This window comes from Lonchura striata, chromosome 1 (genome assembly GCF_050655825.1).
Source record: "Lonchura striata isolate lonStrDom1 chromosome 1, ASM5065582v1, whole genome shotgun sequence".
Taxonomy (NCBI): Eukaryota; Metazoa; Chordata; class Aves; order Passeriformes; family Estrildidae; genus Lonchura; species Lonchura striata.
In genome coordinates this window covers 66,984,039-67,090,056 of record NC_140703.1, presented here as the reverse complement: position 1 = coordinate 67,090,056, position 106,018 = coordinate 66,984,039, and the positions used below count along the sequence as shown (strand labels likewise).

The window sequence follows — 106,018 nt, the reverse complement described above, 5'->3', positions numbered from 1 at the left end:
TTATTAAAAACATAGTTAAATACTGTTAGGTCAAGAAATTATCTCTTTGAGCCCTCATTAAAAATCCATCAAGCTGATAAAATTTTCCCCATTTATGGTGACGTTTTCAGACCTAGGAACTAGTCAGTTTTTAATTAATTTAAAATAATACAAATTCAATAGAACTTACATTAATTTCTTAATTAAAATGTCAGGTAGCGTGAAGCCGAATACCTCTGAAAAGTCTGTAATATCAAACTCATTTCCTTTACCAGCTAATATTTTAATTCAGTTTAAATTTAATCAGATGTATTTATTGAGTGGTGGTGGTGGTACATATGTTGTCCTCCTGTTGTCCCCCCTTAATCCTTTAGTGATCATGACCTGTTTTAACTGTTTCATTGTTTTACCTGGAACTGTTTTTAACTCAGAAAGACCTCTAATCACCCCACATATTCCATATATCTCAAAATGCTAGCATAATATTAGCTGTCTTCTGCTTTAATGTTCCTAACCTTTCCAAATTTTCACACAACTTTTCACAAGAAGCTATTGACCTGATGATTTCAAAATGTCTTAAGTCAGGGTTTGCTTTTTAACGTCATCTTCAGTTATTATTAAAATAGAAGATATGTTATTACCTTGCAGTATAAGTAATTTAACTCTCTTTTTTCCAGATAGTTTTTGTAATATTTGATTTATTATTCTCAGTTCTATCATTTGTACCTAGTACTGAACAAATAATTGTTTTAATTACTTTAACTTCTGGAATACTTAACCCCTTTCTTACTGTTACTTTTGCTATCCATAGATTTATCCTACTTTTTTTATTTCCATTATGATTGTTTTTCTAAAACCTTTGTTTCTTTTTTGTCTTATGTGTTTTATAGAACATATTTGCATTCATACTCATTTGGGGTCTGTCTGTTCTCTGTTAACCAGAATAGCCTCCATTCTCAGTTGGATTGTGGTTTTGAAAGTATCTCCTAGAATGTTTTAAGCAGTTCCTAATTATTATTCCCTTTCTATTTATTTTCTTTCTTTCTTTTTTTTTTTTTTCCCCAGCTGATTTAGCTTCAAAATGCTTTCAGCTTTGTAAGACTGAATTTCTAGTTTTGGTTTGTGGTTTTGTTTGGTGGTTTTTATTTTATTTTTTTAAAAGTTATTTCCAAGAACATGTAGAGGTGTCTGAACTGTCTCCTGATCACACATCACAAATGCAATTAAGTCATGATACCTTGCAATCAAGCAACCCCTGAAAAGCAATCTCTGTATTTTAGTGATAGGCTTCTCTACCAGTCAAGACTTAGTCCAACACTTATTCCTTCCATGTTAAATGCCAAATTTTTGAGGCCAGGGAAGATATCCTTAATGAATAGAATTTTTCAGAAGAAACTACTGACCTGACAGGTTATCATTCCTGACCCTTTCTGGAAGCAGATTTAAAGTCAGTCCATAGAGATATTTTTTTCTCTTGGCCACATTGTCAATGAAGAAGAGGTATGGAGATGGTTCTAGAAATACTGAGTGGGGTCATCTTGATGTGTAAATTTCAGTTCTGATGTGCCTCCTCTTCGAAGCTCAGCTTGAATAGTTCCATTGCTTTCTGTAAGTGCCTAAAAGGAGGTTGTAGCAAGGTGGTGGCTGGCCTCTTCTCCCAGGCAAAATGAGTGACAGAGTGGTTATGCATTGGAACAGGCTCCCCAGGCAGTGGAAGTGTTCAAAACCTGAGAAAACATGGCACATTGTGATAGACTAGTGGGCATGGTGCTATGTCATTGGAGGTTGAATTTGGTGGTCTTGGAGGTCTTTTCCAATCTTACTGGAAACTTTGTTTTATCTTTATCTGTCATAGTGCAGCAGTTATCCCTAAAATGCCCTTGTGTGTTCTGTTTACTTCGAAGGTATGGTTGCTTGGATTTTCACATGCTTATGCGGTTTCTTTATTTTCTTGCTCTAAGAAGGGAAAAGAATGGTCACAACAACAAGGAGCCAGTAATCCCCCCCCCGCCCCGCCCCCGCTCCTCCACCCTTTTTCTTTTTTATGGACCTAAAAGCTCATTAACAAATTTTCTCAAAACAGAGACTGCAAAGATGTGTTTCACTTTTGGAGAAAGCCCATCTTGGAAGGTCACTTGAAATGCTTATCACTAAATGGTGTCCTCTGCCTTCCCTCTCCAGATGAAAACATGTAAAGATATTAAAAATTAATGTTGATTGCAAGCATCTCCTTAATAATATTTTATTTTAAAACACTCCCATGGTTTAAAGAAAGACAGTATATGTGCCTGCCAGGGGAGAAAAAAAGCCATCTTTATAAACTAGACTATTTAATATTCAAAATATGAAAAGGAAAAAACCCTCAGTGATATATGACAGACAAGAACATTGTACTGATAAAGATTCTTATTTGTTCAGTGTTGGCATTATAGCAGGATGCAGTGATTAGAAGGGAAAATGCCATCTGTACTAGAAAACTTAAAGTATTTTAATTAAAAACTTGATTTATATGCATCAGATTTATCTGTATTTTTATTATCTGGCAGAAGGAAAAAGAACCTCACAAACTTACAGTTGCTTCAAACAGTAGGGGTCATGCAGTGCATAATTTTACCCTGTCTTTGCTTTAAAACAAGTTTGGTACTGACTGAATATTTTGCTCAGGAGTTCCAAGAAGGAGACCACTGCACCCCAATCCACTCCTTGCAAATATGTTGTTGTCTTGGAGATCATGAAGTTATTGCCACTCCATAGGACAAGTAGGAACAGTCTGCTTGGAGGTCTGTGTCTTTCAAAGGGAGATGCATTTGGTAATTTATGGCCTGATTTAAAGTTGACTGCAGTTCATAGGAACTACCACCACCAATTTCATTAAGTTATAGATCAAGTAGTTATTAAATAAGGGTTGCAAGACTAAGCATGTGATAAATTCACTCCCCTGGGAAACACCTGGCACCAAATACCAGGCCTCATATTTAATCAAATTATCAGAGAAGCTGAGATACATAAAGACCTGTTTTACTCAGCATCTGTTCAGTGACTATTTGACATCTGAAATGTACAAATCCTGAAGAATGTTTTTATGTCTACAAACATTTTTAACCCACTCAATGCCTAGAATTAAATACTTTAAGATAGTTAATTAGTATCATATTTTCCAGTCTTACCATAAAGAAACCGCAACCAAACTAAAAGAGAAATAAGGGGAGAAGAAGCTATTTCTTATGGAGGAAAGCAAATCAACATTTAAAGATTTGCTGCTAAAGCATACCTGTAGGTATATCACTTTATGAACTTCAGACAGGAATGTATTTATTCCTTAAATCATAAAGCAGCTGCTTATTTTCTAGAGTCCTACCACATTTGAATTACAGAGATGATGTACAGCACATGATGCATATACTGTTGCCATTTCATGATGTCTTTTCATCTTTTTCCATGCTCCAGACCATGTTCCATAAAAATTTCATCATTCCTTTCACAGAAACATCTATGCAACTGTAAAACTGACCCCTTTTTTTTGTTGTTTTGTGGCTTCCATCACAAGACTTAAAGGCACCATATTTTATAATCTAACACATTTAGATTCAGTGAAACTCCATGTTACTGCACACTAATGTAATTATGAGAAATGTAATTAAAGCCACTGCTATAATAACATCTTATCGGAATGCACAATGAAGATAAACTTGCTTATTCCAGAGACAGAGGGCTTATTGCATAGGAAGCAGTTTGTTCTGATGGGATCTTTGATCTACAACCGGTATTTCTGTTAACTGGAGGGGTGAGGAAGGGCTCAGTATATATTGCTACATTTTCCTTTGGCTGCCAAAGGGAGGATAATTAAAATAAAGGGGGCTTCAGGATCAAAGAAATGGAAAAAGTTATGCTGCCTAGTCAACAAGCTGAGGGAAAAAGTTTTTGAAAAGATCTTTGTTAGTAAATATTTAGAAGGCACAGATGCTGAATAAATGCCTCATTTAGCTACAGAGTTCAGAACAATTACTGTATGAAAAAATCAAAAGATTCAAAAGAAAAATAAAACTGGGTTTGTGGCTAGTATTGTAAACTGTGTGTAGAAATACCACAACTATGCACAAGGTATCAGATTTTCTTCATAAAGGGTTGAGAAATTACTCTGACTCATCTCTCCATATTTTGTACACAAATGAGACTGGATGGCAAATGGAAGCCTCAGAGAAGGCTCAGAAGTCAATGCCTGGGAACTGGGTGAGATAGTTTCAGCAAACTGGCCCTTGGCACTGTGTATCTCAAACTGGGATGCCCAACTATCTCCAGTCTCTTCCAAAGGAGGCCCTAACAAGTACAAAGAAAGAGAGGAGAAAAGGAGTTCTTTCTTTATTCTGCACAAGGCTTGTGAAAGCTGAAGCACAACATTAATTGTTTATTCCAAATACTTAAACACTCAGTGCAAGGGTCCATGTTTGCAATGTCCAAGTGGAAATGACTCAGCATGCTAAAAAGAGCAGGCTGTCCTGTTGTAATTCACATAATTAAAATATTCTGCCTAAATGCATTAAATCTCCCCACACACATCAAAGGCTTGTGTTTCCCCAAACTCTCCATTTACATTTAGGGAAGAAGAGTTCTTAAGCTCTTATGAGAGAGAAAATATGATGTGGTCTGGGCATCTCTGCCTTGGTGTGCATAACAAATCATAATACTGTGTAAAATAGCAGGTCCCAGGCAAAGATGCCTGATTTTCAATACATACTGCAGCAGCACCACTGCTGAGTTACCCTTTGCTGTATGAAGGGTCCTGTGCCTAATTCAGTTTGTACATCAGCCTGTATCGACATGAGCCTGCCTGTGTGCCCACCAGCAGCCCAGCAGTGCTGGAAAACTAGATTGCAGGTCTTAAGGAGTCAGCAGGAGTATATATATCCTAGCTGGCATATTTTTAAAGGTTTTTTGGTTTACTTGTTCTTTGAAGGTTTTGTGGGGAAGTCCTGGGAAGCGGAGGTCTGCCTAGAAGAATGGCACTTGTGATGAGAATGAGCCTGCCCTGCCACTGTTGGTATTTGGATAGGGCTGCTCTTTTCTTCTGTGGCTTTAGATAATATTGATGAAGGCTTCATCAGCATTTGTGAGGTGTTTGCTCTCTGGCCTGGCAGCCTCCAAGTGGTGGAAAATGCAGGTGGAGAGGCAGCAGTTTAGGGAAGTAAGGACTCAGCAATCTCCATGATGGAAAGGGCAGCAGCTCTGGGCTTTGGGCCAGTAATAAAATTAACAGCCATTGCAGGGGTGTCCTGAAAAGCAAGGAGGAGCCAGCAGTAATGCTTGTGTGGGCTGCTTGCATTAGAACTGACTGGACTGTGGGTGCAGCCTTGTAGGGCTTTACTGGGAAGAGACATTGGCAGGGAAGATGAGGGGCAGGCACTTGGTGCTTGTTGTACCCTCTTGTATCATGCCCTGGTGACAAATGATGTAAGTTGAATGATCAAAAGTTTTAGAAGAAAAGGTGGTTGCTATTTTCCCTTTATAGCCCAGCTGGGTCTACAGGTGGGATGGTTTTAGGTCAAGGATGATAATGTGAAGAGAGTGAGGGTAGGAGCTAGGGTGTGGTGGCATTACCCTCTGGTCTCTGGACTTGAGGTCAGATATTTTCCTTGGCTTAGGGGGCTGTGTTCTGGATGACTATGTGATTGGACAGTGTCAGGACTCTTCTGGTGGGGACAGCCACGCCAAAAGCTGGAGCCTGTCACCTGGCCCATGCTCTTCTTGGCTGAAGCATCATCCCCCTTCGGGTTTCTTTAATGTAATTTGCTATTTCCAGTGGGTTGGTGCTATTTACTGGGGTATTGTACTGTGTATCTTGTGAAGACAATACTTAGGACTGACCACTATAAACAACTACCCCAGAGTTCAGGGGATGAAGAAATGAATATGTTTTAGAAAAATCTTCTTGTTCAGTATTTTCCCATGATACTCCCAATCTAGTTTTATCTAGCAGCAGTAACCAACCATTCTGTGGCATTTAGTCTTAGGCTACAAAATATCAGTTTCACAATTAATTTTCCCTCTCAGTGAAGAGCTGGGGAATCGATCTCATTTCCACAACATGGTTGTATAATCTCTTTTTTTTCTTTCCAGCTTTAATAAATTAGAGCAGTTCTCCTTGCCTGCCTTAGCCCTTCAGTTGAAAGCTGTTGGGCATAAGAGGTGGTGCTTGGTGAGAACCAGACCTTCATCCAAGGAAGGTAGGAAGTAGGTGCTGTGTCACCACAGCAATATAATGGCTACAACAAAATGGAGCAGGCAGATTTTGGATCCTACTTAGCTTAAAGGAATTTAACCTGTGGTACCTCCTTTCTGAAACAGTCATTGAGCTATGGAAAGGTCCAGCATGAGGCCACTGAAATCTATTGAGCCACTGTTCAGCAAGGAGAACAGGACTCCTGAGGACACAGACAAAGTGAAGAGGTACACATCTTGCCTTTTAAAAGAAAAATGTGTTTGAGAATGGGAAGTCTTGGTTCTTGTCCATGTGCTGGAAACTGCTTCACAACACTTGCCCAAGAAGCAATTGAATAAAAAATACTTCTGCAGCACTGGAAACAAGACAGAGGACTCCTTTCCCAAGAGGATATTTAAACTTTTCATTGGAAAAGATTTAAACTTGTCATTCGACATATTTTGTCAGCAATGATTTTATTACTCAGTGGCTATTAATCATGGGCCTTACTGTGGCATTCATATTTCAAGTCATTAGCCTTTTATTTTCTGGCAAAAATGTAGTAGATCTGTAAGAGTGACTGTTCCCTGCTGTTGAGAAAGCCATGGCATCATAAAACTTGAGAAGCCTTGCACTAATGTAATCAATCTACTAAATGACAGCTATATTTGAAATACAGTGTGCATGTATAATGCCTCACAATGGAAAGTAAACCACTGGTAGCACTGCTGTGTTGTGGCTCCACACCAGCAATTTGGGGTGTTTCTTGTGTGAAACTACTTCCATGCTGCAAACCTTTCTTCTTCTTGAAGGTCTGTTCCCTCAGACTTGGTGGTGTTTATCAAACACCAAATGGTGTGTTGGCCACATAGCATTTTGATGTCAGGTTTGCATCCTAGCAAAATGACAACCACATCTTTTTTGTTTGTTTTAATTACATTATCTCTCAGATATGAAAGATAATGTTTGCCACTGACTTTACACCCAGTAAGAGTTTCCTGTAAGATTTTTTGCTGTATTAAGCAAAGACCTGTGAAACTGGAATCAATTTATTTTTAAGTTCTTTACAGTGATACTAACTACAAAGACAACAGCCATCTTAGGAGCATTGCATACTTTCATCTGCCATCTTCTTTGAGAATGAAGAACTAATCTCTACAGGACACAGTCCCATTTAATATGGGATTCAACCCTGAGTGAATAGAAATGCAGGTTAAATTGGGGGAAAAATGTTGACAAGTCTGCAGCAGCAAAATGGTAATTAACAAGCCTTTTGTAGAACGAGGAATTTCTTAAGAAACTTTTAAGATCCACATAAATTATTACTTAGGCACAGCTGAGATCGGTCCACATTCCTGTTGAATTTTCCTAACTCTTAAATATCTGACTGGATGCAGCAGTGGCTTTATGAATGACCATTCTGCAAACTTTTCCCCCAAACATCAAACATCTTGTTTGATGGAAAAATAAAAGCTCTTGCACATTGCTCAAACTTGTGCAGTGATATTATCCATTAGATTTGCACTTAGTAGCAAAGACAGTATTCTCCCCAAAGCAATCACAGTGCATAATAAAGCTTCTTTAAAGTGGGGAGTGTAATTGCCTGATGTTGACTGCACGCCTACAGAACTATAAGCCTAATGCTTGCATTGATAGAGAACATCTCAGGAGGAGAAGAGCCAAAACCCCAGGATTTTTAGTGCAGCCTGCAGGCAGGGTAATTGGGGTCCTAGGTAGTTGATAAAATGACTTCATATTCCCTGTGAATGTTTGCTGTTCACAGTGAGTAGCTTCTATTCCAACATATTAAAATCTTTTGTCCTACCACTGGAAAATTCAGCAGAGGTTTTTTGAGGGTAATTAAATTATCATTACCATCTTCCAGATTAGGGCTAGACTGATTTACTCTATAATCTTGAGTAAATAAGGAGTAGCCAGGAATAGAAAGAATGCTTCATTATTTTACAACCCAGAGAAATCATTACATATGAAATTAGATTCTTGTAACCTCGCAGGTCTGTTCAAGGCACTCCTGAAATTCCTTTGTGTAAGGATGCACAAGGAAGACCACTCTTCCCTCACTACTTTCTCCAAAACCTTTCAGTATTGGAGGCAGAGCATCCATGGTTTCAGTGAATGGAATGGGCCTTACACTGGCTTTTCCTATCTTCAGTCTTGTCAGTGTAAAATAAAACCCCATTATTTTGCCTCTGAATGATTGTTCAGGTGTACCCTGCATGTGGGACTTTATCATGATCCTCTTCTATTTTCTGGAAAAGAGGATGTCCAGGATATGAAGTTAGCTCTTCCCTGGTTCTCATGAGGCTTAGGAAGGCACTGGCAAGTATAGGAAAGACAAACATTAAACATGGAGACAAAATGGTGAGTAACATTTCCACTCTGCAGTATTTCTGTAGGATCTGACAAATCACAGCATTCCTTATTCTTTGTTTAATACTTAAAGATGAATGGCTCTATTAAATTGTCTAACTCTATTTATTCATTTTGGTAAACAGACTTTTTCAGTAATTAATTAATTTGATAAGTGAACAGAAAAAGTCCAGATTTCTTCTCATGCCATAATATGTGCAGATATGAGTGTGGGTGCAAGAATTTCAGAAGTGTCATGGAAATTGAGGCAGTACATGAAAACATGAGTAGTGCATGCAGAAGTTGCTTAAATCTAATATATTATTGTGCAAGCAACCATTCTTTTTTTCTAGCTTTCTAGCAAAATACTGGAATGAAATTGCTTGCTGTCTCCTTTATGAGAATAATTTTTGTATTTGTCCTTTTTGTAGCCCCCTTACACTACTCCTGCAGAAAACGAGCTATTTTTCATTCTGTTCTTGTTCTTACGAAACATTTTATTGAGAAAATAAATTGTCAAAAATGGTAAAATTAAACGTAACATCAGAAAAATTTTTTGAGACCAGAATTTTACTGTTTGATTGAAAACCATTAAAGGTTGTTCTAACTTCATCTGTGTTTCATCTTTCATTATCACAAAACCTTTACTGGGGCAGAACCTAGCCAGGCTTGTAAAATAACCAAATGGAGAGCTGACACAGTTGATTACCACTTCCAAAATGTATGACTTGGCTTAAAAACTGGAAGATAGCCATAGATATGGTTTTGGGTTTTTGGCAGCAAGATATGGAAGTTATCAGCAGTTCTGTTGTTGAGACCTTAAATGGCGGACCTAGTCAGCCAAAAAGAGCTACAAATTCCTTGTGGTTTTGACCTTTTTCCTAGTTTGACAGCAGATGATTGAGAGTATGCAGTGGGTAGTTTATGACAGCCTGTGCAACTAAGGCTGTAGTGTGGCTACAGGGTGAAGCCTGTCCTTGACATAATGAGCTGAACCTTTCTCTACTTTACAAAGATAGAAAGATAAGGATTAGTCCCACATGTGGAAGGCTGCTTTCCAGAGACAAGGCAAAGTGAATTTGCCAAAACTGTTTGCAGAAATCCATGATTCTTCATCATTCTGTGGTTCAAGTACCTCTTCTGATCTCCAGTTCAAAAGCTGACACTCAATATATCTCTCTGTTTTGTAATGGGATCTTTACACAGCTCTAGAATAACCTCAGATGAAACACCAAAACATGGCAAAAAACAGATGGGAATGCCAGAGTTCATGTCACCTCATTCTTCAAGAATATTGCATAGAATGTGCCAGCAACAAAGGCTTGGATTCAATGTCAATGTTGAAGTTCATTCTGCTAAAACAACAAATTGATGAAAATCCAATGGAGGAAAGTGATCTTGAGAGCAGAGCATGAAGAACCAAAGAAGGCAGAGCCTGACTGATGCAAAGGGATGTACCTGAGGGGGAGTTAAGGTCATGTAGGTAAGAAGGATCACCTGTGGCTAAGCCATTTTGGAAGGATGTTTGCTTGGTTTGCAGCTGTTTCTTGAACACCCAAGTGTTCTGGTACTTGGAACACTAAGCCCAGTAAGGGAGACTGGAAAGGTTTTGTTTGTTCCTTTTTTCCACCAAGGTAACATCTAATTATGCAGCCAGGGCAGTTGAACAGACAGATCCATGAATGAAAAGTTAAGTAGATTAAAAAACTGAGGGAAATGGCTAGTTAGCCCTTTCTTTTCTGATGGATATCTTAAATGAAATCATATTCTAGCACACCCCTCTCGGCTATGATCTCACAACTATTACTAATTCTTGGTCATATGAAAATATAATTCCTTTCCCAGTAAGAAACAAAGGTTTGTCTGTAGTTTCTCCCCTGAGCCTTGATGACCTTTTGGGCTTCTGTGCTTAAGACTCCCTTATGTGCTGTTGGATAAAGCAATAGGCATGACTTGGTACCATCCCATTCTTAACCTCTGAATCTCATCCCAAAGAGGTAGATAACTTATGGTCCAGCTGGCAGGGTGCAGCCTCCCGCAGTGCTGGAATACTACTTTAATTCATGCCCCTTGAGCTATTGCAGACGTGCCACTGCATCCCTAAGAAACATACACGGATCATAAATAAGGTTAGATGTTATTTTAAGTAATAAACACTAAGATACAGAACTTCATTGCAGCCTTCTGTCTTTGTCTGTCTCTTCGTTTTGACTATTTTTAGTTTGCAGTTAGCGTTATGACTGTGAACTCAAGGAACACTTGGACAATAGGTACATAAATAATTATGGATAGGTCTCCAGAGCCTTAAACATTAGCAGAGAATTCAAGTTAAATACTGGCTGGTATTATTCCATGGCTTGGAAATACAAGCTGTACTTACACATATTGCTATAATTTTATTTCCCATGGTGAAAACCTAAGCTGGACATCGGTGGTGGTGGAAGGGTCTGCACAGAAGCTTTGAGAATTGCAAATTGATGTATTACTGAATACAATACTGCAGAACAAACTGGTGCCATCTTCTATGTTTATCTGCTTATACTTCTCAGCAGTGAACTTTGAGCTGTCACAGAAAACATATTGCATAACTAGACATGCCTGAGAGTAAAAAGAAAAGTTTTACTGTTTTCCCAATTGATATTTAAAACCTGAGTTAAAAAAAATAGCTTGTAAGGATAAAAGCTAAGTGTGTATCAAGGGATACTGTATGGCCTAGTGCTTTGGGTTGTGATAAAAAATAGTAAAAGTACAGAAAACTTGTGTAAACTACTGAACATTTTCCAGTAACTTTTTTTTTTTGCATGTGTTTTTCAAATAGGACTCTTAAATATTGTCACCTTTTGAAAATAATCTCTTGTGAAGTATTAGTAAAGTGGTGCAGAAAGTAAGGTTTTTATGCAGAGATATAATTTCTTTAAAAATTGAAATCTGTATTTATAAAAGCACTGCCTATACAGCCATTGATGTTGGTAAGAATGTTGCAGAATTGCCATGTAGATTTTCTCTATTTGTTTTTATTTTCTTTTCACAGTCTGTGAGAATACTTTTGAGTCTTTGGAGAGCTGGGTCAGGACAGTGAGTAATATAGAAGACTTTCACCTCCTGCAGATCACCCCTGCAAATGGAAGGCTGGGAAGAAATAGAAAATGTTAAGACTCCACTGAATACAAATAAATGTATCACTGCAACTCTATAGAGAAGCATGAGGACAAGTTAGGCAGAGCACTGGTTTGAATGACAGCCTTGGTGATCAGGGAGGTTCTTTGTTTATATCCGAGGCACTTAGTTCTCCACAGAGTCTACAATTAAGCAGGCCTGTATCAAATGTGAATCAATCAGCTTTTTTCCTACTAGGAACAACTGAAACATTTTACTCAAACCTCCCATTTCATGTTGTATCACTTTGTAAAACCAAGTGGGCTCTCTGGAACACATCAAGAGCCAGAGTCAAATCTTTCTGATGGAACTCAGTAATTCAAGGTCTCATTTTGAGGTGGCAACAAGACCTCAGGTCTTGTATAGGATTTAAAAAGATGGAATTTTAAATTACTTTTCCTGCCCTTGGACAGTGTACTAGCCTCCAGGTGACAAGTCAGTCTACAAACTTGTAAGTTCACAGCTAGGAAAGGGGAAAGCTCTCCTTTGGCTGCTGCACCCTCTGCCTGCTAGACCACGCAGGGAGTCATTTTAGATCACTGAAATGATAGCAAACTGTATCAGAAGAAAGGGAAAAAAACAAAAAGCAGACATGTAGAAGATGGCATCCTGCCATTCTAGTGAGCTGAACCAGCCTGAGGGAGACTCTAACCAACAGGTGTAGAGAGGGAGCAGGAATACTCCTCTTTATGGCTCTGTGCCACTAAACCAGTACATCTGCTTCTGAAATGGAACCCAGGAGAATCTTTCCCTGATTCTGGGACTGCTGTGTAACAGTTGAGGTGTACTGGGCCTGAAAGAACACACAGGAGAGCAGAGCAAAAATCTAAATGCAATGTGAGTCTAAAATATGCTTTTTTAGAGCATGTGTGTGGTAAGTCCTGGTCTCCTGGTACTGCCTGTGTGTCTTGTATTTCCTAATCTGCAATAACTGCCTAGGAGATGAGTTTGCTACCCAGAAGACTTCTGACTGCTGCATGAGTGACAGAAGGCAAATCCAACCATCTTTCTCAGCTAAAGTAAATCTTCCATTTCCCTATGGCTTCCATTCCACTATGGCTTTCAACCTCAGCCCCAGATCATTCTCCTTTTCTATTTCTCCCCATTCTTCTTCCATCTCAATTAACTCTTTATATTCCAGCTTCAGCTCTTATCCCCACTGAAAAGGAATACAACCATTATAGGTCCGTTCCAACTCAGAATATTCTCTGTTTCTGTGAATCCACACTGTAGCAAGTGTCCTGAGGAGCAGGTATTTTATTCTAGAAATGGCAATGAGGAGTCTTGATTGATTCTCCAGAGGTGACAGACATGTATCTGGACAAGGTAAGAGAATAAAGCCTGTGAAGTCAAACTGAATATATTTTTGAGAATTTATTCCAGCACTTTATAGAAAACTGAGGTAACCCAAACAGAAGCAAAACTCAAGTCAGTATTACAGAAAGAAAAATCACCAGTGAATTCACATGTGAAAGTACAACCATACACTGTTCATTCTTTAAAGCTTTTCAAATTTGTACAAGTTTCAGAAAGACAGATTGGCTTAGTTTGTTGGCAATTCACAGCTACTTTGAAAGAACAAATGAAACTGTTACTGTACTGTAATGCAGTGTGACATTAGTATGAAAGAGTCAAGACCCTCCCTCTGTCTCTGGTCTCATTTGAAGCATGACAACATCACACTACCATTACTAATGCACAGGTCCCCAGTGTACACTGGGTCTCACTTTTGCATGCTCTGAGCTTTCCATACCCTTTTCACTACAGATCTGTAGATGTCAAGGACTCCTAGCCTTGAGCATGCACTACTAATTATGTATGAGCAAAGCACATTTATAAAAGACATTTTAAAATTAAATGTGCTTTCTCTCGGACCTCCTACAGTCAGGAAAAGATCTGCAGTTTGATCTCAGGAAAACTATTTCAGCTTCAGACAAAAACATTTGGAATGTCAAGGGACTACTGGAAGTCCTGAGAACAACTTTATGAACATTACTGTTGTAACTCAGTAAAATCCATTAATGTTTCCCATAACATTGAATCTAAACATGCATCAGCATGAACCATGAATGATAGTTCCAAGTTGCAATATGTCCTAACATTTCCAGATATAACAGAAACAAATGGCTGTGGTCATTCACAACAGAACATTGCACAATATCAAACAGAGTGCCTCTTTTCAATATGTATAAGGAGATTCCAGATGGATGATGAGACAAAAGCAGATATATTTATTTGACTGAATTTATAAGAAACGTTAAGGCTACTATTTAATAAAATAAAAATCTGATTACCATGTAAGAAAACCTTTTTGGAAATACTTTCTTTTTTCAAAATGTAGAAATTCTCTGCTGACAATCTTATAAAACACATACATGCTGCAAAAATGAAACATACAGAGGAGCAATGAAGAATTACCTCAGCTTTCACCACCACTTCACTTGATTGAAATTGTTCTTGTGTTCCATTAAGCATAATAATATATTTGGAAAATGTAAATAACCTAATTACATTTTTTTGCTTCAAGCTTCCAGGCACCAGTCATATATCGCAGTCGTATAAAAAGAAGATCCCTGCCCATCTGCAGCCAGCTCCAAAAGGGAACTAACTTAGAACCTGTGATTAATGAAGAAGAAAATCAGAATGACATTGTTAGGAAAAAAATGAGCACCAGCAAGCCTCACATTTAAGCAGTCATAAACCTCTGCATTCTCAGTACACTCAGCCCCACAACCTAGACCTTAAAATGAATAAAAATATATGTATTTTGAAAGCAATTGCTTTATAGTATTCCATTATGCCACAGGTGGGACACTCTAGTTTGCAAGCAGCACAGTAATTCCATGTATGTGACAAGATGTGCAGTGCTCTCCATGACAAGGCTTTGTTCAAGAAAATAGGAACCTGAACACCAATAACTAAGCAAATGATTTATCTACAATCTTTGGAGAAGAGAACCACCAGCTTGTCTTACAACAATAATCTTCAGGCAAGGCAAGGAGCCCACACTACAAAACCAAACCTTCTACCATCTCTGCTAATATTTGTTTTAGGTGCAATGAACACATGGAACTGCACTGAAAGGAAACATTTCCAGTAAAGCTGGCTCAGGGCAGTCTGTACTTGCACCTTTCATAATTACTACAGTTCATTATAATTTCTGTTGTCCATAAGTTGTACTGAGGAGATTAAAAAAAGATAAAAAACATGAAAAGGGCAAAAAAATAGAGGAACTGCATTTGATGTGGGGGAAGTGAGCCAAAGCAAGCAGTACCTCTCAAGCTGGTTCTGCACTGAAGAAATACACAGAGAGCTATACTTCCCAGTAACTCAGTGGCAGAAACCTCCTGGTCTGAACAGGTCTGAAACAGTATCACATCTTAAGAAGAGATGGTGCTCTAGAGGATGCCTTAATAGCTGAGATTTTTGGAAGGCAAGATAACAGTGAAATGGAATTGAATCAATAAGTGATGATGGTCAAACTCCCTGCAAAGTGGTTTACAACTGCACTAATTTATTAACACATTACAGCAAGAAGACATGCCAAAGTAGCGTTTTGTCCTAGCACTGTAATTCCTTACTTTTGTCTCCACTCCAGTGGGACTGCAGAGTTTCTCTGCCATGCTACCCTTTCACCCACTCTTTCTGTACCAAGCCATGGCAGTAGGCTGGCAAGGATATAAAATTCAGAATTTGTATGGAAGGAAGGCTGTGTGCTATCAAAACAAGGTAAATAACCTTGGATAAGTTATTCTGGATTGACATGTCAGGAATCTTTTACAAACATGAACTATCTCCCTACCTTCTATTTCAGTCCAGTTGACAGCAACTTCTGCTATAGGTATTTTCAAGCGCTGGGCTATATAAAGAAGTTCCACGTCAAAAGCCCTGAAGAAGAACATGAAATACCAAATATAATCAACATACTCCCAGATGAAAGACAGTGGAAATGTTAATTAAATGACTGTTCAGTTATGTAGTTGATAACAATGCTCTATGGGTCAGATACACATGGATAGGAAATTAATTTTCCTGACTAAACATCTCAGAACACAGCCAAAATACAGACAACAGTAACAATACTTCTCTGTAATCTGTATTTAAAGGCATAGATGACTCTGTGTTCAGTCCACTACTTGCTTTTCCTTCTGTTACAAACACAATTTAAACATTTTTGAAGACCATGAAGACCAAGCAGTCAAATGTACAGTGTCATCCACATCTCTAGTAGTTTCATCAAAGAGGACATCTACCTGCTGTGGCTTTATGATGATCTGATGGGTGCTACTTTTACTTTCTCAGTAAAGGAACTCAAGTTGGCAGCATAGAAGTGAGAAATTATTTATTTTACCGTGCACAACAGAATCCAAACAGTTTAGTGACCACTTAATGCACAATAACCCTCTTGAGAGACTTGTCTTTTTTGTTGGCTCAATTTTTTGCAGATTGTATAGCAAAATGAATTTGGGCAGTAATCCTGCTCTGTCAGGTGCTCTTTCCTATTCACTTTGTCCAGAATGCACCTTAATCTTCTCAGTTCTCTGCACAGAGAATTGTCTGTGTGTTTCATTCCTGTAAATGCATTCTCAAGTAGGCCTTCTGGCTCTGAAACACCAGACTTTTGATATGCAACAAGTAGTTTGGCAGCTGTTAATGCTTGTTTAGAAATAAGCATATGAAGCTGCCAGTAGCTACTATTGACAGGGTTGAACACAAATCACAATTATGAAGATTGATAATTTGCCTTAAATTCTCATTGCTAAATCCAAGAGAGTTTTCTTTTGAAATGAAAGAAAGTATTTTGCCACTGGAGGGAATGTATGCAATAAAAAAAACCAGAAAATTATTAATTCATGCTTAGAGGGTTGCAAAAATTAATGTTTTTAGTAATTCCAAGTAACACTAGAGAAAAGATGGAAAGGGACAAAGTGATCAAGAGCAGACAGAAGACATACTTTAGCAGGTTGCTTGCCAAGTTCAGATGTTATTTCCTTCTACTTCAATCCACCTTCTCCTTTTAAGCAGTGCATTTCTGTAAAGCTATTAATGAATGCAACAGCAGCAGTCCACTCTGAAATGTGCATGTAGGTCTGACACACACAGGCAGGGCCCCACTGAAGTACAGACCACAGCAGGATGGCTTGCTGCTGGAATCACAGGCACGCACACAGACCTGGACTTGCGCTCTCCGTGTACGTGACAGGAGAGCCACTGATTTCACACGGGACACCACTAAAACAAGCAAAGGCAGCACTGACAGATGTTATCTACAGAGGCTACAGCTATTGTGTATAGGGAATTTAGAGCTGCTTTGTAAATCTGACTTTGATTAGGACACAGGCCTTCTCATTGTGACAAAATAAGTTCTAATAATAAATTATTGTTTTACCTCCGTGAACTAAATCTGCTCCAAGCAGCCCTGTCATTTCAGTACTGTCTTTACATGAGGGTTGAATATTATTTTATTAATCACTCCATGGTCTCCTCTACTAAAGAGGTAGTATTTAATTTTTTGCTGACATTTTACATTTGTAAGCCAAAAACCCAATGTATTCACCTTTTAATGTTTATGAATAATGTGTATTATGACTAAATCTAATTTTGTAATACTTACTTAAATGACTAAAAATCTTAAGAGACGCAAAATAATTGTCTGATGAATTAGACTGCATGAACTGCTCTAAAAGTATTACACAAACTATTAGCCTAGTGAACTAATAGTTATTTGCAATAATTCCTGTGGACAACTGATTACTGGAATGTCAGCAGATACATCACAGAACATTAAATAATTCTGTGAACTACAGGGCTTAAAGTAAGAGATTAAAAGCACAGGAATTAATCAGGTTGAACACTAATATTGTTACATGTGGTTGCCATTTGGGTAACAGTGAATATATCCTGAAATTAAAAAAAAAACAACAGAAAAACAAAAAACAAACAAACAAAAAAAAACAAACAAACAAAAAAACAACAAAAAAAAAAACAAACAAAAAAAAAAACCCAAAACAAAACAATTCAAAGCTGAAAGGAGAATGACTTCCGTAGAATACCACCGGGTTATTGTTTTTAATTTCTTTTCCCCACCATCTCTCAGTATGCCAGAATGGTTAGTCAGGGAATACAGACTGCAGTGTGCTCAATACACTGACAGTAGTGCACCCATACTGCAGACCACCAGATCCAGATGGTATAGGAGAACCATACAGAAGCTTCCACAGCCAGGATAAAACTTGGGTGTGTTAAATGGAGCCTACCCTAGAGGAGATCAAAGCCACACCAGCAGATGAGCTGTAAGTGCAATTCACGTGATTTGCCACAAAGCCATTTGTGAGCAGTTAACCTGTGACAGAACTGCTCTCAGAAACAGCAAGATAAAATTCACACCATGTACTTCATTCTGCAGCCTCTTGGGAGGGGGGCACACAGCTCAGAACACCCAAACGTGGCTCCTGACTGAAAGAATTCGGGTTCCAATCTAAGTACCCAGAGTCAGATAGCAAAAAATCTATAGTGTGAACAATTTCCCCATCTATTTCTAATAGTGGCTCCATGATGTGCTAATTATCACAAACATGAATTGTAAAGAAAAAAATTCTCCATGTACTTGTGTTTTGGTTAAGTTACAATTTAAGACAATTCGTTTGAAAACCAAGTTGGTAGGTGTTTAATTGAATTCAGTCTTTTTAAACTGAATCCTTAAGATGCTTAAGCTTATAAAATATTTATCCTTAAAAATGATTCTGTATTTTAAAATTGCACTAGGACTCTTTCTTTTTTTGGTCCAATATTATGTGTTTCAAAAAACAAAATCAGGCCTTCAGCTATAATGTTTTAACTGGAATTTATGAGTTTTGTACATCCAAGATCTGTTTTTCCAAGAAACTCTTAAAGGCAAATAAAACAGCAAATGGTCAAAGAGGTCTAACAATTAAACAGGATGCCAAATAGGCTAGACTGCCAAAACTGCCCTAGCTGAACTTGGGCTTTTGAAAGACCAAGTGTCAGCCAAGAGCAGGACTTTTTAAAAGACAAAACAGAGTTAAAATGGCAAAAATATTTTTGCGTTGACTAGACACTCATAAACAATTTTACTTGCCATGCAGAAAAACAGGAAAAAAACCCAATTCATTCCACTGCTTGTGTTGGTCTACAATGGCACAAAAGTGGGAAAAAAAAATCCCTGCAGCAAGATGAATGCTTATTTTTCTGCAACTTTTATACAGAAACTCATATTTAGAGATTAGTGACAAACTAGAGAAACAAACATTTTTTTTTTTACATTGATCTTTCCAAGTTTTAAATGTGCAACAGCATGCCTTGTTCAGTGCACAAGGCAATTTTTATAGATAAAACTAATAGCAACAATTTGATCTCTTCATTGATCTGCTGACTTGTACAATGACATCATAAATTGCCACTTCACAAAAATATGCCAATCAAACCAGAACACTAGAACTACATTTTAAATTTCACCTCCTTTTATCATAAAGGTAGGACTGTAATTGCTATGTCTAGTTCTTCTATGGATAGACATTTTCTGGCAGGAAGAAAATTTATCTTTTTTTTTGTTGTCAGAAGAAATCAATGATCAAATTTAGGACAGGAAAACTCAGCCAGCGAGACCATTTAATTTTCCAGTATTTCTCCTGTGCATCAAAATTTTACACTAACAGTTAAATTTTTCAGGTCAAGACTATAGATGGAGAACTAGATCTTCTTTTATAGCCTGAAGTAATTCCAACTGTCTCTGTTACATTTTTATAATATCTCTTTTAATTTTCATTTTAGTTTTAGATTAAAAAATCTGCTCCATCCATTTCTGAAAAACAGATTAGTTGTGTAATCAAATTCAGAATCTAAAACACAAAGCATATGCTCTGTGTTCAAAAGGTTGCTTTCATTTCAAACGAATGTTAAAACTTTGCTATTTAGAGAGTAAATTTCAAGAATGTTTCATTTATACTCATATATACACAGCCAAAGAATAGTTAAACAAAAAAGACAATGAGAACACTCGCCAAAAAAAGCCAGTTTAGGATGTAAATATTGAATATATAAACAGTTTGTAGAATCTATTAATTTTCAAATGCCTTCTAAAATTTAGGGTTAGATTAAAACAATATTCTAGGGAATATCTTGGTCTCTCTTCAAGAAATGTTACATGACACTTTATTGCCATAATGATAAAACTGTATTTTTCCTTGTATGCTTCAACTTCAAGATTTCCTAAATGTAAGCATCTATAAATCAAATTCATCACAGCAAGAAGTAAAATCTGGTCTGTTTTCTAGTATTTTTAGTATTAAAGAGGTGATATTCACATCAATGTCCACTGGAATGGAAAAAGCATGGTGAAAGCATAAAGAAGGGAGGATCTAAGCAGGTGGGAATTATTAGATAGTTGATTTTATAGTACTTTTGTTTAACATTAATGAGTAAACATGTTATGCATCAATTTTAGTCTTTTTAACAAGCATTCACCTAACACTGTAGTACCCCCACAAATCCAAGCTTGACTAAGCTTGAGCAGACATGACAGACAATTTGACTTGTGCAGAAGCCTGGTGTTCATTCCTTTCAGCTCACCAAACATTCCAGTGCAGCAGCTGGGGAGCCCTCAGCAGGCTCAAGGACTGGGGTGCTTAACTCAGATGGCTTTTATCCTATTAAATTCCAGCACCCCCCTGCATTATTCCCAGAACATCTGAGCACTGACCATATGGAACTGAACACTCCTTCAAATACCTAACAGAGCTGCATCCCACTTGTTGGATTTTAAGATTCAATGAGAATCAAATAATTTCCTTGGATGTCAAGTAGCCCCAGCGCAGTGACGCAGAAGAGGAAATAAATCCAGATTTCAGAGCCTCTTATCCAGTACCAAGATAGTAGCTCCTCTGCTACCCCTTGCTGATGGTTTCAGTATGAACAAGTTGCTCTATGACCCAGCTGGGGACTCCACATTGTTGCAGGTCAGCAGAAGTACTATTCCAACTACTATTACTCTTCTGTCTCCATACTCATGATATGCACAGATCCTCTATGGCATAATGTCTAACCAGTTTGTATTTTCCTTTGTACACATGCTATGCAATGGAAAAATATCTGGGGCCAGATTTGCTTAAAATAGGAAGTTTCCAGCATTGAGCTGTTTCAGATTCTTATACAATTTTATACAAAGAAATCTAATACTATGGGATGAATGCTTGATGTCCCTATATAATTTCCAATTGCAATCATCCCAACTGTTTGTACAACACTGACATTTCACTTAGGACTATAATTTCCCTGAACATATGCACTCTCCCCACATATTTATATTTCCCACCTCCCAGTTCATTTCCAGATCTTATGAATAATAACTGGGAAAGGGACAACACTCAATTTGTGCACTGACATGCTATCTTCCAGTTACAGATGCTAAATTACTAGCTATGGAGCAGAAAAGTAACTTTTGAGACCTTACTATAGGATTTTGTCTTCAGCAGTGGCAATAATCTAAGTTTCTCTCCTCAGCTGTTCTGTGAGATTTGGTTTAAACTATAAATATAAAAAAGAAGGTGGGTAAACACAGAGACTCGATTGAGAGATGAGCATGAAACCAGACAATACATTGCCAGTTTGTGCAGAAGTAAACCAAATTTTATAAACCCCAAAAAACCTAAAGCTGTTTTAGGCAAATTTGTGACTTGGAATTATCTGAAGAGCTTCTTTCTTGGAAGAACTTGAGTTTTCTTTTCTTGCCACACAAAACAAGCATTCCTCATCACTAATCAGCACATTTCAGATAAATAAGAAAATACACAAGGGATTAGTTTATGCATTACTATAGATAAAAGAGCAAGAATAGAAGGAACAATGAACTAAGACATGAAGATCTGGTATGTTCGACACCAACGATATAATTGCTATAAAATATTAACAATATCCCTTTTTCATTGCAACTGAAGTCTGGAGGGGCAATATAGCTGTCAAAGCTCAGCCTAGAACTATACACATTGGAATTGACTAGAGCTGTAGGATTGTACATGATTGTGCTCGGGAACATTGTTCAGCAGTTCTGCTCCCTGTCAAGCAAGCAGAAGCCCATGATAGATTTTCTTGAATGAAGACAATCGTTTTAAAAGGTTTGATTACACCTAATTAAACTATCCTTTCTAGCAAAAATTGTGGCATAGAATATCTACAGAAATTATGGTATTTGTGCAAAAACAGTGTTTCAATCCCATAATAGTAGCCGTGGCAGTATCATTCACATACAGGAACTGTTGTAGCTAAATCACAACTAAAGGAGCTGTAAAGTAATTAAAATACTACACATAATTTTCAGTCATCTTAAATTAAAGATATCTGTCAATGTTCCTCACATAAAATACTTTAGCAAGAAAGAAAGTAAAGAATAAGCATTTGCTTTCACTTTAGAGTCCTCAGCAATTATAAACACCTTATCAGATATTGATTTTACATAAAATGCTTTGGTTAAGCATTACTGAATTGTAATGTATAAAAAATAACACTGATAGGAGTTTTGAATATGATTAATAACTTTCCTTATCATAATAACAGTTTCTCTCAATTTCTTACTCTGCTTGCATGGCTCGTATCTGTAAAAAGAGAGAGGACTCAAACTGGGGATGAATTACAGCACCATCAAAAACTGTTTGTTTAAAATTTCTTCTGGAGGCGAAGAAAGAAGAGTTACTGGGATTTTTAGTTGAGGCCTTTTTCCTCTTTTTTCCCTCTCCTCTTTTCTAATCAATTATCATTTCCTATGACAAGGCAAAACCAAAATATCCTACCTAGGATTACATATATCTTTTGAGAAAAGATAATAAAATTAAATAAAGAATAAAATTAAATACCCAACTACTTTCCTACAATGTATCTTAATAAGAACATAGAATTTCTAGCAGTTACTAGGATACTTTAACATAACAAGAAATCGAAGCTACCATGCAGGCAATACTGTAAATGGCTAAAATGAGCAGCTGGGATGTATACACAGACATCCTATGCTTCATTATAGTTGCAACACTAAAATTACTTTTCCAAACCCATGTTCAATTATAAAAAAACACCACCAACAAAAAAAGGAGCAATTTACCAGCGTTCTATGTGAAGGCTTGAGAAAGTCTGCAAGGCAGCTTCTCTGGTTAAAAGTTTAAATCCACACTGTGTGTCCCGTATCTCTTTGACACAGAGAAACCACACCAGGAAGTGGAACCCATACATGAGGAGAGTTCGAAAGTAAGAGCGCTGTGGACAAAAGGCAAGAAGTTAGGTGGTTTTATTTGAGTGATGAGTGAAGTACGTGAAGAGAGCTGTCTTACAGGACAGTAACCCTGTTTTGTGATAGCTTTCAAAGTTTATATACTGGTTGTATTTTGCACTGGAATGAAAACAGAACTTACCAATTGTTACAATACAAACAAAATCCTGCCTGAAAGGGAAATATTTTCATCTAGAGAAAGACTTGCCAGTCATGTGTATAGTCTAGGATAGGAGAAATCCAAGTTCCTTTTTCTCCTCTCCCCGCTTCAGAGCAGTTTTTCACTCTGGATTATGCCTTATTAAGTAAAGCAGGAACCTGCAACTGGATTTCAAATAATCAGTGGAACAGCTATAGTATCTTCTGTATTACATACTTCTTTGGAAGTATATAATGGACCAAGTGAAAACCAGGTCTAAAGCAAAGGCTGCTGCGTAGGATACTTAATTTTGTATTTCCAGCAATGTTACAGTCATCTCTTTTGTTCTTTTGCTTTCATGGATATGTTTTATATTCCTGATAAATGTACCCAGCCGGCTCATTGGTTACACTTGTGCTCCTGACACAATAATTATACAGATAAGTTTGTCCATGAACTCCAGAGGCCAGAGTCTGGATTTGCAGAGGTCCCTCTTAGTCTTTTATTCAAGACAGTTCCTAAACATCTAGAATTGTGATCTAAAAATTGCTTCTGAACTCACTGATGTTCTCAAGCTAAATTTAAGAGATTGTATCTATGACTGCCAGCCATAAATCATGTAAAATCTTTAGGAGCCAATGATCCAAGTGCTATGTATCTCTGGGTGATAAGAGATGCCTTTAAAGTCAACAATTTACAATCTCACTTGAAAAATAGAGAAGATGCTTGGCTTGCCTTTGGCTCAAGGGAAACCAAATTCATAGCTTGTGTCTTTTGAAAAGTGCTCCTGGCCCAGGTTAATGTGTCCTCTTTGGCTCTTTTGGCTCTGTGACCAAGAACACCAGTCTCCCACCAGGGCCAGAAGGGAAGAGCTAGGAGGCTGCATGATCGTCAGACAGTGAAACTGCACTTACTTCACAAAGAGGAGTTCTTGGGTTATACTCATCACTCCTAAGACTATTTATGCAAGTCAGTATAGATTCATTAAAGGACATTAACAATTCTGGAAGCAGAGCAGAATTCTTGATGTATTGAGACTGAACATAAGGGTGAAATTCTGGTCTTAATAAGTTCAATACAGCTGCTTATCACAGCTTCATTCTACTGTTTTAGATGCCAATAAGTCCAGAGAGAAATCCCAACATCTAAAAGATTGCTCTGCAACTCTTTTATACCTACTGCACTATACAACAGTCTTGTCCCGCTATAGTAAAGGTAGTCCTTCTATTCCAGCCTAGGGAACAACTGGGTGATGAAATGAAATGGGTTATACATTTCAAGCAAATCAGTACTACCTAACCAGTTTGTGATTAAAAATTCTCTATTAAACTCTATTAAAAATTCAGAAATATGGGGAGAAGCAGGATGCAAAGGCCGGACATGTCCTAAAAATTATACTTTTGCATTAAAAGATCAAAGTCCTGTTCCAATTCCTCTCCCTAACATACCAAGACCTTCAAGAAATATGAATGCACTAGGAAAAGTCTGTCCACATGCAGTATTTGACCATGCAATGAAACACTTTTTCTGGGCTCCACTTTATCAGCCACATAATCTTCCTGTAGTAGTTCCTAGTATCTGATTATGATGAAGGTTTTTTTCTTGTTGAATTCTTTTTTTGGTTTTCGTTTCTTTTTGAGGATGAGGATGCTTTGAGCATGCATTGAAGATGCTAATATACACACAGCAATATTTGCAAGAACTCAGAGTGAACCACTCCAATACTATCTCATAAACCAGAAGAAAAAAAGTACAGATCTACTAGAGGCTGAACATTACCAGTGTAACTTTTTTTGATCTTCTGTAACTATTTTAGTAGTTGTTTATATATTTCAGAATAATTTTGAGTACTAAACATCAGTATAAACAAAGAGAACTCTTTGAGAACATTCACCATGATGAGCACATCCAATGACACTAAAAAATGAGCCCAGCAATGTGTCTGTTGCAATACAACTTCCATGCCTGTGCTTTGTCAATTACTGTCTGCCAAGACATCAGAAAATCAGATGCAAGATAAAGCCATGTGCCTGTGCATCATTGTTTAATACACAAGAGTTACACATAGAACAGTACTGTCTGTGTGTTCAAAACTCAGAAAATTTACTATGAGTAATACAGAAGACTTAAACCACTTTCCCATGAATAGAATTACTCTTCAAACAGCTGGCTGCTAATTATCCCTAACTCATTTTAAACAGGTTTCAAGATCTGCAAGTCAAATTCTTGCACTGGAAGGAAATCAGTAATAATGAACACATCAGCTGCTTTCCCTTCCAGCCCCAGCACTGGTTACTGGCAACCAATTCTGTCAGGGTTTAGAAACTCTGCTTGTGAGATATTCTCAACTATAAAAATGAAATTCATAAATTGGAACACTAACTTAAATGAGTTCAAAGTGCCTAAAATCTAGAACACATCCTTTGTATATGACTGAAGACATGCATGACAAGCTTTTCCTTATTTTTAGCGTCCATTCTTTTAAAAATATTGCTTATCTAACTGCAAAACCCGTAGAGCAGAAACAAATAATGGAAATATTTGGTTACAATTACACAGCCGGAAATGGCAACAAACCTTTGCTATCGAGTCTTTCTCCAGATGAGCTCTAGAACCACAGGAAATAGCCATCCCTTCCTGTACAGGAATATAAATTAAAGAGTTATTTCTTAAATTAATATTATTTGAATTGGTGGAATCTTGTGTTGAGAATCACAAAATAAAATAAGAAAAAACTTCAAAGCAGCACACTTTTCTGCTTCCTATAGCAGCACTTCTACTGCTAGGTTTTGAGCCTAAATCAGTCTTCTACAATTAAGAGACAATCTAAAGTTTATTACAATTTGCATAAGGTGCATGCAAATTGCCTCAATTTATTCAGGTATTTTTTAGCTTTACATTGTTTACTTTATGCAAATGTTAGCAGTAAAGATAAGTATGCAGCATTCCTAGGATGGACATTTTCCTTAAAAATTGCTTGATGGAAGCAATAACAGAATAAAGCACTTATTGCACTGATGTATCTTCAAATGAATAAAATGCCATGATATCAGCCAAAAATATAATCTCAAATTAAATCAACATGATCAAAACAAAAGGTTTAACACTATTCTCACACTACTTCCCACATAAAATCTCTCAAATCTACTGGATTTGAGGCCAGTGTTGGAGAACCAGCAGCTGCTGCAGCCCTGGTAGGGAAGAGTGTCAGGGTCACACGCTGCCTGCTGGCTCTTGCACTTGTGGCTCTGGCACTCACAGGCTGTGGCCCCTTCCACAGGCACAGCCCCCACAGCTCTGTCTGGGAGGCTGCACATCTCTTCTGGCACTCTGGGAAACCAGCTACAAGCACCTCACCCATCTGCATTTAAGCAGAAAATAAACCTCAGTTCTTTCAAGTCAAGCTCCCAAAAGCGAATGACTGTGCAGGGAGGTGTTCTTGTTCCACAGGTTTTTGAATTTTTGTTTACAATAAAACGTTCTTCCAAATACTATCATTAAACTAAGGACCCTGAGAAAAGAAAACCTATATAAAAGAGGGTGGAATTAAGATGCACCCTTAAAGGTATATAGGATGACATCAGATAAAATGAAAAGACAAAACAGTTCACAAAGAAAACTAAGCAGGCATCACATGGCATTTATACACAACAGAACAACTTCAAGCAATTAGCAGGAAGGATAAACAGCAAAATAGAACATTCTGTACTGCCTTGGAGTAGGCACAATGGATGCAAAGGAGGTAAGAACTCAGTGAAAGCTCCTTCTGACAGCCCATTCTTGAGGTTTCTAACCTTACACTTAGGTCTTCAGACATACACCTAGATCTTCAACTGGATCTCAAAAAATTTGAAGAGAACTACAAAGTCTATCTTGTGTATTAAAGTATGCAAGTGTATTGCAGTAAAAGCATGAGAATTTATACTCACAGGCCATGGCCGGAGATTCTTTAGACCTTCTTCTACTTTTTCAATATCTGCAAATTTTGTAGCCCCATCTGCATCAGCCATAAGAATTGTTTTCCCCCGAGAACTAAAGACACCCTGCAATGAAAATAGTCAATAAAAAAAATCGACATATTTGAAATTGATTATTTGTCATAAGCTAGGTGCAAGATGCTAAAAAATCCTATGTAGTAACACGACAGTGATATCTCACAGATTCCACACAACAGGTAAGTCTTAATATTCTGCTACTAACAGAAATTTACCTATTTATATGGTAATAGCATCTAGAGACTTCACACTGTGAGTGTCCAGAGTGACACACAATGCATGAACATGAAAGGCTAACAATCCTCGGGAAAAAACTGAATCTAAAAGGCAACAAGTGCTACAGTCAGCTCTAGAGGGGAGCACGAAGAAGCAGTGATTAGCAGTTACCACTGTACTGGATGGCTTTTCTTTTCACATGTGCTATGTCAGGAGGATGCAGTGTGAGTTTTACCTAACACTGTTTCATGAACATTCAAGAGCTATTTCTCAAAACTAATTTAAGACTACTGTTTCAAGTGACAGTATCACTACAAAACACTTGTGATGCACAGGTTTCTCAGCTTATGTTGCCATATGCTTGGTCAGAAAAAATTTGTAATTTTTGAAGGGGGTCCAGACAGGAAAACAATTAGCAGTGGGTGTCACAGAAGTACTGTTGCAACCAAGCATGTGTGCATCTGGAAAAGACTGGCAAGGAAGTAGCTGTACACACATCCACTCTACACGATGCATTGCAAAAGTATATCACACAGAAAATTGTTCTCCTTCTCTTGAAATAACTTCAAAATTGTATCTCCTACAACAGTAACATATGTTCTAATACTGTGTTTTCTCCATTTCTCATATTTACTAATTTTTCATAAAAAATAAATTGACATACAAAATATAGAGCTGAAAATAAAGACATGTCACTGAAAATCCATAGATGATACCACCCTTTTTCAGAAAAGCAGGGTGTCATGCACTGGAGGAATACAATGTTCCTTCTAAATGTGTAGCAGCTATTTCATATTTAGAACATGTTCATTTTATAATAACATCTATGTGAAAGCATGAATTGTGCTTTTTTGACTATCTAGTGTGGGTGATAGCAGTGGGCTTCAGTAAACATAAACTTTGTTGGAGGAGTTCTTGTTTATCAGCCATGTTAAAAACCACAGCCATGACCTGGAGAGTGAAGTTTGCCAATTTGGCTCTATTTTTTCTACAAAAGCTTAACTTCAATCTGTAACAGTTTTGGGTTACTTTTTTTGGTTGGTTTTTATAAATGCAAACCTATTTCTAACATGAATATGAGATTCTAACATGAACTAACATGATTCGAACATGAGAACTAACATGAATATGAGATTCAAGCATTTTTTTTCCACTTTGAATTCTTGTATTAAAAAAAGTCTTTGGTGTTGATCTTTCTGGAAAGACAACACTGCTACCAAGATCTAAAATAAACTTACTTTGAAAAAAATTTTTGCTTTAATTTATAGAATCTGTACTCAGTTTTTGCCTGATCCATTTGTTAATGCATTGAATTCAAAATGTCAGTCAGCACAGCTCTATCTTCTGCATATTTGGGCACAGGTACTTCAAACAGAGAAGGAGATGAAAGTATTAATTACCGTCCTGACTGCTCCCCCTTTCCCTCGATTTTTTTCCAAAGATATCACTCGCACTTTGTCACTTCCATATTTCTTGCAGTACTCCTTTGCAACCTGACAGATACACAAAAAGCCAGCATAAAACAAAACTAGGAACCAAGGGACAAGTGTACATTTGCTCACCCTTCAAAAGAAAATAAATTAATAGCACAGAGCTATAACCACTTCAGTCGGCACAAATACATTGCCAGTGTTCGCTGGAGCCTGTTTGGGAAAATAAAAAACAGTCCACGGTTAAAACAAGAAGACTGAAGAAATGAAGTAATGTTCATTAAGAACAGGATATTTCCCGAAGCAATTCAACCCCCATCCTCCCACCTCTATGAAACTCAATCCTAATTTAATTTATATCATACTATTACAGATCTTTTCTATTAACACCAATAGTTCATAAAAGAAATACAATTTTCTATGACAGCCATCTATTTCTCACTTGTCTTGCTGCTATTTGTGGTTTTGAAGAAAAATTCATGTTGATCTAAAGCCATATTCACACTGCAAGGATCTGAACATTTTGGTATATGTTGTGGGGAAGAGAAAGCTTGAGTTTTCTCCTAATTTTTTCTAAAGGTTGTCTTGAGGTCTTTTATGTCCAGAGGGCTGCAGCCATTGTATGCTCAATTGAAAGAGATAGTAGAAAGAATGCACAGCAGTCAAAATTATATACCAGCAATTCTTAAAGCAATATACATTTTAGTCTCTACCTCAAACATCTTCCAAGCAGTAGGAAAGAAAACCCACAAGCTGGCTAGCCTTCCTTGCCAGTAACATAGATCAAAATTGAAGCAGAAGAATACAGAACTATTTTTTTTTACAGAAAATACTAATACTAGCACATGGTTTTTTAAATTAACAATCCCAAAAAGGGTGTGGGAAAGAACTGTGTCACTTGTTCTGTCACAGTATGAATGAGACATTTTAAAAGACTTTTTAGCTTCCTCAAATTCCTATTCACATCATCACTATGCACATGTAGAGTATTTCAAGTGAAATTTCTTGAAGTTAGGATTAGAATTCCTAGAACCACAGCTGCAGGAAAATGGCTGTCACAGCTGCCAATCAAGAAAACTAGAATTTGCAGAAGAATTGTATGTGCATTCATGTGCATATGTGCCATCCATGATGCAATGACAGAGATAATTCAGATATGTGAACTTCAACTGTCAACTATTTCAAGTACCAAAATATAAATATAAACCACTGTTATATTCCACAAAGATACAAAAATCCAAACAAAATTCCACGCCTCTGATTGCTTGGGAAGACATTACATTTTCTTACCTTTGCAGTTTGATCTTTACTACCATCATTAACCACTATCACTTCATAAGTGAATGAAGGATCTTGTTTCTTGAAAATAAAAGCAGAAATAATGCATTTCATCCAATTTCTTAAGTAGGCAGTAGGTCTTTCAAACATCATTATTCTTTTCTCCCTACCACAAATTCATAGTTGCCAACAGATACTAATATGATGCAGTAAATTTGGTAAGATGGCATAGCTACAGAATTTTGCCATATTTGATGCAGGTACTGTAACATTGGCTTGTCATGCTACCATCTAGAACTGAAAAATCAACTTAGCAGTAGAAGATGGAAGCTCAGAAAAACATCACTTTTAAAAAAACCTAAACAAAACAAAATCCACAAACTTTTACAATGAGCTTCTTACCCAGGGAACAAATTCTATTGAAGAACAGATGCTTAAGAAACTTGTTGGAACAAACCAGGACGTAGTTTAGAAAGTTAAATGCATGGTTAATCCTTAGCTCTGTCTTGGGCAGATTTCATGTATATGAAGATTGTTTCATCCTATAGTAGCATACTAAATTTTTACTTAATTTAAAAATCCTTTCTGGCACTTGATCTAAAAATTACTGATAAGAGACAGAAGCATTATTTCTAAGTGGCCAAGTACTACTGTTTTAATGTACACTAATATAACAAAGTGACTAGATCACCAACTTGTTATATATAATACACAGGAAAATAATGAATTTTGAATGCAAAAAGAAAATACCTGTCTTTTTTCTAGATAATCCAAAGCTTCATCCATCATAAGTGGTACTAGAGAAAAGGTGGAGGAAGTCAGGTTAGTAGATTGTAACACCAAAAGCACCTGCACAAGCAAGCTGAAAATAGCCACAAAGCAAGACTGAGCAAATCAACTCTTTCATACAACACTACCTTCAGTAAACAAGCTTAGCAGCTGCAACTCTAAGTGCTGTCCTTTCTGAATGCAGAAAGAACACTGAAGAAAATCACACACGTGATAAAAAAAAAAGCATAAAAACTTTTATTCTGAGGAACCAACTTTACATTTTAAAGTATATAATTCTCTGCACAACATTAAAGGAAAAAAAAAAAATCATTTATGACTGACACTGCAAAGCACCACTGACTATCTATATAAACAAGCTGTCAGCTTGTGTACTGCCACATCAGCTTTAGAGCTTGATTATTTCTATCACATCTAAAAGCCTTCACTCAGTATCAGGTACTCCTATCTATGGCCAAGTCAAACACAAACCCCTGAGACCATCCCTTTTTCTGCTTGTCTGAAGCTGCTGTAGTTGTTTAAAGAGTGGGAAAATCTCAATTTAAAAGTATTTTACTACTTCTTGCCTTGCAGCATGTGCAGAGGCAATGAACAGCCATTCTTCTGGGGTTCATTAAAATTAAGAGGATTCTTACAAGTGCTCCATGCTATTTTTAGCAGTAGAAATCAAGTTCCACTATGCCTTAATTTTGAAATTCAATGTACTTGGACTGTTTTCTGGAAACTGTGTCCAAAATCTGATACATAATCTGGTCTGCCAGAATCTACTGCTAATGCAACTGACCTCTGCATTATTACAGTAACAACAGATAGCTTTTCTTCTTTTCCTCAAAACTAGAAAAATCTTACACCGGTTTTCCTCATTGTATGAAGGCACAACGACAGAGAGTTCTCTTGTAGCAGGATCATGTATATTTGGTGCAGATCCTTTCCTGCACTCAGCATCTTCGTGCGGCATTGTTTTGGCAGTTACATGAGCGATTACACAAATCTGTGATGAAGAAGAAATGAAAAAAGTTGTCAAGCATTGTTAGAAGTTTATTTAGTTGTTAAATGTTCTACCAGGGGCAACTAAGTATATTTCAGTAATAAGGTGGGTCACTGTTGTGGAATTTCACACAGGACCAAAACTCTCTCATGCTCTTTGGTTACTCCCACTCTGACCACTGTCAGCATCATTGGCTTGCTGCTGTTTTTAACTGCAAAGCATGCAGATGCTTCCAAAGCTGTGGTCCGAGCTCCTTCCCCAAGTAACCTTGAGCACATAAGCAGGTGCCGCCTCTGATCCCCCACCACGCCACTGAAATCAATGGCAAAGCTGAAATCAACGACCAGCCAGCCATGTGTGCTTGCAACACTAAGGCTCTGATTGCTTTATGCGTGGATAAAAAAAAGTGGTAGAACTTGGGTTCTGTAGCACTTTTACTTGGCGATACCACACACAGAATAACTTAGGTTGAAAAACACCTCTGATATCACCGATGCCCCAACAACACCGTATCGATCAGACCAATGCCAAGTCTAGTCTTTCCTTAAACACCTCCAGGGACGGTGCCTCCCCCACCTCCCTGGGCAGGATGCATACGTGGCACTGTGGACAGGCAACAGAATTTCGCTTTCCAGGGGCTCGACCTCTTAAATCTCGCACGGCATTTCGGATACGCAGAAACACAGCAACTTCCCAAATGGTTAACGCGGAGGCGTTACCAGGACATTTCCCAACACGTAAGGTAAGGCTGAAATGCTCCGTCCTGGCCCCCTTTGCCAGGCACGGTACCCCACGCCCCGCCGAAGCACATTCCCCGCACAACCCCCCGCAGAAGCGCAGCGCTGCCGGCTCCAGCCGCCCGGCCCGGCCGGCCCCACGGCCTGCGGGGCGCGGCAGGACCGCGGGACCCCGGGCGGGGCCGGACCGCGCTGCCCCGCGCCGGGGGGCGGCACGGGGCGGCCTCGCGCGCCGCCCCCGCCACGGAGCCCCCGGGCCCCCCGTGCGCGGCTCTCACCAGGACGAGCAGGAAAGCGGCGAGGGCCGCCAGCGCCAGCGCGGCTGCGGGCAGGGGCAGGGACGGGAGCGGCGGCAGCGCCATCGCCCGCGGCAGCCGCGGGGCCCCGGCGCGCCGCGACAGCGACGCGGAAGCGGCCGCGCCGCCCGCCGGGTGCCGCTGGGAGCCGCCGGCGCCCCCCGGCGGTCAGCGCCCGGCAGCGCCGCCGCCCCCATCGCCGCCGCCGCCGCCGGTCCGCCCGCGGAGGCGGCCGGGAGAGCGGGCCGCCAGGGGGCGCCACATCCGGGGCGGAGACGGCACCGCCATGGCGGCAGCGTTCAAGTAAGTGCTGGGCCCGGCGGCCGCGGTCCCGCCGGGCCCGCCCCGCGGGTCCCGCCGCACCCGGCGTCCCCACCGCCCCGGCCGCGCGGGGACCCCCGTGGGCTTTATCCGGTCTCCGCCCCGGCCGCGCGGGGACCCCCGTGGACTTTATCCGGTCTCGGGCCCGGCCGCGCGGGGACCCCCGTGGGCTTTATCCGGTCTCGGGCCCGGCGCGTGCGGTCGGTGCCGCGGGGGCTGTGGAGCCCCGACGCTTGCGGGAAAAACTGAGCGAGCGGGGTTTGGCCAGCCGGGAAAAGACCCGGCAAAAAGCCCGAGCGGAGCTCGGTGAGGCCCGGAGCTGCCTGGTAGCAGAATTGCAGCCTGCGCCGAGGTGGATCCTTAGAGATCAGCGGGTCCAGCTCCTGGCCCGGTGCAGGATCCCCAGGAGTCACCGTGTGCCTGAGAGCGCTATCCAAGCGCTTCTCGGACTCCGGCAGTTTTGGTGCTGTGCCCTGGGGAAGTTCCAGGTCCAGTGCCCAGACACCCTCTAGGTGACAAATGTTTTCCTACTGTCCGACCTAAACCTGCCCTTACACAGCTGATAGAATTATAAGGAAATTAACACGGTAAGGAATTCAATGACTTCCCATTTATAACTATTCGTTCTGGAATAGTAAAATGGTTTGGGTCAGAGGGGATTTTCCCAGATCATCCGGTTCGAATCCCTCTGCCGTGGGCAGGGACACCTTTTGCTAGAGCCCCATCCAGCCTGGCCTTGAACACTTCCAGGCACGGGGCACCCACAGCTTCTCTGGGTAGTCTGTCCCAGCATCCTTGATTCTATTGTATGGCTTAAAAGCATCAAGCCAGGTTTAGCAAGTGCTGTTACCTGAACTGTAAAACAACAGACCTTGTGTTGGGCTTAAAATGCAGTGGTACAGGACCAACACGTGTGGAGCCAGCAGGAGCCCGTTCATGCTGGCCATTATGTTCGTGTTGCCTGTGTATCTTAGTTTGCATTTGGAAAACTTGCCTATTCCACTTTTTTTTCCACCCCTGTCCCAGAAGCACTGTTTTAACAAAACTGTGAATGCTTTGTTTAAATATTGGCAACATTTTTTTAAAAGCTTTTTTTTTTTCTTAATGATCCCCGCATAAAATACTAATGCACAAGTACTGTTACTAGTGTATGATTAGTAATAAGCATCAGTTATGTCTCATCTGAAGCACTGCATGAAGCATATTTTGTATTTTGTTAAAGATTCTAAGAAAAACTGAATAATTAAAAAAATCTATACAATTTTCTGCATCTGAATGCAGTCCTTGGACTTACAGATATTTCACACATTGTAGTAAAATTTTCATTTTTGCATTCCTTGAAAGGCAAAGTGTTTAATGACTCATTTGTCACTAAACACTTCTTTCGATTAGAGCCAATAGGATTACTGAAGTGAAAGCTAGCAGTTTTTGTTAAGTGTATGTGCAGGCAGTTTCCTTATATGGAATGAACAATTTGGGACTGAACTTAGGAAAACATATTTTTTTTTTAGATTATTTTAAAATTTCCTCATTGTTCTTTAACTGTATTGGTAAGTAGCTTTGTCAAGCATCTTGATTTCCAGATTTTTTTTTTCTGCGTCTTGCTTACTCAGGAGCTTACATTTGAAGTTCTCTTTCTATTTGTTCTAGAACTGTGGAACCATTGGAATATTACAGGAGGTTTTTGGTGAGTGAAACATGTATAAATTCCTTGTATAAATTCCTTGTAGTGAATTTTTTCTTGCTTGTTTCTGCTCTTCTAACTTGTCTGTATGGAAATCTAAAGCTATGGAAATGGAAACTGAAAAAACTAAACCCAAAAAAAAAACTGTCTGAGCAGGCAAAAAACATCTGTGCTCTTCAGAATGTGTTTTTCTTTCCATCTATGGTGTTGGTGCTTTTTCATCCTTGCTTCTTTTGGTCTTGAAAGGAGTTCAGTTTAATTTGACCAAGATGGTAATGCAGGTTTTTGCCTAGTACAAAATTATATCAAACCAGGTTTTTAGATGCTACAAAAATTAGTAACAGATACTATTACTGCTAACCATGCAGCAATAAATGTAACTGCAGAGGAAAACCACTTAGTTTTGTTACCTTAAATTAGTTCAGCTATTACTGAAGTTGTATTGACTTAGAAATGGATCCAGTGTTATTGCAAATTTTGGTTCTCATAATTGAGCCAAAAGTGTTTGCTTTTGAAAAGCTTGAAACTGTTGTGAGTGACAAGTCAGATCTAAAATAACGGAATATTGTTTCAGTTTCTAACATAAGGGTTATGTGCTGTACAGCTTCTGACTGATGGTGTTTGAATGCTGGATTTTCTAGTTTTCTTTAGTTCACTCTAATTTTAAGAGCTCCACTAAACAATGCAGGCAGGTAGAAACTTTCATTTTAAGTTTACCAGTGTGTGTTCATTCTTGGATAATGTTCTGAATCTAGCCTCCTGTAGTACCTACCCTTTAGACAATCAGTCTGTTGTTGTATTGTCTAAATAAATTTAAATTAATTTTAAAAATCAGGGGTTTTTTTTTGCAGGTGTACAACCACAAACTATGTATCAGTTGATGAAAAGCCAACTAAAGTATGACTGAGTTTTCCCTAGCATTTTTGAGAAGACAACTTCATTTTTTATGAAGTTCTGTAGCAAAAATATTATTGTGTTATTTGATAAAATATGCTTTCTAATTTGAAGTCTGTAATTTTTCTTTAGAAGGAGAACTGTCGGCCTGATGGAAGAGAGTTAGGTGAATTTCGGACAACCACTGTCAACATAGGCAAGTGCTTATGTGGAATAATCATAATGGGGGACATATTATTAAAATCAGGTTATAGTGGTGATCTTAATGACTTACTAATTGGTTTTCTTCGTTCTTGCATTTGTAAACCAGGAAGAGGAAGGATTTTTCTTTACAGTTTCAATAAGGATGAAAAAGAGTATGTGGTACAATAATATCCTTGAGCATTGTTTCCAGTCCTGTTCCTGGGCTAACGTGCACAGTGTAATTAGTCAATTCTGCACCTGTATGTGCAGCACAGTTTAGGTGCCCTCACAAGTTTGCAGGTGACACCAAACTGGGAGTGGCTGATATGCCAGAGGGTTGTGCTGCCATCCAGAGAGGCCTCAGCAGGCTGGAGAACCTCAACCATTCTGTGTGATTGACTGTTTAATACAGAGATTCTCACTCTGGATTCAAGACTTTGCTTAGGCTGTGTTTAGTATAAAACGATGGAAGGTAAACACTTAGTGAAGATTGGATGTTATTTGGCACCCTTTGAAGGGAAAATAGACTTTACTGAACAGTACTTTTTCTCTTCAGGTTCAATTACAACTGCAGATGGTTCTGCCCTGGTGAAGTTAGGAAATACCACAGTGATTTGCGGAGTAAAAGCGGTATGGTTGGTTTTTATCTTTATTTATCTGTTAGTTGTCTTCGTGTGTTTGTGTTTGGAATTAATTGCCCTTGGAGTTACAATAACATGCTGGTCAAATGCAATTACAGTATTTCACCTGAATTACTTCCAGACCTGAAAGTTAATGTATATTGTAATTGTATAATCCTACCTGTATAGTCTGAGAACATGTCTTTTTGTGATGCTCATCGTGTATGGGGAAAGATGTGTACAAAACTAAGTCCTTGTTATTTCTAGATAAAAGCTCTATAATTGAAAAGTTCCTGAACATGGATCAGTAAGTGCATTGGGAATGTGCTGGCTGGACTATTGAATGCCTTATAGCCTCAACTGCACCGCTGGCCTGCCATGACGTACAAGACAAATGGCTGCTCATCCCAGTATTGAGTTCTTCCATAGGAAATTTACAGACAAGGACTGATTAAAAATTACTTCTGTAAATCTCATTCTAATGATAACTGGGAAGAAAACAACCATTGTATATAGATCATCTGGAAAATATTTTGTACAAAATTCTTCATTTTTCTCTTTTCTATTTTTCCAGGAACTTGCTGCACCTGCAGCAGATTCTGCTAATAAGGGATATATTGGTAAGTGTAGTGTTTCAGTATGGATCTGAGGTTTTGTATTACTTCAGCTAAAAGGTTGTGGAAATTATGATTTCTTAAAAGAATTAATTTGGATCAAATTTTATTACAACCCTTCAAATTAATTTCAAAATTGACATCTAGGCATCTAGAATTCCCTTTGCTTTGCCTGTGAGTTTTCCTTATACAGCTACCTTTTTGCTGCTCTTTCCGGGCTGGGCGTGGAAGGAAACCTGCATCATTGTGTATATTAAGAGAGAGAAGATACTCTATAAAAGATAGTGGCATGCAAGATTGTGCAAAGGCATGTTAACTTCTGTTTCAAAGTCCCAGTAGGCAAAAAATGTAGCTGTTAAGAACAGTGAAATAAAAACTGTTTATTTCTCAGAGAACTGTATGTCCCAGTGGTACCTCCTCACTCCCATTTGGAGTTTCTTTGGAAATAAAATAATTTTGTGGAATTGAGAGCTTAGACAAAATCCCTTTTTTCTAAGGCATCTCCTAAGTATGTTGTTTTCAGTAAGCTTGACTATTCTTAGGTTCTTTTCATGAATGTTTATGCATGTTTTTGCTTCAAGTCTAAAGCCTTAGGTTTTAATGGTTGATGGAAAGCAGACAGCATACCAGTAAAGTCAGGCAGTGGGATGAAAATGCTGCTGTTTCTTGGTCTGCTGAAAAGTGCTAAGGAGTGTTTGTGGGTCATGATAGAGAAGGAATATAAACAGAGAGTGGTAGCTAGGAGTATGTGCTTGTCCATGTAATATATAGTTTTTGAGTACAGAGAGTACTACAAGTTCTTTAATACAAACTCATGCATAACTTTATTTTTGAGGGGAGAATTAGGAAGGCTTGATTGAAAAATTCTTAGTCCTGCCTTTCATTTGAAGTACATAAAATTGTATTAAGAGCATTCTTTTTTTATTATCCATTGCCTGCTTTCTTTAGTTTATGACTCATGATTCTTGCTACCTAGTTCCAAATGTCGAGCTGCCATCCCTCTGTGCAGAGAGGTTTCGCTCTGGACCACCTGGTGAAGAGGCTCAAGCAGCAAGCCAGTTCATTGCAGATGTGATTGAAAAGTAAGAACCATCTCAGTGCTGTTAAAATACAAGCAATTCTGCAAGAGTTTTCCATTGCCTTGCTTACTCTTATTTTATTTTAGTTCACAGATGATAGTGAAAGAAGATCTGTGTATTGCCAATGGCAAGGTAAGTTCTATCTTAGAATGAAAAGGGAGACGGTAACAAGATCACAGGACCTGTACACAAGTGCAGATACAGAAAGTATTTGAGGTTATAGCAGGTTTTAGTGTTGTTTTTGCTTTTCAGTTCTCATAGTTTGATTTACATCCTAAATGCAAAAATCAAATGATAGAAATAAGTATCTGTATTTAGTGTGGCCAGGATTTTCTTATATATTGCACCATTTACTTAGCTGATGGAATATCTCACATGTGCAAACCTTTTTTAATAGCTTGCGTGGGTGTTGTACTGTGATATCATATGTCTGGATTATGATGGAAACCTTCTGGATGCCAGTGTCTTTGCTTTGTTGGCAGCATTAAAAAACGGTAAGAGACATTCTGATTAGTGTTGCTTGGATAAATGCATTTGTTTTGAACCCTAATACGTGGGTAACTAATTCATGGGACCATTTGTGTCCTGTCATTTGAATGCAAATACAAGGTGGAAATGATGGTGGGATGGTATAGGTGTGTAACACCTGAAAAATAGGATCTGTTTTGTATACTTACTGCTTTCTTAAGAGGCTAACAGCTATTCTGTCACATGTTCTTTGGTGTCAGATACCCAAGTCTTTTAGCAGTGGCCATGAAAGAGTTTAACATCTGTATCAGGATATTATGTTGATAATGTGTTTTTTGTAAGCAGGATGAGCTATTGGAGGCTTTGCTTACACAAGTACATTGTCACAACATAACATTCCTTTCCTAGCTTAATGAATTACAGTGTGTAAAATGTGTGGCCTGACTGAAGGTGTGTGGCTTACAAATGCATGAAGGCAGCAGTTTAAAGGGCAAGGCCTTTCTTTTTAACTGAATTGCCAGCCTTGGAATTCTCCTAGCTACTTTGCTCTTGTCCTCCTTGTCACTAGCAATGTATTGGTTGTCACAACAAGAGTTAGCTGAAGGTCAGGTTGCACTGTTTCTACAGATATATAAAATTCATGACATGAGATTATAGTACTAATTTTTATTTGTGCAGTAGACTTGGGGAAAAAATACCTTTGGTTAAATATGACTAAAGTATTTTGTGTGGCATTTTGGAAGTAGAAAATATTTTTGTGTAAAGAGAAAAGCTTCTGTTACCCTGAGTACAAGAATGAAACGCTTTCTTGAACAGGTAGTTCTAAGATAAATACTTTCCTTGAATTCAAGATTTTTTTTTTTTTTAGTGTACCATTAATGTAGGAAGAACTATTCTGATTGATTTTCAGTGGATTAAGAGAACAGCTTAAATATTTCAGTAGTTGTCAACATCCCTAGGCCTGCTAAACCCAGCATGTTTAATATTAGACCATTGTAATTTTTTTATCTCTTCAGTGCAATTGCCGTTAGTTACGATAAATGAAGAAACTGGTTTATCAGAAGTTAATTTAAAACAGAAGAATCCTTTGATTATCAGAAAGCATCCAGTTGCCACATCATTTGCTATATTTGATGAGTAAGTTCCAAACTGTTTTGTACTTTATGCAAACAACAGTGTCTGTAAAACAAATGAAAGACAGAGGATGCCACCGGTGATGTTTCTGCAGTTCTGCCAGGGATGAGAGTGAAGCCTCAGGCAATGCTGCTCCACTCATCTTAAATTCACCGCCTCTCTTACTGAAGGGGCCTCTAGTTCTGTGAGTGCACAGAATGAAGTGCAGTCTGTACTCTGCAGCTTCTTTCTGTGGCTTAAAGCAGAAGTGGTTCCCAACCTAAAAGATAAGCTTAACACGGATGGGTACTGTTTTAGGTTTTAGATGTATCTTGGGATAAAAACATTACCGGTACAATTAATGTTTTAGAAGTCTGTGTAAGTAGCTGATAGAAAAGATGGTAGTTTTTGAACAGCTTATTCCAAAGATGCAGTCAACAAAGAAAGTAAGAAGTAACAGTCCAGTTAGAACAATAGAACCCTTGGATAACTGAAAACATAATTACCCAAGGTGAAGTGTAACTAGCATACTTAAATCATTGTTCGTGTAGGAAGAGACTCTGATTATGAGAATTCAAAGTAATCACATTTGATGACTTGACTCTTCATCTGAAATTGTCTACTGGTTCTTCCTTAGGTCAGGAATATTAAGAATGTGTTCTGCTGCTATTTATAAGAAATGCAGTCATTTCTGGTGACATCCATTTGCTTTAGAAAGTGACAGGATAGTGCTCACTGTGCTATTCAAGACTTAGGCCTGTTTGGAGCTCTTGGGGTATTATGGCACATTAATATGTATTCACAGAAATTATTAGTAGGGGCCTTTCATCCAAATAGGGTGGGGAGAGCAATGATCGCAAATGTTGACCAAGTGATTACTAAAATGCATCAGAGTACAATAAAGTACAATAAATTGTGCAGTAATGTACAATAAAGTACATTATTAGGTACTTTAGAATGCTTCTGTTAATTGCTTTAATACCATTTTTCTAGGTCTGAAGTTTGATGTACTCTGAGCGTTTGAGTAACATACTAGGCAGACAGCTGTCAGTAGGGTATTATTTACACACAAACCATACATACTTACACGTAGACCAAAAAGCTGCCTGGGGAAGAAGGCTTTCCATGAGTGTCTATTGGGCTTTGTTTCGTTCCCTGAAACCAACTGTTGCATCAAATTTTAGCTCCTAAAACTAAGTATTGAGGGGGTGTCTGCCTGTGTTGTGTGGTTTGCTGGGGGGTTTTTGTGGTATTTGTTTATTTTAAAAAAAACTCTGGTTAATAGCCCTTTCAATAAAATGCTTTACATGCTCTGGCTTCCAGAGGCATTTTTCTTCTGCATAAAAGGCCTCCTTGAATAAATGGAAGCGGTAGGTTGCTGCTTAGCACGGCCATGGCTGAGGAGCACTGGTGCAGTGGCACCAGCACTGGCTGCTCCTGTGGCAGCAACCTGTACATCAGCAACAGCCATGCATTGAACTGCTCATGTGACAGTATGACAGCCAGAATAAACTGTCTTAAGCAACCCAATGAACCTGGTTTTGAACTAGTCCCAGTCTGAGTGATGTTTGAGTTCACTGACAGCAAATGGAGAACTACTTTGGTGAACTTGCCAGTGGAAATCAGTTTTGCTTTAAGGTGTCTGGTACAAATTAGTGCAGCCTACATGTAAAACCAATGCCAGTCTTCAGAGTAACTACAAAATAATGACTGGAATCTTTCATATTGCATACTGCAGATGGAAATTTAGTGGCATTTTCCTGCAATACATCACTGTCACAAATTATAAAACTACTTATATGCTATTTTCCACAGTCACAAACACATGATTATGTGGAATCTCCCACATTTTTTGGCTTCTTTTTTTTTTTAATTGGTGCATTTTGGTAGGAAAACATATAAGCTTGAGACTAAATCCATCTACAAGTATTTTGTAAAACTACAGTAAAAACTGTATTTTGCAATAACATTAATGGAGCAATGTATACCAATATATCTGCATGCATTTCTTTCACAAGCACGCTACTCATTGTTGATCCAACTGCTGAAGAAGAAGATTTAGCAACTGGAACAGTAACCATTGTAACTGATGAAGAAGGCAGACTATGTTCTGTCCATAAACCAGGTACTTCTAAATTTACGACAAAGAAACCTATGGGAGATGATGGTACTAGGTAAAGCAAAGATTCTGTACCTGCTTTGCCTTGTAAGATACATGTGCTTTGTGGTAACAGAGTGTCTGCTTGAATAGTCATAAAATTACCTGGTCTTGAAATGAGTTTTAAGATGGTGGGTGGCATGCTAAAGTTCAAAAAGCAGTCACAGCAGAGGATTAATTCTGGGCATGTCTCCTGTTACAGCTCTTTGTTTCCATTATCTTTGCCTGAAGCTAGGGCTGGGAAAGCTGTATGCTCCCCAGTGAAAGGTGCTGGTAATGACAATTACTGTATTAATACTCCCATTTGGAAATCGCAGATAAATAACTGAAGTATAAGTAGAAAATCAAATTGTTCTCTTCAATGTTTAGGTGGAAGTCCTCTTACAGGAGCCAAGCTTCAAGACTGTATCACCAGAGCAATTACAAGACACAAAGAAGTAAAGAAACTGATAGACAAAGTAATAAAAAGTATAACACCCAAGTGAACAAAAAGAGCTCTTTTCAAAAATGGATTTGTAAAAATTGTATTTGTTACAGTGTTCACAAACCTTTTATACTAAATAAACAAATACCAATACTACATTTACAAAGTTCATTTTTTCTAAAATGTTTTTCACCCTTATTCTATGTACAATGTTGTTGAGTGGTAAAAAATACAAGATAAAACATTCTGTTAAAAAATTAAGTGACTAGAGAAAACCAGATCCTAGCCACTTTATAGATGATATTTCTAAGTTCTGTAAGGTTGGCTTCCAAAATCAGTTCACTTCTTTTAATGTAATGTCAAAAATTCATTTTCCCACCAGTAATATAAAACACTAATTTTATTTTAAGCCTTTTCTTTAACAATCTGGAAAAAACAATCCCCTTCAAATCAATTTTTTTGGGGGGGAGGCAAGTCTCATGATTTTGGAGGGGCTGGTGTGCCTCTTTTCCTTTTACTTTTTGAGTGGCTGCCTGAATGCTGTTGATGATGCAGGTGAGCTGCTTGTGCTGCTGCCGCTGCCATAACCATTTGATGCTGCAAGAATCGCAACTGCTGCCATGGAGGAGAAGGAGAAAAAGCTTGTTAGTGTTGACTATAAAGCTTTCACATCAGAAGAATAAAGGGAGGGGAAAGAAAGAAAAAATGAGGAAGCACCAGGTTGACAAAGGAACACACCATATACCAGGGCAATGGGTACAGTCAAGCAGCACCAGTGGCACAGAAGCCTGCTGAGGGCACAAGCTAACATTTTACATGTGAATGTGCACAGCTTTGTTTCTTTGCCCTTTCTCTTCATTGCAGTAACTGCAGTAACTCAGCAACTTCACTGAGTGTTTCGGTTACACAGTACCTTTATAATGTGATATCTTCTCAGTGTACGCATTGTATGAATTTTCCGTATATATTTCAAACATGAGACTGTACTAAAAAAATTCTAAAATATTTTCATGAAGCATCTGAATGGTAAAGGAATGCTTTGCAGAGCTCTTGCTTTCATGTACTTACTGTAGGATTGCTACGTTTGAACTTCCAAGTGCTTACACTTTGAAATCTATTGGCACCTGGTATAGTATTTAGACATGTGCCACAAGCACCCCTTGAATGTTTGCAAATCAGGAAGGTGGAGGGCTTAAACAAATAAAAATAAATTCAGTGCTCCAAGCTGAGAGAATCACAGATTTTGGGTTTTACAATATAGTTTGCCAAATACATGTTGGTTTTCTTTTCCTTCAATTTGCGAGACCATAGTTAAAAAGAGAGCCCAAGAGGGCCATATTTTTTATTTTGGAGCCAAGAATTATATTTTTAATTTAATTTTTTTTAAACACAGTCAGAGTGAAGTTGCTGGATTACTTGTATCTGTTGCTGCTGCTGCTGCAAGGCTTGTTGTTGCTGTTGCAGGGCAGAAGAGAGCTGGAGTCTCTGCTGAGGAAGGCTTTGCCCAGGTCTGTTCACGGCAGAGCCAAGCTGAGACAACACTGAGAAAGGAGAAGGGGAAAGCAGGCAGGTCAAAGAAGTCAGGTTGAGTTGGTCAGGGGAGGAAGACATAGGAATACAGTGTAACAGGAAAAGGGGGATCAACAGAATTAGTTTCAGAGTCAAATTTGGAACAGTGCAGAATAAAGTATATATGATATACATACTCTGTTAGTTAGAACATAATTAGATTATGAAGTGCTTGTAGAGACACAAAGGTTTCTCACACTGGGAGTTAAGCACAGAGTTAAAGAAACATTCCTTAATGAAGTCTGGCATGAAGTTCCCTGCATTTTCGTTTTAACTTTAACTTGTTTTCATGTGATACTATCAATTGATGGCACTTAACTGCCAAATAAAGCAGAGAAGTGCATGCTTTAGAAGTCGAATATTTCTCATAGAATTCATGTCCTGATAATAAACAGTGAACCATTCTGATCTAACGTAATACTTCCTTAAGACCAAACTTCATTTCAGTGTGAATTTATCAACATAAACACTTTGCTACAAAAGGAGGCTCAGCAAGCACATACCTGTGGCTTGAGGTTGCATAAAATTCCCTACTCCAGTCAGGTTAATTACAGCAGCTTGTTGGGCAGATAATGCCTGATCTTGATTGGATGGACCTTGGTCAGACCCCTAGCAAAAATGAAAAGCTTGATCCTTATTACCAAACTTTCATATCAATGAATAAGCAAATAAAGCCAGTGTGAAGGCAAACTTCTGAAGTGCCATTAAAAACGTTTAATGCTAGGTCATCCAGTGTGTGCAGATACAGGCTACAGTGTAGTCACTAACAGTAGGACAAACAGACACTGAGTACCCCAGAACAGCTTTGTTTTGGCAGAAGTGGTATTGCTACTGTTACCCAGCAGAATTCCATGTAGTTGTCAATTTCCCTGCAGTCTAGCAGAGACTACACTTAATGGTTGTAATCTTAGGACAATTTCCTGTCCCAGTCCCAGCCCCAAAGTCTTCTGGAGACCCTAAGATATCCATGTGCAAAGGTCCTAATCAATCAAGATGTGCAAAGGCTGACACATTCCCATGTTCATATTGTGCCACACACTCCTTAATTTCATAAAAATATAGACCCTGGTTTTAAAAGTATATTTTCAGAACACAGTAGTTTCCACAGTAATCACTTTAAAGGAATTAGTGGAGTCTGACCAAGTGTCTCCTGAACTCAAAGGGTGCTGAATTATGACCTCTTTTAGAACTTAAATTATGCACTGATTTATAACACAGAGAAATAAAGCATTATATGCACAATTCAATAAAACTGCATGGTTTATGAGTCACAAAAAAGCTGGTTCAGTCCCGGAGTTGCAATGTTTCTTTAGCATTACATTATAATGCCACTAAGATCTAGGAAAACCAGACCAAAAAATTGCATGTTGAGACATCATCACATCCATGATGACTAAGAGTCATAGAACCACCATGTGGGGAAAATCCCTAAGTATGAGAGAGAATGCATATATTTATATTATATGGGTAGCACAGTAAATTGTTGTTTTTGGGCCTAAGTTTTTTCACTAAGCACTGTGAGCACATACATTCAAGTCCTTATCAAAGCTAAGGAATCTAGTGTTCATATCTCACTTTAGCCAACAACCCCCTCCTCTATAATGCAAGGTATGAGAGAAGTTCCTTAGGGCAGTTTAACCAATGCAGAGACTGATTTTCTCCAGAACTTCCTGCCACAAGAACTATGCTTACATCATCCTTTTTATAAATGCCCTTGATGTTCATTATCTAGAAAATAAAACCCAACAGTACAAGGTCACATTATTTTTTTTTTAGTAGTTCAACTACTAACTGACATTCAGAGATTCAGATGCTGTGAACAAATTGTAAAGTTTCCCATTAAACTGTCCCACAATCCAGAACAAGGCCTGTGGCACAGGAGGCTAGGTATCTATTTTTTATATACCATAAAAAATTTCAGAGCGGCATCTTATTTATGAACAGTCTACAGTATCACATGTGAAATTATGACATACTTGAGTATCCAGTAGAGAGTATTTGGTAAACAGAAGGCCTGTGTGTCTGAGAACACAAAAGCAGAGCAGCTAGTTTTCTCACACTGCTGCATCAATGTTAGTCAGGATTTTTAAGTGCTAACCTGGTACTTGCACCTTAGGATTTTTAAGGTGCAACTGACCATTCAAAATTTGTCACTTGAAGACAGAGCAGTGTCTATCAAGACTTTATATTTCCTCAATGATTAAAGCCTTTAAGACTAATTACAGGCAGCAGTAGAGCAAATGTCTTAAGATTATAGCTTTAAAGACAACCGGTGTTTCCTTTGGTGCAAAGAACATTCTGAACTGCAGCAGTGAGGTTTGTAAACAAACTCACAGCAGTTGCAGTAACAAGTTTTTGCTACTCTGTAATATCCTGACTGCATTTTTTCTCTGTTCATCTGATATATCTGTTAGTTATGATAAACAAAGCACTAAGCTGGTTTCACACCACTCATACAGTGGGGCTGGCTCTCTTCATGACAGAGTTAGACAATGCTCAGCATTGTTAGAGCTTTTCTATACAGAATATAAATAAAGAAGTATAGCCATAGCAACAGAGCCACTGCACTCTTTGCTGTTTGAGAATGTTTAGGAGGAAGAACTGCCTCCCCCTCTGCTTCAGATCTATGGGGTAATGGCTCATTTACTTGTAGAGATGGGGAGAATAGGAGAAACTGTTTCATCCAAGCAACCCAGACTGAGGGCTGTTGGCACACACCTGTTCTCCCTGTTGCTGAGGACTACAGGTTGTAGGCTGCTGACATTGTTGCTGTGGAGAAAACTGTGACAGCTGCTGCTGGAGTGGGTTAAAAATAAGTGAACCACCTGGAAGCTGTTAAAGATTAAAAACAAAAGGCATAATTCAATCAAACTGCTGAGTTTCCTACTGTTCTAGGATGAACATAGTATTGATAGTGGTGTACTTCCCAAAGGCTTAATTTTTCTTTTGCAATGCCTTTAAAAATCAATTTGCAATTGTTGGTGTTTCTGAAAGACTCATGCTCTGAAAACAAACTTGCATGAACTTATAGAAAGGTATTTCCACAGGAAAATAGATTTGAATTATTTTCATTAAAATGGCAGATACTGTATTAATACTGGAAAGATAAATGCCAGTCTTCAACAGCACTGTGTCTAATTTCCACTTTCAGAATATTCCATTGAATTTTAAGACAGCAACACAGCCTTGATTACTCTTCCTTACCCAGCTTTAATTGCACTTATTTCAGCTGAGTTGTTCTTGGTTTATGAGTGGCAGAACTAGCTTGAAACAATGTCCTTTAACATGGAATCACTGAAATACAAGCATTTAATTGTATAGAAGAGCTCTACTCTGGCATAACTGCCTCCTTTGCCTGGCCTTTTCCATGTTTCTGGAGTGTACAGGAGTGGGAAGTGGAAGTAGCAAAGCTGGTAGTAATTTTTTGAAATGTGGTGCAAACTATGTGGAACACCAAAACTGCAATTCTGCATCTGTATCTGGCAGCTGACTTCAAGATCCAAGAACTCTGCCCAGTTCCACAAAAAAAACCCTGCTCCACTTTTAAATGCAACTCTGACATAATAAACATCCGCTCATGTTTGTATTTGTATGCATGCTTTGTGCAAATAAAGCATTTACAGACCTTCTAAACTCCCTATCTTACATGAACTTCCATTTCCAAAAACTCTTAAAACCTATACTGCAGCTACCTGTGCATGCTGACCTTGGCTTTTAGGCATTCTGCATGTAAACCTCTGAGTGATTCTACCACACTGTTTTGTACAGTATAATTTTAACTTTAGTCTATGATCTGTAATGAAACCTTATGCAAATCCTGAAGGATTGCATTTTAGGATTAATATTTTGAATCCAAATGTCAGCATCTTTGTATTGTTACTGAGAATTATCTGCTTCTTTTCTGAGATAAGAATATAACTTCCACCTGGTATCTCTATGGAGATGTCTTTTCTCTTATTCTAAACCTTTTAAATAAGCAATTAAGATTTGCAGTAAATGGTCTGACCAACTGGCTCCAAAGATCTCTGTGGAGCAGTGCAGTAAGCAGCACTAAGCAGGTCTCTACAGAAAGATAAAAAATTATCATTATTATTGTGTCCAAGTATATAAATTACCTGTAGAAGATTTAAGGGCCGAAGATTTGATGTATTTTTCAAACCAAATGGACTGCCTGTTAAAGAAAACATCTTTTCATTAGTAGTGAGTCTTTACTCAGTTGTATTTGTGTATTGCAGTACACCTTTTCACTGGGACTATTTCTGAACATCTGGAATTTGGAAAACTGGCAAATGTAAATTGAGTGTAAACTTAATACTAAGTGTATAATATAATACAAGTATAATAAAAGTGTAATACTGGTAAGTGTAAATTAAGTGTAAACTTAATACAATGCTGCATTTTCCATAATGCAGTTCATAGTTATTCAGACTCAAAGTGCGCAAGAGCTGACTAAATGGAAAGAAATCTGTACACTACATAACATTATACCCTGTGACCTATAATCTGTTTGTGCATTTACATAAAGGTGATTGTGGAGAACACCACAGCTGTTATTTTTCAGTGATTCTTCTTCTGCCTTTAAAAAGCTTGACTGTTTGTACAGTAAATCCAAACAAGTCCAAAAGCTCAGTGAAGTAATACACTCTCACCAATCTTTAACAGAAAACAATCCCACCCCAAATCTGAGCAACACTCCAGTAAGCCAGCATCTACCAAACAGAAGCCCAGGAGATCTTGCACAGACCTAGCTCAGCTCACTACTTGCGTCTGTTGTGTGGGTGACAGCACAGCATGTACAAATCTGTGACACTTAACTGGTAGAGGTTGATAGTGCTTAAAAGGACAGAAGTAGACTAAAAGAAATCCTCATGAACTGAAGAAATGGTCCAAAACTCAGAAACACCGAATTAAAAAAAGACAAATGACCAAGTACAAAATTGTAACTATCTTTGTGTCTATACGGCAAGAAAGGACACGAGAAGTTACAGGAGGTCACAAACATATCCAAATCACCCATATCACAAACTACAGAGCACTCAAAAGAAAAGAACCTCTTCACACAGTTTACATCTATAAAATTTACTGTCACAAGATGCTGTAGAGATTCCAAAAATACACATGGGTTCAAAAACCAATTAGATAAATCCACAGACGAGACATCTAGCACAGGATATTAAGCACAAAGATCCATGTGGATATTCTTTAGCTGAGAAAGTCTCAAAGCTGTAGATTGCCAGAAGAGGTACAATTGTGGACAAGGGATGTTTGCATTTCACGCTTTTGCCTCATCTCAAACACTCTCCTCAGTATCCTCTAATGGCAAGTGTCAGAGACAGAATATAAACTGGATGGATTTTTGGCCTAAACCAGTAAAGCCATTCTTATGTTAAGGTAATGCTGTTGTGAAAAATACAGATAAAAAACAGGCAGACCTCATTTAGGCAAATGTTAACAGGAATGTTGTGAAAGAGATGAGATGCATTTATTCTGCTGTGCTCCACAGTGGTAAATCAGCCAAGCTCAGGCTTGTGTCCCGTTTTGGTTATCACATTTTAAGAAGGATGTAAGCAAATTGGACAGTCTAGAAAAGAGTGACAGGATTATGAAAGGTTTGAAAAATACGACCTATCAGAAAGAGAAGACAAATGTGGGACATGACAGCATGTTTGATACTTAGAAGGTAAAGAGAAAACATGAACAACTATTTTTCACATCTGAAAGGTATAGGAGGAAAAAAAAATTGCAATTCAGGAGATGCACTGTAATTAGAAAGGAATCATTTTGCATGGATAATGAGCCACTCCAAACAGCTACTGAGGAAAACTGGAATGTTCTTCAGTGAAGGTATTTAAAGATAAACGTTGGTTCAATATGGTTTAGAGAGATTTAACTCATAAGGGATGGATATCTTGAAGTCTTCTACTGTTCTCATTCTATAACCATACATTAGACATTTTTAAATTATATTCATAAAAAATAAACTGATATTTAAATCGTGCTTTTAAGACTTATATAGTTGCATTTGAAGGCAATATGGAACTACTTAATTGTTGTACAAGAATAAAATAGTACCAGGGCCAGAATAAAACACCCCACACATTTAAAAAGTGAGGCCTCTTTTTAAGTTCAATCATGCATTTTTTTCTGGGAGTCAGCATTATCAAAATTGCATTTGAATTTGGAGTTTCTCTCAAACTTTTTACTGAGTGCACCAAATAATCCAGGTTTTGACTGTGTATCCCCAGCCTAGCTCACCAAAAACCAGCTTAAAACAATCTCCAACACAGCCTAGACCTTGAATGCAAAAACATGGATGTTGTTCTGAGCTCCAGCCATCAACCTCTTCACACAATGGCCACTTCAGTCCATTTTTCTCCCAAAATGTTTTCACACTGTCCCTGTCTGAAGGGTGGCTTTTCCACTCAGTCACACTGACCTGCTTGGGAGGCAGACTGCATTGCAGCGGGCAGCGCACTTGGTACCAGACCTCCTGGGGGTAAAATGCCACTCAGATTTATACCTGCAGGGGCTATGGCACCAGTGTTGCACCCCAACATGGGGTTTGAACCACTCATCAGTGACTGTGCTCCACTGTAGAAGAGGAAAGACAACACATCAAACCCAAGTGGCACAAGTAAATCTGAGTAAGTAAATTGTTGCTCTTTGTCTCATGGCAAATAAATCAGTAGCTTGCTGTAAATTATGGGACTATGGATAAAGCATCAATGCAGCTAAATAATTTTGCTTAGAGCATAACATATATTTCATATTATGAGACCATACTAGTTTTTTTCTTCTTTGATATCAACTGATAAAAATAAACCACAAGTGGTCCTTTCATTCTAGAAATACTAAAAGGTCAACAGTCTTCAAAATGGTTGTACTATCATAAAAGGAACAGGTTTGCATTTTCTTTTTGCCCTATAAAAAGTCCAATTTATCAACAGTGACCAGCTGCTGAACACCTTAGCTGGGTAATTTGAATGTCTGATACTTGCATTGAAGCACACTATGTGTCTTACACTGACCATCATAATTGCAGAATTTTTCTTAGTCTAAAAAGCAGTTCATGTTATACCATACCATCTATTCTTGAAAGCATTTATTATTTTTTTCAAACCACAAAATGAGTTTTAAGGATCAAAGAGTGTTTCACCTCTTTTCAAATTGATGCAAACAAATCTGTTCCCATTTTTCATTTAGATTGGTCTGCATATGATATTCTACTTCCCCTCTGATTAATAAAACATTCTCAAACTTAAAAGCAAAACCTCAGAAATCACTTAAATCACTTAAATTGAGATAAAACTTTAAGAAATCAACCTATACGACTCCACAAAGATGAAAACAATAAAGGCCTTTCTTAATAGATGTTTTTCAATAATCTAATAGTAGGTGACTTCTATTTGAGAAATACAAATAGTTTCTACTGGCTCTTCACTTTATAATTACAAAGTGAGTGATCTTTTTTGTACTGCAGATCCTGAAAAATATTTACCCTAATGGTTGGTGGACAGTCCTGAACCACACTGCCTCCCACCAATCAACCAAACCCCATGGCAAATTAAGAAACCATCATAACAAAACACTTACCACACAGAGCCCACTACATTGATGAAGTTAAGTCCTGCAGGGTTTGCCATGACCTGGGTGGAGGTTGTTCCTGTAGTAATGGATGTTACCATGGTGGAAAGAGGAATGGTCATTACAGGCAGTGCCTGGCTCAGAGACATTTGCTGCTGAGCAAATGGGGTTAACAAAGTGGGCTGAGGGGTGAAGCCTGAATCTTGGGGAGTAGGGGTGGCAGAAGGGGTAATAGGAGTTGAGCTCTGAGCATCAGGAGGGTGTGGGGTCGATGAAGGGGTGTTGGTTGGAGTAGGAGTAGATGGTTTAGGAGTTCCAGACCCTGCTCATTGAGAAAAATAAAAAGTGCTAGTTTGTTATAAAAGGCCAATCCTTTTTGTATAATAAGGTTAATGGAATCTTACTTAGCACTGACAATGTTTTCCGTTTTTTAGACTGCAAGTGTTAATTTCTACATGACAAATGTTGCAGCACACACATTGTTAAGGATGCAGTATAATCACAAAGAAAATCCATTCTCCATGCTTCATTCCTTGTGGCATACACCAATTTCTATTTTCCTTTAAGGTTTCTATAATCTATCATACATTAAGTCATAATTCTATTCAGGAATACTTAAAATAATTTCTTAGTGACCATTTTAACCTAATTAATGTTTGTCCTAAACTGTTAAACAAATAGTATCCATGTACTGCCTGCATAACTGGTTGTGTTAAAAACTTATCATGGAAAACAATCATGTATAATTTCAATGATCATGGGGCTGGTCTAAATTTCATCAGATAGCCAAACTGCAGTTTTCCAAGTATCGACCAAATAAAAAGCAACTACCTAATATTTAAGAACTAGAGGATAATACTGCATCTTTAAAAGCTACTGTGTAATTCTCTTTGCTTAAATGTAACACATACAGCTGTATTTGTTGTGGATGCAGTAGGCAAAGTCTATCAACAGAAAAAGAAAACAAAACAAAACCCCCAAAAAGCTTGAGCTAGTTTTTTTGTTTTTCTTTTTTTAGCTTTCATGTCCTGCAGAAAGAAAGGAAATAAATATGAATGGCGACAAGAGCCTTAGAGTAACTGTGCAGCAGATTTACAGAATTCATAACACTAATGTAAAACCAGACTCAGTATTTTGGAAGAAAACTAGTTTTCTTTTTTATCTTGTGCAAAATAAGAAGGCAGAAAAGTTACACCTTTTGAGCTACCCAGATTTTAAATTATTTAATGCAAAAAGCATATTTTAATACCATGCAGGATACTGGAATGTGCAGTATACAATTATTCATAAAAAAACTGAGAAGTTGCAGCTATGGTTTCCTCTTTGTACAGATCTGTTCACGACATGGCTCAAGACACATACATGTTTTAGAAAACATTTTTGATCTACAGCTAAGATTAAAACGATCCTGTCAGTGTTAATGAAAATACTTTAACTAGGATGTCGCTTCTGATTGAAATTTGCATTTTTACACCTGAGAATATGGTACTATCGTCAGCAGCATCACCACCACACTTGCAATCAGCAATGATTTGTAAAACAGTGTAGGAGTGTTTTTAAAAAATCATCTTATCGTTTATTGTATCATCACCTTGGGACTGATCAGATTATATACATACATAGATACACAACTGCACCAGTTCCTATAACATTTAAAAAAACAGATGCTTAAATTATGTAAAGGCAAATTGATCTAACACACTGTTTTTACACCGGAATAAAAAAATCTACACTTTGGAATTTATCTCATCACATCATCTACCAACCAGCCTTTCGTATATGAGGAGATCATGCTAATTGCATAAAATGTATTAAAACGTATACACAGAGGGTGCATACATATATATACAAAAAACGAACACAGTTACAATAAACATAAAATACATACAGTGAACAAGAGACCTGCCTAAAGCTGCACAACTTATACAATTTAGGGTACACTGTACACTTAAGTTTCATAATTCCACAGGTTAAGAAGTTTATCTCAGGAAGCATTTATGCAAAAGCCTAAGATTTAATGGAGAATTTAGGTCGTGACTCACTTTGTGAAGAGCTCGCAGGAGACATGGCAGCTGGAGAGAGCATGCTAACTTGATTAAGATCCATAGATTGTTTCCGAGAAACACCAGGAGGCTTAGAAGGAGGAGGTGGAGTTGGGGATTTTAGATGGCCACTAGACTGTTGTGAGCTAAAAATACTGCCTGGAAAAGTATAATTAAAATACATTACTATTCTGTGAGTACATGTTAACTTAAATATTAGGATACAATTTTGTGAACAATATAAGCAGAAATTAAAAAAAAAAAAAATCCCCAAAAACTCCATGCTCTTCTCACAGATGAGGTTCTGGTATTTTTAAATTAAATCTTCATTAAAGGGACATCCTTTCATTTTACAACAGGCAGAACATGTTAAAATTAGATGTTTGAGTCAAAAAATTATTACCTGAAGAGCTACTTCCTGAACTTGAAGGTAATTTGATAGGAGGAGGTCGGTGTTTTACACCTTTCCCCAGTACTGAAGACTGAACAGAGCCTGATACACTTTCTGGCTGCTGGAAGGAAAGAGAAATTAACACTACCACAGCAATGATGAGAGCTTTCGCACAGCTGACAGAAGAGACAATTCAACTGATTTGTATGAAGGCTTCTCAGAACTACAATATTCCTTGCAGCCATTTCAGATGCTTATGTATTTATTAAAAAAAACCCAAACCTATGATGAACTCTCTTTTAGATAAAGTCTTTACCATCAAGAAGCAGCACGAAGGTGCTAGTAAAAATTTAAACTGAGCAAAGAAATAAGAAATATAATTAAAGTTTCACTTTTCTCCATAATTGTCATTTTCTGTAGTAATTCTCACAAACACAAAAGTGATGAATACACTTAAAATTATAAAACATTTAGGTTTTACTTGAAAAATTACGTAATTTCATTAATTCATTCTGTATATACCTGCCATTTTCAACCAAGACAGACTTAAAGAACAGGATCAGAATTCTTCATTCTAGGAGCAGGATTTCAAATAAATTTAGGAAAATCCTGAATGCAGAGAAATCAAAACACATTTCCCCACTGGCTTCAGTGGGACCAGAACTTCATATTCTTAGAGGTAAGATACAGCCTTTTTGTTTATTCTTATATCCTAATTACCAGGTTGTCTAAACATACACCCACTTCACCTACTCGAGCTTGCAGTTCTCACTCACTCACAATAGAACCTAAATCCATAATTCCAATAGCTGGCACTGTCTAAAGACTCAACAATAAAACACATTCAGTTATATTCCATGTGTTTTTGCCTTATAGCAGATATCCATAAATGACAGTAATGTTTAAACAAAAATACAGTTTGTTTAAACAAACTGCTGAAACTAGGAAATGAGGCTTGCAATATAGTGAATGGAGTATTTCAGTACTGGAGCCTCAATTAAATGTGCATGAGGTAAGAAATCAGAGCATTGTGCAGAATCACCCTTTTTGGTAAGCTTAACTTCCACTGATTTTCAGTAATAAGAGACAGTCCCTCTACATGTTTCTAATTGCTTGTTTATAAAAAAGAATCTTTTGAGGAAAGTTCTGAGAACTACCTTTCTGTTCTTGTATTAAAATCTGCTTTCTTGATTTTGAAAATAAAGACCAATGCCCCATTCAAATGGTGATATAGTAACCTGAGTAAGTCTGGTCCAGGCAAGCACCATTCCACCCAACTTGTGATTTTAATGTATATATACACACATGCATGTACATGTGTGCACACATACACAGAAACATCCATATCTCTTTTTGCAGTTGCTGAATGCTGCTGGTCTGCCTGACACCAGAAACTACCTCCTTCAGAAAAACATTGTTGGAGTTTGTAAGTAGGCATTTAGGGGAAAGATGTCACAAAGGAAATACCCCAGGGGATACAAATCTCAATTTACTAGCTGGAGTATAACATACAGCTCACTGCTGAAGCACCAACTCTGACCAAACAAAACCAGAAGCAAAAGCAAGTAAAACGCAAGGCAATGCCAACAGGCAGGAAAATCTGGGAATATAAGAGTTTATACTGAAAATGTAGAAATGTGTGTGCATGCAAAAATACACACTGCAAAGTTGTTGGGGTTTGTTTTGGAGGTTGTTTTGTATGCTTGAGGGTTTTTTTTTTGCTTTTGGCTTTTTGTTTCTTTTGTTTGTCTTGGTTTTTGTTTGAGTGGTTTTTAAAGTTTTCCTCTTCAAACTGAAGAGAAAATAATTTGAATTTCTAAAGGTAAAATGTTCAGCTACTCCATCTGTTTCTGTGTTTACTGACCTGCAAAACAAGACACACAGCTGCATTTTACTATACTGCTCTATGAAAGATTCATATGAACAGGGCAAAATGCTAAAACAAAACTTTGGAGCTACCTACATCATACACAGCCAACCCCCCAATGCCTCAGAAGAGCTAAAAGACAACATCCGAACATGGAAAACACAAATGCTTTCCACTAACTTTTCCAATATACTCACATAGAATGATCATGACCATAATGCAATTAGAAATTAATTCAGGATAGCATTTTTAGGTTATTTTACTGTTAAATATGGATAGCAAAAATTATTCTAATAATTCAATAATTAACCACAAATAAAACAAATTTGTAGCTTGATAAACTCACTTCCATTTCCTTCCCTGGAGAAAGATGACTGACTGATCCACTTGAATTATGAAACATTTTCACAGTACATTTAGCTTCATTTTGCACTAACTCCTGGTACTGATTCACCACCCTAAAACAAACAATGAGGACATGAAAAGATTAACAACTTTGAACTTCCAAAGTAGATACTTGTAGATAAACAGATAATTGTATATGTTATAGTCATATATTTTATATATTATGTAAGCATATCTCTATATAACATAGAGATGCACATATATAAAACATACTTATACTTCTTTGTATCTTTCTACATTATATTCCTGGGCTCTTAGATTTATTCCGTTTTAACATTTAATATCTTTTTTTTTTCTAATACAAAATAATAGTGTGAGAAACATTCTACTGGAGGAATATAGGAAACAATAGAACAGTTCCATTCCCCAAAGCAACTGCAGATTTTTGGGATGTCAGTCAATGGGGATTCCATTCCCGCTTTTTTACAGAAGTCCAGAATCCTCTATAGAAAGTGACTCTTCTGGTTATGTTGCCTGTGATACAGTCAACCCTCATTCAGCTTGAGGTCTATGACAGGTGAGGACTCTAAATGCAAGGGCTGACCAATCACTCCCCTGTGAGCATTATGACAGACATTCGACAAACAAGTTTAAAATACTGTTCTATCAAACAGAATCAGATACTATATCTCTATTAATCTAAGACAACCAAGCTGAGGGAATAGTGTTTCACAAACATGAGTGCAATATAACAAATGACCTTGAAATCTAACACTGAAGTGCTGTAGTCACACTCTGGCAGACTGGACCTCAGTGAAAACCTGCTGGAATATTTCCATTACCTCACACCTAAAAGTGATGAAATACTCTTTATCTTGATGTAGGTCTGCTTCTGTCATATGCTGTTACCTGACTAATGCAGACATAAGCAAGGGCCCTGACACACATGACAAAGGAAAGAGGGCAGTGCACTTTTTGTAGCAAATAGGTTTTAGGTTTTAGACTGACTTAAAAATCGGTGGCATCAGGGTAGTAAAATGCCGTGTACTCAAAAAAAGGTGGTCTTGCACTCCCTCTACTGTTTCTTCTTGTACTTGTCCCTGAAACCCTGTTGCTTATTCTGATGAAGGGACTTGTGCAACCCAGTGACAAACATGATCAGGAAATCAATCACAGTTAAAACCAGGCTCTTGTAATATTATTGTTTTACTTTCCAGCCAGCCAATCTCCCCAGTTCAGCTTACAGAACAAGCAGCAAAAGTATCAGCACAAAGGAGGCAGGAGAGAATATAAGTAAAAGACTTTCTGGATCAAAATCACCTATTTAAAAGAAGAACATTATTACTGATTTTTGATCAAGTCAAAGACTCATTTCCCTGCCACGCACATAACGTGCCACACAGGCATGGGGATAAGAGCTATGGTATGTACATAGCCAGTGGTATCCTATGGAGGCACAAAAACACAACTGGCTCTGACAGAGGTTGCTCTTTAAAGGTTCTGTGCTTATATGCACAGGCAATCTAACATGATGTACGCTGACAAACACTTAAAACCACTTATCTTGCTGCCTCAGTTATCCCTGAATTGCTACGCCTACTCATTCTACAACTAAAATATACTGAAAAACTGTTTTATTACTAGCTTCTCTAGGAAAGCTGAATCAAAACATGCACAATACACAAAACGAAGGTGTATAAATCTTAAATCCTAGATTACACTTCAAACAAGAAGTTCAAATGAACCATTTCCATGATTGCAAATTTACTGTGCCAAATGTTCAGATGAAATTACTCCTAAGTGCTCTCAGAGTTCAGGTGTACTCACTTATTTGATGTCCTCTATTCTTCCTTGCTTGTTAAATACAGAAACTACACACTATTCTACTTCTTGATATGATGACTAATTCCTCTTTTTTTCATTTGTTCTGTATCTGTTTCCATAACCGTAACACTGGCAGTATCCAGTTTTGCCAAAAAGAAACAAAATTTATTATTTGTCATCAAGCCAATTAGCTGTACAAACTATATTAAGTTACCTTTCAGCATCAGTCTTCGAACCAATAAGGAACCTAAAATGTAAAGTACATTTTCAGTCATGAAAATGGGACTAAAAGAACATATTTTTATAATCACAAGGCTTCAAACAAATGGCAGTGCTGTGTTTTTTTCATACCTGCTCGAAATACAAATGATAATGTATCCATTCAATCGATCATTCAGTACTTGAAATACACACTTGACTTCCTAACTATATATACAACCTACACACATGATCTAATATGGTCTCCTTTAACAGTAAATTACCTACAAAACAAAAGGCAGAATATAGAAGTTTTGGATTTTATATTTTTTTTAAATATGGAAGCAAGTAACTGCTACAGAATTATTTATGTAAAAAGTACAAAGGGAAAGTTATGCATAAACCAACACCATACCAGTACACTCAAACTGAAATATAAGCGTTCTGAGGGGAGATCAAAAACAGTCCTATCCATAATATTTTAACAAACATTTAGTTTCCATTGTTTGATATCACTTATGCCAATTCCAACACCCTGTGATTTCCCAGACCTCCTAGATAAATATCTCTCTTTTGCATAACACTTATGGCTTGCAAATTTATTGCTATGTTTAACTTTACAGAACTTTCTCCAACTCAAAAAAATTTCAAAAAACATTTTATTTTACTGAACAACAAAAATGTTTACTTCACCTTTAATTTCATATGACAGTTTGCCAAGGATGAGTTATCCAAATTTGATGAACTTTAACTGTTAGTGTCTTAGCAATTATTTCCAAAACCCCCCAAGCATTTAATACCGCTACATTCATTTAATTCCCAGTTTTATTACAAAACTCTAAGCTAGCATTGTTGTTTCAAGAAGAAACATGCATGCTGGTTTTGGCTAGGGTAGAGTTAATTTTCTCCATGGTAGCTGAAATAGGGCTGTTTTGGATTTGTGCTAAAAACAGTGTTGGTAATACATGGGTGTTTTAGCTATTCCTAAGCAGTACTGACAAAGGTCTCTCACAAGCAAAAGGGCTAGGGGTGTACAAGAAGTGGGGAAGTGACACCACAAGGACAGCTGACCCCAAGTGAGCAAAGGAAGGGATATTCCATACATACCATATGGGAACATGCTCAGCATACAAAGCCAGGGCAAAAAGTAAGAGAGGGGTGGGGGAAGCATTTAGAGAGAAGGCATTTGTCTTTCCCAGTAACCATCAGGTGTGATGGGGCCCTGCCCTCCTGGAGACAGGCAAACACCTCCCCATGGGACGTGGTGAATTAATTCCTTGTTTGGCTTTGCTAGCATGTGTAGGTTTTCCTTGACGTATTAAACTGTCCTTATCTCAGCCCACATGGTTCCTCACTTTTACTTTTGCTATTTTTCCCCCATCCCACCAAGGAGGTCAGGGGAGGAGGGAGTGAGTGCTTGCATGGTGCTTACTTGCCAGCTGCGGTTAAACCGTAACAGTATGGAAACAAACCGTGAATAGCTCAAGTCTAGGGATAAAATATTCTTAATACTCAGGATGTTTTACAATTTTAATAAAAAATAAGAGAATTATTACATACAAGAAGATAAAAATAACTTTCATTAACAGAACTAAAAGGTTTGCTCAGTCTCACTGCTCCTTGCCTTAGTGAAATTTATAGGCTCTACTCTGCTGCATGGATTCCTCCACACAAATAATCTGGTATCTAGAACAAAAACAGCAGAGAACAGAGAATCTTTGTAGAACCGCAGCCAAAACCAGCATATTCCAAACAATTCAAAATTATGAAGCTTCTTAGAAGCTCATGTTTTTCTTCATTTATTTAGTTCAACTGGATCTAAGAGTAAACAGAATATAGTCACATCACATACTTTCATAGTACCAGGCAATTTTTGAGAACAATCAAAATTCTGAGTATCACCAAAAAGGAGTGCAACAACATCTCATAGTGTTTCCACAGTTTTCATGATTGGATTTGCTGGTGGTCTTATTTCTCCCCCAATGTATCTTTAATGTAAAAGAACATACTAATTTAATGTAGAAGTACATTTGAATTATGACTGTTGCTTGTACATATTTTGGTTTGGGGTTTTTTTTTTTGGTTAAAAAATCTTAACTCGGACTTCTAGCTGTAGAGTATTTGCGTGACTGAAAATGACAATTAATGTTTGTTTTCCTCCACCTACTGATCACAGCATAGTTAAAAAAAAATATGCAACTTACTGTGATGGAGTTAATAGGTTGTCATTTTCCTCATCACCTTTGAGTGTTTGAATTTTACCATAGTACAAGGGATTGCCAAGAGACTGAAAAATGGTCAGTTTTGTTTTTTGAACCTGATTACCAACTTCACATTCAAACACATAATCATCCTTCATTTCCTAAAAAGACAGAATGACCTAGTAAGTCTTGAACAAGCCTTAGCTGAAACAGCAAGTAAAGCAGACCAACTCCATATACAGAGTAAGAAACATTCTATAAGTAACTTTAGGTAACACTCTATAGGAAGGGGTGCATTATTTAAAATGAAAGTGATTCCAGAAGTTACATTAACAGGATGAGAGGAAAAGCATTTATCACGTCTTAAAAAATTATTGCAAACCCCAAACAATCATGTTAAATATAGAAATGTACACTGGGTAAATATAGATAGAAACAGTTTTATATGAATTATGACAATGCAAAAAACATTGAGAGTAAAATGGAGCTGAACATTAAGTTCTATGGTGAAGCATTACTTTTTTCCAACAGGCAACTACAAAAATATCATGATACATGTTGTTAATAAAGCTAGTACCTTGTCTCTAAAATTATAAAAAAATAATTATGTGATTCAATCACATAACTAATCAATGAATTATTATTAATGCAAATTAATCAATGATTATATTAAATTACTACTTCTGACCAAATCACATAGCTTGTGCCAAAAATGTTAAGGTTCAACTTAATCATCGCAGAAAGTTTTTTTGTAAGAGGCATTTAATATTAATCTCTTTCAAAATGTAACATTTTTATTTTAATAAAGCTCTTTTTCATCAACCTTTGAATTTCTGAGTAAAGAAAGCAATTTGTTGTACAGAGTTCTGCTCCATGTAAATTATGATAATTTCTTTAGTACAAGCTGCTTATCCTTGTATTTCTGGAAAATCTGAGGAAATCACTGATCACATGCTTGCTTGACTGTATAAAATTACAAGTCTCTCTGGTAATCTTCCCATGTCTCTGTAACACATGGAAGATTAATTAAACTGGGGGAGGGAAGATTATTCCACATTACATTGATTTTGTTGAAATAAAAGGCATTTTAACTAGAGACAGTGAACTTTGGCCAAAGATCTAAATTACTCACGTGTGCTGGCCAGACAGTTGGTTGTGAGTCATCAGACTTGATAGACTTTTCCACTTTGGCATATTTTTCCACCTTAAAGCAAACAGAGAGATGAGAAAAGAAAGAATCTCCCATGTTTCTTCAAGGAAATGTAATTGAAGAACCTTCAGAACTTTACATTTATAGTGTTATTTATACCACATTTGCTATGTTAAACTTAAGAGTGAAACATGGTTTCAGACTACAGTCTGAAATCATTGCCTGCAATGTGGAATGGATAAGTAATTTCACAGTAACAGTAATTCCTAAAGCCTCTGATTACGTCAGGTACAACACAGTTAAAGTGAAAAAAGGGTTTGTTTTGTAGAAACTTACGCTGTCATTTCATGTGTTATCTGCGTTCTTGGCAGCCCTATGATGTCCAAAACTACAGTCTTGTCTAGTCTACAGTCTTTTAAAAAAATCTCAGCATAGTAGAGAAAACTTGTGGCACAGGCCCTGGGTGTCCTGGTTGGTGGCAAGTCAAATATGAGTCAGCAGTGCCTTGGCAGCCAGGAGATCCAGGTATGTCCTGGGGTGCATCAGGCACAGCATTGCCAGCTGGGCAAGGGAGGGGATTGTCCTGCTCTGCAATGAGGCTACCTCACCTCGAGTGCTGGGGGCAGTTCTGGGTTCCACAATATAAGAAGGATATAAAGCTACTAGAGAGTGTTCAAAGGAGAGCCACAACAATGATGAAGGTCCTTGAAGTGAAGCTGTATGAGGAATGGCTGAGGTCACTTGGTCTGTTCAGCCTGGAGGAGACTGATGGGAGGCCTCACTGCAGTTACAAATTCCTTGTGAGGGGAAGAGGGGAAGGCACTGACCTCTTCTCTATGGTGACAGTGACAGGACCCCAGGGATGACCTGAAGCTGTGCAAGGGGAGGTTCAGGTTGGATATTAGGAAAAGGTTTATCACCCAGAGGGTGGCTGGGCACTGGAACAGGCTCCCCAGGGTAGTGGTCACAGCACCAAGCCTGACAGAGTTCAAGAAGCATTTGGATAAGACACATTATATGATTTTGGGGCTTGTCCTATCCTGCAGGACTAGGAGTTGGACCTGATGATCCTTGTAGTGCCTTCCAACTCAGATTTTCTACAAGCCCCTTCTGTACACTAGTAGTATGTATTTTGGCAGTGCCAGAAACCAAGAATATGAACGCCCCCAAGAGAAAAATGCACACAGAGTGAAAAAAAACAACTCTAAATTAGAATTCTCTGCATAACACTTAAAACTTTTGGAAATATTAATGTCCATAGCATAACATATTGAAAGACAGGAATTCCTACCAAGATGAAAAGAGACCCATTTTTAAACAATCTACAAACCTCATTTGCTTTTCTGTTTTTCATCATGCTATAAGACAACAGACGTGCTCATTAAGCCTACAGAAGAACAGTGCTAACAATTTCTTTGTGTTGGTTACTTCATCCAAACTATTCTATTACAACTGCAATATATTACAGTGTGGCTTAACCTGTGTTTATACCTTATGGCACAGAAAAGTAATTGTAAATGTTAAAGCCACTCCTATTCTTTTAAAAGGTCATTCTTTGATACTGGTTACTTCTTAGACACTTCTTCATAGAATACAATTTCTAGTAATTGCTAATTATACATAACAATTGGTAGTCTTACATCTACTTCAGAAGGAGCAGTCAAGTAGCAAGGGTTCTGTTTCCACATATCTACACACTGGAAAACAAAAAACAGGATTAATATATTAAATCCTTTCACTAAATAGTTAAAGTATATGACATTATTTTTCAAAATTAATTACATTAATACTTACATTTCCAGCTTTTGAAATTTTGAGGTCATACTGCTGGGCTGCTTTCCTCTCCTTCCTTTTCTGTAAGTAGTCAAGTAGTCTGAGCTGAGGTGGAGTTGAGTAGTGAGCTACTTCTTGCTGTCTGTTCAGAGAGGACCTTGAGTATCTTTTGAAGCACCTATGGCAAAATGACACCTAAGCTTGTAAAACCATCAACATGAACTTCCCCTTGTACAAAATCAGAAATATGCAGGGAACTGCTACTTACATGGAGACTAGTAAGTTTTAAAATACCAATTTAAAACTGCTTTTCTGGATTACACTGTACAACGCTAAATTATGATTCCATGTTTATAAAATATACCAGTATTTTGTCCATCTGTTCCAGCACTAAGGATGGGGTTATTTTTTAAATGCCTAATTACAGTACATCATCACAATGAGTAATTAAGATGCTGCCAAGCTTAAAATATTTGTGTATTATCATAGTTTCAGTTCCATCAAACGATCCTTGTCCTGCTTATGTAAGTATAAAGTTATAAAGACAGTAACTATCCTCTGGTCTTTCTTTCATGACAAACTCATGGTTTCAGTAATGCTGTTCTGGACATTCATTTAATCCCTTTTCCTATTTTTCTAATGGAATATTTGTCGACCACCAAGCTTTAAATTCAAGGACAACTTGATAAAATTAATGATTTACATTTTTTTAGAAATTCCCACTGGTTTGGTACTAGCATAGTATTTTAATGCAGATTTAGTTTTAAATATTTCAGTAACTGTGACAGACCACTAATACATTTCTTATTTACAGAGTGAATGCAACTCTTGTGATAGAACAAACACGTTGAACAAATGTTTCAAGCTTCTGTGGAAATAAAGAAGGGCCCAACTATGCACAAAAGTGAAATAATTTCAACATTTTGTACATAGTGCATACCACATTATTTTAAATTTTTCCAAGATTCCTATACACTTACACTTCTGTTTATCCTGAATGACAAACATACAAATAATTATTTTCATTTGGTCATTCGGGATTAAACTTATATGAAGCTTTTAACAAATTAGAGACCAATATGCAACATATCTGTTTATATATTTTACATTACTGAGCTGCCATCTGATTCTGCTTACACAAAACCTATGCAAAAAAAAACCCCGAATCTAAACTGCAATATAACTGATTATGTTAAGAAAATACTTATATACTTTCCTTTGATACACAAAAATAAGCATATTACAGTATCTACTAGTAACTGAAATAAAATACAATATTGAGCACTTAAAAATAAGAAGTAATTTCTTGACTGTTTCTCACACATTTCTCTTTAAGTTACAGGTATTACATATGAGGAGTTGTATTTTCACATAGAGCATTACTTAAATTTTTTCTGAAAGCATATTTCATACTGAAAACTACCGTTTCATGGGGCGAGTGTTCATCTTCTGCTTGTTGTACAGGAGCCTGTTTGTAGTACAGGTCACTGCTATTGAAGGGTCAAGACACAAAGGCTCTGCTGTAGCCAAAATAAGTTGGCTCTCAAGTAGGAGTTTGTCCTCCTGTAATATACAGAGTTATTAATAAATATAAAAATAAGAAAACTTTTACAGTAGTCAAGTTCCTATATACTTATGCATGTAGACATTATCTTAGAAAAAACTGAAAAAAATATTAAACAAATAAAAAAATAAAAAATCTTAATAAGTTTTTGTTTTGTTGTATATTTATGACATCACTGTAAATTTTTTAAATAACCTCTAACCTACCTGTGTCCATTTGTGGTTGTCACTTGTTATAGAATGTACGTCACAAATTAAAGTCTGAGGAAAAAGACATAATGGCAATTATGAATAGTAGGATTTGATAATATATGTTCAGTAACAGTGCTTATCCAGTCTAGGAACTACCCTGACACTGAGAAATTACTTAAGGCTTCTCTTTACCTGCATTGTAGGTCGCAAAAGAATGTGCTTGCTTTGGTATGTTGGAGATTTCATGTTACCAGACTGCCTATAGTCACGTATTTCTGCTATGACACATCCACAATGGAAAATATTAACCTGGTTGAAAGAAAAACACCAGCTTTTGAATAAACATTTACCAATCTTCCCCTGCCTCTACAAAGAAGTTTGTTATATAATATATAAAATTCAGCGAAACTAGGAATAAAACTCACGACTAAGATTTCAGACCAGCGGTCTTTCCTATGTGCATAGACATGTTTGTCCTAGACATACCTAAAACGCAAGCTTCAAATGCAGCGTTTTCATATGCCAGCAATGCAGTTGTAAGAAATTCCCATGCCAAACATTCCATAATGACAAAGAACAAAGGAAATTTTGCTAGAGCAGAGTTGAAGATGTTTCACGGCTGTAATCACAGCAATCTCTCTTCTTCTCCTCAGTAGTAAGTACTTTTTTTTTTCCCTACATATCAATAAAATATTTATTTGGGGCATTAAATGCTACAGTTTTATATGCACAAGTGTCTTATGTTTACAATCACCTATGTGAAGCACTCAAAAAAATTAAGGTCTATCTGGGTACAATACGCAAGTTCTTTTTGTAAACTAAAATTCAAACCTGAGATTTTTCCAAAAGATCAACCAAAATAGGTGGTAGCTCCTCTGCATCCAAATATTCAAGCAGCTCTCCTTCTTCATAAGGCAAACGAATGGTCTCAGAATCTGAATTTAAACAAAACACATTATCTTTGTGTGTCAAGTTCACACATGAAGAAATCTGAAACAAACTTGCCAAAGGAAAAAGCAGTGTTGGCAGAAACCTATCCACACATACCATTTTTTTGCATAGTATTAATTTTACATCCATTTCTGTACTTAAGAGTTTTAGTTAGCTCTTACTGTTCTAGCTTTTGTTCCCAGGTGATACAATGTATGATCTTATTGCCCATGGCAGTACAAATGGCATAAAAATGCCACCAAAGTAGAACAAAAATGCCTCTAGGCAAATCTAGACATGAGAAGCAGTGAAAGAAACAATTTGACAGAAGGAACCTGAAGTGAGAGAAACTTGGATATGCAGCTCCGGAAACTAAGGGGAAATAAGAGACAGGAAGGCTATCAAAAAGACTCCTATCTACAGATTTTGTTTGTAGATAAACAGCTCAGAGCTTTATGTAAATTTTTAGTTCAAGTAGAGCTGATTGTTCTCCCATCCCACACCCTGGAATTATGTTGGAAGTGAAACAGTTAACGGTAAACAACAACACATTCTAAAAAGTTTATATAGCATTCTGAATATTTTTAAAAATCCAAGAGAAAAATATTACCTGAACCATTTTTTCCCCTGAGCATCAGTGAATAACCCTCATTTCCTGGATAGAGGTTTACCACCAGACATGATAACGTCTCCTGCATAACCAGCTTCTCAAGTAAGTTCACATTTCGTCTCAGTTTCTGCTTTAAAGGTAAACATTTCTCATGAACATAATACTATGAAATAATTAGCAGAAATAAAAACAACTGCTAGAATGTGACTTAGATTAATGACAAATTATACATCTAAACAAGCCCAGTTAATTTAATTGTACTGTATTCAGCAGAGTAAAGATATTATGTATTGTCACACATGTTTATAGACACAGATTTATGAAAAAATCCCATTAATTTAAATTACAAACCCTAGAACTGGAAGCCCACCAACAACAGAATTAATATGAATAACCTTATGCTAAAATGTTGTAAATCTACAGTGCACCATTATTTGTATAATTTCTATGAACATCATCAATCCAGTACAACTTGTTTGGTAACAACAAAATATTTCAGATATTCCTAACAGATGAAGGCATTTCTCTCCAGAATTAAAATAATGAATTGGAGCATTTGGAAGCTTTCTTAATTGCACTTATTTGCTGAAATCTGATCTAGCAGCTGCAGACACTATTCCCTTATTGAACTGTAAAACTATCTTTTCCAAGTATAACACATTTTTATAATTACTTGGTGTGTTTCAGAGATAAACATTCCACAAACTGAAACATTTGAAATCTCCTTAGAACTTAAGAGACAATGAATTCTGAACCTCAGATAATTTTACAGCCTCTGGTTGGAGACCATATTTCATCACTGGGTACAGCCATTAACTGGGAGTTAACCTGAGTGCTCATTTGTCTTGTCATTCATTTTAGTTCCTTGAAAGCAGCTTCCACAGCTTTCTCTTCTTGTTCAATTTGACATTCAGAGTTTAGCCAAGTAATTTTTGCCTTTTACACCTCATATTTAGCACTGGTAAGTCTGAGTCTCTTTGCTAACATTATGAAAATTTTTCACAGAACTTCTTAGTTTACCAGCATTTGGAGAAATAAATCTGAATTTACAACAAAATTACAGGGTCTGAAGAATGATTCACATTTTTCCCACAAAAGTCATGCTAAGCAATTGATTGTGAAACAGTGATAATAACAACAATGCACATGGCATTGATGCTGGCCCCAAACTTTAACACAAGTGCCCTTCAGTGACACAGGATTAAGACAGAATGAACAGCTCACTAAGCCAGACTAGACCTTACTATTCACATTACACACTCTTATCTTTAGGTGACTACTACAGTAAGAAGGGATTATACTTCATTTAACAAAGAAAATAAGTGGAATTAAAACCAAAGTATTTTCTCAATCTGCCTGTTTAGACAGAAATGAAAAGCTTTCCAGCAATTTCCACTTACCTTTATCTCAGGCTCTTTTTCACATTCTTCAATATACAAATCATAAAGTTTTTGAAATACAGATTTTCTGAAATTAAAAAGACTCAATATGTAACCAAAATTAAATAAAAGAAATGCTATTAAAAAACGAAATATTGAAACTCTCAGTACCTTCCACTTGATAAATATTTTCTTTTGGGAGGTCTCTGGCGGGCGCTTTCAATGATATACTAAAAGAGAAAAGTAAACAAGAAACCAGCATACATTACAAAGAAATTTAATTCTAGTTACCACACAGATCATTACCAGACAGTGTTCCATGTATACAGAAAGTAATTAACAGTTATGGTACATGACTGTTCCAAAAGTGCACTAAACACAATCTGTTTATGTTACAGCCATCAATAAGAACACAGCTCAATTTAGCTGTCAAAGACAGCATTTCATGCCTATGGCATCAGTTCCCTGCAAGTTCTTGATTCTACACTCACATCTTGTAATTACAGTAGTAACTAACACTAGAACATTACTGTATTTAGTTACCACTACTGAAATTCATGTGGTTAACACACTAAGGTACAACAAGTTTATGCATACTGGCTTGACAATATTTACAAATCAAATACTCTTCAACATGATAATTTCAGGAAGTTCTCCCTTTGCCTTTTGCATTTACATTCTTTTTCTCTATAGAGCTGTGCAATATAAATATAATTCATGTACATTATACATTTGAATTAAAAAAGAGTAAGAGAGATAGCATCATCCAGTAAATGTGATTTATATTCTAACAAGGTTTCTCCAAATGTCTATTATTTGAAGTATTTAAATTAACAGCTTTTTTCAGAATTTATGTGAAGGGAGGTTCTCTTACAGGAATGTGCATTTCCCTTAACAGGGTTCAAGGTAACTGTTATATCAGATGACAAGCATTAAAGAACATGAATGTGAAGGCACTTATCTCTTTATTCTCATTAGGTTATCCTTAAAAAACAAGAACAGGATTTTATCATATATTTCTGTAAGGTGTCTCTGTAGAACCCTACTTATTTCACAGCACACACTGGTTTAGAAGGGGAAAGCTCAAGTCTTGCACAGTCTATCACCATCACACTTGATGATGTTTCCAGTACAATGGGTAAGAAACAGCAATTTTAGTGAGAATTCAGCAAACTCAGTGTTACACGCATAGGTGATTACACATGTATGTATTTACATAATGTTGTTTTCTACCACTCTTCAGGAAAACTAAAAAATAGCTGTTTTATTTTTATAACTCTGAGATCAATAAATTATGTATGAACAAGTAAATTAGCTGCTTCTTACCTCGGCACGATCCAATGCCAGTTCTAAAGCTTGTTGCTGCAATAACAAAGGGTTTTTTTAGAAATTACATGACTTTTTTTAACATACTCATACATGAAAAGCACCCCAACAACCCTACCACTACTGATACGAATTTATAATTAGAAGATGGGCTCAAAAATTCTTTGGCACATACTAAACTTAGCTAAAATCTCATGTAATTGCATCACAATGCTTGGGTAAATTATGAAGCATTAGAACAATGAAAAGCAATTAGAATTAAAAGTAAAAATGGAAATTACACCTAATAAAAGCAATAACAAACACTACCCAAAACAATTAGAGATGACAACTAGAAAACCTGATCTCTTTTGTTAAGCTGGTCACTAACTCAACAGAAAGGATAGGCCAAAATATCCCTGGAACAGATGTCCAGGAAGAAAATATTTATCTTTTATGTACCAGTGCCCAAGTATAGGTACAGTTATTTTTCACAAAATAGAAACAAAGATCTTGTGCTCAGAACATTACTTCTGCACATAATACAATTTAAGAAGTGTTCCTTATTATATACTCTTAGGTGGCTAGGAAACAAAACCAGCTTCCATTACAGACTTTTTCCAAGGCAGGCTAGAAGTCTGCCCAACCCCCACAAAACACAGCAAAATCTGCTAAAGCTTCTCAATATCCCATAGCATGGTATACTCTACCATTTATTTTAATGAATTTAGCTTCTTTGTTATGCTTTTTACTTCAGTACACATGCAGTTGACATACTTCTATTTCAAAAAGAGCCTGCAACTTCACATATCAGAATTATGAGTTCTTGGACTAAAATTTGACAAGTATTTCAAACCAGAATAAACAAGCACCAGTGTCAAAAAAACCCCAAGAAAGTCTTCCTTGGCTCCTAATGTTCCTTCTCTGGCACTCACTTAAGCTCTGACTTCCTTTGTGCAGGAATAATGTGCAGCTGTTAAATGAACCAGACAATGAGACTGATTAGGGGTAGGGAGGAAAAAAGAGGACACTATTAAGAACCAAAGTGTTGTAGGAGAATGTCAGGAGCGTGACTCATCTCCAGGTAAGTCCAGAGGAACAATGCATTCACTTCAGTGGCAGCTGGATAAAATCCTTAGGAATGTACTTGTGACAAGCTCTAATATTTGGTGAAGCTTAGGAATACTTGTAATAGGTCCCTCTTCCCAAATATGCATTTGTTCTATTCCCTCAGTTTAAACCATCCCTATCAGCTGCTCCTAAAAGCAAACACCTCTACTTGAGCCTCAAGAAATAGAAGACACACAAACCATGTCCAATCCAAGGTAGTGCCAGTTATTACATAGATATTGTTTTACTACAATAGAATCCAGTGAAGAAACCCATACTACACAACAACAGAAGAACAACAAAGAAATATACAACAAAAACATTCATATACTATACCTAAAACAAAATTTCTTACCTGTTCATGAAAATCCCCCCACCTACTTACCATACTACTGTGAGGTAGAACCTGCCACGACAGAACACTTTAATTTTCAAGTGCCTAGGTGCTTTTATGAAAATGTCAAAATACTGAAGCTTTCTATATAAGAGAATATATCTAGCAGATACATCTACAATGCCTATGTCTAGGTATGATTTCAAATATTCAATTCACTGACTGTTTAACATTAGGTAAAAATCCATGGCAATATTAGCACCTGTGAATACAAGACTACTATGTAGAAGCAGGATTAATATACACCCAACTTCCTACGAGCACTCATGACTGAAAACACCACTAGCTTGATATGGCAATTCCTATGCTGCACTGGCCAGTGAGTAAGTGTTTAGAAGTGTTCACAAGCTATGAAGAAAGACACTCCTAAACAAGGAAATCTCAGAATTCAGCAATAGCAAGCAAAACAATATTTTAAAATAAAATGTCCAATATTAATAGCATTCTCCTCATCAGGCAGACAGCTAGCAGACTAGAACAAAAAGATTTGAAATTATATGAGCTAAATCCTAACTTACCATTGTAGTAGAAGCCATGTGGCCAAATGGCAAAAGAAGTACTCAAGGAGTTTTGTGTAGCTGGCAAAGAATCATATTTGATGGTTAGACCTGGGGTACTGAAAACAAAAAATTCAAGGAGAAAAAAAATACCATTGAGAAACTAAATGGGTATTTATTTAAATGCAACACTTTTGGTTTTTAATTCTACTTGAATGTCATTAGCAGTTTCCTCCAAGAGTAGGAACAAGTGTTCCATCCGCTGCTAGTGTGGAGGTTCTCACTCCAATGACCACTACTACTTTTCACAATCATTTTACCTTAGTTTTATTCAATAGTAAAGCAATAAGCATGTAAATGTACATATAGTTTTCTCCATTGCAGAGATCTACCTAGGCTATCCCAAATGTCAATCCTCAGATGCACAGGAGGCTAACACACTGAATGAAAAGCAGAGTGTTTAACACACTGCATCAGCTCTTTTGTTTTTCTTTTGAGAAGGTGCTATTCCATAGCCAATTCCTCCACTAGCGCTGTCTTCCAGCATTGTTTGGCTTAAAACTGACTCATAGCAGGCTGTCAATCAAGAAATAAAGAGAATTGCTGCCACCCCCTCCGCGGCCCCGCCGGGCTGAGAGCGAGCGGCGCGGCCCCGACGGCAGCAGCGGCCGGGAAGGGCCGGGCCGGGCCGGCAAGAGCCAAGGGCGCAGGCCGGGCCCCCGCGTCCCTTCCCTTCCCTCCGCGCCCCGCCCCGCCCGGCCCCGTCCCGCCGCCCCCTCCCCGGCCGTGGCTCCGCCGAGCGCCGGTACCTCCGGCCTGTCCCGCGGAGCCCCCGGCGCAGCGGCCCCGCCGCCCGCCCGCGCAGCGCCCCCGCCGCGGCGTCCCGGCCGCCCGCCCCGCCGCTTCCGAGCCGCGCCGGAAGGGGCGGGCAGGCCGCCGCGGGACCGCCGGCGCCGGCGGGGCGGGCTGCGGGTGCCTGGGGGTCACGCAGAGGTGCCCAGGAGTTGGACGGGTTTGGTGGTTTAGTTTGCAAAGCGCCTGGACTGCGCTGCAAGTGGCAGCTTTAATGCCCTTGTGAAGATCAGGCTAGGACCCTGTGCGTGTCAGGGATGCTGTAAGGATATTTGAAGGGGTTTGGTATGTCCATCTCCTGGCCCTGCACAGGACTGAGAGTCACACCATGTGCGTGAGAGCAGTGTCCAAACACTTCTTGAAATGAACAGGTTTTATTCCTTTATTAGTGTTCAGCTCTTTATTAAAAAGTCAGCTCGGCAGGGGAAGTGGTGTAGCTTCTTCTGGTAGCCGAAGGGCGAGAAGGCTGCAGAGTCTGTCCCTGGAGTCTCCGAGGCACGCTGGTAGCCGGAGTCTCCGAGGCACGCTGGTAGCCGGAGGTGAAAAGGTGTCCAGTCTGTAGCTGAAGTCCCGATCAGCAGATCGTCCTCTCTCCTTTCCTCTTGGCACACTGGTAGCCATAGGAGGGGGGATGTGCAGAGCCTGCTGCCGAGATCCAGCAGTAGCTATCCCTCTCCTTTCCTCCTGGTAACACCAGGTAGAGTGTTCCATTCTTTGTGCCTGCTTCCCACAGCCCAGTCCAATCTGGTCCTCTGCAGGTTATAGTGACAAGTTAAACACAGACTAGGGATGGGGTTCCCTTTTCCCCAACCAGCACACCCATCCAGCCCCCTCTACTGTGCCCCTCTTTTTCATTTTGGGGTGTTTTTCATCCCCAAAACCCCCTCCCATGATTCCACTGGCTTATTTTGCATCCTAGTCCTAGTTTGGGTGGGGGTGTAGGTGATTCCCAGGAGCGATTAGCTAATTAACATTTCAATGTCAGTACTTAGTTCGAGCCAAGTGTCCCAGCCAGGCTGTTTTGTTCATAACACTTCTGAAGCTGTGTTAAGCTGGGTGCTTCAATCACTTCCCTGGGGAAGTGGGTCTAGGGAGTCCACGGCCCAATGGAGGTCATGACCATCCATGCTCAAGGTCTGCCAGGCACATCTACACCACACACTGTGCATATATCGCTGGGCACAGCACTTTTATGACTTGTAGCACGTTTTTCCCAGACCTTTCTAGCAATTCTGACTGAGCAACAATTTATTTGTTCACAGCAATGAGCGAACGTGGTACCCTGAGATCCAGCAGGAAAAACCACACCTACCACCGCCCTTCAATGCCTTTGTTAACCTTATGGTGCTGACATGTCCTAGCAAGGGATGACTTGAAAACTCAGGAAAATGTAGACACTGGGAGCTCCAGGTAGCTCTGGATAGAGTGGAGTGCTTCTTGTAGGACTACCCAGGTACTCTGTCTTGTTGCTGTCGCTGTTTTACTTTCAGCACTGGATTCTTAGTAGCCCTTCTATGTCTCACAGCATAGCCAAAATGGTGGGAATCAATTGCTGGTTGTGTCTAGGGCCTCTCAGAGGTTCTCAGTGCATAGAATAAGAACATCTGATGAGATTACTGCTCTTCAGCTGTGGGCATAAATAAGTTGGCCACCTATTTTCAGCAATAGGTAGGCTAGTTTATTGATTTTTTTTTGGAGCCCATGTTGTTCCTGAATACCAGAGCAAAAATAACCAGAATCCTGTCCTGGAGCAGGAGCAGGTGGCAATTCTTCCTTGACTCATCTAGACACTAAATAGGTGCATAGTCCAACCGTTCAGCAGCTGCATTTCATTCAATTTTGAAGCTCCTTTGAGGATGCAATTGTGCCATCCTTTAACCTAATTTTTTTTCTAAATTTCTGTGCTGTATGCCTGGCAGTACCAGTGTTTTGTAGCCATAATGATAGACCTGTCCCAGTACAAAATTGCAAAGCTGTTTTTCATTTTCCTATGCTCTTTCAAAATTAAATGGCTTACAGGCCTATGAGTCAGATTTATATGCTGAAGCTGAGACAGTGATTCAAGTATGGTTCCTCTCATTTGAGTATAACATTAAAAAAGTGACAGCATGCTGTGAGTAGAAAGTGCTTGATTCAAGTGACATAGACTTGTAAGCATGTGGATGAAACTTAGGGCAAACAACCATGAACTTCTGAATTCTAAATCAATTATGTCATTGACTTTCTGTGTGGGTAGTTATAAATCCCTGTGGTAACATTTCCTACCCTGGTTATAGAGTCCTGAATCTGTATGCAGGACTTAAATTATTTGCAGACAAAGAAACCCCACAGCTTCCATTTACTTTTAAAGTCAGATACACCTTGTCAGGTATAACAATCCATTCTTTTGTAGGCAGTTTTTTCTAACTTGACTGTTTAAATAGAATTTTAGAGGTTTGGCAAGTGTAGCACAGAACTTGAGGGATCTGTGTTCTTCAGCAGGAAAAATTATCCCTGTCTTAGCCTCCTGCTGGTCAACCAAGTCACTCCCTTGGGACTTCTTGGCTGTGTTGAAGTGTTCCTCTGTCTGTGGGAGCAGTAACACATAGAGACATCTAGTATTACCTGTCTCCATCTCAAATTGAGCCTTTCTCTAAGTTCATACCCCAGTTTTGAGATGCTTAGTAGAGACACCTTAAAAACAGCCTTGACTTTCTGAATTTTCTGACTTATGCTTTGTGACATAAGCATGTTTAATTCCATCCTTTCTTCATTGTTCCCCACTTGCCTAATAGAAACTTGTCCGTTCCTATTAGACACAGCATAAACTGATCAGTGGGAGATAAAGTGGGTAAAGGCTGGCTTGCATTTCTGCACACAGAAATGTGACTATCAGAGAATTAATTTGGGACTTAACAGTCCTTTTCAGATGTCTTGGTTCGACAAGACAGGAATCTGCGAAGGAGGGCTAAAGCCTCCTGTGCAATGGAGAAGGTAAACCCCCTCCCTCTGAATTACTAGGAGTTTTAAATCAAAAGGCTCTCAGGCAAAGATATGGGAATGGGAGTAACAATTCTTTACTAGGAGAAAACTAGACAACAATTTAAAAAGGCAAATGCAATCGGTACAAACAAAACCAGTGGAAAAATCCAGAACCTGAGGATTCGGGGTGCCAGTATCAGTCCTGCTGGGTGATTGCTCCCCTTGCAGTGGATGATGAACTGCAGCTGCAGTGGTGATCTTTAGAAGGGTATAGTTTTCCTCTGAAGATCTGGTGGCAGTGGGGACGGTCTTCCTCTGCGCCGGGGTTGCCTCCGAGCTCCGCCGCCGCCGCCTCACCGGCTGTTTCGCCGCGAGATCCCGCGAAGAAGAGAGAGAGAGAGAGCTGCTTCTCTCGGAGTCCCGCCCAGAGAGCTGCCTCGTCTCCCCAAAAAGCTACCCCTTTAAACAATAATAGAGTGCTTGGCTTCCCCCTCTGGGTGGAACATCTCACAATAGGATGGTGTTATGTTACCAGCCCTGCATTGAATCAGTCAATGGCCCACTAACAAACCATTACCTCTTAGGAGCAAAACCGGTTCTTGGAAAAAATAACAAAACCTGCCCAACAGGTTTGCCTTCAACAGATGGCAAATAGAATACAAGCTTATCTTACAACCCAGGACATCAGGATAGCAAATAAAGCAAGGAAATTTAATAGAGGTCGTAAGTCTGAAACGTTGTGAGCCACATGGAGTAAGCCAGAGGCTGAGGTTTCTAGGACTGATTTTTGGGTGCAGTTTTTTCTGTTTTCTTGAGAAAGACAGGAAGAAGGAAGTAAAAACTGAGGACATGGACAGTAGTCAGAGTAGATTGGCTCCCTGATGATCTGGAGGCAAGCAAGGCAACATTAGCTTGGGCCTGAAGAGGTTATGCAATGCAGGCTGTACTTAATATAGGAAGGCTGCTCTGACTGGTCCTTTTCTTGAGGCTTACATAGAAGCCCTTATGAGAATGCCAAAGCATGCTTATAGTAATTAATGTCTCATGATGCTAGCTCAATCTGTTACTTGGATTTGGAGTAGGTGTCATATTCTTTCCAAGAGCCAAGGAACCTGTGGTTGGAGGAGTTTGGCACTAAAGGCATTTTAAGGAGAAATTAAGGCAATACAGATATAGCCAAAAAAATTGAGACTATGATGCCAAACTTACCTAGCTTGCTAGCACATAAAGGGAGGCTAACAATGAAACTATTATATTTAAGTATTTCTGGGAAGAGAATTTTGTCCAGTACCAGTTGGTCCAATATGGCCAATCAAAACAGTCAACTAAACAGTGAGGTTGTCATGGCAAACCGTAGTGGAACAATAAAACAAGGGCCCTCTAATTAAGTCAATGATGTCTGAGTGTAAGTCTTGCATTGTAACAAAGTTAAGGGCAGCCTCAGGATCCCTAGAAATTTTTGTCAAATTATTTTTATTTGGCAAAGTATAATATATGTGCTTGTATTATGAACAAAATTAATGTAAATATTGAATTAATAAAACTATAGTAAGGATACAAATAGGATGTTTTCTTCTCCTTAAAAGATTAAAAATCATGTATTTTACTGAACATCTTCTGTAATTAATAAGCAAAGAAATGTATTATTTCTACATAATTAATTTTTGGATGGAGAGTTCTGAGTGAGTAGTCCAGACTTTATAAGTAACAGACTTGTTGGCCTTCTCTTGCAGTACTCAGAATCTGGAAAGCATATCTGCATATTTGCATTTTTAACTTTTACAGATGATGTGAAAGTGCAGCACATTTGTCACTCTTTGAAAGAGGTATAGTTGTTTAATTTTTTAGTTACTATTATTAGTAGTATTATTATTCATTTCAATAGTGTCACCTTCATTATATTCTGCCTGCCTAGTTTGGCCTGATTCCTGTTTGCTTAGTTCACAGCAAAGTAGAAGAACATTATATTCATTAATGTAGATACATAATGTGACAAAGAGAATCAGGTGTATGAGTGCTTTCATGAGACTTCTGTGCTGGAGACTGTAAGACATGTAGGAAGGAGTATGGCAGAGTATCTGTGGCTATCCTGTTAAGTCCATCCATGCATCATTTATCCTGTGTCAGGAATTTCAAAGGGGCAGATGTCATTCCTATCACTTTGTGTCTTTCTTTGACCTGCTAGATGAACGCAGCTGAATTTAATGCTGTCTCTTGCATATATTCTGCAGTCTTTATGTGGAAGCCTCCCATACTTATTTGGAAAATAATTTCAGTGGTTTATTCAGAGATCTGTATTTAATTTTCACACTGGGGTAAAAATAACAGGAAGCCTAAGATCCTCAGTCTTTGAGTAACTGGAGTGTATCATGCAAGTGTTAAATTTTTGCTCAATGTAGTAGAGGTTTTTAGGCCTTTCAAGCAATCAGGTCTTAATCTAATTCTTAGATTGTAGAAATATTGGAATGTACTTATCCCTAACCTGTCTTACTTGTTTATTCTGAATCCAATCATAGGGTATCTCTTGTCTGAAGGTAAGTTAGCAAAAAAAAAGATAAGTCAAGCAAACTTTGCAGATAACTAAGAGCCTAATAATGGGGTTTACCTAATACAGAGCTCCCAATGGGAATGGGCAGTCATCTGCTGAGAATCAAAACACCTCATCAACCAGATGGATGTTGGCATAGTGCAAACACAGCACTGCTGTTAGCCTGCAATTAATTTTCATCTGTTTAATAAAACAGCTATTCCTTGGCTGATTGCATGGCTTTGCTGGAACTTCTACATTTTCCAGGTTTAAAAGATATTGTTTATGAAACCAAGTTAGCATTTTATCCTTTCTGCAATATTGTTTCACTGAACCCACTAGAGGTCAGGGCTGTACTGCTAAGGTAAATAGTTAAAAATCAGCTAGGGAGAAATCTCTTAAGAGATTGCCAGAAGTGAGAGTTATGTGAGAGACTTCTAAATTATGGAAATTTAGAATACGTTACATAATGAAATTAATATTAAATAATCCATTGTATTTTCTAGTACTGAAGTAGATAAGTTTGGCAGATCCACAGTTATTATAAAATTATAGAGCAGTGACAAAAATATCAAATCTATTTTTTAATTATTATATCTCTAATTTTCTATGAAATTGCTATTGCAGTTTTAGATCCAGCTTTGTGATTGCATTTTATACACTGGTTATCTAAGTATCTACTTAAAGAAGATCAGAGACGGATAAAAGGAATTTTTCTTTGTTCCATAGAACAAGGGTTAATTCAAGTCCTGTAACCTTCTCAGCAACATCTTAAAGGAAGGGATTGTAATACTGATAGTTGGTAATCCAAAGCAGGGGCAAGGTCTTCAGCATCACATTTGACATATGTGTCGTGGGACTTCTGTACTTTGCTTGCTGGTAATAGGAACTGATTTCATCTTGTTATGAGTAACTAAAATGCAGCACATGATCAGTACTTCATTCACCCTTTATTTTGCTCTTTTGTAGTGTTCCTTTTGAAAAATCCATGCATGCTAAAGCAAGGAGAGCCACAAGGCTCATAGCAAACCTATACAAAGGCTTAACACTCTTACTACATCAGTGTATGACAAAGCCAAGGGAAGGCAGATGAGGAGCTTCATATTGCTTCTGGTGTAAGAAAGAAAACATTCTTTTTTCTCCTGTATTGACTGTATGTCTGACAAGGCCAGGTCTACCTTGTGACAAGAACAGGCAACCTGAAGAGATGAGAAATTAGCATTCACCCAGACTGGCAGTGATGGTCATTTCTTTGCCCCTGTTCGTTATGAGATCAACATCTAAAATTTCTGGGACATCTCTCTCAAGTGATCAGTGTGTGTTTAAACACACAACACTCATTTCTCATTTTGATCTATTTTTGTTCTATGGATGTGTGCCTGCAGGTGGGGGTGAGAAGAGCAGCAGCAGCTCCATGCTGTGCCTGTGGCATTGCAGGAGGGATGTGTGCCTGCCTGTGGAGTAGGTGTGCTCCAAGCCAGTGCTGGGGGTGCTGCAGGGAAGGGCTGTGGCTGCAATAGGGCCACATACAGTGGGATTGTGCTTCTGGCTTTGCTGGCATTCTACCAGCCCTGTAGCCATGTTGCCTGACCAGTAGTCAACAAATCCCAGATCAGGTTGACATGTGACATCTGCCATGTGTGGCTCTGGAGTAGTGAAGCTGCAAAACCACAGATGGAAGGGACTGTGAGAGAGCCAGAAGACTGAACATTAAACTGAGAGCAGGATGTTTGAAAGGTTTTGATAGTGCTTATTTTTATAATTTTTCAGAGGGTGAGACCTCCCTCCTTCCCTAAATTTTTGAAGAAGTAAATAATTTAAAATTTCACATATACAGTTGTGTATTTATCCAGAATAACTAAGATTCTTTCAATGATAATTGGTTTTATTATTCTTTTTGAAATCTCACACTCACAGAATTTGATTGAATTTGAACAATGGAAGTTGTTATGTTTCTGAGCAGGTCTGATATCAGTATTTGCACGAGAATGTGATGTGATGGGTTTGTACATTCATTAATACTCCCTAGCAAAGGAAATACTTTTGGCTGTGTGCTGGGATTAGTTTTCAACTTGTCTTAGTGAACCAAAAATAGGAAAAGCTATGAGGACTCTTCTAAATTTTTCACACTATTGTAAGATGGTGCAGAACAAACTTACCTATCTCTGTAGCAGGAAGGGTGATATATGTTGCAATTATTTGTTACTGTAAACTTTATTGAAATTTTGCTGTAGCACATTGACAGTCCAGGATAATAAAATTTGGCTTTTTTGCAGGCCTGGCTGAGCCACTGCATGTTGCAGTATGAGCAAACTGTGGTGTCGAAGCCCCAGTTGTTTAAGCCTTTTGACTCTCACATTTTACTTTTCCTGTGATACTGTCTTTCAGGACACCCAGTTTAAGAAAAGTTACTTGTTCAGTGCATCTCTGTCCTACTACTTATACCAAAAATAATAATCAAATATTGCTGCTATGTATTAGTCATCTGTAGATGGTGTAGTTGGTAGCCTCAGCAATCTCATACACCTTTCTGCATGTCAGAAGCTTTCTGAAACTAATTTGGTTACCCAGTATTTGGCAAAGGTTGGCATAATGAAGTGAAGAGTAACCAATGACAATATTTTTCTCCACTGAGATGGGCTGGTGGCTTGTGATGGTCTCAGAGGAGATATTCAGGGCCAATTCTCCACAGAGAGCTCCAAAGGTGGCCCTATGTATGGGGGAATTCTTCATCCATCGTTGGTCATCTCACTTGTAGCATAGTGTAATCTTGCCAATGGGTTTTAGTTTTTGAGGCCTTAGACCTTTCCTCTCTTAAGATGTAATGCATAGCAGACTTGGACCCGCTGTATTGCAATTGGCCTTGGCAAGAAATTGTGGACCTCACTTTTCTTTGTTCCATTGCTGAGTCTGAAGACAAGGCATAGGTTATGTGTGTTGTGAATCCTTTGCTGACCAATAATTTTGTCTCCAACTAAGAAGGCATGACTGAGAAAGCATGTAAAGCTGTCTGATATGGATAAAAGTAATAAAAAAATCAAAGCAGTTGGAGCTTTGGGAGTATAAGCATCCAGAGGCAGCATGTTAAGACACAGAGGGTTCAGGAACTGCCCATATGAGAGCATCTGTGGGTCTGAAGTTATTCAGTGTGTGTGTCCTATCGGACATGCAGAGAGGTGTGTGTGCAACTTCAAAGCTCTGGGAGATGGATCCCGTGCACAAATCTCTGCCATCTAACTGGCATTTGGCCCAAGATCACTGTTTTGGGAGGTGGTGGTTTACCAGCCTGCATGCACACCATGCTATGTCAGCTTGCTGAAGGGGCAGAGCAAGTAAGTGCTTTGGCATGCTCATTTTTGCAGTGGAAACATACTGTAACTATGTTAGGCAGATCTAAGTACCTATGGATGTTTCATGAGTGCCAACATGCTGATTGGGAAATCATATACACTGCACTGTTGAAATTGTTGTAAACAGCAGTGTTGTTAATCATAACATTTTCCAGCTTTCTCTGCAGCAGGATCATTGCACAGGAATTCCTTTGAAGGTAAAGTCATAGTAACAAAATTATGGCAACATCAGTCCTTGCTCTCAAAAGATGATCAAAGATTAGATCCACATTTATGAGCCCTTTCTCGGGTTTTTCCTCACTATCTTCCATATTCTTTCTCCCTATCTAATTTGAAGAACCTTTTCTTAATAATGAAAAATGGCCCAGTTTAAATGGAGCTAACAAAAACAACTCATATTTTCTCCATTCTTCCCTCACATTGTCTTATGCTAGAAACATACATTTTTCTGAATATCTAGAGCTGTGGGGATGGGACAGCAGGAACAGTATCTTTAATCACCCAAGAAAGGAGTGGACTTAAAGGACCATCATACAAATATTTGCTAATCACTCTAATAATCATTGTGCAATGATGGAAAGAGGGACACTTCAATCTCCCTTATGGAGACATTGGTACACTTCCTGTGTTCTGGACATACCTCAAGAATTGAGCTCTTAAGGTAACAGGCCTGGGCCTGGAGGAGCACTTTACTTGCTTTATTATGCATGAAATAGGTGCTGAGTTTTCAGAGCTATCAGAAGCACATTTCTTCTGACAAGTCCCAGGTGTGGAATTCTAGGTGTTGGGTGAGCTCTGATATCAGAAACGTAGCCAGCTGCAGAGTTTCTCTATAGACTGAACAGATACCAAATGGTAATTGTTCTGAGCTATACTTCCAGTTAACATGCCTGAAATGACACTTGGGACTCCGCTGTGGTGAAACTTTTAAAGGAATCTGAATTAAGCTATTTAATACTAGTTTTAACTGTAGAAAAATTAATAACTGATAAATGGAATAGCTGACAGCAGGGGCCTTCATTTTTTCCCCTCAAGTCAGGAAAGAATGCTATTGTATTGCAATTATCTTTGTGTCTGAAAATTTAAAATTTTTCAATATGCCTCTGTTTTAAGTCAATTTAAAATGGTGTTCAGTATAAATAATAGCGTTTCTTATGAATAAGTAGTTCTGAAAAAAAAAGTCAGATTAAATATTGCTCAACTGACAGAGCATGGAAAAAAATCACATGGTCAGAAGGCCAAGTATCCTTATGATGTAACTTTTTCTTATATATCAGGTCATAATTTTGCTTGAGAATATATGTTTGTTTCCAGCTGTTGGCAGCCTCTGCTTTTCATCTTTATGACCTTCAAGTGTGTCTGTTAAGGAGAACATCATCTCAAAGCCATTTTCTTTTAGTTGCTTTCCAGATAGGATCACTGTATCTCCTTTTGTTTAGAGAATCCAGAAAGCTGTTGTATGAGAATTTACTTTCTTTTTATTTTGGCTTTTAATTTTCTTTCTTTCATGTATTATTATGTTTTTATATATGCTGTAAATGACAAATAAATCCAAAACTTTGAACTGATGCTGAAATTCAGTTTTTCTTACATGAGCACAGATAATTTATTCCATATGTTACTGAAAAGCTGGCTTGTAAATTCTGTTTATGTGTTAAAAATAAATGTCTTATCAAAACTAACAGCTACTCCTCATGATTTTAAGGAATTTTTGTCTATGGATTTCATTTCAGTCTTGGAAGAATGTGTAGGAAGGTAGGCCTACTGAAGAGGCTGACCAGCCTAAAACCTGTGGCTTTCAAAGAAACATAGTGCATTTTCACTAATCTGGGTCCCTCCACAATCTGAGGGTTTTTTTTTTGTTTTGTCTTTGTTTTGTTTTGCTGAAAGTGTTAATACCATGCCCAGGACAAACTGCTGCCTCAGAAGAAACATAACTTTTTTACTTTACAGGTCCCATATGTTTGCATATTCTCAAGTCAATGGTACTTTTAGTTATTGTCTAAACTCTTGCTGTGTCAAGGGCTATTTTTTGGTGCTACTGTTTTTTGTATTAATAATATACATTTGGTATGGGAAATAAAGTGTGTCGTGGCTTCTGATGTGTGTGAAGGCAAGGAAGGGATGTGTACTCTGGACTTGTCATTCTACAGCTGTGGAAAAGTGGACTTGATACTTGAGGGATCCTATTTGTTTCTATAAATTGGTAATCACTAAAGAATTCCAGACAGGCTATGCTATTTCTGGTTTAAATTCTGATATATGTATGGAGGTATCATTCCCCTGTGTGTATCTTCAAGAACCCAAGATGGGAATTATGCCCAGACTTCAGTCACCTAAGCTTCTGCATCTCAAAAGAAGTTTCCACATTCACGTGAGGTGCCTCAGATGACGATATAATAAAGATATCAGTACGGGGAACAGAGTGGGATTCAGTTGCATTAATTCAGCTCAACACTCTTAAAAGATTATTCAGCTGATCACCTGTAAGTGTCTCTTCTGGGGTAAACTGGATCAATTGCTTATATAGGTGGGAAAAGGATTTTGTTTCCTATGTATGTGAGTTCAATGCCCTTTTTACTGGTAGGGGTACATTCCTGGAATTCAGCTGCTCCTCATTTTTCCCTGTGAATCCTGTAACATAGCTGTCAGCTCTGTCCAGGTGTTCTAGATTGTCCATGTCACTGGAAATCTCTAAGGTCACTGACTTCTGCTCTAGCTCTGATGGCATCAAAATTTTATCTTCAAAGTCTGACACTGGTTCAAGCCTTTGTCCTTTACTATTCTGCTAATTATGTCTCTGTTAATCTACCTTAGATTTTTGTTTCATGCCCAAGTGTGGGACACTGGTTCTGCAGTTATGGTACAAACTTTATATAATATAATAATCCAATCCTGGTTTTAAGTTCACAGTATTACTCAGACAGTTAAAAAATACTGATACATTTTTAAATTAGAAATTTGAATAAAAATTGTATAGCTCTGTGTTGTCTTTACGAAAGGCCTTCTGAACAGTATAATGTAACTTTTCAAGTATTGCTATATTACAGTTATTTGGGAAGTAATTCTTAATTGCAATTTTGGGATCCTTCAGAATTAATATAGTTGGTGTAATTTTTATTTTCTTTCATTATGAGTTTTATCGCAAATTTAACGATGTGGGTTATAAATACTGGATATTCTTTCTCTTGGCTTCATAACCTTTTCTTTTAAGCAGCTCAAGCATTATTCTGATGTACACAGCAACTCTCCAGTTCTGCAGATGCTATGAACAGGCTTAATTGAAAAACCTTACTCTTCTATTCTGAATGGCTAGACAAAAAAATCAGATTTTGAAGTTGATCCAGCTGTAATCTGGAGAAGTCTCTGACATTGCCTTTTTCTATTTCTGTCTGAAATTAATGCCTTCTACAATAAGTACCTTGTATATCATTTCAGACAGCTACCTCTTTCAAATGCACCATTTACCCTACCATATATCAAAAAGTAGATAATATTTCATGACAATAAATTAGTAAGAATTCATAGCAAAGAATAAATGGAAATGCCTCAAATGGAGTTTTTCCAGGTATTTGTGTTGCCTTTCTGAACTTCAGAGAATTACAAAGAGTGGTCAGAGTATGTGTGGCTTATGTTTGTGTTTCTCTATAAAGAAGAGACAACTTTAGATTCAGATATTAGTCTAACATTTTGCTGAAATTTTGTTCACTACTGGTTGACTCAGGTAACACTCAAATAATGCCACAGTCTTAGATGTTGTAAATGTAGTTAGGAATATTATTGACACAGCAGGGAGACTGAGCAAACACTGCTCTGTGGTCACAAGAAGTAAAGGTTTATTCACTAGCTGTGAGAGTTTGCATGCTGCACACCCCTTACCTTCCAGTGCTTTCATGTCCTGCTGGGCCATAGGGTGCCCAGCAACCTTCTCTATCACTCTCTTTCCATCAAAAGGACAGGGGAAGTAAATGCAATGAAAAGTCTGTAGGTGGGCTAAGGAGAGAAGGATCACTTTTCAACTGCCATCATGGGCAAAAGAGACTCAACTTGGCAAAATTAATTTATTATTTGCCAATAATGAGAAATAAGAAACAATCTTAGAATACCTTCCCTCCACCCCTCCCTTCTTCCTGGGCTCAATTTCACTATCAAGCTCTCCATCTCCTCCTACCCTCATCAGCACGGGGGGATGGGGAATGGGGGTTGTGATCAGCTCATCACATGTTGTCTCTGCTACTCCTTATTCCCTGGTCTCTTCCCATGTTCCAGTGTGGGATCCTTAAACACAGGTTACAGTCCTTCATGACCTTCTCCAATGCGAGTCCTTCCCATGGGTGGCAATTCTTCACAAACTTGCTCCTCCATGTGTTCCTTCCACAGCATGGAAGAGTCCCTCAGGAAAGGACTGCTACAGTGTGGGTCCCTCATGGGCTCCCAAATCCCACCAGAAAATGTGCATCAATGTGGTCTCTTCTCCACAGATGCAGCTCCTGCCAGGAGCCTGCACCTATGTGGGATGTCCATGGGCTGCAGCTTTGGGGCACACCCATCTACTCCAATGTGGGGCTTGCCATGGGCTCCAGGTGGGTATCTGATCCACTGTGATCCTCAGGGATTCAGGGGAACAACCTGGCTCACCATGGTCTGTATCACAGGCTGCAGGGGAATCTTTGCTCTGGTACCTGGAGCGCTTCCTCCCTCTGCTTCTCCAGGGTCTTTGGTGTCTGCAAGCTTGTTTCTCTCATATTTTCTCACTCCTCTCTCCCCGATGCTGCTGTGCAGCATTTTTCACCCATTTCAAAATATGTTATCATTGAGACATTACCTGTGTCTCTGATGGGCTCGGCTTTGGTGCAATGCCAATGGTGCATTCATCATGAAGCTGGGTGGAAAGTGGCCCAGTCCAATGGGGAGGCAGCTTCTCACAGAAGACAGAAGTCTGCTCTCCAGATATCAACAAACCAGCATCTTAGGCACCAGATTTCTCTTGTATAACTACAAAATACATAATTAAGTTGACCAGTAAGCTTTACCTCTTAATTATATTGCTTCAGAGTTGTTCTAATTATCCAAAGAAAAAACAGCTGAAAATTTATCCAGTGAGACATAATTATTTTATATTTCCTGTTATGATTTTAGAAAAAATCCCACTCTTCAATCAGGCCCATTTTTAGAAAAAGTGTAACCTCTGTAAATGTGGAGAAAGTTACCGAAGCACTCAAATGGAAAGGGTGTGAGGGGTTTCAATAAAAAACAGATTATATCATTCCCTCATTATGTATCTGATTTGTCACTGATAGATTTTCCTTTCCTGCAGCCACTCTATGCCCCCAGCATGGTGCAAATAACACATGACTTGCATAGCAGATATCATAGATATTCTTTGGACAGATAAATGTTAAAACTACATGGCTTGGAATATAGTCTAGCTAAGGTTTCCAGCTGGAGTTTTCTTGTAAACCCAGCAAGAGTTGGAATAAATGGTTTGGGGATTTTTCACAACTACTCTTTCCTTGTTCCTTTTCCTCTTAGAGTGAGTTAGAATAACATTTAAGATTTGTTCTATATTTTTTTTTTTTCTCTCTTCTTGTAAGTTTATAGCTTCTTCATTAGAAAAAAAAAAGATACAATGGCAAAAAAGAAATGGAAGAAAAATACGGGGGAAGCTTCTGAACTTCACTTACGCATTTTTATTTAGTGATATAAATGGGAAAGGGCATTTCCAGAAATTACTTTTCATAGTTTCTGAATACTTTTTGGTAGAGAGATTGAATAAGAGAATGACTTTATACAATCTCTCATTATACGAGTAGAGAAGAAAGGGTATTTCTGGTAAGTCAAAGGGGTGAAAGATGTTCTGCATAACTCAGTAATGGTGGTCTCTGGATTGGAAATTGTGGGAAATGAAGAAAATATTATTAAAATAATATCTCTCCATACTTATATTTTTCTTCTCTTTTCCTTAAATCAAATGTTGGAGGGCACTGTTCAATCAAACGAACCTCTTTTTGTAGCTGGAAAGGCAGTTCTTATATTCATAAGTTCCAATATTGTCCTTATTTTTTGAGAATTTTACATGCTAACACACTTTTTAAATCCACACAGATTGCCATATGAATGAATGTTTTTTCTTCATTTTAGACATTGATTAGACATTTAGAAATTGATTATAAAGGTTGAGAACACCACCAAATATTCTAACAGACTGGTGATTTCAGTATTCAGAAAGTTATTGCATAGTTTCTGGAAGTTTCTTCACTTATATGAAAGCAAATATTTGTATCTCTGGCAGATAAGTGTTAACATTTCTGGTAGGATTGTTTCAAGCTCACTTTTTTCCTGCTCTTTGAACAAGAATGAACTTTGGATAGAAAGTTTTCAAAACTTAGAGATGCTTAGTTTTCCATGTCCCCTGGATTAGACTGTGGATGTGTAACAGATTTGCACAGGTGTCTCTGGCTCTTCTCAAGGACTTCTGGACATGCAACAGTCAGTAGGTGATTGCTTGGAGCAGAAGGATGGCAGGGTATCGCTGAGTAACACTTCAGCAAAAGCCTGAGAAGTAGCCTGAATAGCCACAGTCTGTTTCTCCTTTGAGTCATAGCCCCAGAGGTTCCAACATCAGCTATGTTGCTTTAATCCAGTCTGTGAATCTAGGCAGCTGTTTCTTGTGATTGTTTCCTAGTGCTTCTTTTATAGTATTTTATTTTTTGTGCCACAGTGATTCAGTTATGGGAGAAGTTTAGCAAGATTCATTGGCACCCTCATCCCTTTTCTGTGTTTACTAGAATGAAGTAATTGACATATGGGAGCATTTATGGGATTGTGTCAGACAAGATAGACTGAAAGCAACACAGATGTCCAGTGAGTGAAATATGCAAATCTTGAATATAAATGATGAATTAGATTAAAGAACAGATGAAAAATTACCATATAAAAAATGACTGGAGTCTGATCTCATTCCTTCTGGGAGAGTTTTTGTGTATCACATTATTACCACAGATAAAGCATTTTTTCTCTTTCAGTGTTATTCTGGGTAACTGGCACATTCTTTGTTATTATCATGCTGTGTTTAAATGTGTTTTTCTGTGCCTAAGTGGAACTTCTCAGTAGATAATTTCAGATTATTTGTTATTCACATTCACTTTTATCACATAGCGCTAGATATTAACCAGGGTATTGATTCATACTCTCAGTAAGTTTAAAATTCTAATAATTGATGTAAAGGTGTCTGATCAAAGTTAAAAAAATAAAATTCTGTCTTTTTTTTCCCCAGCATATATTTTCATCACTGGGAACTGTGTGCAGACACACAAGACTTGATTTTGGACCACTGGAGATTGTAGGGTTTTGCTGGGACACAGCTGAACTGATCAGATTTTATATTAAATTCATTTAATTACAACAGAAGAGATGAATTTCTTTCTAGCAGACAGCCTAATATGAGCGATTTTTTTAAACCTCTCCTTAGCCAGTGGAGAAAAGTAGACTGAAGTCATGGCCAGAGGCCCCCTCTAAGTCAGCATGCCTATGGCTTCTTTCATGCCATTGCTCCTTCTGTGTCTCTTTTAGCAGCTGCTGGAATAAGCAAAATCAGGTTCCAGTGTACTCTCTATTTCCCTGGAGGGATGCAGGAGCATGGGGAATGTGGAAACCTCCCTTTTGGTGACAGTTCAGGTTTCTGTTGCATAAAAATGTCCATTTAACCACAGTTAACAAGGCCTGTAATGAGCTGTACTGCTTGCAGCAGGAGCCTAGACAAATAAGTTACTTAGTTACTTAGATAAACAGAATTAAAGAAGATAAATCCTGGTCTTAGTATACTAAACATTTACAGTTAACAAAAAACAAAGTGTTTACATGACAGGCCGTGTGAGGGTGTGGTGCGGTAAGTCTTTTCTGCATTTCATTCTTTACAGCTACTTTATCAAATGTGAAATAAGAAAAGAAAAGATGAAATAAATTAAAGATAAGTATGCAATTGTAAATATTAATATAACTGCTTATTGTCACAGAAATACAAAATAATTGATTGCAAGTGACATCTGGAAGTTGTCTGGGCCAATATCCCTGCTTAAGCCAGGCCACTCAAAGCCAGTTGATCAGGACTGTGCCCAGTTGGGTTTTGAGTATCTCTAAGGATGGGGACTTCACAAGCTCCCTGGGCCACGCATGCCAGTGCTTGGTCATCCTCACAGCAAGAAAAGATGTTTCCTATGTTCAGATGACATCTCTGTGTTTGAGTTTGTGCCCATTTTCTGATGTCCTTTCACTGGGCACCACTGCAGACCCCAGCTCTATCTTCTTTAAACATTCCTTTCAGGTGTTTATAAACATGGATAAGATCTACCTGAGCCTTCTTTTCTGAAATCTGAACAGTCCCAGTTCTCTCAGCCTCTCTTCATAGGGGAGATGGTCCAGTTCCTGTGTCATCTTTGTGGCCATTTATTGCACTCTCTACTGTATGTCCATGTCTTTGTTGCATTCACAAGCCCCACATAGACACAATACTGCAGGGGCAGCCTCACCAGTGTCAGAGAGGCAGGATCACCCCTCTTGACCTCCTGGCAATGCTGTGCCTAATGCAGTCCAGGTTAACCTTGGCTTCTCTCAACAAAGGCATATTGTTGGCTCGTGTTTAACTTAGTGTTCACCAGAGCCCCCAGGTAATTTTCTGTCAAGCTGCTTTTCACCTGGTATATGTGGGTGTATTTCACATATACCTCTGCCTGATGTTGTTCATCCCCACTTTGCACTTCATCTTGTTGAACAAAGAAATAAATTACTAAAATGATTTAGAAAGAAAAAAATCTCTTAAAACTGTTGTAACCACAGGGATGTTCCTTCTTGAGATACAGGGCTTTCTTTACCCAGTCAGGTTTTCTCCTACTGGTCTTGTTTAGTTTGTCTGTGGGGTTTTTGTACAGTTTTTTGAGGAAAAAGCAATAAAGCATTGAGTTAATATAGTTAAGTATTTTGTGCTCAACCCTGAGATGTTATTCTTAAAATCTGCATTCAGGGTATTGTTTCCAGACATTGTGGGTCTGCAAGCAAACCACTTTCCCTCACATTCTCATCAGTATATTCTGCCTTAAGCCTCAACTCCTGTGAAAAAGAGGAGAAAGCAAGGTTAATGCTTTCCCACTCCTTTCACCCCTCTCATGTGAGGGCAGCTGAATTTGCTATTTATTAACTAATTAAGTAGCAAATTGCAGTGTGTGATTTAAAGTGTCACTAGCTTTCATCTCCTTACATTCCACAATCTTTACTGGAGAAGTTTGGAGGGTGATTTGTAAGTGGTTTAGTACATTTTACTTCCTTCCACAGAAGAAAAGGTTCTGGGGTTTCATCAACAGCCCTGTTTTTCTTGTCTCCATTCAGGAATCAGAGCATTTTAATCCTAAATTATCTCTTCAGAGGAACTTTGACTCAGTACATTTTAGTGTGTCCTTTGCAGTAAGAGTCCCTCTGTGTCACCTGAGACTTCCAGTCACTATGACAACACAAATCATAACAAATTGGTGAACATCTGAAAAAGATTATGAAAAGGCAATATATAGCAGAGTAATTTAAAAAAAATATTTCATTAACCTATTTTCAGAACAAGCAGAAGTAAAGGGATTGGGAGTGTCCCTGCTCTGTGGAGCTGAGTCATATGTGAGTGCTTTCACTGTCAAAATGTGAGCTGGGTTTATGCCCCAATGGTGGGATGTTTTCCAATTGCTCAACTTCCACTTGTGGATGAGGTGGAAGGATGTGGTTTTGGATATGGCCTGTTGTAGACAATGTCACCTGGTTTTGGCCGTTCCCAGAGGACCTATTGGGAGGTGCTGACCTACCTTTGTGGGAAAAGTGGTGCTAAAGAGACAGAGAGTACAGCTGCATATATGTGTATTGAGCATTGGGAGCTGCTTTCCAGCTGTAGGCATCAATATGAACTGGTGCTTTGATTTACACACTTCCTTTTCCAGCTTGCTTTCAGCATGTGAGCAAAGGTGTATACATGGTGTGATCTGCTTTTTTTTCTGACAGTCTGCTGGTTTGAGCTTCTGTTTGAAGTGTTTATGTTTATTTTCTCAGCAGAGAAGAAAAATATTAGTTTTGTATAAATTTAACAGACATTTGTAGCAAATAATTAGTCTCTGAGTATGTCCAGGTTAAATATGTTGTAACTAAGAAATACTTGTGGCTCACAGAGATAATACTTTGATTTTATTATTGTGGACAAGTGAAGTATGCTGCAAAATATTTATCTGTGGGAACAGTGAGTTTTGATGACTTCTAGGCATTTACAAATTAATGTCAGTCATCCTTACTATATATTTGTTTCCTTGCATGAGGAAACATAATCAATGCCTTTCATTTCAATTGTTCTTTTTTACAGATTTTAGAAATCTGCGTATTTGTGGTGGTGAGATATCAGTCTGACTAAATGACTAATTCAGGCAATGAAGAAGGTCCTGTGGGGAAGGTGGGAGTGATTCTCACTTACGTGAGAATTGGTCATTGTTTGTTAGATGTCAGAATCAATCCAGACTCCAATTCCTATGAACAGAAGCCCACATTTTCCAGTAAAACATGAAGCTCTGACTAAGAAGTTTGATTCCTAATTGTGAAGTTATTGTCTTTCTCCTTTGGTATTACAGAAACTTCTTTGGGGCCTACCAAGACAATGGCAGTGAATCCAAAAGTAGTTAACCTTTTACTAAGGCATCTGGACTACCACTGCTTAAGAACTATAAAGCACCTTTAAGATAGTCTATTAAAAAGCCTTAGAAAATACTCAGAGAGAATCTGCAATAGTAAAATTCTTATTCTTTTAAAATCCTTTACTAACTCATTTAGGTAAGTTTTTAACAATATTTTATTGTGTAGAGCAAATGAAATAAGGGGAAAATAGAACCTGTTTTATGCCAGAATTTGAATGAGTCTTTAATTGAGTGGCCACATTTCACCTTCCTTGGAAATGAAGGCATGTATGTGAGTCTCAGTGAATGGATTTAAATACCTTGTCTTGAGGTCAAAGATAGAAGTAGAAGATTTGATGTCCTGTCCCACACTTCAGGCATAGGAATCACTATGAACTTTGATTTATGTACTTCCTTTTCCAGTTTACTTTCATTATGTGAGCAAAGACTGTAAATATGCTGTGATCTGCTTTTTCTTACAGTCTACCTGTATGTGCTTCTGTTTGAAGGATTTATGTTTATTTTCTCAACAGAGAAGAAAATTACAGTTTCATGTAAATTTGAGGGAATTTGTAGCAAGTAATTTTGTCTCTTTTATGTCTGCTATATTCTGTGTATTCTATGTAAAGTTTTAGCTCTATTATAAAAAACTTACTTCCTTATTTTTTCTTTTTTTTGCATATCTGTGTGCATTCTGTGTATGGGTGTTCATGTGATGAAGAGCCTGTATTGCTGTATTCACCTTATATCACTAGGACAGCTACTTCCAGCTCAGCATACTCTATCTCACTTGCATGCAAAATTCCTTATGGGTGCTTTTTGTCTAGTTTATCTACTCTGGACTTACGAGAGTTACAAGTTAAATTCTGTTAATAGCCAGTTTTTCAACAGAAAATCTCCAGCCCTAAATTTAGTAAATCTTTCTTTTATTTCAAATATCCATACGTACTTCACTAAGCCTAACTGGAAAAGTATAGTCTGTAGCTTCTTAAATTATACCTGGTTCAGAATTAAGGCGAGAATTCATGGAGAAAGATTTCAGTTTCCACAAGCATAAAGAATTTGTAAAGGAAGAAGCAGGGTAAAAAGCGAACAAGCAATAAAATTCAAATAAAGATGCTAAAGATATTTTCACACTTGACATGTGTCTACAGCTATTGGCTTAGAATGATCATGAATTGTGCCAGCCAGGGACAAATATAAAACAAGTTCATTGCTTGCATATGAATCTTTAAAGGCCCTGTGTTAAGTTAATATGCTACTGATAACTTATCACATTTTATGTCTAGACATCCAAGCTAATGTGAATAGGAATACTTTCATGTATTTTTTCCCTCTGGTGGTTTTCCCCTCACAACTGTGCTCTTTTTTTGCTTCAGTGCTGCTAAGAATAATAATGGAAATTTCTGTCAAAAAAGACAGGCAGACAGACACACACTCCCCATACCCTCCCTTACCTTTTCATGATATAATGTGGAGTATGGAGCTTTGGCCCTTGCAATGACATGTTTCAATTTGAATGTGGTCATTTCTTCCTTACCTAGAATAGGTGATGCACTGTTTACCTCTAGACTTATCCTTGAGAAGCTTAGAATATTTAGGTCTTGTTTTGAATCTGCTGTAGGTACACTTGGATTATAGATAAAACCAGGTAAGAAAGACAATTCTCCTGGTCATACAGTAGATTTTTACACTTTTGTAGAGCTATTCACTTAGACAAAGTTTTAAATCAGGAAGAAGGTTCTTGAATTCATGGTGATTTAACTACTCTTTCAAGTGGTTTTCCATTAACTTTGTATAAAAATTCCTTAAAGAGCTCTTCAATTAGTAAGGTTCCCCTACTGAAAGATTAAAGACTGACAAGACCGGGAATTGTCTCAAAACACTATGGAAACACATCTAATTTATGTAAGTTCAAGCCATCTGACAACCTTTATAACACCCTTTGTTCTTCAGTAGATTTATGGAGTATCTGCCTAAATACCATTTATATGTCCACATAATATTTGCTTATATTTTACCCCATCATCCATTTGGCTCACAGAATTGATTCCATCTTGTTGTCATTAAAACTGGGATAAATTTTCCTAACAATGAGCAATGTATAGTTACCCATGCTTATCTGTCAGGTCACTTAGAAGCTTTCAACAGTACTGATGATGAGATATTTGCCTTAATGAGAAGTAATATCCAGGTCAGCTTACTGAAGCAATTCCTCAAGGACTGTATCTTCTGAGTAGTGAAAGAGGCTTGTATCTCCAACATAGTGTCTTTTGACATTTTCAGGCCTCTTGGGGTGCACTAGTTGCTGGGCTGCTCTGCAAGGAACATAGAGCCTGTGTTAAAGGATGAAGACCCTTAGATAGGGTCCCAGTCCCATGGTACCCAAACAAGAGGAGCAGAGCAGGTCTAGGGGGTATCAGGGCAGTAAATGACCCTCATTCCTAGACCACGTTGTGGTGTCAGACTTGGTCTGAAGCTATGCTGGGAACACAAGGCAGCAGGTGGGCACAGCACAAAGCCAGGCACAGGCATCCCTGAGTGCTGCTCAGACAAGGACTGTGGGCCAGGATTCAGGCCAAAAGCAGATCCCAGGCTGGGAAGAGGTCCACAATGAGGCGTCTCCAGCATCTTTCTTACACATCTCTTTCTCAGCAGCTTCACCCAAAGTTCAGCTACACTGTCCCAGAACTGGTCATGAGCACCCAAAGACAAAGTGTTGGCAGAGGGAAGAGGCTGCAGAACCTGTTGCTACACTCAGCAGATTGAAGCTGAGGAGAAATAAGTCTAACTGGGGTAATTTGATAGCAATCTGCAAAAAACTGTTAAAGAGAAGGTGAACAAAAGATGATTCTTAAAAACTTGGAACAGTTAATTTCAATCATGAGCTCTTTTATTTATTTTTTTTTTCTTACTTTTAAAGAGATAGCTGCTGGTAAACTGAAGATAAAATAAACAAAAGGAAGTCTCTTCTACGTAGTGATTTGCTATGAAAAACTTGTGGCAGCAGAAGTCTAATTCAGAAGTAGGCAAAGATATTTCATCTTTTTAATGGAATCTAGATCCCCAGGTGACAAGTAAACTTCATACTCAGGATGTGACTTTTGGTTCAGGGACATCCTAAACCATTGGCTGTGAGCAATTTGGAAGATGTGCCAGGGAAAAAATATGTCTGCATTAGGCATACTTGTTACATAAAGTAATAATGCTGAGAAAGTTAATCATGTCATCATAATATTTGCATTCACTATGATGATATAACTTAGGTGGACATGAGTCCTTTAATTCTCAGGATGTTAGAAATAATGCAGTTTGCTATTGCATGTGTTCTCAGTTTTACAGGTGCTAACATCTAACTTGTCCTTCAAAGAAACTATGGGTTTCTATGGTACTTTTAGTTAGTTTCAAGAGCTCATCAAAATACTCAGTGTCTCAGGCCAAGGGTATCTAAAAGCCATCCTAAATCTCTTGGTTGATGATTTTCATCTCTGCACAATGCAATACTAATGAAGTTTTCCTGGCAAAGTTGGAGGATTTGGAAAGAGGTCACTGGAGAACTAAGAATGATTACAAATGTCAGCATATTTTTTTTCCTTTCAATCTGGCTTTTTCTAAGAAAAAATATATGTGATTCTGTATTTTAATACAATATGGAAATAAACAACTCTTTCAGAAAACCCCAACCTCAAACCTAATAAAACCTGAACTGCAACAAAACACAGCTGTCCTATTTCTCTTTTGGTCTCCTGCTCCTGGGGAACTGGTGGGGAAAATATACAGCATTGCATAGTCTTCTGTTCCCTTTTCTTTCCAAATTAAAGTAGCTCAGATTGTACTAAAATAGGACAAATGTCCCAGTTTATGCCCAAACTAGTCACATTCAACACATGTTCAATCAGTGAAACAAACTAATACATTTTCTTCCTTTCCTTCCATGCAAGAATATGCAGAGAAATTTGGAAGTCCACTGTACACTAAAAATGCAAATTTATGCCATTTAATTTTTATATATAGTAACTCCTAAGCTGTCTTTACATTCTTACTATGTTTTTCATGAGTATAGATCTCAAGATTTTGTATTGGGAAACTTATATAGCAACCTTTCATTTTACTCTTCTGGTCCTCTTTGTAGAAATAGTGGTTTTAATAATATCTGGCCAGACAGTCAAGGAAGATGACTTGATATGATGTCAAATTACCCTACTCTGAAGATATAAGTAAATAGTCCACTGCTGGTATATGAAAAGGAAAGCAGCAAACCACATAATTTCATCTTCTTCTGACAATAAATTTTCCTTAGATTTGACTCCTTCCAGCACAAAACACCTGATATCTCTTGGAAGGAGAACTGGAGCCTTCAGAAACTCCTGAATTAGCTACAGAATTCTCAGGTTCTACCTACTCTCATAATTTCTAACCATGTGACATGAACCTGAATTAATACAGCCAGGCATAGTTGTTTGCATTTATGCTAGGAAAAAAAATACTTACATGCATTCATTATGCACTCAGTGTGCTTGGCCCAGTATACATGAATCATGTGATTCTATTTTACAATAACAATCCCAGAGGAATCACAGTATATTGCCAGCTGGAGATCATTTTAGTTTGTAATGGGAAGAGTTCATGCTGAGGAATATTGTGGCAGTGTTTTTCCCATTTCTCCATTGCCATCTTTCAAATGAAGTCCTGCGACCCTTAACAGTGTCTTTTGTTGCCTACTTTGTTATGAATCTAAATTCAGATGTGAATCCACTGCATGTGTAATATGTCTTTTGTCCCTGTTTGCATTTTCTCCAGCTATCATATTTCTGTGTTGCCAACTCACAGTTTCTGAATACCTGTGTACCATCATAGTGTCTCTCCTGCTCCTTCTATGCTAAAAAGGTGGAGTAAGTCTGAGGAACAGATGGAAAATATTTACTTGTCTCTAGGTTCAACCTAAGCTCATAGGCACTGTCAGACTTGGTTTGGGGAAGCAAATATCAACCCATTTCCTATATGTGACCCGATCTGGGGATATGAGATGTGGGCATTCATATCATATCTCTTCACCACTGGGTGGGTTAATGAAATAATGTTGAGGATTCGGGTCTTCAAATGCTTAATTAGGAATCTGCTGATGCTGGTGAACCCATTTTGATTTGAGTCCAGTACTAAACATTCTTGCTATGAAGTACTGGATTTGGCGTTAACCCTATGCTCTATATTGATACTTAGATCAAAATCCATTGATACTGTTTACTCCTTATCTTTAATTTTCTCATCTTTAAGTTGTCAATAAAATTTTTATTGTTGAGTGTCAATGAGATATACTTTTGAAACATTGGTTTTACCTGAGAAATTTTGCTGTCTATTTCTCTGTATTGTATTAGGCATAAATAATCAACAGCAATGTCTGACTGAAGACTCCATGCTCTGACAGTATAGAAGAAGATCAGATGCTTAGATCAGGCAGGAGAAACTGTCTGCAACCTCACTGCACACATTGTGTCAGATTCCAGAATGGTCTAATAAGTAGCATTTGATTGAAGTGACCTAGTGCAGATACTTGACAGCTAAGACAAATATTGATCTCTTTTTTGTCAGAAGAGTAGCAAAATGACCAGGGGGTTGATTTTTGAAGTCAGCTCCATCAATGAGCACAACTCTGAAAAATGTTAAGTCTGTGTTGCTGCAAAATTGGAATTTTAATCATTGTAGGTGCTGTGCTTTATTCATGTCTCACCATGTTTAAGCGGGTCAATGATGCTGAGTTACTTTGGACATGAGTAAATGTGATGCTGGATGCTTTGCTCTTTTTGCATGTGGAGCTGAATATGAAGAACTGGTGGGCCTTAACTTTGCCTTTTTTACAGAGATATTAATAGGTATTTATGGAATTAATGAAAGCAAAAAGGAATGTGTGTGCATTGCACATTACATTCACATTAGTTGTGGTAAAGTGCAGGAAAAAAATGTTACTGATGAATTCAAGGTATGGTTGTTGGTGGAATCAAGAAGTTTTTGGAAGAAAATCAAGCTAGAGGCAATAAACTGCTTCCACACTCGCTGTTTTGCAAATACTTTAGCTAGCCTTTAAAAAAAAACTAAGATGGCATTTCACTTCCTTCATATATATAACTCTGACGAACTTAGTTGGGGTTTCTGGAAATGTGTTGGGGGTCTTAATGTAGGCTTTCTGGGCTCCAGCTCCCTTTCTTTAGGCACGTGGGTAATCCACAACTTCTTGTCACACCTGCCAGCTCTGTGTCTTCAACACTGTAAGTAATAACAAAATGACTCTATGTACCAGTGTCCAGACAACTGAATCAGCTTCTCTTGTTTTTTCCCTGCATCTCAGAAATGGGATTTTTTAACCTGGATCCTGGCCACATCATCTGTCCTCAAATCCTGGCCTCTCAGTCCTGCATCTTCAGCAGCTGGTGGAGGCTGCATGGAGCTTGTCCAGGGTAGGCGTGTGGATTTCCTTTGCTAGAAAAAACAGGGCATGTGGGAGGATGAGGTGTGTAGGCAGGGAACTCACCCACTAGGATGAGAAGCTGGGATATGGACATCTGGGCCTGAGAACTGGGATGTGTACCTATCTGGGGGGACTGGATATGGTCTAGACTATGTCTAGACATGATCTAACAAAAAGTACTAGATATTTGGCTACTGGGAGATTGAAAAGTTCCCAGGTTGAGCAGGAGGGATGCTGAATCCCTCATCCAGCTGCTTCAGGACAAATTAATAATGGAAAATTCTCAAGTATGGTAGTTTTCACAGTTCTACTGGTAATCTGGCAGTTTTACCACTACTAGAGGTAGGTAGCTTTGAACTGGATTTGTGGACATGAAATGAACTTTGATTATTTGTCATATTTAATTGCTGAATTTGGTAAGAAAACTATAGCTCTAAAAATATTGTAGGAAAAAAAGTTATTTGTACACTTAGCAAAATAACATATTCTTATGTATATAAGAACATTTCTATTCAGAAAGACATTTTTCAAAATAAAAATAAAGTATTCCTCCTCATTCCTCCTCACACTTCCCAACCCACCAATTCCTGTTTATTTTCTAATTTCAGATGATGTAATTCAACCTCTTTGTGAACAGAAGTTGGGTTGAAAAAGTGAAAACATTTTTTTCAATTAACCTAATTTTTTTTAGATTCCGGGACTCCTACAGACAGAGTATCAGGCTCCTCATTCACTTATATAAATATAAATCACAGGACTGAAGAATGTATTGATAGACATAATTATTATTCAGGAAACCAGGGGAAAAGTTCCAGAGTTTACTGGAAAACTGGAAGATTGTCATGTATGTCTTTAAATATTAGTAATCTTATCTTTGTCATTAAGTATTGTACTCAGTGATGCCCTTGGTGACTCTTCAGTGAGCAGCACTGGTAAATTGGTCTGGATGTGCTGTGGGAAAACCTGTAACTTAAATCTGCTGTGAATCTCTTCTCTGAAAGTACATGCATCTTCAGTCAAACATTCAAGCTGAACATCTCTTGTTGATAGGAAGAGTTTTGTAACTCTGTATCAACAAGATAGTTGATGGCTTCCAAGAAAAGGATGTTTCCATGAGATTTGTTCATCTATCTGCAGAGAGAAACCTGTGATTGGAAAGATAAAGAAAAGTGGAGTCTCCTGATCCATAGGTTGCTGAGTTTCAGGAAGGTTTTCCATATTTACTATGTCCCAGCTGAATGTCCTTATTGTTAGCCTCTAATCACACTTCCCTGTAGCTGCTCTCCATCGGTTCTGGTGACTCTTGCATGCCTGATCACACAGCACATAAAATACCTCTCCTAAGTGACCTACTATCCTGAATCCCAGGCCTGTCTTGTGGAAGATGTGGATTTGAACCTCTTCTGACTGAAGAAAGCCATTCCATTGAAAGTGCTCTTGCTTGCAACTTTGTGGAAGGTAGGAGGTGTGGCCAGGAAATCCCTAGTCCTTCAGGGGAAAGAGAGGTAGCTGATCCAAAATGGTTTAGTTACCAGTTTCTCTGACTATAGAACACAGTAACAAGATCTCCCTTCAGAAGTTTTCAGGCACTGTTGCTTCTCTCCCTCTTGTTCCAGCATAACTGGGGGCTCATTTTAGGAGGTCTAACTTATATACCTGAGGCAACCACTGAATGTAAGAAAGCTGGATGCACAATGAAGATATGCATTGTGAATTACATATAAGTTTAATATAGGGCTTTAAAAGAAACTCTTTCCAAAAAGTTGTCTTTAATAGATACATGCAGGCCAGAATGAGTATATTTGGGCAATTTTTCCTCTTTCATTTGAGCTGAGACACTCTTCATATTTCAGCTTCACTTGTCTCTTTGCAATGTCACATTGAACCCATTTTACAGCCTGATACCTAATGCAGAAGCATTATGCTAATATTTCTTTTTTTTTTTCCTGCTTTATTTTATTTGGCTATAATTTTGTATAGGCTCTTTTCAGATATAGGTAGATTTTGCAAGACCAGATTTAGTTGGCAGTGGGACACAAAGGAAGTATTTAATGTAATAATTTTTGATCACAAAACTGCTTCCTTTGCTGTTATCTAAACTCAATTAGGTGTATTGTCAGCAAGATCACTTGCAGTAGCACTGTTTCCCTTTGAAATTTGTTCAAACCCTCTAGATAATACCAGCTATTTGTCTGAAGACACCAAAGGTGTGATAATAACTGATAGATCTGTGGTACTATCTTTATCATTGACTTGTGATTACAGCTCAATTTGTGAATAAATTGACAGTGAACCTCTTCATCCTTCCAATCCAGTGTGGACTGTTCAACATAATGAAGTTGAGTATTCATTTTTCCCTTTAAAAAGCATCGCAGCTTTGTATGTATATGTTTCACACATAATGGTAGAATAAGGGGTAATAGTTTTGAACTGAATGAAGGTATGCTTTGATTAGATATTAAAAAGAAGTTGTCTGCTATGGGAGTGATGAGACACAGATGGCCCAAAGAAGTAGTGGATGCTCCATTCTTGGAAGAGTTCAAGGCCAGGTTGGATGAGGCTTTGAGCAATCTGGCCAGTGGAAAGTATCCCTGGTCCATCCAACCTGGCCTAATGTAGCTTCTCTCAGGGGGATTTTTAATTACACATTACCTTCTTCCATAAACCTTTGTCAGTTCTGAGAGTGAATTTTCCCTCTGAGGCAGACTGTGATGCAAAATCCTTGAACACGTTGTCCAAGCAGCAAGTAAAGAAGCTGCCAGGGGCCTCAGCTGTCAGCCCATAATTAGCATTAGTTTAACTTACATGTTATTTACATACTTGTTATAGACAGCTTATCCAGAAAAGCAGTCCTTTGACCTTCCCAGCTGGGAATGGAAGCAGGGAGTTCAGTGTCAGGGCTCATGAAAGGTGTGGCTTGCCTTGTGCAGATTTTCTGCAGCAAAATGAAGGAAAAGGCTGCTTTTTTGCTGTGTTTCACAACTACTCACAGAATTTGGAAAGGTTGCACATTAAAAATAATAGAAAATCCAAGCTCTGAAGTATCAATTGATTCTTGGAAATCACTGGAATACTTTGTTTCTGTTGGTTTTTGTCTGGGTTTTTTTTTTTTTTTTTGGTTGTTTTTTTTTTTTTGTTTGTTTTTTTTTTTTTTGTCAGGGAGGCAAGGGTTTTTGGCAGACTGGAATTTTTCTTTATGGAACCTCACCTGTTCTCATAGAATTTAATCCACAAACCACAAAAAGCAATTGGAAAATGCTACTAGAGTTTTGTCAGGCTTCCGACTGGGCCCTTTACCTTGAGATGGGAGTGTCTATACACAGCATCAATAACAGGGTTTGGTACTGGCAGCACATGCAGTAGGGATCACAGAAATTACATCTAACCCCAGTTCTGGGTCTGAAAATCCTGTGCTATACAACTTTGGGCAAGGCATAAAGCAAACGACTCCCTTCACAGTAGGTAGCAATAATAGCACTTTCCTACTCCAAAGAGGTGCTCTGAGAATGAACAGATGCACATATCTGTCTCTGAGCAGGGCTGTGAGCATCACTGTCAACACGGAAAGGTTGAGGTAGAGGGACCAGAAGTCCATAACCCCATCTATGGACACAGGGAGATCAGCCCCGATGTATTTGTGGCACACAGACGTCAAAATCAGATTTTTCCCTCTCACATTTTTCCAAAAGTAGTTGGTTTAAGTAAACTTATATTTTTTACACTGATACCTAATTTCATTAGTTGCATGGGGTAGATTTATTCTAGAGGCAGCTTTGCAAGACTGTCTGTAGTATTGTAAATATAATAGTCTACCTGCTTTGTCAGTATATAACAATTAAGTAAAAACTGTAAGAAATTGCTCTTATTTATGATCAAGTGCTCTTTTGCCCATACAGATTTAGGGGTTTGTTTATTTGGTTTAATTTTTACATGGTATAATATGGGCAATTCTTGCTTTTGCTAATTACATTCTGAAATTGCTGTTGTGATAAAAAAATCACAATTACCCAAGTGTTTTACCCAGTACCTTATGCACTGGCTTGTCAAGACTGAATGTGTTTCTCTCCCTTGACTGCATTCCTTCGAAAAGGACAAGTCAGCACAAGGTGGTGCTAAATAGCACACCATTAATCTTTTTCTAATATACAGCCCTGAAGGGAGCTTTGGGAAAAGGCAGTTAAAGGATCTTTTTTTTAACAGCCTGATAAAAGATTTTTCTTTTTTTATTAGTTAATTTATTTACTTGTCTGTCATGACCAGGAGACTTTTCCCAGTAAAGTCTGCACACTTTTGCTGTCAAGGATGTCTCCTCTGAGAGGTGTGGGCCCCCAGTCTTTGGATAAATGCAGTAATGTAATTTTAAGCTTCCCTTACAGGAGAGTGTAGCCATTATCTACTTATTTTTAAGTGGATAGTGGTATTTTTCACCTCTGTTCCACAGATCTTTGGGTTTTGTGAGTAGTTTCTGAGAAAAGCTGTACATTGTGTGCTGTGGGCTTAAGTTACAGGGTTCTGTATTTCATTTGGACAAATTGCTAAGGAGAAGTTGAAAATGCAAAATGGGTGGAGAAAACTTGAATGCCTGAGCAGATTCAGGACTGGTAGCTCCAGGGAAGATGGGTGTCCCATCACCCAAGAGCTGCTCTGTTCAGTGTGCTGCTGCTCTGCCAGAAGAGAGGAGAGATGCAGTGTTTGATGAGCTGCTGATCTTTTTGCTTTGTGTGCAAGCAGAAGCACTAACTAGATATTTTGTTTTCTTGGCACCAAATCACTTCTTGTAAGAAAATGCTCCTAAGATGCAAAACTGAAAGGGATGGACATCTTTAAGTACTCTGCATTTAAGGGGAAGGCAAAATGAAAAACCTCTCCAAAAACCCCAAAAAATAAATTTATTTTTTGCTAGTAAACACACATCAGATCTGGAGTCAATTAGCCAGAGTACTGCACTTGCTGATGCTGTTTCTTGAAGAATCTCAACTCCACAGATATTTGGCAGCACTTTAACATTGTATCTACACCTCAGAGACTTCCTTTCATGTCTTTTGCCCTTTAAAACATGTGTTATAGATAGGAAAGGTCTCTAGGAAAGCCTGGAACATTATTCTTTTACAAAACAACATAAGTTTGAGAGAGGCCCTATTTCTTTTCCATCATTTAAATCCCATTGTCAGAGGGAGCTTCCTAAGGAACTACAGGAACATTTACTAGGCTTCCTAGTGAGGTGGTCGATGCCCCAAGCCTGTCAGTGTTTGAGTGGAATTTGGACAATGCCCTTAACAACATGCCCTGACTTGAGGTCAGGCAGTTTGAGAAGATGATTGTTGTAGGTCCCTCCCAGCTGAAATATTCCATTCCACTCTATATAATAAGCTTACTTTCTCTCTTAATTTGTTTGGACAGGAATTGAACTAATGAGTCAGAGGGGGTTGGCTATATTCTCTCTTATATGGACATACATTTGTTAATATATATTAATATAATATTACTAGACTTGATGTTTGAAATCCAGGCTGAGCAGTTCCCTAGTTCTTATAACCTAATTTCCCACCAGTGGCACCAGATCTCTAAAACACATTTGTAACTGTAGTAGCACCTTTTCTATTGGAAACAAAGTGCAGATCATAACCTGTTCTTCCTGCATGCCATTGACACTCCATTTCATTAAGAGACATTAATTTGATTGAGAATTAATGCTTTATTTATTGGCACTTTACCAGGCTGGACAATGCTCTTGTATGTTAGCATTCTAAATCATGTTTTATAGCTATTCATAGGCATTTTCATTAGAAGATGAGTCTGGACAACTCATCAGGATCTGAAACATCTAAATTTATGTTGAAGTTCTTTAGGTAATTGTGGTATGAGCTGTTGGAACAACATTTGGCAGGCATTGAGAGATTAGACATGTTTATATAGTGGGAACATTGAATTAGTTTTGGATAAGTACCTGGAGTTCAGAATATAATTCAGTGACTGTCTGGAGTAAGCAATACATTCCTTCTTCAGATAGGTTATCCACAAGTTTTTACTGGATAGATGGATCAGAAGTCTGCTCTGATATGACAGTGCTTGTTTTGTATGTTTTAAGCATCAAGTGCAGAAAAGACCTGGAAACACAAAGTGGCATTTCCAAGGGTGAGATCTGATACTCCTCATCTGTGTTTTTAGTTTCAGCCAGGAGTCTGAGTGTCTGAAACTCAGACATTGTTAGACAATATAGTGAGTTTTGGGGGTATGGTGGTGCAGGTAATGGCATTTTTTGTTGTTTTGTTTGTTTTGTTGCTGTTGTTGGGTTTTTAGTTTTTTTGATTTTTTTTTTCCTTGTGAATAAGATGAATTCATATACCAATAATCTTCCTTTTTCTTATGATCTGTCTAGTTTTTCAGATGTGAGTCTGTGGATTCTGTAGCTTTGCAAATCCCAGCCTGGTGACTTTTTATTTGTCCTCCATCCCCTACCTCAATTTATTTATCACCCATTTTCTATCATTAGCAGTAAATTGCTTTCTTGTTCACCTAAGTCTCAGGTAGGCAAAGAGATCTACTCTGAATCCATTCAGCACCAATTAACTTGGTGTAGAAAGTAGGTACATTTCCATTCGGGAAGGCAAGAGGGAACACGTGAGGAACCAGCCCAGTTCCTTGGTTAGAGGGCATGTTTCTAGGAGATATTTCATAAGGCAGCTTTGCTGTTACTGAATTGGTACTGAAAGCAAGTAAAAAAAGACAAAACAAATCAAATCTCAGAAAACTAACAGCTTTATCGATAATGATTCTCCAACTATCAGGAGAGGCTCAACAGATAAAAAGCAGATGGTGAAGTAGAAATCAAACTGATTTCTACTGATCTCATTGCTCCTGTCGATACTATTGTACTGCTACTTGTTTGTGCCAGTGGGAGAGAGAAATTTGTGTTTCTGAACACCACAGCAGGGTGAAGAGCTTCAGAAGTGCTCTGTATAAATTGAGAATGAGTTTAATTTGTTCCCCAACTGGTCCTTCAAATTTACTAGTGAGAGATTTTGCTTGATGTTGTAATTATTCTCATTTAGCACAGCTGAGTCATTGGTCTCTTTCCTCTGCTTTATGTCTTGTAATTATAGGTCTGCATACAAAGGTGTGAGCCTTTGGCATCTATATTTCCCCAAGTGATTAAAGTGCTGAAAGAGGAGACATTTTCCTCATTTTGTAGTAACACTGCCTTCAATTAATGCTATAAATCACTTGGTCCTTATGCTGATTTTCCTTTGGCCTTGTGGTGTTGTCCCTCCTGCAGTCTGGAATGAATGCTGCTATGAAGCACAGCTTGTTTCTGGGAAAACCATGCTGGCATTGTAGCTTGAGCTCCTCTGGAGGATACAGCCTATTCATGTGCAGAGAGGCCTAGTGCTTCACTTGCTGGAAAACTTCAGTACTCTCTGGAGTGTTAGTAGCTTAAGTTACAAGTGACTGCATCTTTCAGGCTTCCAGACTCTTATTCCACTAGGATATAAGAATTTGACATTTTGATTTTTTGTTTAATGAAAGCATTCTCTTACCTATAGCTCAGTTGTTCTGATATTTAAAAAAGAAAATAAAATATATATGTTGGAAACTAGAGATCTTGACTATATAGGAACATTGTTTTCCATCCAACAGTGTGACACTAAGCAATTAGAAAGAAGAGCAGCATTGGCCTTCACACTGTTACAGTGAGCAAAGCATGACCAAATATTAAACATAAATTGTGCCCATGATCTTTGATTCAGATCCCAATTTGGACAACTTCCACTATTAGAGGTGCTTACAGCTGAGTCTTGTGCTCAGTCTAGGGTAAAGGGATGGATCATTTGTGCATGTGGTTTGCAAATGGGC

At 38.1% G+C, this 106,018-nt stretch overlaps 3 protein-coding genes across 32 annotated transcripts; 1 reads left to right on the top strand and 2 right to left on the bottom strand.

Annotated features, from left to right (window-relative positions):
• Positions 1-13,060: 13,060 nt before the first annotated feature.
• ALG5 (ALG5 dolichyl-phosphate beta-glucosyltransferase) lies at positions 13,061-32,950 on the bottom strand. Its single transcript, XM_021541903.4, has 10 exons — positions 32,824-32,950; positions 31,670-31,811; positions 30,782-30,828; positions 30,044-30,112; positions 28,724-28,816; positions 27,042-27,155; positions 25,690-25,749; positions 22,809-22,960; positions 15,504-15,589; positions 13,061-14,317 (listed from the first exon to the last, which is right to left on the bottom strand). The coding sequence occupies exons 1-10, from the start codon at positions 32,905-32,907 to the stop codon at positions 14,205-14,207; spliced, it is 960 nt and encodes a 319-aa protein (XP_021397578.1). The 5' UTR covers positions 32,908-32,950; the 3' UTR covers positions 13,061-14,204.
• A 151-nt stretch (positions 32,951-33,101) lies between these two features.
• Positions 33,102-42,557, top strand: EXOSC8 (exosome component 8). The gene is made up of 11 exons (XM_021541902.3): positions 33,102-33,144; positions 34,813-34,849; positions 35,873-35,936; positions 36,480-36,553; positions 37,118-37,163; positions 38,134-38,239; positions 38,323-38,368; positions 38,634-38,730; positions 39,721-39,841; positions 41,836-41,942; positions 42,345-42,557. The coding sequence occupies exons 1-11, from the start codon at positions 33,128-33,130 to the stop codon at positions 42,458-42,460; spliced, it is 831 nt and encodes a 276-aa protein (XP_021397577.1). The 5' UTR covers positions 33,102-33,127; the 3' UTR covers positions 42,461-42,557.
• Positions 42,484-72,200, bottom strand: SUPT20H (SPT20 homolog, SAGA complex component). 30 transcript variants are annotated; one of them, XM_085578762.1, is made up of 26 exons: positions 72,133-72,200; positions 71,345-71,442; positions 70,818-70,838; positions 69,344-69,379; positions 68,189-68,247; positions 68,039-68,105; positions 66,639-66,768; positions 65,930-66,033; positions 65,291-65,407; positions 65,114-65,167; positions 64,767-64,906; positions 63,365-63,521; positions 63,211-63,267; positions 61,553-61,624; positions 60,424-60,581; positions 58,236-58,268; positions 56,199-56,310; positions 53,998-54,106; positions 53,595-53,753; positions 51,562-51,874; positions 50,405-50,559; positions 48,084-48,139; positions 46,687-46,800; positions 44,472-44,577; positions 43,816-43,940; positions 42,484-43,014 (listed from the first exon to the last, which is right to left on the bottom strand). In XM_085578762.1, exons 2-26 carry the CDS (start codon positions 71,360-71,362, stop codon positions 42,877-42,879), a joined length of 2,610 nt encoding a protein of 869 aa, XP_085434888.1. In that variant the 5' UTR covers positions 71,363-71,442; positions 72,133-72,200; the 3' UTR covers positions 42,484-42,876. The 30 variants fall into 30 exon arrangements, with proteins under 30 accessions (XP_085434888.1, XP_085434908.1, XP_085434977.1 ...); XM_085578782.1 differs by having other exon boundaries at positions 42,484-43,011; XM_085578851.1 differs by having other exon boundaries at positions 51,562-51,631.
• Positions 72,201-106,018: the final 33,818 nt, after the last annotated feature.

What these genes read in the sequence shown, in the direction of transcription:
- ALG5 (XM_021541903.4), bottom strand. Translation starts at nt 32,907, where the DNA reads ATGGCGCTGCCGCCGCTCCCGTCCCTGCCCCTGCCCGCAGCCGCGCTG. An exon ending in CCGCTTTCCTGCTCGTCCTG is followed by an intron (nt 31,812 to 32,823) that starts GTGAGAGCCGCG and finishes TCTTCATCACAG; the next exon opens with ATTTGTGTAATCGCTCATGT. An exon ending in GTAAAGATCAAACTGCAAAG is followed by an intron (nt 28,817 to 30,043) that starts GTAAGAAAATGT and finishes TGTATCTGTCAG; the next exon opens with GTTGCAAAGGAGTACTGCAA.
- EXOSC8 (XM_021541902.3), top strand. An exon ending in AATATTACAGGAGGTTTTTG is followed by an intron (nt 34,850 to 35,872) that starts GTGAGTGAAACA and finishes ATTTTTCTTTAG; the next exon opens with AAGGAGAACTGTCGGCCTGA. An exon ending in ATGTTCTGTCCATAAACCAG is followed by an intron (nt 41,943 to 42,344) that starts GTACTTCTAAAT and finishes TTCAATGTTTAG; the next exon opens with GTGGAAGTCCTCTTACAGGA.
- SUPT20H (XM_085578762.1), bottom strand. An exon ending in CAGGGGAAAAAATGGTTCAG is followed by an intron (nt 66,034 to 66,638) that starts GTAATATTTTTC and finishes GTTTAAATTCAG; the next exon opens with ATTCTGAGACCATTCGTTTG. An exon ending in CTGCTCCTTCTGAAGTAGAT is followed by an intron (nt 61,625 to 63,210) that starts GTAAGACTACCA and finishes GTTTGCTTTAAG; the next exon opens with GTGGAAAAATATGCCAAAGT.